Genomic DNA, 144179 nt, shown 5'->3' with positions numbered 1-144179 from the left:
AATGTTGAGGAGGAGGGGAGGGTCAAATGAAAAATTGGGACAAATGGGGACGAAGAGCGAGATTTTAGTGGAACTGTGGAAATGTTGAGGGTGGAGGAGGATCACATGAAAAATTGGGACAAATGGGGATGAAGAGCGAGATTTTAGTGGAACTGTGGAAGTGTTGAAGGTGGAGGAGGGTCACATGAAAAATTGGGACAAATGGGGACGAAGAGCGAGATTTTAGTGGAACTGTGGAAGTGTTGAGGGTGGAGGAGGATCACATGAAAAATTGGGACAAATGGGGATGAAGAGCGAGATTTTAGTGGAACTGTAGAAGTGTTGAGGGTGGAGGAGGGTCACATGAAAAATTGGGACAAATGGGGACGAAGAGCGAGATTTTAGTGGAACTGTGGAAGTGTTGAAGGTGGAGGAGGTTCACATGAAAAATTGGGACAAATGGGGACGAAGAGCGAGATTTTAGTGGAACTGTGGAGGTGTTGAGGGTGGAGGAGGGTCACATGAAAAATTGGGACAAATGGGGATGAAGAGCGAGATTTTAGTGGAACTGTAGAAGTGTTTAGGGTGGAGGAGGATCACATGAAAAATTGGGACAAATGGGGACGAAGGGCGAGATTTTAGTGGAACTGTGGAAGTGTTAAGGGTGGAGGAGGGTCACATGAAAAATTGGGACAAATGGGGACGAAGAGCGAGATTTTAGTGGAACTGTGGAAGTGTTGAGGGTGGAGGAGGGTCACATGAAAAATTGGGACAAATGGGGATGAAGAGCAAGATTTTAGTGGAACTGTAGAAGTGTTGAGGGTGGAGGAGGGTCACATGAAAAATTGGGACAAATGGGGATGAAGAGCGAGATTATAGTGGAACTGTGGAAGTGTTGTGGGTGGAGGAGGATCACATTTAAAATTGGGACCAATGGGGACGAAGAGCGAGATTTTAGTGGAACTGTGGAAGTGTTGAGGGTGGGGAGGGTCACATGAGAAATTGGGACAAATGGGGACGAAGAGCGAGATTTTAGTGGAACTGTGGAAGTGTTGAGGGTGGAGGAGACACATGAAAAATTGGGACAAATGGGGACGAAGAGCTAGATTTTAGTGGAACTGTGGAAGTGTTGAGGGTGGAGGAGGGTCACATGAGAAATTGGGACAAATGGGGACGAAGAGCGAGATTTTAGTGGAACTGTGGAAGTGTTGAGGGTGGAGGAGGGTCACATGAAAAATTGGGACAAATGGGGATGAAGAGCGAGATTTTAGTGGAACTGTGGAAGTGTTGAGGGTGGAGGAGGGTCACATGAAAAATTGGGACAAATGGGGATGAAGAGCGAGATTTTAGTGGAACTGTGGAAGTGTTGAGGGTGGAGGAGGATCACATGAAAAATTGGGACAAATGGGGACGAAGAGCTAGATTTTAGTGGAACTGTGGAAGTGTTGAGGGTGGAGGAGGGTCACATGAAAAATTGGGACAAATGGGGACGAAGAGCGAGATTTTAGTGGAACTGTGGAAGTGTTGAGGGTGGAGGAGGATCACATGAAAAATTGGGACAAATGGGGACAAAGAGCGAGATTTTAGTGGAACTGTAGAAGTGTTGAGGGTGGAGGAGGATCACATGAAAAATTGGGACAAATGGCGACGAAGAGCGAGATTTTAATGGAACTGTGGAAGTGTTGAGGGTGGAGGAGGGTCACATGAAAAATTGGGACAAATGGGGACGAAGAGCGAGATTTTAGTGGAACTGTGGAAGTGTTGAGGGTGGAGGAGGGTCACATGAAAAATTGGGACAAATGGGGACGAAGAGCGAGATTTTAGTGGAACTGTGGAAGTGTTGAGGGTGGAGGAGGGTCACATGAAAAATTGGGACAAATGGGGACGAAGAGCGAGATTTTAGTGGAACTGTGGAAGTGTTGAGGGTGGATGAGGATCACATGAAAAATTGGGACAAATGGGGACGAAGAGCGAGATTTTCGTGGAAGTGTTCAGGAGGCGATGGGGAGTCAAATGGAAAATTGGGACAAATGGAGACGACGAGCAAGATTTTAATGGAACTGTGGAAGTGTTGAGGGTGGAGGAGGGTCACATGAAAAATTGGGACAAATGGGGACGAAGAGCGAGATTTTAGTGGAACTGTGGAAGTGTTGAGGGTGGATGAGGATCACATGAAAAATTGTGACAAATGGGGACGAAGAGCGAGATTTTAGTGAAACGTTGAGGAGGCGATGGGGAGTCAAATGGAAAATTGGGACAAATGGAGACGACGAGCGAGATTTTAGTGGAACTGTGGAAGTGTTGAGGGGGGAGGAGGGTCACATGAAAAATTGGGACAAATGGGGATGAAGAGCGAGATTTTAGTGGAACTGTGGAAGTGTTGAGGTTGGAGGAGGGTCACATGAAAAATTGGGACAAATGTGGACAAAGAGCGAGGTTTTAGTGGAACTGTGGAAGTGTTGAGGGTGGAGGAGGCTCACATGAAAAATTGGGACAAATGGGGACGAAGAGCGAGATTTTAGTGGAACTGTGGAAGTGTTGAGGTTGGAGGAGGATCACATGAAAAATTGGGACAAATGGGGACGAAGAGCGAGATTTTAGTGGAACTGTGGAGGTGTTGAGGGTGGAGGAGGGTCACATGAAAAATTGGGACAAATGGGGACGAAGAGCGAAATTTAAGTGGATCTGTGGTATTGTTGAGGGTGGAGGAGGGTCACATGAAAAATTGGGACAAATGGGGACGAAGAGCGAGATTTTAGTGGAACAGTGAAAGTGTTGAAGGTGGAGGAGGGTCACATGAAAAATTGGGACAAATGGGGACGAAGAGCGAGATTTTAGTGGAACTGTGGAAGTGTTGAGGGTGGAGGAGGATCACATGAAAAATTGGGACAAATGGGGACGAAGAGCGAGATTTAAGTGGAACTGTGGTATTGTTGAGGGTGGAGGAGGATCACATGAAAAATTGGGACAAATGGGGACGAAGAGCGAGATTTTAGTGGAACAGTGGAAGTGTTGAAGGTGGAGGAAGGTCACATGAAAAATTGGGACAAATGGGGACGAAGAGCGAGATTTTAGTGGAACAGTGGAAGTGTTGAAGGTGGAGGAAGGTCACATGAAAAATTGGGACAAATGGGGACGAAGAGCGAGATTTTAGTGGAACAGTGGAAGTGTTGAAGGTGGAGGAAGGTCACATGAAAAATTGGGACAAATGGGGACGAAGCGCGAGATTTTAGTGGAACTGTGGAAGTGTTGAGGGTGGCGGAGGGTCACATGAAAAATTGGGACAAATGGGGACGAAGAGCGAGATTTTAGTGGAACAGTGGAAGTGTTGAAGGTGGAGGAGGGTCACATGAAAAATTGGGACAAATGGGGACGAAGAGCGAGATTTTAGTGGAACAGTGGAAGTGTTGAAGGTGGAGGAAGGTCACATGAAAAATTGGGACAAATGGGGACGAAGAGCGAGATTTTAGTGGAACTGTAGAAGTGTTGAGGGTGGAGGAGGGTCACATGAAAAATTGGGACAAATGGGGACGAAGAGCGAGATTTTAGTGGAACTGTAGAAGTGTTGAGGTAGGAGGAGGATCACATGAAAAATTGGGACAAATGGGGACGAAGAGCGAGATTTTAATGGAACTGTGGAAGTGTTGAGGGTGGAGGAGGATCACATGAAAAATTGGGACAAATGGGGACGAAGAGCGAGATTTTAGTGGAACTGTGGAAGTGTTGAGGGTAGAGGAGGATCAAATAGAAAATTGGGACAAATGGGGACGAAGAGCGAGATTTTAGTGGAAGTGTTGAGGAGGCGATGGGGAGTCAAATGGAAAATTGGGACAAATGGAGACGACGAGCGAGATTTTAGTGGAACTCTGGAAGTGTTGAGGGTGGAGGAGGGTCACATGAAAAATTGGGACAAATGGGGATGAAAAGCGAGATTTTAGTGGAAATGTTGAGGAGGAGGGGAGGGTCAAATGAAAAATTGGGACAAATGGGGACGAAGAGCGAGATTTTAGTGGAACTGTGGAAATGTTGAGGGTGGAGGAGGATCACATGAAAAATTGGGACAAATGGGGATGAAGAGCGAGATTTTAGTGGAACTGTGGAAGTGTTGAAGGTGGAGGAGGGTCACATGAAAAATTGGGACAAATGGGGACGAAGAGCGAGATTTTAGTGGAACTGTGGAAGTGTTGAGGGTGGAGGAGGATCACATGAAAAATTGGGACAAATGGGGATGAAGAGCGAGATTTTAGTGGAACTGTAGAAGTGTTGAGGGTGGAGGAGGGTCACATGAAAAATTGGGACAAATGGGGACGAAGAGCGAGATTTTAGTGGAACTGTGGAAGTGTTGAAGGTGGAGGAGGTTCACATGAAAAATTGGGACAAATGGGGACGAAGAGCGAGATTTTAGTGGAACTGTGGAGGTGTTGAGGGTGGAGGAGGGTCACATGAAAAATTGGGACAAATGGGGATGAAGAGCGAGATTTTAGTGGAACTGTAGAAGTGTTGAGGGTGGAGGAGGATCACATGAAAAATTGGGACAAATGGGGACGAAGGGCGAGATTTTACTGGAACTGTGGAAGTGTTAAGGGTGGAGGAGGATCACATGAAAAATTGGGACAAATGGGGACGAAGAGCGAGATTTTAGTGGAACTGTGGAAGTGTTGAGGGTGGAGGAGGGTCACATGAAAAATTGGGACAAATGGGGATGAAGAGCAAGATTTTAGTGGAACTGTAGAAGTGTTGAGGGTGGAGGAGGGTCACATGAAAAATTGGGACAAATGGGGATGAAGAGCGAGATTATAGTGGAACTGTGGAAGTGTTGTGGGTGGAGGAGGATCACATTTAAAATTGGGACAAATGGGGACGAAGAGCGAGATTTTAGTGGAACTGTGGAAGTGTTGAGGGTGGGGAGGGTCACATGAGAAATTGGGACAAATGGGGACGAAGAGCGAGATTTTAGTGGAACTGTGGAAGTGTTGAGGGTGGAGGAGACACATGAAAAATTGGGACAAATGGGGACGAAGAGCTAGATTTTAGTGGAACTGTGGAAGTGTTGAGGGTGGAGGAGGGTCACATGAGAAATTGGGACAAATGGGGACGAAGAGCGAGATTTTAGTGGAACTGTGGAAGTGTTGAGGGTGGAGGAGGGTCACATGAAAAATTGGGACAAATGGGGATGAAGAGCGAGATTTTAGTGGAACTGTGGAAGTGTTGAGGGTGGAGGAGGGTCACATGAAAAATTGGGACAAATGGGGATGAAGAGCGAGATTTTAGTGGAACTGTGGAAGTGTTGAGGGTGGAGGAGGATCACATGAAAAATTGGGACAAATGGGGACGAAGAGCTAGATTTTAGTGGAACTGTGGAAGTGTTGAGGGTGGAGGAGGGTCACATGAAAAATTGGGACAAATGGGGACGAAGAGCGAGATTTTAGTGGAACTGTGGAAGTGTTGAGGGTGGAGGAGGATCACATGAAAAATTGGGACAAATGGGGACAAAGAGCGAGATTTTAGTGGAACTGTAGAAGTGTTGAGGGTGGAGGAGGATCACATGAAAAATTGGGACAAATGGGGACGAAGAGCGAGATTTTAGTGGAACTGTGGAAGTGTTGAGGGTGGATGAGGATCACATGAAAAATTGTGACAAATGGGGACGAAGAGCGAGATTTTAGTGGAAGCGTTGAGGAGGCGATGGGGAGTCAAATGGAAAATTGGGACAAATGGAGACGACGAGCGAGATTTTAGTGGAACTGTGGAAGTGTTGAGGGGGGAGGAGGATCACATGAAAAATTGGGACAAATGGGGACGAAGAGCGAGATTTTAGTGGAACTGTGGAAGTGTTGAGGTTGGAGGAGGGTCACATGAAAAATTGGGACAAATGTGGACAAAGAGCGAGATTTTAGTGGAACTGTGGAAGTGTTGAGGGTGGAGGAGGCTCACATGAAAAATTGGGACAAATGGGGACGAAGAGCGAGATTTTAGTGGAACTGTGGAAGTGTTGAGGTTGGAGGAGGATCACATGAAAAATTGGGACAAATGGGGACGAAGAGCGAGATTTTAGTGGAACTGTGGAGGTGTTGAGGGTGGAGGAGGGTCACATGAAAAATTGGGACAAATGGGGACGAAGAGCGAAATTTAAGTGGATCTGTGGTATTGTTGAGGGTGGAGGAGGGTCACATGAAAAATTGGGACAAATGGGGACGAAGAGCGAGATTTTAGTGGAACAGTGGAAGTGTTGAAGGTGGAGGAGGGTCACATGAAAAATTGGGACAAATGGGGACGAAGAGCGAGATTTTAGTGGAACTGTGGAAGTGTTGAGGGTGGAGGAGGATCACATGAAAAATTGGGACAAATGGGGACGAAGAGCGAGATTTAAGTGGAACTGTGGTATTGTTGAGGGTGGAGGAGGATCACATGAAAAATTGGGACAAATGGGGACGAAGAGCGAGATTTTAGTGGAACAGTGGAAGTGTTGAAGGTGGAGGAAGGTCACATGAAAAATTGGGACAAATGGGGACGAAGAGCGAGATTTTAGTGGAACAGTGGAAGTGTTGAAGGTGGAGGAAGGTCACATGAAAAATTGGGACAAATGGGGACGAAGAGCGAGATTTTAGTGGAACAGTGGAAGTGTTGAAGGTGGAGGAAGGTCACATGAAAAATTGGGACAAATGGGGACGAAGCGCGAGATTTTAGTGGAACTGTGGAAGTGTTGAGGGTGGCGGAGGGTCACATGAAAAATTGGGACAAATGGGGACGAAGAGCGAGATTTTAGTGGAACAGTGGAAGTGTTGAAGGTGGAGGAAGGTCACATGAAAAATTGGGACAAATGGGGACGAAGAGCGAGATTTTAGTGGAACTGTGGAAGTGTTGAGGGTGGAGGAGGGTCACATGAAAAATTGGGACAAATGGGGACGAAGAGCGAGATTTTAGTGGAACAGTGGAAGTGTTGAGGGTGGAGGAAGGTCACATGAAAAATTGGGACAAATGGGGACGAAGAGCGAGATTTTAGTGGAACTGTAGAAGTGTTGAGGGTGGAGGAGGGTCACATGAAAAATTGGGACAAATGGGGACAAAGAGCGAGATTTTAGTGGAACTGTAGAAGTGTTGAGGTAGGAGGAGGATCACATGAAAAATTGGGACAAATGGGGACGAAGAGCGAGATTTTAATGGAACTGTGGAAGTGTTGAGGGTGGAGGAGGATCACATGAAAAATTGGGACAAATGGGGACGAAGAGCGAGATTTTAGTGGAACTGTGGAAGTGTTGAGGGTAGAGGAGGATCAAATAGAAAATTGGGACAAATGGGGACGAAGAGCGAGATTTTAGTGGAAGTGTTGAGGAGGCGATGGGGAGTCAAATGGAAAATTGGGACAAATGGAGACGACGAGCGAGATTTTAGTGGAACTCTGGAAGTGTTGAGGGTGGAGGAGGGTCACATGAAAAATTGGGACAAATGGGGATGAAAAGCGAGATTTTAGTGGAAATGTTGAGGAGGAGGGGAGGGTCAAATGAAAAATTGGGACAAATGGGGACGAAGAGCGAGATTTTAGTGGAACTGTGGAAATGTTGAGGGTGGAGGAGGATCACATGAAAAATTGGGACAAATGGGGATGAAGAGCGAGATTTTAGTGGAACTGTGGAAGTGTTGAAGGTGGAGGAGGGTCACATGAAAAATTGGGACAAATGGGGACGAAGAGCGAGATTTTAGTGGAACTGTGGAAGTGTTGAGGGTGGAGGAGGATCACATGAAAAATTGGGACAAATGGGGATGAAGAGCGAGATTTTAGTGGAACTGTAGAAGTGTTGAGGGTGGAGGAGGGTCACATGAAAAATTGGGACAAATGGGGACGAAGAGCGAGATTTTAGTGGAACTGTGGAAGTGTTGAAGGTGGAGGAGGTTCACATGAAAAATTGGGACAAATGGGGACGAAGAGCGAGATTTTAGTGGAACTGTGGAGGTGTTGAGGGTGGAGGAGGGTCACATGAAAAATTGGGACAAATGGGGATGAAGAGCGAGATTTTAGTGGAACTGTAGAAGTGTTGAGGGTGGAGGAGGATCACATGAAAAATTGGGACAAATGGGGACGAAGGGCGAGATTTTACTGGAACTGTGGAAGTGTTAAGGGTGGAGGAGGATCACATGAAAAATTGGGACAAATGGGGACGAAGAGCGAGATTTTAGTGGAACTGTGGAAGTGTTGAGGGTGGAGGAGGGTCACATGAAAAATTGGGACAAATGGGGATGAAGAGCAAGATTTTAGTGGAACTGTAGAAGTGTTGAGGGTGGAGGAGGGTCACATGAAAAATTGGGACAAATGGGGATGAAGAGCGAGATTATAGTGGAACTGTGGAAGTGTTGTGGGTGGAGGAGGATCACATTTAAAATTGGGACAAATGGGGACGAAGAGCGAGATTTTAGTGGAACTGTGGAAGTGTTGAGGGTGGGGAGGGTCACATGAGAAATTGGGACAAATGGGGACGAAGAGCGAGATTTTAGTGGAACTGTGGAAGTGTTGAGGGTGGAGGAGACACATGAAAAATTGGGACAAATGGGGACGAAGAGCTAGATTTTAGTGGAACTGTGGAAGTGTTGAGGGTGGAGGAGGGTCACATGAGAAATTGGGACAAATGGGGACGAAGAGCGAGATTTTAGTGGAACTGTGGAAGTGTTGAGGGTGGAGGAGGGTCACATGAAAAATTGGGACAAATGGGGATGAAGAGCGAGATTTTAGTGGAACTGTGGAAGTGTTGAGGGTGGAGGAGGGTCACATGAAAAATTGGGACAAATGGGGATGAAGAGCGAGATTTTAGTGGAACTGTGGAAGTGTTGAGGGTGGAGGAGGATCACATGAAAAATTGGGACAAATGGGGACGAAGAGCTAGATTTTAGTGGAACTGTGGAAGTGTTGAGGGTGGAGGAGGGTCACATGAAAAATTGGGACAAATGGGGACGAAGAGCGAGATTTTAGTGGAACTGTGGAAGTGTTGAGGGTGGAGGAGGATCACATGAAAAATTGGGACAAATGGGGACAAAGAGCGAGATTTTAGTGGAACTGTAGAAGTGTTGAGGGTGGAGGAGGATCACATGAAAAATTGGGACAAATGGCGACGAAGAGCGAGATTTTAATGGAACTGTGGAAGTGTTGAGGGTGGAGGAGGGTCACATGAAAAATTGGGACAAATGGGGACGAAGAGCGAGATTTTAGTGGAACTGTGGAAGTGTTGAGGGTGGAGGAGGGTCACATGAAAAATTGGGACAAATGGGGACGAAGAGCGAGATTTTAGTGGAACTGTGGAAGTGTTGAGGGTGGAGGAGGGTCACATGAGAAATTGGGACAAATGGGGACGAAGAGCGAGATTTTAGTGGAACTGTGGAAGTGTTGAGGGTGGAGGAGGGTCACATGAAAAATTGGGACAAATGGGGATGAAGAGCGAGATTTTAGTGGAACTGTGGAAGTGTTGAGGGTGGAGGAGGGTCACATGAAAAATTGGGACAAATGGGGATGAAGAGCGAGATTTTAGTGGAACTGTGGAAGTGTTGAGGGTGGAGGAGGATCACATGAAAAATTGGGACAAATGGGGACGAAGAGCTAGATTTTAGTGGAACTGTGGAAGTGTTGAGGGTGGAGGAGGGTCACATGAAAAATTGGGACAAATGGGGACGAAGAGCGAGATTTTAGTGGAACTGTGGAAGTGTTGAGGGTGGAGGAGGATCACATGAAAAATTGGGACAAATGGGGACAAAGAGCGAGATTTTAGTGGAACTGTAGAAGTGTTGAGGGTGGAGGAGGATCACATGAAAAATTGGGACAAATGGCGACGAAGAGCGAGATTTTAATGGAACTGTGGAAGTGTTGAGGGTGGAGGAGGGTCACATGAAAAATTGGGACAAATGGGGACGAAGAGCGAGATTTTAGTGGAACTGTGGAAGTGTTGAGGGTGGATGAGGATCACATGAAAAATTGGGACAAATGGGGACGAAGAGCGAGATTTTCGTGGAAGTGTTCAGGAGGCGATGGGGAGTCAAATGGAAAATTGGGACAAATGGAGACGACGAGCAAGATTTTAATGGAACTGTGGAAGTGTTGAGGGTGGAGGAGGGTCACATGAAAAATTGTGGACAAATGGGGACGAAGAGCGAGATTTTAGTGGAACTGTGGAAGTGTTGAGGGTGGATGAGGATCACATGAAAAATTGTGACAAATGGGGACGAAGAGCGAGATTTTAGTGGAAGTGTTGAGGAGGCGATGGGGAGTCAAATGGAAAATTGGGACAAATGGAGACGACGAGCGAGATTTTAGTGGAACTGTGGAAGTGTTGAGGGGGGAGGAGGGTCACATGAAAAATTGGGACAAATGGGGATGAAAAGCGAGATTTTAGTGGAAATGTTGAGGAGGAGGGGAGGGTCAAATGAAAAATTGGGACAAATGGGGACGAAGAGCGAGATTTTAGTGGAACTGTGGAAGTGTTGAGGGTGGAGGAGGGTCACATGAAAAATTGGGACAAATGGGGACGAAGAGCGAGATTTTAGTGGAACTGTGGTATTGTTGAGGGTGGAAGAGGATCACATGAAAAATTGGGACAAATGGGGACGAAGAGCGAGATTTTAGTGGAACTGTGGAAGTGTTGAGGGTGGAGGAGGGTCACATGAGAAATTGGGACAAGTGGGGACGAAGAGCGAGATTTTAGTGGAACTGTGGAAGTGTTGAGGGTGGAGGAGACACATGAAAAATTGGGACAAATGGGGACGAAGAGCTAGATTTTAGTGGAACTGTGGAAGTGTTGAGGGTGGAGGAGGGTCACATGAGAAATTGGGACAAATGGCGACGAAGAGCGAGATTTTAGTGGAACTGTGGAAGTGTTGAGGGTGGAGGAGGGTCACATGAAAAATTGGGACAAATGGAGACGACGAGCTAGATTTTAGTGGAACTGTGGAAGTGTTGAGGGTGGAGGAGGGTCACATGTAAAATTGGGACAAATGGGGACGAAGAGCGCGATTTTAGGGGAACTGTGGAAGTGTTGAGGATGGAGGAGGGTCACATGAAAAATTGGGACAAATGGGGACGAAGAGTGAGATTTTAGGGGAACTGTGGAAGTGTTGAGGGTGGAGGAGGATCACATGAAAAATTGGGACAAATAGGGACGAAGAGCGAGATTTTAGTGGAACTGTGGAAGTGTTGAGGGTGGAGGAGGGTCACATGAAAAATTGGGACAAATGGGGACGAAGAGCGAGATTTTAGTGGAACTGTGGAAGTGTTGAGGGTGGAGGAGGATCACATGAAAAATTGGGACAAATGGGGACGAAGAGCGAGATTTTAGTGGAACTGTGGAAGTGTTGAGGGTGGAGGAGGATCAAATAGAAAATTGGGACAAATGGGGACGAAGAGCGAGATTTTAGTGGAACTGTGGAAGTGTTGAGGTTGGAGGAGGGTCACATGAAAAATTGGGACAAATGTGGACAAAGAGCGAGATTTTAGTGGAACTGTGGAAGTGTTGAGGGTGGAGGAGGATCACATGAAAAATTGGGACAAATGGGGACGAAGAGCGAGATTTTAGTGGAACTGTGGAAGTGTTGAGGTTGGAGGAGGATCACATGAAAAATTGGGACAAATGGGGACGAAGAGCGAGATTTTAGTGGAACTGTGGAGGTGTTGAGGGTGGAGGAGGGTCACATGAAAAATTGGGACAAATGGGGACGAAGAGCGAAATTTAAGTGGATCTGTGGTATTGTTGAGGGTGGAGGAGGGTCACATGAAAAATTGGGACAAATGGGGACGAAGAGCGAGATTTTAGTGGAACAGTGGAAGTGTTGAAGGTGGAGGAGGGTCACATGAAAAATTGGGACAAATGGGGACGAAGAGCGAGATTTTAGTGGAACTGTGGAAGTGTTGAGGATGGAGGAGGATCACATGAAAAATTGGGACAAATGGGGACGAAGAGCGAGATTTAAGTGGAACTGTGGTATTGTTGAGGGTGGAGGAGGGTCACATGAAAAATTGGGACAAATGGGGACGAAGAGCGAGATTTTAGTGGAACAGTGGAAGTGTTGAAGGTGGAGGAAGGTCACATGAAAAATTGGGACAAATGGGGACGAAGAGCGAGATTTTAGTGGAACTGTAGAAGTGTTGAGGGTGGAGGAGGGTCACATGAAAAATTGGGACAAATGGGGACGAAGAGCGAGATTTTAGTGGAACTGTAGAAGTGTTGAGGTAGGAGGAGGATCACATGAAAAATTGGGACAAATGGGGACGAAGAGCGAGATTTTAATGGAACTGTGGAAGTGTTGAGGGTGGAGGAGGATCACATGAAAAATTGGGACAAATGGGGACGAAGAGCGAGATTTTAGTGGAACTGTGGAAGTGTTGAGGGTGGAGGAGGATCAAATAGAAAATTGGGACAAATGGGGACGAAGAGCGAGATTTTAGTGGAAGTGTTGAGGAGGCGATGGGGAGTCAAATGGAAAATTGGGACAAATGGAGACGACGAGCGAGATTTTAGTGGAACTCTGGAAGTGTTGAGGGTGGAGGAGGGTCACATGAAAAATTGGGACAAATGGGGATGAAAAGCGAGATTTTAGTGGAAATGTTGAGGAGGAGGGGAGGGTCAAATGAAAAATTGGGACAAATGGGGACGAAGAGCGAGATTTTAGTGGAACTGTGGAAATGTTGAGGGTGGAGGAGGATCACATGAAAAATTGGGACAAATGGGGATGAAGAGCGAGATTTTAGTGGAACTGTGGAAGTGTTGAAGGTGGAGGAGGGTCACATGAAAAATTGGGACAAATGGGGACGAAGAGCGAGATTTTAGTGGAACTGTGGAGGTGTTGAGGGTGGAGGAGGATCACATGAAAAATTGGGACAAATGGGGATGAAGAGCGAGATTTTAGTGGAACTGTAGAAGTGTTGAGGGTGGAGGAGGATCACATGAAAAATTGGGACAAATGGGGACGAAGAGCGAGATTTTAGTGGAACTGTGGAAGTGTTAAGGGTGGAGGAGGATCACATGAAAAATTGGGACAAATGGGGACGAAGAGCGAGATTTTAGTGGAACTGTGGAAGTGTTGAGGGTGGAGGAGGGTCACATGAAAAATTGGGACAAATGGGGATGAAGAGCAAGATTTTAGTGGAACTGTAGAAGTGTTGAGGGTGGAGGAGGGTCACATGAAAAATTGGGACAAATGGGGATGAAGAGCGAGATTATAGTGGAACTGTGGAATTGTTGTGGGTGGAGGAGGATCACATTTAAAATTGGGACAAATGGGGACGAAGAGCGAGATTTTAGTGGAACTGTGGAAGTGTTGAGGGTGGAGGAGGGTCACATGAGAAATTGGGACAAGTGGGGACAAAGAGCGAGATTTTAGTGGAACTGTGGAAGTGTTGAGGGTGGAGGAGACACATGAAAAATTGGGACAAATGGGGACGAAGAGCTAGATTTTAGTGGAACTGTGGAAGTGTTGAGGGTGGAGGAGGGTCACATGAGAAATTGGGACAAATGGCGACGAAGAGCGAGATTTTAGTGGAACTGTGGAAGTGTTGAGGGTGGAGGAGGGTCACATGAAAAATTGGGACAAATGGGGACGAAGAGCTAGATTTTAGTGGAACTGTGGAAGTGTTGAGGGTGGAGGAGGGTCACATGTAAAATTGGGACAAATGGGGACGAAGAGCGCGATTTTAGGGGAACTGTGGAAGTGTTGAGGGTGGAGGAGGGTCACATGAAAAATTGGGACAAATGGGGACGAAGAGTGAGATTTTAGGGGAACTGTGGAAGTGTTGAGGGTGGAGGAGGATCACATGAAAAATTGGGACAAATAGGGACAAAGAGCGAGATTTTAGTGGAACTGTGGAAGTGTTGAGGATGGAGGAGGATCACATGAAAAATTGGGACAAATGGGGACGAAGAGCGAGATTTTAGTGGAACTGTGGAAGTGTTGAGGGTGGAGGAGGATCACATGAAAAATTGGGACAAATGGGGACGAAGAGCGAGATTTTAGTGGAACTGTGGAAGTGTTGAGGGTGGAGGAGGATCAAATAGAAAATTGGGACAAATGGGGACGAAGAGCGAGATTTTAGTGGAACTGTGGAAGTGTTGAGGTTGGAGGAGGGTCACATGAAAAATTGGGACAAATGTGGACAAAGAGCGAGATTTTAGTGGAACTGTGGAAGTGTTGAGGGTGGAGGAGGCTCACATGAAAAATTGGGACAAATGGGGACGAAGAGCGAGATTTTAGTGGAACTGTGGAAGTGTTGAGGTTGGAGGAGGATCACATGAAAAATTGGGACAAATGGGGACGAAGAGCGAGATTTTAGTGGAACTGTGGAGGTGTTGAGGGTGGAGGAGGGTCACATGAAAAATTGGGACAAATGGGGACGAAGAGCGAAATTTAAGTGGATCTGTGGTATTGTTGAGGGTGGAGGAGGGTCAAATGAAAAATTGGGACAAATGGGGACGAAGAGCGAGATTTTAGTGGAACAGTGGAAGTGTTGAAGGTGGAGGAGGGTCACATGAAAAATTGGGACAAATGGGGACGAAGAGCGAGATTTTAGTGGAACTGTGGAAGTGTTGAGGGTGGAGGAGGATCACATGAAAAATTGGGACAAATGGGGACGAAGAGCGAGATTTAAGTGGAACTGTGGTATTGTTGAGGGTGGAGGAGGATCACATGAAAAATTGGGACAAATGGGGACGAAGAGCGAGATTTTAGTGGAACAGTGGAAGTGTTGAAGGTGGAGGAAGGTCACATGAAAAATTGGGACAAATGGGGACGAAGAGCGAGATTTTAGTGGAACAGTGGAAGTGTTGAAGGTGGAGGAAGGTCACATGAAAAATTGGGACAAATGGGGACGAAGAGCGAGATTTTAGTGGAACAGTGGAAGTGTTGAAGGTGGAGGAAGGTCACATGAAAAATTGGGACAAATGGGGACGAAGCGCGAGATTTTAGTGGAACTGTGGAAGTGTTGAGGGTGGCGGAGGGTCACATGAAAAATTGGGACAAATGGGGACGAAGAGCGAGATTTTAGTGGAACAGTGGAAGTGTTGAAGGTGGAGGAAGGTCACATGAAAAATTGGGACAAATGGGGACGAAGAGCGAGATTTTAGTGGAACTGTGGAAGTGTTGAGGGTGGAGGAGGGTCACATGAAAAATTGGGACAAATGGGGACGAAGAGCGAGATTTTAGTGGAACAGTGGAAGTGTTGAAGGTGGAGGAAGGTCACATGAAAAATTGGGACAAATGGGGACGAAGAGCGAGATTTTAGTGGAACTGTAGAAGTGTTGAGGGTGGAGGAGGGTCACATGAAAAATTGGGACAAATGGGGACGAAGAGCGAGATTTTAGTGGAACTGTAGAAGTGTTGAGGTAGGAGGAGGATCACATGAAAACTTGGGACAAATGGGGACGAAGAGCAAGATTTTAATGGAACTGTGGAAGTGTTGAGGGTGGAGCAGGATCACATGAAAAATTGGGACAAATGGGGACGAAGAGCGAGATTTTAGTGGAACTGTGGAAGTGTTGAGGGTAGAGGAGGATCAAATAGAAAATTGGGACAAATGGGGACGAAGAGCGAGATTTTAGTGGAAGTGTTGAGGAGGCGATGGGGAGTCAAATGGAAAATTGGGACAAATGGAGACGACGAGCGAGATTTTAGTGGAACTCTGGAAGTGTTGAGGGTGGAGGAGGGTCACATGAAAAATTGGGACAAATGGGGATGAAAAGCGAGATTTTAGTGGAAATGTTGAGGAGGAGGGGAGGGTCAAATGAAAAATTGGGACAAATGGGGACGAAGAGCGAGATTTTAGTGGAACTGTGGAAATGTTGAGGGTGGAGGAGGATCACATGAAAAATTGGGACAAATGGGGATGAAGAGCGAGATTTTAGTGGAACTGTGGAAGTGTTGAAGGTGGAGGAGGGTCACATGAAAAATTGGGACAAATGGGGACGAAGAGCGAGATTTTAGTGGAACTGTGGAAGTGTTGAGGGTGGAGGAGGATCACATGAAAAATTGGGACAAATGGGGATGAAGAGCGAGATTTTAGTGGAACTGTAGAAGTGTTGAGGGTGGAGGAGGGTCACATGAAAAATTGGGACAAATGGGGACGAAGAGCGAGATTTTAGTGGAACTGTGGAAGTGTTGAAGGTGGAGGAGGTTCACATGAAAAATTGGGACAAATGGGGACGAAGAGCGAGATTTTAGTGGAACTATGGAGGTGTTGAGGGTGGAGGAGGGTCACATGAAAAATTGGGACAAATGGGGATGAAGAGCGAGATTTTAGTGGAACTGTAGAAGTGTTGAGGGTGGAGGAGGATCACATGAAAAATTGGGACAAATGGGGACGAAGGGCGAGATTTTAGTGGAACTGTGGAAGTGTTAAGGGTGGAGGAGGATCACATGAAAAATTGGGACAAATGGGGACGAAGAGCGAGATTTTAGTGGAACTGTGGAAGTGTTGAGGGTGGAGGAGACACATGAAAAATTGGGACAAATGGGGACGAAGAGCTAGATTTTAGTGGAACTGTGGAAGTGTTGAGGGTGGAGGAGGGTCACATGAGAAATTGGGACAAATGGGGACGAAGAGCGAGATTTTAGTGGAACTGTGGAAGTGTTGAGGGTGGAGGAGGGTCACATGAAAAATTGGGACAAATGGCGACGAAGAGCGAGATTTTAATGGAACTGTGGAAGTGTTGAGGGTGGAGGAGGGTCACATGAAAAATTGGGACAAATGGGGACGAAGAGCGAGATTTTAGTGGAACTGTGGAAGTGTTGAGGGTGGAGGAGGGTCACATGAAAAATTGGGACAAATGGGGACGAAGAGCGAGATTTTAGTGGAACTGTGGAAATGTTGAGGGTGGAGGAGGATCACATGAAAAATTGGGACAAATGGGGATGAAGAGCGAGATTTTAGTGGAACTGTGGAAGTGTTGAAGGTGGAGGAGGGTCACATGAAAAATTGGGACAAATGGGGACGAAGAGCGAGATTTTAGTGGAACTGTGGAAGTGTTGAGGGTGGAGGAGGATCACATGAAAAATTGGGACAAATGGGGATGAAGAGCGAGATTTTAGTGGAACTGTAGAAGTGTTGAGGGTGGAGGAGGGTCACATGAAAAATTGGGACAAATGGGGATGAAGAGCGAGATTTTAGTGGAACTGTGGAAGTGTTGAAGGTGGAGGAGGTTCACATGAAAAATTGGGACAAATGGGGACGAAGAGCGAGATTTTAGTGGAACTGTGGAGGTGTTGAGGGTGGAGGAGGGTCACATGAAAAATTGGGACAAATGGGGATGAAGAGCGAGATTTTAGTGGAACTGTAGAAGTGTTGAGGGTGGAGGAGGATCACATGAAAAATTGGGACAAATGGGGATGAAGAGCGAGATTATAGTGGAACTGTGGAAGTGTTGTGGGTGGAGGAGGATCACATTTAAAATTGGGACAAATGGGGACGAAGAGCGAGATTTTAGTGGAACTGTGGAAGTGTTGAGGGTGGAGGAGGGTCACATGAAAAATTGGGACAAATGGGGATGAAGAGCAAGATTTTAGTGGAACTGTAGAAGTGTTGAGGGTGGAGGAGGGTCACATGAAAAATTGGGACAAATGGGGATGAAGAGCGAGATTATAGTGGAACTGTGGAAGTGTTGTGGGTGGAGGAGGATCACATTTAAAATTGGGACAAATGGGGACGAAGAGCGAGATTTTAGTGGAACTGTGGAAGTGTTGAGGGTGGGGAGGGTCACATGAGAAATTGGGACAAATGGGGACGAAGAGCGAGATTTTAGTGGAACTGTGGAAGTGTTGAGGGTGGAGGAGACACATGAAAAATTGGGACAAATGGGGACGAAGAGCTAGATTTTAGTGGAACTGTGGAAGTGTTGAGGGTGGAGGAGGGTCACATGAGAAATTGGGACAAATGGGGACGAAGAGCGAGATTTTAGTGGAACTGTGGAAGTGTTGAGGGTGGAGGAGGGTCACATGAAAAATTGGGACAAATGGCGACGAAGAGCGAGATTTTAATGGAACTGTGGAAGTGTTAAGGGTGGAGGAGGGTCACATGAAAAATTGGGACAAATGGGGACGAAGAGCGAGATTTTAGTGGAACTGTGGAAGTGTTGAGGGTGGAGGAGGGTCACATGAAAAATTGGGACAAATGGGGACGAAGAGCGAGATTTTAGTGGAACTGTGGAAGTGTTGAGGGTGGAGGAGGATCACATGAAAAATTGGGACAAATGGGGACGAAGAGCGAGATTTTAGTGGAACTGTGGAAGTGTTGAGGGTGGATGAGGATCACATGAAAAATTGGGACAAATGGGGACGAAGAGCGAGATTTTCGTGGAAGTGTTCAGGAGGCGATGGGGAGTCAAATGGAAAATTGGGACAAATGGAGACGACGAGCAAGATTTTAATGGAACTGTGGAAGTGTTGAGGGTGGAGGAGGGTCACATGAAAAATTGGGACAAATGGGGACGAAGAGCGAGATTTTAGTGGAACTGTGGAAGTGTTGAGGGTGGATGAGGATCACATGAAAAATTGTGACAAATGGGGACGAAGAGCGAGATTTTAGTGGAAGTGTTGAGGAGGCGATGGGGAGTCAAATGGAAAATTGGGACAAATGGAGACGACGAGCGAGATTTTAGTGGAACTGTGGAAGTGTTGAGAGGGGAGGAGGGTCACATGAAAAATTGGGACAAATGGGGATGAAAAGCGAGATTTTAGTGGAAATGTTGAGGAGGAGGGGAGGGTCAAATGAAAAATTGGGACAAATGGGGACGAAGAGCGAGATTTTAGTGGAACTGTGGAAGTGTTGAGGGTGGAGGAGGGTCACATGAAAAATTGGGACAAATGGGGACGAAGAGCGAGATTTTAGTGGAACTGTGGAAGTGTTGAGGGTGGAGGAGGGTCACATGAAAAATTGGGACAAATGGGGACGAAGAGCGAGATTTTAGTGGAACTGTGGAAGTGTTGAGGGTGGATGAGGATCACATGAAAAATTGGGACAAATGGGGACGAAGAGCGAGATTTTCGTGGAAGTGTTCAGGAGGCGATGGGGAGTCAAATGGAAAATTGGGACAAATGGAGACGACGAGCAAGATTTTAATGGAACTGTGGAAGTGTTGAGGGTGGAGGAGGGTCACATGAAAAATTGGGACAAATGGGGACGAAGAGCGAGATTTTAGTGGAACTGTGGAAGTGTTGAGGGTGGAGGAGGGTCACATGAAAAATTGGGACAAATGGGGACGAAGAGCGAGATTTTAGTGGAACTGTAGAAGTGTTGAGGGTGGAGGAGGGTCACATGAAAAATTGGGACAAATGGGGACGAAGAGCGAGATTTTAGTGGAACTGTGGAAGTGTTGAGGGTGGAGGAGGATCACATGAAAAATTGGGACAAATGGGGACGAAGAGCGAGATTTTAGTGGAACTGTAGAAGTGTTGAGGGTGGAGGAGGATCACATGAAAAATTGGGACAAATGGGGACGAAGAGCGAGATTTTAGTGGAACTGTACAAGTGTTGAGGGTGGAGGAGGATCACATGAAAAATTGGGACAAATGCGGACGAAGAGCGAGATTTTAGTGGAACTGTGGAAGTGTTGAGGGGTAGGGGTGGGGTAAAATGCAAAATTGGGACAAATAGGGATGAAAAGCGAGATTTAATGGAAGTGTTGAGGGGATCGGAAAAGAAGCGGGAAGACAGTGAAGGTAGGGGATGTCGGATATCCCTCTGATCGAGGGCTTGGTTGTTTGAAAGCTTTCGTTTCGCTTTTTTCACCTATTAGCAGAGCAGTTAAGAGGAAGCATCGTTCATTTTTTCAGGAAAGCACCAAATTTGGCACAGATGTAGTATGGACCTATACAATTGTTTTCCTCAGGGGCGCCCAAAAATTCAGAACCCCTGGGGGCCGCCATATTGAATTTCAACATGACCGCCCTCTGTGACCTATTTCCCTCAATAACTTCTATACTATGAGTGGTCTTGGTCTTGTATTGTGGGCTTGGCAAAAGCACACTACTTTACCTACCAGTCACAGGGTGTGGAGGAACTCTGGATTGCCATTGGCACTGGTAAAAGCTACCGCTACCTTGCCATCCATAAAATTGCCACCGGCCTTGGCCGCAGGAAGTCCGAGTCTTTGCCATTATTTCATGCCTTCACTGGCTGCGACACAGTGTCCTTGTTTGCCCAAATTGGGAAAAAGACAGCCTGGAAGGCTTGGGAGGCATACCCCAGCATCACGCAGACCTTTCATGCTCTCGTGTATAGGCCATCTGTGGACGCTATTACTATGGAACTACAGAGCATAGAAAGATATGTTGCCATCCTCTATGACCGGACTACCGAGATAAAGACAGTGAATGACATGCGCCGACACTTGTTCACGAAGAAGACAATAACAATTGATCACATTCCCCCAACAGCAGACGCCTTCGAACAACACCTAAAACGTGCATGTTTTCAGGCTGGACACGTATGGAGTCAGGCACTTGTGCCCTACCCAGAACTTCCATCACCAGCTGATTGGGGCTGGATGAAAACAGGGACTTCCTGGACACCAATTTGGACCACAATACCACTGATACAGGAGGCATGTTCAGAGCTTACAAGCTGCCATTGTAAGTCGGCCTGTAAAGGCAACTGTAAATGCTCCAGGGCAAATCTGCCCTGCACATCACTGTGTGACTGCAATGGACAGTGCTTGTAGTACTACGCGTCTGTGCGAGAGCCTCCACCTTTCAAGTGCCCACAATATTTTAAGTTAAAACTGCAACTGTGTGTAACTTTGATTAATTAATACCATTCCATTGTTATCAGAGACCAATAAAACAATGTGTATCACTTGGAATTGAAATTTTACCTAAAATACTACGAGAGATTCAAGGAAAATGGAAACACCATGGCGGCCATCTTGAAATTAACGATCATGGATGCCAATCTTTATGCAATTGATCCCATTGGATTCAGAGACCATGAAAACATGGGGTAAGACACTGGAACTGTGGTGTTATCGCTCATATACACAAAGAATTAAGTTAAGCACCCCCCCGTTTTTTTACAACCTCGCACATTACAAGTTTGTTGTCGTCAAAACAGTGTAATATACCCATGATATTGCTATATTTTCTGGAGAAGTGATATTATGGTCACATAAAAACATAACAATCATGCCGTTTTCAATATTTTATTCTGAATAATTTAAGGTGAAATTTTTTGGGAATTTTAGGCATATTTTCACCTCAATTTAAGTATGGAGCTATAGGTCCATCACGGACAGTGTGGATGACGTTTATGTTTTCTAACGTACAGTCATTGTTCTGAGAAGACCTCTAGCGATCTTTGCGTCAATAACGTGTGTAGGACCCACGTGATCGGATGGAGCAAGGTGCTGTGACAACCATCCCCTGGCCTGCGTACAGTCCTGACCTGAACCCCCTCGAGCACGTTTGGGACATGTTGGGACGACAAATTGCGAAGATGGTCCCTCCAATAGCCAATCTGGATGAATTGGAACGTGCATTACATCGGGAATGGAACAACCTGCCACAGCAACGCATACGACGGCTTACAGGGTCTATGAGACGTAGGGTTGAGTCAGTGATCCGATCACGTGGGTCCTACACACGTTATTGACGCAAAGATCGCTAGAGGTCTTCTCAGAACAATGACTGTACGTTAGAAAACATAAACGTCATCCACACTGTCCGTGATGGACCTATAGCTCCATACTTAAATTGAGGTGAAAATATGCCTAAAATTCCCAAAAAATTTCACCTTAAATTATTCAGAATAAAATATTGAAAACGGCATGTTTGTTATGTTTTTATGTGACCATAATATCACTTCTCCAGAAAATATAGCAATATCATGGGTATATTACACTGTTTTGACGACAACAAACTTGTAATGTGCGAGGTTGTAAAAAAACGGGGGGGTGCTTAACTTAATTCTTTGTGTATAGTATAGAAGTTATTGAGGGAAATAGGTCACAGAGGGCGGTCATGTTGAAATTCAATATGGCGGCCACCAGGGGTTCTGAATTTTTGGACGCCCCTCAGGAAAACAATTGTATAGGTCCATACTACATCTGTGCCAAATTTGGTGCTTTCCTGAAAAAATGAACGATACGCCCTATTTTTCGGTCTTAACTGCTTAAGTATATGTGGTAACTCCGTAGAGAGGATACCTCCACCATGTGAACAGTTACGTTTTGTATCCCAGAATAGACCAGAAAAAATCACAATACAGAATCACATTTAATGAAAAACATCCGTCCATAACTTTTTGAGATACCCTGCTTTGTATCGTTTTTGGCCCGATCTCTCAATGGTGAAGAATCACTTTAAAAATTAAATAATTTTCACATCCGAATCCATATTCAGATCTTCACTAAAATCGAATATATTTGTCATTGTCACCCACCCAACCGGTCCACCAAGTTTCGTTCAAATCCGTCCATAACTTTTTGAGATATCCTGCTATGTATCGTGTTTGGCCGGATCTCCCAATGGTGAAGAATCACTTTAAAAATTCCAGAAGCGAATCCGAATCCAGATCTTCACCAAAATCTAATCATTTTGTCCTTGTCACATCCGCTACATCTCTGACAAATCTCGTCCGAATCCGTCCACAACTTCTTGAGATATCTTGTTCACAAACAAACAAACAGACAGGGGTGAAAACATAACCTCCATCCACCTTTGGTGACGGAGAAAACAAGAGTGACGTGGTCACGTTAGTTATGGTGTTAAATCCCCGCCCCCCCCCTTCCCACGCCTCCTGCCCCCAAGCCCTCTCCCTCCCACACTTCTCCCTGCTCTCAAATGTTGTGGTTGTGTGCTTCCCCTTCTCTCCCCATCTTGTCTTCCACTCCCTCTTTTTGTATATTTTGTTTGTCTGGTTGATTTGTTTGTGAAATAAATGTTAGCTCTTTCACGAGCCTCGATTCAGTATACAAAAAAAACAAAAACGTCACAATGTACGTATATGTAACTGTCATGTATGAAGGTGCAAGCATTCCCCGTTTTTATCCAGACACCGTGACCGCGGGTTTATTTCCGTTTCCAGGAGTTTCGCCTCAGCTTGGATGGCGCTGGGGTGAATCGGGCCTGTATCTGGAGAGTCAATAAACGAGTGCAACAATCAATCATAGTCTGTCGATTTACCTCACATGGCGACGAGGATGGATCGATCGTAGTCTGTCGAGATACCATACATGGCGACGAGGATGGATCGATCGTAGAATCTGTGCCACTCGCTCGTCTGGTACCAGCCCTGCTGTGAATCGGTTGGATCATGTTCAGCCAAAACGTTGGAACAAGGCTCCTCGTCAGAAGCCAGTGCAGTCTCAAACCCACAACAAATGTTTTCGGTGCAATGGAAAGCACCCTCCGGAGACGTGTCAGTTCAAAGATGCCACCTGCCATTTCTGTTCGAAAACTGGCCATATTGCTCCAGCTTGCATCACTCGCAAATCGGGAAAAGGGAAAGCTGCTGACAAGAAGATTCCTCAGTTTATCGGTTCGGAGGAACCTGAGTTTGACCAGGTGAGCTCTGTTTCCGACAACTCAGAATCGTATGACCTGCTTCATATTGATTCTCACAATAAGCGGGACCCTTTTCTTGCCACTGTTGTCGTCAACAACAATCGACCATTGCAAATGGAGGTCGACACTGGTACGGTCGTCTCTCTCATCAGCCATGCTGTTTTCACAAACCTGTGGAGTGATGCTGACCGACCCCACCTGAAACCTACAACCTATGGACTCTCCACCTATACAGGTGAGAAGATTGTTCCCTGCGGTACATTGCTGGGCTACGATAACCGCGAGTTTCACCTACCCCTGATCGTCATTCCTGGAAAGGGCACTTCCTTACTAGGCAGGAACTGGTTGAGCATAATTCAACTGAAGTGGAAAAGCATTCATCAACTCCGGGCAGCCAACGTTTCTGCTACCACAGCAAACACACTCAAAAATGTGCTGGATACGTACCCGGATGTCTTCAAGGATAAGCTTTGAACCTTGAAAGGACATACGGCTAAACTCAGTGTTGACCAGGATGCCAATCCTATATTTTGAAGAGCTCGCCCGGTCCCTTTCGCCTGCGGGAGTGGATTGACAAGGAACTGGATCATCTTGAAAATCTGGGGATCATTGAGCAAATTCAGTACGCCGAATGGGTGGCGCCCATCGTTCCGGTAATGAAATCGGACCAGTCCATCCACATATGTGGAGATTATAAAATGACTGTGAACAAGTGTTCTTCATTGGATAAATATCCAATCCCGAGGATCAAAGACCTCTATGCTTGTCTCACGGGAGGCAAGACTTTTACTAAACTCGATCTCAAATCCGCCTATCTACAGCTCCGCTTGGACGGTCATTCGAAACAGTATCTTACCATCAACACGCATCGTGGGTTGTATAGGTACCACCGACTCAGTTTTGGAGAAAAATATGCACCTGGCATTTATCAACGTGTCATGGACAGTTTGTCTGCCACCGAACACAACGTCGTTTGTTACCAGAATTATATTCTAGTTACTGGTCGTACGGATGCTGAACATCTACAAAACCTGGATCGAGTTCTGAAGAAGATTTCGGACTCTGGCCTACGTTTGCGTCGAGACAAGTGCAAGTTTATGGTGCCATCGCTCACATACCTGGATCATACGATTGATGCCGAGGGTCTACACCGGACAGATGAGAAAGTCCGAGCTGTCAAGGATGCCCCTGCTCCACGAGATGTAACCGAATTGAAGTCATACCTCGGTTTGGTTCAGTTCTATGATCGTTACATCCCGAATGTGACCGATGTTTTGGGCCCCCCTTTATCGTCTTTTGAGGAAAGGAGTCTCCTGGAGCCAGGGGTCCACTGAACAATCAGCATTCCAGATCTCCAAGGATCTGCTCAAATCGTCCAATGTTCTCGTTCATTTTGATCCAGAGAAGGATCTGGTGCTGACATGTGATGCCTGTCGGTATGGAGTGGGTAGTGTATTATCACACGTGATGCCAGATGGTACGGAAAGACCTGTTGCATTTGCTTCCAGAACGTTCTCTCTGGCAGAGAATAACTATTCCAAACTTGACATGGAAGGATTGGGAATCGTTTTCGGCATCAGCAAATTTCGCCAGTACCTTCTTGGACATCATTTCACGATTCGTACTGATCACAAGCCGCTGATCAGTCTGTTTGGTCCTACTAAGGCGACGTCTGACACACTACCACCCAGGATCATCCGATGGTCCCTGTTTCTCGCTGCGTATGACTACACCATATGTTATAAGCCTGGTTCGTCTATCGCAAATGCAGATGCCATGAGTCAGTTACCCCTTCCAGAATCCATTGATGATTTGCCTACTCCGGGATCCATTATTGCACTGATGGATCATCTGGAAGATTGTCCTGTCGACGCCGGCCAGATCTGCACCCATACTCGACGAGACCCTGTTCTGTCCAGAACTGTCCAGGCTGTGCAGCGTGGATGGCATTTGCTACCTGAGGGTGACCCAGCTTTTGCGGCTTTTAAAGCACGTAAAAACTAACTCGGCGTGGAAAATGGTTGCCTACTCTGGGGATGTCGTGTCGTGATCCCGGAAAATCTGCGTTCCAGGGTCATGGATGAAATCCCTCAGGTTCCAGGGTCATGGATGAAAAGTTTGTCAGCCCACATCACCGGGCTTCAAATGGCTTGGCCGAACGATCCGTGGGAATCATCAAATCCGGATTGCAGAAACTTCAAGAGGGAAACCTGGAAACAAAGCTGTCTCATCTCCTGTTCAAATACCACATCACGCCACAATCAACAACCGGTGCAGCTCCATCTGAGTTATTGATGAAACGACACCTGAGATCGACACTTGACAATCTCAAACCGGACATATCATCAAATGTTTATCAGAGCCAGCTTAATCAAAAGTTGGTGCATGATAAGACGTCCAACAGTCGATGTATCAACATTGGAGATCCAGTATTTGCCCAAAATGTTGGTGCAGGTGCGACGTGGCTACACGGGACATCATCGAGAAGCCAGGTCCACTGTCCTGCGTGATTCGCCTGCAGGACGGCCGTGAAATTCGTCGACATCAGGATCACATAGCCTACGTCACTGTCAGTCGATAGAGCCTGCAGCATCGTCACAGTCAGAACAACAGTTCAACCCGCCACTGCCGGAGATCGTCATGGCCGCTCCAGCCGGCTCGGATGCCCCAAAAACCACTGCGAACGCTACACCCTTCGTGGAGACCAAAGGAATCACCTCGGACTCTGTATCCACTGGTACACCATGCCGAATGTGCGAGAGAAAAGCACCCGCGAGAGAAAAGCACCCGACCGTTTGAATCTTTGAAGATGTTTTTTCACGTTGACACACACAGGGGCAGAATTATCCCCATGTCCACTTGCTTTTGTTTGCACACATATTTACCCTGTGCTCGCGAAGCGAAACAGGGTTAGGCATTCAGTTGCGTATGTGTGCCGTACGTGCATGTCTGCATTTTAAAAATTCATTTCCTCGGCAACCGTTGGCCCGATTGACATGAAATTTTATCGTAGGAGGGCCTCTGCCTCTAGATTTTTTTGCTGATAATTATGACGTCATAGGTCACGTGGTACGGACCCCATCTTGGAAAAACGTTACACCTCTATATCTCCCAAACAGCTTAATGGAAAAAATTGAAACATGGCTCATTGCTAAGTACACACCATGGGGAATAAGATATGTTAATGATGGTGTCATAGGTGCCTCCATTATGACGTCATAATTTGCCAAGTACAACGCTTGATCTGATCAGTATGAAAAGAAAAGTTTCCTCTGCAACTGCTGGTCCGATGAACACGAAATTTTCAGAATATGTGCGGCTCCTCCTGTAGAATTTTAAAATGATAATTATAACGTCATAGGTCACGTGGTACAGACGCCATCTTGGAAAAAATTGAAAAAAGTTGCACCTCTATATCTCCGAAACCGCTCCATGGAAAAAATTGAAACATGGCTCATTGTCAAGTACTCCCCTTGGGGAATAAGATATGTTAATGATGATGTCATTGGTGCCTTCGTTATGGCGTCATAATTCAATAAGTACAACACTTATCCGATCATTGTAAAAATAATTTCTCAGCAACTGTTGGTCTGATGGGCACGAAATTTTCACCATAGGAGCGCCTCTTCCTGTAGAATATTTTAATGATAATCATGACGTCATAGGTCATGTGGTACAGGCGCCATCTTGGAAAAACCGAAAAATATTGCACCTCTATATCCCCAAAACCGCGGCATGGAAAAAATTGAAATATGGCTCATTGTAAAGAACTCCATATGGGGAATAGGTGTTGTTAATGATGACGTCATTGGTCCGATAATTATGATGTCATAATTCGACAGGGACAACGCTTAGTCTGATCAGTTTGAAATTTATTGAGCATGATGTATGCAACAATTATATGAGAGAATATAAATTTATGATGTCATCACTCACGTGGTCTGGCAACCATATTGGATCAAAGAAAAAAAATGTTCAAAAACAGGAGAGTTGACTCGCAACAAGGTGACTGCGCAGGGTAAGTATTCTATGAATACCATCTAGTTTCACAAATTTTTTGGAAATGTTGCTTTTGGAATGTCAATTTTGGAAATCTAGCACATATTGCTCCTGGTAATTTTGGACTTAAAGGGGAGGATGTCATGTATGAAGGTGCAAATATTCCCCGTTTTATCCCGACACCGTGACCGCGGGTTTATTTCCGTTTCCGGAAAAAAGGGAACAACCAATCAGCTGTCACTAATTCAATTATTCCCTACTATAAGAACCTATCTACGCTTCGCTGATGGACCAATTAGTCATCATGTCCCTTGCTGCTAGAAAGGGGAGAGGGAGGCGAAAGGATGGGGAAGAAGTGTAGTAAGTTCAGGACTCTCGTTGAATGAAGTTGTTTATTAAAGACGATATCAAGCTCTCACAGAACAGACCGCCATCATGACGAGCAGAAAGCGATCACCAAAACCACGCCCCCTGATGTCATTACGCAGTACGTAGAACCAATCACAACATTTCCCCTTCATTGAAATTATTATGTTTGTCTGCAACAAAATACGACTAAACTAAATCAAAATAATAAACACAATCAGATGCAAGTTGAACCACACATCGATGGGATCTGGGGCTACTGTTATAACTCTTAACCAAAATGTTATTATTGCGCTCAGTAAGTTTCACGAAAAACACAGAATCATTCAAATGTCCGCCATTTCAATCAACGGATTGTTTGTGCACCAACATTACATGAGCTGATTTCTGATGGTCGTTATTCACCATCACAATATCTCAAAGGTTTTCGAATCACACGGCCTGATCTGGTAGAGTACGGAGAGCTCTCCGGCCTTGTTGTCTCGGCCTAGTTGGCTCGGCCTTGTTGTCTCGGCCTAGTTGGCTCGGCCTTGTTGTCTCAGCCTAGTTGGCTCGGCCTTGTTGCCTCGGACTTGTTGGCTCGGCCTCGTCTCGGCCTTGTTGTCTCGGCCTCGTTGTCTCGGCCTAGTTGGCTCGGCCTTGTTTTCTCGGACTTGTTGGCTCGGCCTCGTCTCGGCCTTGTTGTATCGGCATTGTTGGCTCGGTCTTGTCTCTGCCTTGTTATCTCGGTCTTGTTTTCTGGCCTTGTTGTCTCGGCCTTGTTGGCTCGGCCTTGCTATCTCGGTCTTGTTTTCCAGCCTTGTTGGCTAGGCCTTGTTGTCTCGGCCTTGTTGTCTCGGCCATGTTGGCTCGGCCTTGTTGTCTCGGCACTCTCGTCATCCTTGGATCTGGAGCAGCCATTAGTTTCCATTGCTGAGTCGTCATTGTTGAAATGTACACGTCGAGCAGTTGGTAGACTTTGATGTGTTGGTTGGGTCGGTTCGTCCTTCCAATTGGCGCAGCAATCACGTGAATGAAGTTCACGCAAGTGTGACCTGGTTCTTCGAAGATACGTCCCGTTGGGCGTCTGTACTATCCTGGAAGTCGGCGTGACGTCACAGCTACGCACCGCAGCGCCGCCATCTTGGAATTGGGGAAAACATTGGGTGCCATTCGCACGTGTTTGTCACAGTTTGAAACCGCAAAATGCCGAAAAGCTGCTGTATTGTCGGCTGCACAGCCAACAAGCTGAAGAATCCAGAGCGGCAGTTTTATGTTATACCTCAGGACCCGGTGAGACGCCAGAAATGGCTTTCTGCAATCAGTCGAGCCGTTTTACCACTTCTGGAAGGGTCCAACTCGGCCATTCATCTGAGTACTGGTATGTCATAACAACGTACAACTAACGCACGAAAACTAGTTTTTCGCCGCGATGATCGGTTTGCGCCAACTTTCGCGCAATTTCCCCCAAACCAAGATGGCGGCGCGTTGCATGACCGACTTCCAGAATATACGAGCGGAGTTCGTTACAGAGAGCCACAACTTTCCTGGGCTACCATTGGTGCGTGTCCTTGTTCAGAATCCGAACCCGATGTCCAATAGCCAATTCAGGTAATTCCGGCCCAGCCGTTCTGTTGTATTGCTTCGCCATCCGGTCTCCACGTTCCTTCAATCGTTCCTGAATTTCCTGATGCCTTTGTTGTGCAGGAACCAATGGATGGCTTGGTAGGTTGGACAGCATTTTCCTTGGACTTGGGAGGTGGGAATCTACAGGTGTGCACCTCAAGTGTTGCAGTACAATATCGTGCTGCGCTCCCAACAAAAATACAAACCGATTTTGTTTTTACAAAAATAAAACGATGTCTCAGGGGCGGATCCAGGAATTTGAAGAGGGAGGGGTGCACGAGGCCATTGCGCCGAAGGGGTGGTGGGGGGGGGAGTGAATTGGGGTCTGGGGTCCTCCCCCAGGAAATTTTTTAAAAATCCTCGTCAGAAACGGCAATTGGGTGAAATCGGTCCGGGTCTGGTGATCTGGTGGAAGAAATCGAAATTGGACGAAATCTGGTGAAATATCAACAATACTCCCCGCCACGAGGGGGCGGGGCATGGTAAGTAGTTAAGAACCAACAGGAAGCCAGTTGGGGGCACCGCCGATGGGGCCGCAGTCAGCCACATCACCAGTACAACACCATGACAGGCAAACGTCGTGCAAGGCAAGCAATAGCCACGCCGAGGTGGACCTTTGATTGACAAGGGAGAGGGGCGTACACGAATCGGGCCACACTGATTGGCCACCGACAATCGAAGTGCGACCAATGACACCTCAGCCAATCGGTGAGGGAGGCGCAAACATTAGGCCAATCGGTGCGGAGGGCGAAAAAGACCTACCAACAAGCTGCGCACTGATTGGAGGGAAGGGCCGGTGACGTCAGCCCACGGTGAGTAAAACAGCTGGCTCCGCTCACCGACATTTTCTCTCTCTCTCTCATTTTGCAGGGCTCGTGGGTGTCTGTTTGAAGTGAAATTGTCTTGTGTCATTCTCTCCTTCAGGAGTAATTATATCGACATCCCGTCCCTCAAGCGCCGACACTGACGGAAAGAATGAAGATCAGCAGCAGGAGGGGGCGGAGGGGCCGTCCAATTCCAAGAAGGGAAGGTCGTGGTACAGGCATAATTTTTGCGACTCGTGGCTTAAAGAACCTGCTTTCAGGGGGTCGCTTGCAAAACGTGCCAATAAGCAAGTGGTTTGCAGTTTGTAACGATCACTTCAAAAACACCAACAAACAAGCTCTCATGAGACATGCGTCATCAAGTAAACACACAAAATATTCCTACAGGTCGCACAAAATCTGCCTGCAACCCTCTTGTGGTTAAACTGCCAAAATCAAGACTTTCTGCTCACCTTCACTCCTTCATTCCCCTTTTCTCCCGCCTCTGGAACAAACTCCCTCACTCTCTTCAATCCCACTCCTCCCTCCAGGTCTTTAAAACAGCTGTTCACCGCCATCTCTTATCTTCCCCCATCCAAAACCTTGATCTTTTCTACCCCCGCTAATTTCACCCCAAATCCACTTTTTTGAAATCCCAACTCCTTTCCTGGAAGTCCTTGGTGTCCTTGTGTTTATACTTCTCCCACACCCCTCCCCCCCCCCTTCCCACGCCGCCTCCTCCCAAGCCCTCTCCCTCCCACACATTCCCGATGTCCCTGCTCTCAAATGTTGTGTTTATGTGCTTCCCCTTCTCTCCCCATCTTGTCTACCGCTCCCCTTTTTATATACTTTGTTTGTCTGTTTGATTTGTTTGTGTGATAAATGTTAGCTCTTTCACGAGCCTCGATTATGTATATAAACAAACAAAAAAAGCCATGAATGCAACTAAAAGCCGCGTCAATATTGGGACCTATTTAAAGCCAAGGAAATCTTCAGATCCAGATCTTGAGGAATTGATTGCCAAGGCCGAGCTTCTGATGGTAGGATTCATGGCGGAGCACCGCACTCCTTTCGCACAAGCTGATCATATGGTTGATTTGTTGAAGGCTATGTTTCCCGACAGTGCGATCGCAGCAAATATGAAACTGAAACGTACGAAAGCTTCGTATGTCATGCAGGATGGTGTCGCATTCGAAGAGAAGAATTCAGTAGCCTCTATCTGCCAGACGCAGTATTTTTCGTTGTTGATCGATGAATCTACGGATATATCTATCCACCAGGTTTTAGCGGTCGTCGTCCGTTTTTGTAAAGATAATGCAGTCCATGTTGCCCTGCTTGATGTCGTAGAAGTTGAAGACGGAACGGCAGATGGCCTGTACCAATCAGTGAAGAAACTGCTAAATGACAAGGGCATACCGTTGAGCAATCTGATTGGCTTTGCTGCAGATAATTGCTCGACCATGATGGGATCTACTAGTGGTTTTCAGGCACGATTGAAGTCAGACTTACCCGATGTTTTTGTTCTGGGGTGTGTCTGCCACTCTTTCGCGCTATGCGTTGGCAATGCTTGTCTCCGGCTCCCTTCGTGGCTGGAAACGTTCCTAAAAGACGTGTGTGGCTATTTTGCACGCAGTTCAAAACGGATGGAGGAGTTCGCAATGATTCAGGAAGCCGTGAAAACATTCAGTCACAGGATTCTGAAGATGGCCCAGACAAGATGGCTTTCACGTGGTACGGTCGTCGCTGGAATACGAGAGCAGTGGGAACCTTTGAAGTTGTTCTTCCAGGCAGAATCGCCCAAAGACAAAGTGGATGGCGCTGCGAGGATATTCAAAGTCATGGTAACGCCTGGTTCCAAGCACATGCTTCTTTTGTTGAATTATGTGCTGTCAAAGATTGATAGTATGAATCTCCAGTTCCAGTCAGAGGACCTCAGGGTTCAAAAGGTTTTCAAATCGATCAGGGATACATACAGGGAGATCCAATCAATGTTCGTATGCAATGAGGTCATTCTCACCCGCGATGTGGCAACCATTGACCCTACCTCGAAGAGTAACCATCGCCCCCATCGCGGAAGTTCATCTTGGTGGGCGTTGCTGTGCTGAGATGCAGAAAGTATCGCTCGGTGACACGGAGACGCGCTTTAGAGAAGACTCCATCGAGTTTCTCATAGAACTGTGTGTCCAGATCCATAAGCGGTTTGACTTCTCAGAGGACATTGTGTTGTCTATGATTTCTTGTCTCGATCCAGAAGAGGCTTTGTCAAGCCAACGTACTATGACCTCTCTGGTGAAACTGGCGCTTAAGTTCCCTCGACTGGTTCCAGAGGCTGATCTGAACAAACTGGAAGATGAATGGCGGGCCCTTCTGTATTCGCGCGACCAGTTGAGTGCTCTTGCCGGAAAGTCACCCGATAGTCAGGTTCACGATGTTAACAAATAGAATTTCGTTCAAAATTTTGGGATTAGCAAACCTGTACATTTTTGGAATCTTCAGAGCATGGAGAATCTGAAAATCAATGTTGGCATTTGCACAGACACCTGCATGGCCGCCATTTTGGATTTTGAAAATGGCCGCCATTAAATACATATTTTGCGCGATCTCGGCTTCTAGTCAACCTAGAGACTTAATTAAATATGCTAATCCTATGTTTTCTGGGTCAAGGAATCCAATAAAGGCCTCAAAATAGTGCTCAGGTTTATAGAAAAGCAACAAACAAAGGTAATTGAAAACCATTGTCTATATATTTGTGATATTGTGGCGGACACAAAAGCCCACTGGCGTGGTGACATCATTCCACGCACCAAGTGGGCGGTGGCCACGCCCGAGGGGTAGGCGTGGCCTCATGATATACACCGGGCGACCAGCCCGGAGGAGTTCAGTGTTACAGTGTAGTCTTACAATAAAGACGTTTATATGTTACCGCTTGTCCGCTTCCTCCTTGCTCACAAGCAGCGCGCGTAACGCCGCGCTTTACTGGTGACCCCGACGTGATGGATGTCCGTCGTGTACTCGGACACGGCCGAGAGGTGGCGCTTCGGCCGGGTCATTCGTCTGCCCCACAAACTGGCCCTCCAGGTGCGCGGGAATTCTGGGGGGGCGCGTGTGGCGGACACAAAAGCCCACTGGCGTGGTGACATTATTCCACGCACCAAGTGGGCGGTGGCCACGCCCGAGGGGTAGGCGTGGCCTCATGATATACCCCGGGCGACCAGCCCGGAGGAGTTCAGTGTTACAGTGTAGTCTTACAATAAAGACGTTTATATGTTACCGCTTGTCCGCTTCCTCCTTGCTCACAAGCAGCGCGCGTAACGCCGCGCTTTAATATAACTGTATTACATAATACATGATATTGCAAGTCCTTTGAAGTTATAGGTTGTTATAGGAAGTTATAGGTAGTATCAGATTGAACTATAAGTCCTATACACAGGATCTACGAGGTCTATACCGTTCAGGAATATGCTTTTACAGATCTTCATCACTGTCCTGAGTGTCATTTTCGCAAAGGTGTCTACGCAAATGTAAACATTAATTTTTGGATTCCTCATGCTCTGAATATTCCAAAAATGTGTCGTTTTGCTAATCTACCAAAATTTTGAACGAAAAAACATGGTGAACCTGACTACGTTGTGTTCTGGCCAGAACTGAAGCAGGTGGCGGATGGAACTGCTGAGCCGAAATTCCCTGTACTCTGCCGACCGATGTGCGCATTGCTCGCACTTCCGCATTCGTCGGCGTGTGTTGAGCGAGTGTTTTCAGAGGTGAACATGGTGAAGACCCCAACAACCAATCGACTACATGCATCGACCGTCGCCGACAGACTCGTGGCGAGACAACACTCGGCGCGTCAGGGAAGACAGTGTTACAGTCGGACGCCGTCCAAAGAGCTCGGAGACGCGGTGCGCTCCGGACGGTGCCATTCCAGCGACACCACCCGACTGGAAAATGCTGCAGAGCAGAACTCCACCATCACTTTCTATGACGTAGTTGATGATGAGTAATGATGAGGCCATTTTGCGAACTTTACGCAAATCTTTTCGTTCAAAAAAAGTTTGTTTGACAGTTCATTTGTCAATAAAGTTTGTATCGTAAACAATATTTACAAGTTTGTTATCATTTAGCAGTTGATATCCAATGAAAACTTGGCATTTGGTGAAATCTACTTCAATTTGGTGAAATTTAGGCACCCGATTGGTGAAATACGAAAAGCCCGAGTGGCAACACTGCATTTTGTGCGTTCTTGGAAGTTTCTGCAGTTCCTTGTGTTCTTTCCTGGTCCAACAGTTCAGCAGATTCGCGATGACTTATGGCCAGATCGACGAACTGGTGAAACGGCGTGTCCAACTTTTCCTTCTGCTATAAATTGATGAATTTTGTTTGTGTGTGTGTGTGTGTGTGTGTGTGTGTGTGTGCGTGCGTTTGTGTGTGTGTGTGTTTGTGTGTGAGTATGTGTGTGTGTGTGTGTGTGTGTGTGTGTGTTTGTGTGTGTGTATGTGTGTGTGTGTGTGCGCCCGCGTTTGTTTGTGTGTGTGTGGGTTGTATGTGTGTGTTCGTATGTGTGTGTGTGTTTGTGTGTGAGTATGTGTGTGTGTGTGAGTATGTGTGTGTGTGTGAGTATGTGTTTGTGTGTTCGTATGTGTTTGTGTGTGTGTGTGTGTGTGTGGCATGTTTTTGTGTCGTTCTACTGGAGATTTCTGATGTGGATTGTCTTTGTGTAGTTTTTCCGAAATGATTGTTGTGATCTCCTGAGTTAATTAGGCTAATTACCTACAAATAATCCGAAAGAATTCCCGTGGCGAAATTTATGTGACGAAAGCATGCTTTTCACCGTCGCACTTGGAGTGTTTTCTAATAAAGCAAAAGTGATTTAAATCCGCTGAGCGTTGGTGAGCTACCTGCGATGTTCCTTCTTCTAAATAATCTGGACATGAGGGTCGTTCCAGGATATTCATGGCTTATCATTTATTCTCGAAAATCCGAAAGGGGGGGAGGGTTGCTCACTTGCACACCCACTGTACGCCCTCTCCCCTGCACCCTCCCCTGCACTCCTCCCCTGCACGCCCCTCCCCCTGTATCCGCCAGTGAGTCTGGTACAATAACGAGAGTTGTAAATATCTCACGTGATAAATAATTATCAATTTAACAAAAATTACTGATTTTGTATCTCTCAAAAAAAATCTATATGAGGCACTAATAATATAACACAAGTTATTATTTAATTTCCTTGGAGGATCAATTATAAAAAACAACGGCGACGATAACTTGAACACGTTAGTTTTATAAAAGTTAAAAGTTGTGTAATTCTATTTATAGCCGGCGAAGCCGGTGTTGTCAGTGAACGTGTACGTATTATGTTGAAAAGCCAGATTTTGCTGGATCCCTTGGCTTGAGAATTTCGAAGCCTTGACGCATCAAATCGCTCAATGGAGGCCGCCATTTTGCGGATGCGGAAGTATGCATAACAAATTGAAAAAAGTTCAATAGGAGTTTGTTTCACCCGTATTTTTTTGATTCACATTCTTATGCACCTCTAATTTGTAATTAAAATACTTTAAGACCAACCTCGGCCCGCACGGGCCTGGTTATCTTCAATGGAGGCCGCCATCTTCCGGATGCGGAAGTATGCAGAAATCTTTTTCGAAAAAGTTCAATAGGGATTTGTTTCACTCGTCTTTGTTTGATTCACCATCTTATGCACCTATAATTTATAATTAAAATACTTTAAGACCAACCTCGTTATCTTCAACGAAAATCGTCATCAAACACCGGAACCAATGAGATTCGAGCATTTGAAAAAATATTGCAAAAACCAAATCACTCAATGGAGGCCGCCATCTTCCGGATGCGGAAGTATGCATAAAAAAATTGCGAAAAAGTTCAATAGGAGTTTGTTTCACCCGTCTTTGTTTGATTCACAATCTATGCACCTCTAATTTGTAATTAAAATACTTTAAGACCAACCTCGGCCCGCACGGGCCTGGTTATCTTCAATGGAGGCCGCCATCTTCCGGATGCGGAAGTATGCATAAATGTTTTTCGAAAAAGTTCAATGGGAGTTTGTTTCACCCGTCTTTCTTTGATTCACAATCTTATGCACCTCTAATTTGTAATTAAAATACTTTAAGACCAACCTTGTTATCTTCAACGAAAATCGTCACCAAACCAATGAGATTCGAGCATTTGAAAAAATATTAAAAAAACCAAGTCAATCAATGGAGGCCGCCATCTTCTGGATGCGGAAGTATGCATAAAAAAATTGCGAAAAAGTTCAATAGGAGTTTGTTTCACCCATCTTTGTTTGATTCACAATCTTATGCACCTCTAATTTGTAATTAAAATACTTTAAGACCAACCTCGGCCCACACGGGCCTGGTTATCTTCAATGGAGGCCGCCATCTTGCGGATGCGGAAGTATGCATAACAAATTGAAAAAAGTTCAATAGGAGTTTGTTTCACCCGTCTTTGTTTGATTCACAATCTCATGCACCTCTAATTTGTAATTAAAATACTTTAAGACCAACCTCGTTATCTTCAACGAAAATCGTCATCAAACACCGGAACCAATGAGATTCGAGCATTTGAAAAAATATTGCAAAAACCAAATCACTCAATGGAGGCCGCCATCTTCCGGATGCGGAAGTATGCATAAAAAAATTGCGAAAAAGTTCAATAGGAGTTTGTTTCACCCGTCTTTGTTTGATTCACAATCTATGCACCTCTAATTTGTAATTAAAATACTTTAAGACCAACCTCGGCCCGCACGGGCCTGGTTATCTTCAATGGAGGCCGCCATCTTCCGGATGCGGAAGTATGCATAAATGTTTTTCGAAAAAGTTCAATAGGAGTTTGTTTCACCCGTCTTTCTTTGATTCACAATCTTATGCACCTCTAATTTGTAATTAAAATACTTTAAGACCAACCTCGTTATCTTCAACGAAAATCGTCACCAAACCAATGAGATTCGAGCATTTGAAAAAATATTTAAAAAACCAAGTCACTCAATGGAGGCCGCCATCTTCCGGATGCGGAAGTATGCATAAAAAAATTGCGAAAAAGTTCAATAGGAGTTTGTTTCACCCATCTTTGTTTGATTCACAATCTTATGCACCTCTAATTTGTAATTAAAATACTTTAAGACCAACCTCGGCCCACACGGGCCTGGTTATCTTCAATGGAGGCTGCCATCTTGCGGATGCGGAAGTATGCATAACAAATTGAAAAAAGTTCAATAGGAGTTTGTTTCACCCATCTTTGTTTGATTCACAATCTTATGCACCTCTAATTTGTAATTAAAATACTTTAAGACCAACCTCGGCCCACACGGGCCTGGTTATCTTCAATGGAGGCTGCCATCTTGCGGATGCGGAAGTATGCATAACAAATTGAAAAAAGTTCAATAGGAGTTTGTTTCACCCGTCTTTGTTTGATTCACAATCTCATGCACCTCTAATTTGTAATTAAAATAATTTAAGACCAACCTCGGCCCACACGGGCCTGGTTATCTTCAATGGAGGCCGCCATCTTGCGGATGCGGAAGTATGCATAACAAATTGAAAAAAGTTCAATAGGAGTTTGTGTCACCCGTCTTTGTTTGATTCACAATCTCATGCACCTCTAATTTGTAATTAAAATACTTTAAGACCAACCTCGGCCCACACGGGCCTGGTTATCTTCAACGAAAATCGTCACCAAACACCGGAACCAATGAGATTCGAGCATTTGAAAAAATATTTCTAAAACCAAATCACTCAATGGAGGCCGCCATCGTCCGGATGCGGAAGTATGCATTAAAAAATTGCGAAAAAGTTCAATAGGAGTTTGTTTCACCCGTCTTTGTTTGATTCACAATCTGATGCACCTCTAATTTGTAATTAAAATACTTTAAGACCAACCTCGTTATCTTCAACAAAAATTGTCACCAAACACCGGAACCAATGAGATTCGAGCATTTCAAAAATTATTTCAAAAAAGCTTATGACGCGTTTCGGAGGCTGTAAACGGCGTCAAATATTCTAAAATTGACGAAGAATTATTTTTTAGAAATCTCGCGGCCGTAGGGGATAGTTTTTCACGGCCGGAAATATCCGAAGTTGAGACGGAATTCACCGAATTAATCAAGAAGTAAATTTTATCAATTTTAATCTCATCCAGAATGCAAATGGTGTCATTTTAGGTCTGAATTTGCGAAATTTTGTTAGCTGACCAATCAGCGGTCAGCTTAGGTCAGCCAATCAGCGCCATCGACACGGTTTGATTAACGACAGTCACACATTGCCGTTGAAACGGCGCTATCGTCTGATCTATCGGCACTGATCTTACTGCAAGCTAACTTCTTCTGGTGGGGGAAGCCGCAGTGCCCGGAGAGAACCAGTCCTGACAGTGACTGAAGTTAGAAGACTACACACATACTGTGAAAACGCATGTTAAGCCCAGTTAAAATTTCTTAAAATAGGCCCTAAGCTAGCACATTGTATAGTTACTTCCTTAAGGTTATTGTGACATTTATTGTATGTAGGTATTGGGGAGGACTGTCTGCTCTTCTCTTTTACCAAGTCTTACCAGGTACGGTACCTACTACACCTACCTATTACATCTACCTACTACCAACTACCTAACCTACTGATGCCAAGGTGATGGGTAAAATAGTGGCAAGAGGCTTTGGCTTCGCCGGCTCATTGCGGCTTTGCAGTCGGGTACTAGTAATTATTGGTTAACATTAGTAAACCCATTGGTGGTGTCTCCACCCATTATTTCGCTTCATTGGCCTGAGCGTGAGCGACTATGGCGGTGTAAGCGGCGGAATATTTACGTGGAGTATAATTTTTCATTAAAATCCAACGTTGGTTATCCTTGAATTGATCACTCGAATTGACTTTTAAAAGTTTTAATTTTTATTTCTACAAACGACTCGCTATTTGTAATGTCATGAAGGCCTTTCTATGTTTAGGCCATTGGAGGTTGCAGGTCCTCGGCTAGCGACGGTTCGTGTATTGACGCCTCGGCCCATTGGTAAATCGTCAAGATGAGTGGTGGTGTGTACGGCGGAGGTGAGTACTTATGGAATACTGTACTGGGCATAGACCTTGAATGTGATCGATGGCCATTGTGTAGGCATTTAGTAATTATTTATTTAAGGTATCCTTTTATTTTTATACATGAACATGGTCATGGGCCTGTTCACTCCTCTATGTGCAGATCGTGGCGGAGTGATACATCATACACATCCCCCAATGTGCATGTTCAGGGAAAAAAAACAACAACTCGCCACCACAACTTGAACTCTGCATTGTGGCAGCTCGAGTCCAGTTGTTTTTTTAATGGGTGTTTTTTATATGGAAGAATACACGAGATACAACACAGGACTATAAAACGAGACAAAAAGGCTGAATGGGGCTTGTGGGAAATGCCGTGACCTGGTGCAGTCTGGGTACTGGTGACGTCAGGTGGATCTTCCTCCCGAAGGAAGCTAACCTCTCTGGGGATTGGTGATTGTCCATGCTCGTAACCTTTTTAAAATGCTGAATGTCAAACAAGGAAGCAGCACATAACATTTTTTTGGTTGATTTCCCAAAATAACCTCAGAGTGGGTCCCGGTGTCCAGCCGCATGTCCTTACAATACATCCGTGTCCGTCAACATTTGACTAAAATATCTAATAGTATAAATATTCTCACAATCGTGACAAACTACCCGTAATTTTGTACAATGCATCGGGACAGCAAGGTCTCTTGGGGCTATTGTCTCATGGTCTCATGGGGTTATTGTCATGGTCTCATGGGGTTATTGTCTCATGGTCTCTTGGGGTTATTGTCTCATGGGGTTATGGTCTCATGGGGTTATTGTCTCATGGGGTTATTGTCTCATGGGGTTATGGTCTCATGGTCTCATGGGGTTATTGTCTCATGGTCTCATGGGGTTATTGTCTCATGGTCTCATGGGGTTATGGTCTCATGGGGTTATTGTCTCATGGTCTCATGGGGTTATTGTCTCATGGTCTCATGGCGTTATGGTCTCATGATCTCATGGGGTTATGGTCTCATGGGGTTATTGTCTCATGGTCTCATGGGGTTATTGTCTCATGGTCTCATGGGGTTATGGTCTCATGGGGTTATTGTCTCATGGTCTCTTGGGGTCATGGGATATAGTCTCAAGCTCCCCAACTGGATGCGCCCCCTTATATAAGGGTTAAGGGGGAGGGGTTGCCCCAAATATTGGCATTTCATTCAAAATTCTCTGTTCAAAAGCCGCAAGACAACTCCAGACCAAACACAACATGAGGCATCAGGACCATGCCCAAACCTTCAGCTGTGCTCCTCATGCGGTATCTCACCCGGAAAGGGGGACATGGGCCCCTTTCCCGAATGCCTCATTCAGACATCTCAGAACCAACTAAAACTCTTCCCATCGTTCCTTTTACATCCTTTCCATCAACCTAACTTCTACTTCCGGCACTCCCATCCATCTCGGTGTCGCCATCACCGTCTCTCAGGACAGTGCCATAGGCCTTTTCCAGGTCCACAAATCCCAATGCCATTTCACCTTGCACTTTCCACCTCTTCTCTTCCAGCTGTGTCAGCGTGAACATCCCATCCGTCGTCTCCCTTTCTAATCCCCTGCTGCTCTTCTCTGTTCTCCATCTCGCCCTCTTTCTTATCCTCTCGTCCAGAATCCTCTCCAGCACATTCACGACGTAGCATTCAAAACTTGGTGGTTACGATCACAATGTGGCAAGAAGGTGTGAGAGCTCCCCGCCACTGGGGCCCTGGTAACGTGAATCGGAAAACAAACCTGTAGTTTAGCATTACTTTGGCTGAATTTGTCCCGATCGCTCATTCTCTGAGAGCAGTGAGATCATGTTTTCACTCTGTCTGCCTCACACGGCACACATGGCAGTCAAACAGAATTGAAAATCATTCCAAACAAGAAACTTGCTGTTTTTAGGGACAGGACTCAAAGGGCACAAACAACAGGCATGAAGAACTAACACGTGTTAAATAAGGTGGTGTAAAAGATGCTGCATCAATGGTGGTAAACTTCCCCCAATTTTTTTTTTATTACCTTTAAAATCTTTCTTTATTTCAATTTGATTATATACCTTGACTGGTTGAGAAGAGTGATGGAAATTAATGTAGAAGGAAGTGGAGGACGGGGAAGACAGAGAAAGACTTGGCTTAAGATGGTGGAAGAAGAAATGCGGGCAAGGGGGTTAACAAGGAGAGATGCAGAAAATAGGGCAAGGTGGAGAAGATTGTCATGGGGACCGCAAGGCTAACCCCCGCTCTAGCAGGGAAAATGGCCTTAAAATGCCTGTTGTTGTTGTTGACACTGTAGAACACACATCGCCTTTTTGACACTTTCAACAACCTTCCGTTTAGCAGTACATCCATGGACAAAATATTGCTGCTTGTTTACCCCACGCATATACTTTTTTTTTTCCTCAAAACTGCGTGGCGTAAGGTGTTCTATGAAGTCGACTTTTTCCTGGTTTTATGCTGGTCTTCCTGAGACTGTAGTCGTTAATTCTTCCCGATCGGATTTCAGGTTTGCCGTCCACCATCTCATGTTCTCCCAAATTTCTACTACTGAGCTTTGCTACGTCCGCTGAGACCCTGCTCCGGCCTTTACAGTTCCCTCACCTGGGGTTGTTATCCTTTTGCCATCATCTGACTGTTTTCCCTTTCTTCCCCTTTGTCTGTTGATACATTGTCCCTCGTCATCCTCTTCTTCCACATCCCTTGATACCTGTGCAACGAAACAACAAAAAAAGTCCTGGTGGAACCTTTCAGTTGAGCATTGAACTACATTTTGAGCACTGTCCTTCAATGCTGGCAAACAATTTGCATTTTAATTTGTCTGTAAAGATCATGTCTCTAGCTTTGTTAATTCATCTCTTTGTCTGATGACCATTTTGACCTTTTGATTTCCAAGGATATTTTTTCTCGGCAGTGGTTTTGGACAGCTATGTGTTAATTGAGATCTTATGCTTGCTGTTGTTGAAGTAACAGTTGCACCTGTATTTACAGGTAGGGCATTTAAAAGGCCTATACTCGACCATCATCTTTTACCGAAACGATGCACCTTGAGATACTTACCAATACTTTTGGCCTTCTTTTATCAACCATCTATATAATAATAGCGTAAGGACTCGACTTTGTTATCCCTTTTACGGCGCACCCAGTGACCCGATGCCCACGGCACTAATGGATTTACGATCTACGAACCGCGCTCTTTGTTTATCACGTACAGCCATACTCAAAAAATCTGAATTAGCCGACGTTGGGGCCCAAAAGCATCCGATTAACTGCCGATACGACGCCATCGTATTGGCGTCTGCTGGGCGAAGGCAAAGCAAGCCGTCCACTGATTGGACCGGCGAAGGCGAAAGCAAGCCGTCCACTGAGTGGACAATCCAGAGCATGCATTTGTGCCGGTGTCGGCGATCGTTGTTCATATACGCACTCTTCATTCTCATCTTTCTTCCTAACTCTTACTCGGACAAGCAAATCCCCTATGCCATCCATAATGGTACACTCTATCCATACACCACATCCTCCCTTCCGTGGATGTTCCACGGGTTTCGGCTAGTTTGTATTATTAACAGGACCAGTTTCAAACATCTTCAGAGCCTTCCGTTCTTCTCCTATTGAAACATGGAGCCTTGTTGTAATTTTTTGCATGTGGTGACCTTCACCAGCCAAAACGTTGAACCCGGAAACAAGTCATCAAACCCGATCATGTCGGGGGCGGGGGGGATATTATTTTTTAATAACGTTTATATTATGGTATTATCATTTGTGTTGTTATTACCCTCGCCAGAGGAGAGGGTATTGCATTTGAGTCCGTTTGTTTGTTTGTTTGTCTGTCTGTTTGTTTGTCCGCACAGAATAAATATGATTATCTCTGCAACCGTTGGCCAGATTGACAGGAATTTTTCACCATCTAGGTGCAACTCCACCTGTAGAATTTTCTAATGATAATTATGACGTCATAGGTCCCATGGTTCGGCCGTCATATTGAAAAAAACCGAAAAACTTTGCACCTCTATTTCTCCGAAAGTGCTGAATAGAAAAAAATTGAGACATGGTTCATTGTAAAGAACTCTCCATGTGGAATAACATCTGTTAATGATGATGTCATAGGTGCCTCCATTATGATGTCATAATTCGATAAGTACAAAACTTCATCCGATTAAGATGAAATTTCTTGAGCATAATCTAGGGATAAATTCGTGGAGAAAAAAATAATAATGATGACGTCATCGGTCAGGTCGCTCGTCCGCCATATTTGTTTTAACACAAAAGCCTTAAAAACCACTGAAAACACATCCTGGCAAGGGTCTGCAATCTCTGAATGCTTTTTTTTTTTTTTTTTTTTTTTTTTTTTTTGTATACAATATCGAGGCTCGTGAAAGAGCGAACATTAATCACACAGAAAGACAAACCGACACATAAAACATATAACATAGGGAGCGGTAGACAAGATGGGGAGAGAGGGATAAGGACACAAACACAACATTTGAGAGCAGGGACCGAGAGACATGGAGACATCGAGATATCTGAGAGAGGGCGAGGGTTTTGGGGGTGGGGGGGCGTGGGAAGGGGGCAGTGGGAGAGGTATAAAACATATGGACACTGCCAGGACTTCCAGGAAAGAAGTTGGAATTTCAAACAAGGTGGATCTGGGGTGAATTAGCGGGGGTAGAAAAGATCAAGGTTTTGGATGGGGGAAGATAAGAGATGGTGGTGAACAGCTGTTTTAAAGACCTGGAGGGAGGAGTGGGATTGAAGGGAGTGAGGGAGTTTGTTCCAGAGGCGGGAGAAAAGAGGAATGAAAGAGTGAAGGTGAGCGGAGAGCCGAGATTTCGGCAGTTTAACCATCAGAGGGTTGCTGGCAGATCTTGTGCGACCTGTAGGAATATTTGGGGGACAGAGCACAGAGAGAGCTGGGGGTGCAAGGCCGGAGAGGAGTCGGTAGAAGACAGAAAGACCACCTACCTGCCTGCGGTGAGTGAGTGAAAGGCCCTCAGAGATAGCTTCATCGCGGGAGATTCCAATAATTCTGAAAGCTTTGGTTTCAACAGCGTGAAGCCGAGCTAGGTGTGAGGCAGGAGCACCGGCCCATAGGGGAGAACAGTATTCCATTGAGCTGCGGATGAAAGCCTTGTATGTGGTGAGGAGCTCAGGTGTGCCGAGGAAGGACTTCGCACGACGGAGGATGCCCAGTCGGCGACTGGCTTTGGAGGCCAGCTTGGAAATGTGGTTTTCCCAAGAAAGATCATGGCAGATAGTGAGACCCAAAATCTTGAGCGACAGAACTTCTTGGAGAGGATTGTTGAGAAAGTAGATGGGAGGGTTGTCCAGTCGATCTTTTCGGAGAGACATAGTAAGAGTGTGAGATTTGTCAGGATTGAAAGACATGTTCCACTTGTTTGACCAGTCTGTGATTTTGTCCAGGTCTTCAGAGAGTGAGGAGGCAGCAGACTGCCGATCTGAGGGAAGAGGAATGGAGCGGCAGAGAGTGGAGTCATCAGCAAAGAGATAGAGAGGATTTTCGAGAGAGTCAGAGAGATCATTGATGAAGACCAGAAAAAGCACGGGGCCCAGAACACTGCCTTGGGGAACTCCAGCCTGAACAGGAAGAGGAGATGAGAGAAACCCATTCAGGGCCACACGTTGACGACGACTAGAGAGGAAGTCCGCCAGCCATGCGTGGAGATTTCCATGGATACCAAAGGAGGAGAGTTTGGTGAGCAGAGCGGGGTGCCAGACCGTGTCGAAGGCACGTGATATGTCGAGGGAGACAGCTCTAATTTCCTGTTTGGCATTGAGGACCTCCATCCATTGTTGAGACAGCAGAAGCAGCATGTCCAGAGTAGAGTGACCTGGTCTGAAACCAAATTGATGATCAGAGATCAAGCCATTGGAGAAGAGGAAAGATTTCATATCAGAAGCAATGATGGATTCCATGACTTTGCTGATAATTGGGAGAAGGCTGATTGGTCTGTAGTTGCTAGGATCTGTTTTTGCACCTTTTTTGTGCAAAGCGGTGATGTTGGCTGATTTCCAAGCAGATGGCAGTTGACCTTGAGCAAAAGAGAGGGTGAAGAGAACAGAGAGAGGGTGAGATAGAGCAGCAGAGCAGGATTTTAGGACCCGTGGGCTGATGCCGTCGGGTCCAGTTGCAGAATCAGAGTCGAGGGTTGACAGAAACTTTTCCACCTTGTCAGGAGGAAAGGACACGGAGTCCAGGAGCAGCAGGGTACGACTGGGTATGGTGGGTACAGAGAGGGATGGGTTTGGGACACAAGATTTAGAGGCAAACACAGAGTTGAGGCATTCAGCTTTTTCACGTGCGGAGTCAGCTGTGTAGCCGTTTGAGGTAAGGGAGGGGATGGAGGGGGAACAAACACCAGAAACGGATTTGACCAGACGCCACCAGGATTTGGAAGAGGGAGACAGATAAGAGAGTTCGGTCTTGAGAACGGAGAGATATTGTTTCCTGGCTCTCCTGAGGGTGGACACACACTTGTTTCGGGCTTTGTGAAAGGAAATGAGATTTCCTTCCGTTGGATTTGCTTTCCAGGAGACGAAGGCAAGTTGTTTCTGGGCAACAGCCTCACCACAAGATTCCGTGTACCATGGACGGGAGGAAGGGTATGACAACTGAAGACGAGATGGGATAAATCTGTGCATGAGAGAGAGCAATTTACTTTGGAAGAATTCCCAGGATGAGTTGATGTCAGAGGTGGTAGAGATGGGAGACCAGTCCAGATGATTGATGGCTGCTTGAAGACCGTGCCAGTTGGCCTGAGTGAAATGCCAGACTCGTCGACGCTGAGCAGGCTCCCTGAGGATGGTCAGAGAGATGTCCACTTTAACAAGGACATGATCAGATGATCCGATCGGAGCAGAAGAAGAGCAGCAGACATTTTCAGGGAAGTTAGTCATAACCAAGTCCAGAAGAGAAGATGTTCCGTTGACTGAGATCCGGGTCGGGAAATTGACAGATTGTGTCAGTCCCAGTGAGTCGCAGAAGTCCTTTGCTGAGGAGCCATGGCTGGTGAGAGAGGTACCCACACCCAGCCAACTGGCATGATGACAGTTGAAATCACCACATATGAGGAAGAGAGAGTTGGGATGAGTAGATAGAAGTTGGTCCATATCATCAGACAGCGAGATGTAGATGGAGTCATCACTGTTTGGTGGACGGTACAACACACATATGAACAAGAGGTGGGAGCGAAGGGGAAGCCGTAGCCAGAGGTATTCCTGGGGGTGAGGTGGAGAGAGTGCAGTGCAGGGCGAGTGAGGAAGAGAGTTTTTGATAAAGATAGCAACCCCGCCTCCAGGACGAGGCTCAGGTCTATCATACCGGAGGAGGGAGTAGCCCGGGAGAGATACTATGGAATCAGAGACATCATAAAGGAGGAAAGTTTCTGTTAAGCAGATCACGTCTGGTTTGACAGAAGCAACCTGTATGGAGAGATCAGTTAAGTTTGAACGAAGGCCCCGGATGTTTGAGGTCCATACCGTTAATGAAGAGGAAGGGGGAGCATCAGATACAGAACAGGGGGGAGGAGGGGTAGGGTAAGATGTGGAAGAGGTGGAAGAGGTAGGGAGAGCTGAGAGATTTCAGAATAGCTCGGAGAAAGGGAAGGATGGGGCGGACAAAAGGTTTGATGGTGATTGGGTGAGCCACAATGAGGTGTTATTTGAGGAGGGGGAAGAGCGAGGCAGAAGGTTGGGGGAGATGGAGGTGAGAGTTTGAAGGGGGAAGAAGCGGGGAGGACGCTTTGAGGAGGGGGAGTGAGCGGGGGGAAATTGAGAAGCAATGAGGGTGGGGAGATTTGAAGGGGAGGGGTGAGGGGGGAGTTTGGGAGGGAAGGGACAAGGGGAGGGATTTGAAAGGGATGGGATATGGGGGAGATTTGGAGGGGAGGGGTGAGGCAGGAGTCTAGGAGGGGAGGGGCGAGGGGGCGTCTTGGCGGGGAGGGGTGAGGGGGTAGTTTAGGAGGGAGGGGGCAAGGGGGGAGATTTGAAAGGGATGGGTGATGGGGAAGATTTGGAGGGGAGGGGTGATGGGGAAGATTTGGAGGGGAGGGGTTATGGGGAAGATTTGGAGGGGAGGGGTGAGATTGGATTTTTGAAAGTGTACGATTTATGGGAAACGAACATTTATTGCAAAATGAGTTTCTTGTGACCTTCGAGTTAAAAATACGTTTAAGGACGCTGGATGGAGGATGGAGTGCAGGAGAGTTTAGGGAATGTAGAACAAAGGCACTATAGGAGATGGATATTTTTTTTGGGATGAATTGATTTGGTGAGCAAGTCGAAAGCAGCCTTTTAAAGAAGAAGAAGAAAAAGGTGTTATAAAATATGACGGAATACATAACTTGAGGGGAAAGTGTAAACATTGAAGGTTAATGAGTGAAAACTATCTGGGGAAATGGGGGAGAAACACGTGGTCGAAGAACGAACGAACGAATAAGAATGAATAAACGAATGAGAACAGAGAAGGAAATGTTTTTTTTTTTTTTTTTTTTTTTTTTTTTTTTTTTTTTTTGAGTTGAGATTTACACAAGGAAGTAGGCTATGGGTGAAAAGACTGGGAATACAGAGAACGAAAGTTATTGGATCACAAACGACGGACCACTGAGAGAAAAACAAAGCCTCAAGGTTGTACAGTGCACACTGTACAAGGCCTTGCTCGCGACACGGCAAACAGACGATCAATTTATGAAAGATAAACACCGAGAAACAACCAAAGTTGCACACAATAACTTCACACACCGAAAGATAAATACAGTTTCGACAAAATACAATTGTGAACAGACTTAACTTCGAAAAACGTGGAGACCGTGTGGAGCTTCGAAAATCCCTGCCGCCGTCTCCAAGATCTCGCGAGATCTCGCCTCTCTTTCTTGTTACTTTTGCCATTAGAAGCAGCCTCAGAAAAATGCCTTGGGGGGTGGGGGGGGGGGGGGGGGGGGCAAATGCTCAAAAAACGCCACTGAAGCAGCAGGAAGGATCGTGTTGTTAAATCGTGTTGGGTGTATAGATTACAGTAGATCTACGCTCAGGTTACAGCATATCTACTGGTATCCATGGAAATCTCCACGCATGGCTTACGGACTTCCTCTCTGGTAGTAGTGAACATGTGGCCCTGAATGGAATTCTCTCATCTCCCCTTCCTGTTCAGGCTGGAGTTCCCCAAGGTAGTGTTCTGGGCCCTGTGCTTTTTCTGGTCTTCATCAATAATCTCTCTGACTCTCTTGAAAATCCTCTCTATCTCTTTGCTGACGACTCTACTCTCTGTCGCTCCATTCCTCATCCCTCAGATCGGCAGTCTGCAGCCTCCTCACTCTCTGCAGACCTGGACAAAATCACAGGCTGGGCAAACAAGTGGAACATGTCTTTCAATCCTGACAAATCTCACACTCTTACGATGTCTCTCCGAAAAGACCGACTGGACAACCCTCCCATCCACTTTCTGAATAATCCTCTCCAAGAAGTTCTGTCACTCAAGCTTTTGGGTCTCACTATCTGCCATGATCTTTCCTGGGAAAACCACATTTCAAATCTGGCCTCCAAAGCCAGTCGCCGACTGGGCATCCTCCGTCGTGCAAAGTCCTTTCTTGGCATCTCTGAGCTCCTCACCACATACAAGGCTTTCATCCGCAGCTCAATGGAATACTGCTCTCCCCTCTGGGCTGGTGCTCCTGCCTCACACATTGCTCGGCTTCACGCAGTTGAAATCAAAGCTTTTAGAATCATTGGAATCTCCTGTGATGAAGCTGATTCTGAGGGTCTTTCACTCTCTCACCCTAAGCAGGTAGGTGGTCTTTCTGTCTTCTACCAACTCCTCTCCAGCATAGCTCCCCCTGCTCTGTCTCTGCTCTGTCCCTCAAATATTCCTGCAGGAGGCACAAGATCTGCCAGCAACCCTCTTCTGGTGAAACTGCCTAAATCAAGACTCTCTGCTCACCTCTCTTTCATTCCTGTTTTTCCTGCCTCTGGAATAAACTCCCACACCTTCTTCAATCCCACTCCTCCCTCCATGTCTTTAAAACAGCTGTTCACCACCTTCTCTTATCTTCCCCCATCCAACACCTTGATCTTGCCTACCCCCGTTAATACACCCCAAATCCACCTCCTTTAAATTCTGACTTCCTGAAATTCCTCGTAGTGTTCATTTGCTTTATACCGTGTACCCCCTGAATGCTCTTTCTTGAGCATTCAGCTCAAGAGCCCCTCCCTCCTCCCCCAGCCCTCTCCCTTCAGCAGATCTACTGACGTCTCTGTTCTCCACTGTTGTGCTTATGTGCTTCCCTCTCTCTCCCACTCTTGTCCCCCGCTCCCTTTATTATATGTTTTATTAGCAGAAGCAGTAGTTTTATTAGTTGCCCGGTGATGTTCTAATCCTGTTGACATTTTGAAGAAATCAAAAAATATATATATTCCCCTACTTGCACCCAATAAGGAAAATTTATATTTAATATGATATTAGACCCCCTCCTCCCCCACAAACACACACACACACTGAATGAATGAATGAATGATCGTTTTGAGGCCATTTTTCCCCGCTATAGCGGGGGTTAGCCTTGCGGGCCCCATGACCTCATGGTTCCCTTTTTGAGGCAGTTTTTATGGCCGGATGCCCTTCCTGACGCCAAACTGTTAGTCGCCTCTTCGGATGCGCAGGGATACGGTGTACCTATTCTAAACCGGGGTACACACTGGGATCATTCATCCCAGCAAGCTGGTACTCAATTTGCCGACCTCGGAAGGATGACAGGCTGAGTCAACCCCCCTGGTGTTAATTTAGCGATCGACCGGGATTCTAACTCAGGATCCGAGGATCCCAAGCCGGCACCCTAACCGCTAAGCCAACACCAGGCTTAAAAACACACACACTAATCGGTGATAATGTAATGTTACCTTTCATATAGCTACAAAGGCTCAGGCACTACAAAGCTATTTTTAAAAAATCCAATAAAAACTAACTTTTATTTCCAGTTTTTAATTTATTTTATTTTGTCTAAACACTCCCTGTACTCACTGATGAAGCTCTGAAAACTTGATGAATATCCCTTTAGCCATCACTGAGAAAAATGGCCACAGACACACACACACACACACACACACACACACGCACACACACACACGGCTCTCTTATAGTATAGATGTGTCTGTTTCTTTTGTGTTTCATGTGTCTCTTATACAAGCCTCGACTTTGTATACAAAATAAGTAAATAAAAAGGTGTGATCGTTGACACGATAGGCAAAGTTTGCCTCACAGATGTCGGGATTCCTCAAAAAAATTTCAGTTAAGTGTTAAACAGTAGTAGCGATTATTTGAAAAGGTAATCATACGTGTTTGTGGTTTATCATGTTTTTTTAACAGTTTTCCATGAAACGCCACAATAAGCTGATAGATGTTAACATGATGTTTATCCATAGAGGCAACCCCTTGGCTTGGAGCGAGGGGAAATTATTAGTATTAATATTTCTTTGTAAATGCATTAGTATTATGCTATTCTCATCAATATTGGTATTACTTTTTCTCTTAAAAGCTGCAATGAGGTATCTTAATACAGATTATTCCCATCATCTTTCGCAATTCATCATTTGTCTTCCTCTGTCTCAACGATACTCAACACATCCACCGAACCATTCACATTTCCACCCTTTCCAGCCTTCGTTGCTGCTCTACATTCATTACCCATGTCTCGCTCCCATGAATCATAACACTTCTCATACATGCAGCATACACCTTTCCCTTCAGCTTCAACGACACTCCCCTCCTCGTCAGCACGCCACTCAGTTCCCGAAACTTCTTCCATGCACATCTCACTCCAGCAACCGTTGCCGAGTCTGATCCACCTTCTCCATTCAGCATGTCTCCGAGGTAGCAAAATGTTTTCACACCTTCCAGCTTCACGCCGTCTCCAACATCCAACTCAACATTTCCTCCATCTGCAGCTCCCTCTGTGCACACCTTACACTTGAATGTTGCTGCCACACAGGTTAATGTCCCTCTCAGACCACTACATTTTTGATGAACCCACTCAGCGCACATTGTACATTGAATGGAGTTTACTCCGACACCCTTCCTGCACACAGCAGACGGTCACTTCCCAGTTCTTTCCACCTCACCACATACTTTACAACTTGCCATCACCTTCGTTTTTCCGATATTCACCTTCAGACCTTTTGTCTCCATACATTCCCTCCACTTGTTCATCTTCTCCTTCAGTCCATCCATACTTTCCGCAATCAACACCAGATCGTCTACATACAACAACTCCCATGGTAAACCCTCCTTTACGTTCTGAGCCAGCACCTCCATCACAGCTACAAATAGTAGTGGACTTAATACCGACCCCTGATGCACTCCCACCTTCACCTCAAACTCAAAAACAAACTCAAAGTCAAAAAAAGACATGAAACAAAAAATATGTATTATAATACGTAGTTGTTTAACATTGTGCATTTATAAAGGTTGTTGTTTAACCCGTTCTGCTCGAACAGGCCTGCAGCACAGAGTTGCATAACATGTAGTTGTCCTTGTTGTTGTTGCTGCTGCTGTTATGGTGGCTGTCATTGTCGTTTGTTCCTTCAGTATACTTTCATATATTTACCCCATGCATGTGAAGCGAAAAGTAAGGTTACGGAATTGGTTCACTTTGTCTGCCTGTCTGTTCAGAAACGTCAGTTTATGATCGAGGAACAACTTGATTTCAGTTGAATGTTATATTTTGAACATGAATCGGAAAATAAACCTGTAGTTTAGCAGTATTTTGCCTCAGAATTCTTCCCGATTCATTCTTGAACACTAATTGCACAGAGGAATGCAATATTTTATTTTACTCTCTCTCCAAAAACGTTGTGCGGAGTATCGTTGAGAGAGAGGAAGACAAATGATGAATTGCGAAAGATGATGGGAATAGAGCCTATGATTGATGCTGTGAAGAGAAACAGGTTGAGATGGTTTGGTCATGTGTTGAGGAAGGATGAAAGTGACTGGTTGAGAAGAGTGATGGAAATGAATGTAGAAGGAAGTAGAGGATGGGGAAGACAGAGAAAGACTTGGCTAAAGATGGTGGAAGAAGAAATGCGGGCAAGGGGGTTAACAAGGAGAGATGCAGAAAATAGGGCAAAATGGAGAAGATTGTCATGGGGACCGCAAGGCTAACCTCCCTCCCTCTAGCAGGGAAAATGGCCTTAAAATGCCTGTTGTTGTTGTTGTTTCACGTCATTTTACATCCTCATTGAGATAGACATCCAATATGTTTGGAAGTACAACTTGCCCTCTTTTGATTAAACCCATCAGCGGAGTGACTGGTAGGCACGCCTTGTCTTTGTAGAATAAGAGATACTGCATCAGTATAAGAAACATTTGTAACATCTTCCTTGTTTTTCACAGATGAGGTTGGTGCGCTTGTATTTGATATTGGATCATACTCCGTTCGGGCTGGATTTGCTGGTGAAGACTGCCCAAAAGTAAGCAATTGTTTTGTCTCCCCTTTTCTTGTAATGAGGGATTGGAAGGGGAAAGGACATAGGACATTAGCCGTGGTTGTGTTTGATGTTCTGTTCTGGAGCATGATGTAACCCTCGAATAAAATTTCTCAAGATAACCCCTATAATGCAATCCGGGGTCTTTTATGGCCTCAGGCTATGTCTCTATAACTTTGTTATAAAAACGTTTCTACCCAAGATCTTTCATATATGCTTCAAAGAAAGGGTAATACGTACTCCTGTATGTGTTTTTTCATTTTCTTTCAGGATCAGGGGAATTATTTTTTTAAATTTTACCCCATCCCATTGCCTGGCATGATTGCTTGTTTCACTGTAACTTTGTTATAAAAACCATTTTACACATGATCTTTCATATATGCTTTGAATGAATGGTAATACATATTCCTGTGTGTGTGTTTTGGGTTTTTTTCATTTCAGGATCAGGGGATTTTTTAAATTTAAATTATGCAAAAGAAAATACTTGATGGATTTACGAGCTGCATTGTGGGCTTGTTGCAGAAATGTAGAGTCCATTATATCATATAATCACAAGGCACTTTTGAGGTGATTATTGGAATGGTAGGGGGGGGGGGGGGGTACAATTACTCTGATATCTGTTCTTCTCAAGTGCTTGGCTATTATCGATGGCAGGCAGGGAACACAGCTGCTATTATTATGAAATAATTGTCTTTAAATTAGAGTTCAGTGGATGAATCGTATTTTGTTCGACTTGTCGGGATAACAATAGAGGGAATAATGGTTTAGTGATTAGTTTTTCGCTTCCTGGAAGATCATGTGATTTCAAAAGTACATAACATGAAACGGGACCTTTTCACTGCGACAAAACACAACTCAGTGACTGCTACGAGAGAGATGTTGATAATTGGCAATAATATTGATGGCAATAATTTACTACCACGGAAGATTAATTCGACTTGAACCAGATGCCATCCCAACAATATTCAAATAGGTGGAAAATCAAACTCCAAGCAATGGGAGGAAAATGATGTGGAAAACAGAATCGCTGATGAGGTCTGCCAGTCCAGGTCACCATCCCACCACCACGCCTCAAAAAGTGTACATAAAATGCCGATGATGTGAGGTGGGTGTGATGTGAAGTCCTTTATTGTATACTAGCTGGGGTACCCGGCGTTGCCCTGTGCTGTTCTAATCCTTTTGGCATTTTGAAGAAATCATTTTTAGCCGCGTCGTAAGACGCTGGTCATAGAGTTCCCTCTGCTGTTGTTGTTGTTCTTCTTGTTCTTGTTCTTGCAGAGAAGACAAAACCTCAAAGCTCCACCCATTCTGGGAACCATAGCTCCACCCATTCTGGGAGAGCCTTCATATAAACAAATATCCACCATTTTATTAACTCGCATAGCTTTGAGGCCTGTTTTGTAGGCCTGTGGTGTCTTCCTCTCTCACACAGTTTTATTTCAAATCAAATTCGATATATCATTTCATTTTTCACAGTCGCTAACATAGTTTTAGACTTGGTTGAAAAAAAACGGGAAGAAAATCCGATGAAAGTTGCCCTTTATAGAACGAAATGAATTCTCAAAGGCCTGTAACTTCAAGTCCATTGAGATTTTTTTTTTTTAAATCGCGGCATGGTCAGTCATACACCGCCCGAAATAAGAGACGGGAAAATGCCGAGATATATATATTTTGTTTAAATCGCGGCATGGTCAGTCATACACCGCCCGAAATAACAGACGGGAAAATGCAGAGATATATTAAAAATTCGTCCATTTGATGACAATCGTCACGATGAAATATTTAATTTATACGTCGTCACAATAATGTGGAGAGAGGAGCATAGCTTCGTTCACGTGTCGCCACACACGGGAAATTTTGTGCAGTTGAATTTCGACCAATCGTGGTTTTGGAGCTGAGCTGTGATGGTTATCACGCATCACAAGGCTTTCGCACACGTTGATAATGGAATGGTGCCGACGTGTAAAACGATGGACAAAAGTGGTTCTTTTAATTGTATTTATTTTCTGGTTGAATGGGCTGCAGAACGATGGATATAACAAACACCTGGACAGATTAGAAAGGAAAGCAATTTCAGAGATTAATAAAGAAGCAATGGTGGGAGTGTAGGGGAAAGTTTAATCACTACTGAATGTTTAATCTGCTTCAACACAGCAAGCAGGAGACCTCGTCATAAAGCCGATTTATATTTGTTTTACATGTTTATTTTCATTGTGATGGGTTTTTATTTGCTGCCACCCACCTTGCTCTATTTTCTCGGAGTCCAGGAACTAACCCCCTTATTAAATACAAAATTGGTTTTAACTATCGCGGTTTTGAGGTTTTGAATATCGCGGCATTTTCCAGGAATGTATCCCCTGCGATATTTAAGGGTTTTCTGTACATTATATAAAATGTCATTATTTACCCCGCACATGCGAAGCGAAAAGCAGGGTTAAGCAATCGGTTCATATCTGTCCGTCTGTTTGTCTTATAAGTTTGTGATCTTCAGTTTATGATTGAGGAACAATTTATTTAATTTGAACACGAATTGCAACATGAATCGGAAGACAGGTGTTTTATTTTACTTCACATATCTGTCTGTCTTATTTTACATTAAGACACGTATTTTGGTTCAGAATTGATTCCGACCACACATGCGCAGAGAGGAGTGAGATAATTATTTTCCTCTGTCTGCCTCTGCCAGTCAAACAAAATTGAAAATCATTCCAAACAGGGAACTTGGTTTTAAAGGACGTCATAATGGACACAAACACCAGGCACAAATAACGAATGTGACGTGTTAGACAGGGCGGTGTAATAGACACCATGAAAAATGTCATTAAAACCCGGAGTTAATTAATTAATATAACTTTTACATTCTTACTTTTATTTAAATTGAATTACAATATATACTTGAATAGTGAATACTGTAGTACACAAATCGCCTGTCATAATAATTCCAAGAGCCTCCAGTTTTGCGTGATGTTTGGGAATGCTTCTGGACTACTTCAATAGCACTAAACTTCAAGAGTTTTTGTAACGATTGTTAAAAACCATTATTTTATTAAAATTGAAGTAAAATTAAGTAACCGTGTGGGGTATTATGTTCTATGGACTCCAGTTTTTTGAGGTTGCGATGATTGCGGCCTTTAAATTCCTGCCCGCATCAGTTGCTCTCAATCTCAAGGCCCTATCAGCCTGGATGCGCAACCTTTTTTCAAGGACGGTGACATCCTTTCAATGTCCACATTCTCCAATCTGTTAAAGGTTGAGGCTTATTGCACGTGTTTGTCATGATCCATTTTATCTTCCTTGCTTTGTTCCCTTGCCAGGCTGACTTCCCCACTGCATTGGGCACGATCCTTGATCGAGACGAGGTGATGGATATTGATGGGTCGGTTGATCGGGGAGGTGCGGTTGGTGGATCAGGCAGGAAGTTTTGCATCGGTGTGAACACACTGCACGTTCCAAAAGAAGGCATGGAGATCATATCTCCACTAAAGAACGGCATGAGTGAGTCGCTGAATAATCTTTGGGTGTGTGTAAATTGTTGGGAAAATCTACTTTGGTGTTCCTGGTTTTTTAATGTAGCCAAGCAGTTTAAAAAAGAGCATTTAAGTGCAAGCTTCAGGGCCCATGGAAAAGCAGGACAGGGGCAGTGCATCAACAGAAAAATGGGGCAAAGGAAAAACAGTGGGATGACAACAAATGGATGCTTCACAGCTGAAACAGATAAAATTGTATGAGAATGGCGGGAACAGAGTCTCACCAGGTGCTGTAAACCTTATTGTTGAAAAATGAAATGGGAGGGACGATGAGATGGCCGTTGTGAACAGTCGAAATTCCCCACTCTTGTGAGCGAGCAGTAGAGAACTGGGATTGCCTGCAGGCCATTCTGGATCATACATATAAACGGCACATCAGATCGGAACCAGAACTGCACCCCGTACTCATGTCCGAGGCACCGGTGAGTTCTTTACCGGCGAGCTGAATGATCATCGTATCAATAAATGTATACAGGAAGCAGTAAGCAGTGTGTTGTTTTTACTTTGGACCTTTATATCTCCGAAACCACTCCATAGAAAAAATTGAAACGTGGCTCATTGTAAAGAACTCCCCATGGGGAATAAGTGTTGGTAACAATCACATCATCGGTGCCTTTATTATGACGTCATCATTCGACGAGTACAATGCTTAGTCCGATCAGTTTAGAATTTCTTGAGTGTGAGCTACACAACGATCATATTGGAGAATTTAAATTTACCAGTACACCCACTCACTACGGGAGTGGCAGGAGGAGTCGTGTTATCCTTATTATTATTGCCAATTATTATTACTACTACTTATGTTAGATCAGGTCATTGAAAAAAATCAGGCCGTGCCTCACCATTCTGAATTCCTGATAATAAAATTTACTTCCTTGAGGATGTCCGGGTGAAGGGGGTGGTGGGAGAGGGCAATATTACAAGTCACAAAACCCCTTGGGGAGTGGGGATATATCATTACTATTATGCCATTATCATAGGTGTTGTTATTTTTGTAATGAAAAGCGGCTTTGGAAAAATGCCATGAAAAACCCCTTGGAAGAACTCTACGTTAGCGGCAGGAAGGGTCGTGTTATTGACCCTTGTGGGGTATATAGACATCTTCGATTCGGTGCGGTCGTCGACCTGATAAATCATACAGTGCATTCAGAAAGTATTCAGACCCCTTCACTTTTTTCACATTTTGTTATGTTGCAGCCTTATGCTGAAATCGTTTAAATTCATTTTTTCCCTCACAATCTACACTCAATACTCTATAATGACAAAGAGAAAAGAGGATTTTAGAAAGTTTTTGCAAATTTATTAAAAATAAAAAATTCAGACCCTTTGTTATGACACTTGAAATTTAGCTCAGGTGCCTCCCATTTCTCTTGATCATATTTGAGATGTTTCTACACCTTGATTGGAGTCCTCTTGTGGTAAATCCAATTGATTGGACATTATTTGGAAAAGCACACACCTGTCTATATAAGGTCTCACAGCTGACAATGCATGTCAGAGCAAAAACCAAACCATGAGGTCAAAGGAACTGCCTGCAGAGCTCAGACAGGATTGTGTTGAGGCACAGATTTGGGGAAGCCTACAAAAAAAATTTCTGCTGCATTGAAGGTTCCCAAGAGCACAGTGGCCTCCATAATTCTTAAATGGAAGAAGTTTGGAACAACGAGGACTCTTCCTAGAGCTGGCCGCCCGGCCAAACTGAGCAATCGGGGGAGAAGGGCCTTGGTAAGAGAGGTGACCAAGAACCCAATGGTCACTCTGGCTGAGCTCCAGATATCCTGTGTGGAGATGGGAGAAACTTCCAGAAGGACAACCATCACTGCAACACTCCACCGATCTGGGCTTTATGGCAGAGTGGCCAGATGGAAGCCTCTCCTCAGTGAAAGACAAATGAAAGCCCACAGAATCTTGTTTCTCACAGTCTGAGAGTCCTTTAGGTGCTTTTTTGCAAACTCCAAGCAGGCTTTCATTGGTGGGGAAAACCCGTTGTGGTGGGGGGTGGGAGGGCGAATGAATTTGCTACAACCTACATCGTGTGACTCTTAGTCCTCCTCCTGTCAAGTTTGGTTGTGATTGTATAAGTAACGAACGAATGTATCGGGGTCAAAAATCGTCAGACAGACAGACAGACAGACACCAAATTGCATATTTTAGGATGACTAGTACACCCGCAGACTCAGGGAGGGGCAGGAAGGGTCATTCCTCTTTGGGATATATCGATTACAGTCTATCTATGGGCTGGTCTCAAGAGCATTGGGTGTGTGTTCATTTACCAAGTTTCTTGTGAAGAGATCGCCAAGTGGTTTATGCATTTGAGCAAGGACTCCATTCAAAACCGTTAAGGAACGGCTGGCTTGGCAAGCGCTAGCTAGCTGCTTGCTAAAGGAGCACAATCCGAGCTTCTTTCTTTCAGTTTCGTATGAAACAGCAGGAGCGAGTTTCAAAAGTTTGCTACGAAAAATGCCATGGTAGCGGCAGAAAGGGCCATGTTATTAACCTAACATTTGTGGGTTATATAGAGTACAATAGATCTTCGCTTAGTTCTGTAAGTAAACCTTACTTCACGGATGTCGGGATTTCTTCATTTAGTGTTAAAGAGCATTAGCGACTGTTAAAAAAGCTAAGCACACGTGTCTGTGGTGTATAATATTTTTACTTCCTGTAGAAGCCGTTGCTCCCACAGAAACGCCATTATAACTATAAGCTATTTATACACGTTATCACTGCAGGAAAAACGCCCTGGGGAGGTGGAACATTATTCGTATTAATATTGTTTTGTAATAAGATTAGGTATTACAATTACCCCCGGCCCCGCTCTACCCCCGCTCTATCCCCGCTCTACCGCTAACCCCTGCTCTAGCAGGGAAAATGGCCTTAAAATGCATGTTGTTGTTGTTTGTAATAAGATTAACAATATGCGATCATCATTAATTTTGTTATTAAAAGCGTCTTTGGAAAAACGCCACGATAAATCTTCTTTGGAAATGCACCACGATAAAGCTAATTTAACATTTATATACACCTCAACGTGCAACCCCATTGATGGCAATGGTGGGCAAACTTGCTCGGGGGGGAGAAAACCCCCTTGGGGAGGGGGGCAAATGAATGCGCTACAACCTTCATTGTGTAACCCTTCATCATCCTGTCAAGTTTGGTTGAGATTGGATAAGTATGGACAGAATGTATTGGCGTCAAAAATTCATCAGACAGACAGACACAAATTGCGTATTTTTGTATGATGATGATGATGATGTCATCAGGCACATGGTCTGGCAGCCATATTGGATCAAAGTAAAAAAACAACAACTTAAAAAACAGAAGAGTTGGCTCGCACCAAATGGGGCTGCGCAGGGTAAGTATTCTATGAATACCATCTCGTTATTTTTGTCGTTATGATCATTACTTTCTTGTTGTGTGGCGAGCAGTGGAATACACGCAGTCGACGGGAACGATTGACCGAGCTTATGTTTGAACAATACAACATCCCAGCATTCTTCCTTTGCAAGACAGCAACACTCTCTGCGTATCCTCCATTGTCCTTGTGGGGAGATGTGGAAAATCTACAAGGATGACTGTTAGTCAGAGTTTTGTGGTTTATCATGGCATAGTGTTTATAACATTGTGTTAAAGTAACAATCGGTCTGTGTTGGCCTGACCACATCGCCAACTACGATCATCAACCGGCACAATTTTCCAGCATATTGGTAACACTTCATGATTGCAAGCAGAAAGGCCTAATGCTTCATCAAAGTTGAGGATTTAGCAGGCCAATGGTGGTCTTGGATCAGATTATGGCATTCTAATATTAGTTGCATTTTATTTATTTCTTTTTGCATCTCGCAGCTTGATTCGGGTAACACGCAATTATAAAGAGCAATCCAGAGATTGCAGACCCTCGCCAGGACTAGTTACCCTCGCCTGAGGAGAGGGTATTGCATTTGAGTCTGTTTGTTACTTGCCGGAAAATATTCCGGCAAGTATGTTGATCGATTTGTCTGTCTGTTTGTCTGTCTGTCTGTCTGTCTGTTTGTGCACAGCACTACGTCTACATCGTTGCACATAGAATCGCCAAACTTTACACACATATTTGTCATGCCCTGGAATAGACTGTGCCCAATTTTTAACTCTCTTGGCTGAAGGCCTCCATGATGACGTCATAATTTGATAATTCGACAAGTACAAAGCTTCATCCAATCAAGATGCAATTTCTTGAGCGCCATGTCGGCATAAACTGGTGGAGAAAAAAAATAATGATGACCATCGGTCACGTGGTTCGGCCGCCATCTTGGAAAAACCGAAAAAATTTACACCTCTATATCTCCGAAAGTGCCAAATATAAAAAATTGAGACATGGCTCATTGTAAAGAACTCTCCATGGGGAATAAAAGATGTTACTGATGATGTCATAGGTGCCTCCATTATGACGTCATAATTCGACAAGTACAAAACTTCATCCGATCAAGATGAAATTTCTTGAGCATAATCTAGGAATAAATTAGTTTAGAAAACAAATAATGATGACGTCGTCGGTCACGTGGTTCGGCCGCCATATTTGTCCAAAATGGCCGATAAAAAAGTACATTCTGGCAAGTCCTCGGTCCCTTACCGATTTTTCATTTGTTTGTCTGTTTGTTTGTCCGCACAGAATAAATATGATTTTCTCTGCAACCGTTGGTCCTATTGACAGGAAATTTTCACCAAGGTGCAACTCCACCTGCAGAATTTTTTAATGATAATTATGACGTCATAGGTCACGTGGTATGACCGCCATCTTTGAAAAACCGAAAAACTTTGCACCTCTATCTCCGAAAGCACTGAATGGAAAAAGTTAAGACATGGCTCATTGTCAAGAACTCTCCATGGGGAATAAAATATGTTAATGATGTGGCAAAGGAAGGGCATCCGGCCATAAAAACATTGCCTCAAACAGGGAACCATGATTGTCATGGGGCCCGCAAGGCTAACCCCTGCTCTAGCGGGGAAAATGGCCTTAAAACGATCATTCATATTCATATTCAATGATGTCATAGGTGCCTCCATTATGACGTCATAATTTGACAAGTACAAAACTTCATCCGATCAAGTTGAAATTTATTGAGCGTCATCTAGGGATTAAATGGCCTCTAAAGGTGGTTATTTATCTAGGGATAAATAGGTTGATTTTTTTTTTTTTTTTTGTATACTGAATCGAGGCTCGTGAAAGAGCTAACATTTATTCCACAAACAAATCGACCAGACAAACAAAACATACAAAAAGAGGGAGCGGAAGACAAGATGGGGAGAGGAGGGGAAGCACACAAACACAACACCTGAGAGCAGGGAGAAGCGTGGGAGGGAGATGGCCTGGGGGGAGGAGGCATGGGGGGGGGGGGGGGGGGAGGTATAAAACACAAGGAGACCAAGGACTTCCAGGACAGAAGTTGGTATTTCAAAAAAGTGTAGGATTTGGGGTGAAATTAGCGGGGGGTAGAAAAGATCGAGGTTTTGGATGGGGGAAGATAAAAGATGGTGGTGTACAGCTGTTTTAAAGACCTGGAGGGTGGAGTGGGATTGAAGAGAGTGAGGGAGTTTGTTCCAGAGGCGGGAGAAAAGAGGAATGAAGGAGTGAAGGTGAGCAGAAAGTCTTGATTTTGGCAGTTTAACCATAAGAGGGTTGCAGGCAGATCTTGTGTGACCTGTAGGAATATTTGGGGGACAGAGCCCAGAGAGAGCTGGGGGGGCAAGGCCAGAGAGGAGTCGGTAGAAGACGGAAAGACCACCAACCTGCCTGCGGTGAGTGAGTGAAAGGCCCTTGGAGTTAGCTTCATCGTGGGAGATTCCAATGATTCTGAACACTTTGGTTTCAACAGCGTGAAGACGTGCTAGGTGTGAGGCAGGAGCACCAGGCCAGAGGGGAGAGCAGTATTCCATTGAGCTGTGGATGAAAGCCTTGTATGTGGTGAGGAGCTCAGGTGTGCCAAGGAAGGACTTCGCACGACGGAGGATGCCCAGTTGGCGACTGGCTTTGGAGGCCAGATTTGAAATGTGGTTTTCCCAGGAAAGATCATGGCAGATGGTGAGACCCAAAAGCTTGAGTGACGGAGCTTCTTGGAGAGGATTATTCAGAAATTGGATGGGAGGGTTGTCCAGTCGGTCTTTTCGGAGAGACATCGTAAGAGTGTGAGATTTGTCAGGATTGAAAGACATGTTCCACTTGTTTGCCCAGTCTGGGATTTTGTCCAGGTCTGCAGAGAGTGAGGAGGCTGCAGACTGCCGATCTGAGGGATGAGGAATGGAGCGACAGAGAGTAGAGTCGTCAGCAAAGAGATAGAGAGGATTTTCAAGAGAGTCAGAGAGATCATTGATGAAGACCAGAAAAAGCACAGGGCCCAGGGCACTGCCTTGGGGAACTCCAGCCTGAACGGGAAGAGGAGATGAGAGAAACCCATTCAGGGCCACACGTTGACTACGACTGGAGAGGAAGTCCGCCAGCCATGCGTGGAGATTTCCATGGATACCAAAGGAGGAGAGTTTGGTGAGCAGAGCGGGGTGCCAGATCGTATCGAAGGCCTGTGATATGTCAAGGGAGACAGCTCTAATTTCCTGTTTGGCATTGAGGACCTCCATCCATTGTTGAGAAAGCAGAAGCATCATGTCCAGAGTAGAGTGACCAGGTCTGAAACCAAATTGATGGTCAGAGTTCAAGCCATTGGAGAAGAGGAAAGATTTCATATCTGAACCAATGATGGATTCCATGACTTTGCTGATAATTGGGAGAAGGCTGATTGGTCTGTAGTTGCTAGGATCTGTTTTTGCACCTTTTTTGTGCAAAGCGGTGATGTTGGCTGATTTCCAAGCGGATGGCAGATGACCTTGAGCAAAAGAGAGGGTGAAGAGAACAGAGAGAGGGAGTGAAAGAGCGGAAGAACATGATTTTAGGACCCGTGGGCTAATGCCGTCAGGACCAGTTGCAGAATCAGAGTCGAGGGTTGACAGAAACTTTTCCACCTTGTCAGGAGGAAAGGACACAGAGTCCAGGAGCAGCTGGGTATGACTGGGTACGGTGGGTACAGAGAGGGATGGGTTTGGGACACAAGATTTAGAGGCAAACACAGAGTTGAGGCATTCAGCTTTTTCACGTGCTTTTTCACGTTTCACGTGCTTTCACGATTTTTCACGTGGTAGATAAAAAAGAATTAATGATGACGTCATCGATCACGCGGTTTGGCCGCCATTTTGGAAAAACCGACAAAATTTGCACCTCTATATCTCCAAAACCGCTCGATCGGAATAATTTAAACATGGCTCGTTTTAAAGTACTCCCCATGAGTGAATAACATATGTTAATGATGATTTAGGTGTCTACATTATAACGTCATAATTCGACACCTGATATGATCAGTATGAAATTTTTTGAGTGTCATCTACGCAACAATATGAGGAGAATGGAAATCAATGACATCATAGGTGATGTGGTTTGACAGCTATATTGGATTGAACATAAAAAACTTAAAATTGAAAATTTCCAGAATGGCTCACCATATTGATGTGAAACTTTATGCCAATGATCTACTGGATTTGGGAGATATCGGCTAAATATTAACCTCATAGGTCACATGGTCTGGCAGGTATGATTTTCTTGAAGACTATACCTTTAAAAAATCAACTCCTCCAGAATGGCTGGAAAGGTCGAGTGGAAACTTCACACACTTGTTCTCCAAACCTTGGGGATACCAAGGTGTTTTCAAATAAATCATAGGCCACATGGTCTAGTAGCCATGTTGGATCAAAGGAAAATAAATAAAGAAATAAGTATTTCTCAGAAACCGCCAAAGCTATTCAAGTCGACCTTTACTAGTATGATCTAGTCGATAAAGGGAATACATGTTTAAAATTTAAACGTGATCGGTTCCAGGGTCTGGCAGGCAGAATATAAAATAAATTGAAGAAGAAGAAACCTTACAGAATATAAAAAAATTGAAGAAGAAGAAACCTTACTATTCGATGAATCTGGCAGTGATTCTAGATTTTGGAAGTTTCACCAGAGGGTTGATGGTGGACCATCTGCGCATGCCTTGTAGAAACTTTTGAGGTGGCAGGGACAAAGCACGGAAAGAGTAGAGGGTGCAACACCAGGAAGGAAGCCGTAGAAGACAGGAAGACCACCGACCTGTGCGTGATGTGAAAATGATAGGCCCAGAGAGTCCTAATATTATTTTCCCTGCTCAACAATTAATCATTAGTCATCACTTTTGACAAATCCCCCCACCCCCCCTCTTTGGTGACTCGTTCATTAAGAGGTGTGTGTTGTGTGATGGCTGTGTAGGCCGATGCTGGACCAATAGTGTCGACCACAAACATTGCAGGTATAGATTGGTCCTTGTGGAGATTGACTTTGGCAGGTTTTCCTCATTCAAAGTGGTCCAGGCTTTTGTAGCAGATGTTATGCCAAGCTGACCTGTTTGTGGCCTGATGTTCCCAGATGATGACTGGAATGGCACAATACTTGAGTGTAGACTAAAGGACATCCTTATAGCACTTCTTTTGTCCACCATGTGACCGTTTACCAGATTTAAGTTGACCGTAGAAAAGCGCACTTGGGACTCTGTGATCTTCCATGCATGTGAGGTATCCTGACCAGCAAAGCTGGACTTGCATCAGGAAATACTCATTTCCTTGGACATAACAGCGGTCTAGGAATGAGGTGTTTCGGTATTCTGTCTCACCAGGTGATGCCAAGATTCTTACGAAGGCATCGCATCTGAAATTGATATGAAATTCATAAGGTGACAATAGGGTGTCCAAGATGCGCTTCTGTACAGGAGCGTCGATTAGACACTGATCTTGATGTCCAGGCAAATGAAATGTTCGCGCTGTTATGTCCTCGTCAATCATTACATTTTGAGAGAGGACACTTCTAAGGTAGCAGAACGTATCTACAACTTTGAGTGGCGTGTCATCAATGATAATGGATGGGACGGTATATGCACATTCTAGTCTTGGCTGAAGTATATCCTCGGTCTTTTTGAGGAGTAGCATCTATCTCACCTCATCTTATTGTTGAGCTCCGGCTCTGAGCTGGAGCTGAACAATAAGATTAGTTTGAAGAAGCACTTAAATAAGTAGTGACATGAAACGGCTGAAAAACAGTTCAAGTTTAAAAAGGGAAATGATTAGGTCTCGATTGCAGTTTTTAACATACGAGTACATATTCAGCTGTGTGTCTGATTTGATAATATGGAACTTTCCAAATAATCTTGGTTGATGGCTCTGTTTTGAATTTGGCGAGAAATTTGGTGAGAAATTTGGCACAGACTCTGGATTTTGCTGACTTCCACACAGATGTTCAATCCCCCACTTTTTTGATGTCTGACATATTTTATTATTACTTGTACTACTGGCTTCCACCAGGAGGCGCTAAACTATACACATTGACATCGAGAGAATTGTTGTGCCTTCCCCTCTCCCCTCCTGCCCCCCAACCTGAGCGAGAAAATTGAACCCCTGAGACTGAATTACTCAGAGGACAAGTAGAGAGGCACATGGACTTATGTACAATGAAAGGAAATAAAACGCTACAGCCCGGCCCAACTATGGCACCGCTAATAGGTGACGGAGTCACGTGCTTTCAACTTGTGCCTTTGTGCCCAAGTCCTCACTCGGTCTTACTCGAAATCGTGAGGTTTTACAAAACAAACATGCTCTATACTGTGTTAAAGATAACACTGCCTCCTCGGTGCAAGTTTTACAAGACAACTTACTCTGTCATTTTCCGTTACAAGAGTAATCCAAGGAAGCTACGTGGTCCATGTTATTCTTAGCACATTCTAGCTGTGGACCCTCCTCCCACCCCCTCTTCCACATAACAGTATCATTCTTGCAATCTGCCCATATCGTTCCCTGCTGTTGTCTTTGACATCCAATACCCACCCATGCCTATCAAGTTTTGCAAATGGCCGCTCTACATGCCTGGTCCTGGACAGTGGAGCCACCCACACCACAGCCATTCCTGTCCATGATGGATATGTGCTGCATCAAGGTGGTTATTGTACATGTTTGCAGTTGTCATCATGTTTTGTGTTGCTCTGATGGTGACCTCCCTTCCTCTTACTGGAAACCTCTTTTCCTGTTCTCTGCCATTAACAGCCATCGTCAAGTCACCTCTTGCTGGGGATTTTATAACGATGCAGTGCAGAGAGATGTTTCAAGAGATGAATGTAGAGATTGTCCCTCCTTATCTTATTGCCTCAAAGGTAACGTGAGCATGTGGGCATTTCTGCTCAGCTGAGGTCTTTGACATTTGAGGTTTATTGGAGATACTTTGGTTTGGCATTTTTACCTCCGCCACCGAAGGTGGATGGATGTTATGTTTTCACCTGTGTCTGTCTGTCTTTGTGAGCAGGATATCTAAAAAGGTTGTGGACGGATTCGGACGACATTTGTTGGACAAGTTGGGTGTGTGACAACTGTGACATGGACGAATTGATTCGATTTTGGTGAAGATCCAGATCGACATGAGAATTTTATAAGCGATTCTTCACCATTGAGAGATGGGGCCAAAAACTATATATAGCATGATATTTCAAAAAGTTGTGGACGGATTCTGCCGAAAGTTGGTGGATGGGATGGTTAGGTGACGAGAACAAGCCGATTACATTTTGGTTCAGGTCCGGATCCAGTTCCGGCCTATCAGTGGGATACAAAACGTAAACTGACATTTTGCTGGCAGAGATACGCTCCTTGCTGAATGGCGTTCTCGTTAATTTTATTTTTGAATTACCTTTCTTTAGTTGACTCGTTTTATGGAAATTACACCCGTATACTTTCCTAACCTCCCTCAGGAGGCGGTGCGTGAAGGTGTGACCCCCATCTGGAAACGAAAGGAGAAAGTTCCTCAAGTTACACGATCATGGCATAACTACATGTGCAACGTGAGACATTGTGATTTTAAATAAATGAAACACTCGACGTGATTAGGATTTTTCTACATGTTGGGGGGCATAGATAAGTCAGGGCTTTGAAATTGTTGCTTTTTCACCCTTTGCATCCATTTCTCTGTGACGATGTACCAACTGGACTCTCTTGCATGTCATTGGTTCGTTTGTTTGCAGGAGGTTATACAGGACTTTCAAGCATCTGTGTTACAAGTTTCAGACTCGCCTTATGAGGACCAGTGAGTATTGGCATTGTAGGTTTTCTTCAACTTAGTCTAATAGGTGTGGGGAGGGGGGGGGGGGGGGGGATGGAGGGATGGGTTACCCGACGCTGCACAGCTGGGTGAGCTTTTCCTGGCGGGGGCTTTGGGACATGTTGGACATTGAAAAACTATGGAGTTATTGGCCTCATTGTGATTACCTTTTACCCATTAGCCGGCGGCAATTTCACACAGAACGGGGCCATAAAGCATCGTGTTAATGAGGATACATGGACCAGATACGCTATTTCCAGGGTAGGCGTGCTACGTCTGGGCACATAATTATATATATATATATATATATTATATATATATATGTATATATATATGTATATATATGTATATATATATATATGTATATATGTATATATGTATATATATATTGTTACGGTACGCGGTTAAAGATGGTATGTTTGCCGAGCGGAGGCTCCGTGACCGAACAGTTATTCCCCTAACTAAAACCCGATTTACCCCAAACTTTGGCCGGATCGCGCCACCGCTATTCAATCGGGAAAACTCGAAAGCGACCGAATGCAAAGAGGAAGAAGACGTACAGAAGAGTAACTGGGTTTATTATTTACACACATATAAGCAAGAAGAAAGCAGTCACGTTTATTTACAGGGACATGAGACGCAGAGGTGACACAGTGAAATCTTTAGCTTATCTAACAGGCTTACTTACTACCCAGGGACAAGACAAAAGACAGACTACGAACACACTTACACGGGGAATGATGATAGGGATGGCAGGTGGATGGCTGGCGGGATAGGGAGGTCCAACTGGTCCTGCAGCACGATCGGCTCGTTGGGCAGCCGCCGTTCCTTTGCGGCCCTGCTCCAAACTGCCGTCCAGGCCCACGCTGCTGTGGCTGCAGTTTCGGTGGCTCGAGCTGCTGTAGAGGCAGTTTCGGTGGCTCAAGCTGCTGTAGATGCAGTTTCGGTGGCTCACGCTGCTGTAGATGCAGTTTCGGTGGCTCACGCTCGCAGCTCAGCTCTGACGCCCCAGCTCTTGTCTCCTCCCTCCTTGTCTCAACTCTGTCAAAGCTCATCTCATTCGGGAACGCCCCGCCGGCGGGTTATATAGGCCCCGCCCCTCGAACTTTGCGAACCTCCCCGATCGCTCTTCCTCCGCCCTCTCTAGCCAAACCCCTTGTTCATGGTTGGTCGAGTGGGGCTGGCTCACTCCTCCCCTCTATGACGAGGTGGAGACACGCCTTTCTTCTCCGACCCTGCCTTGTGGTCAATGGCGGCAATTGGAGGGGATGTAATTTGCGATGGCAATTGAGGCCTGGCAATGACGAAAGGGGCAATGGAAGTTTTGGGAATGGGAATGAAGGGAATCTATCTCTTTTTTCACTCGGTGCAATGGAGTATTTAAGTTAATGGGAGACACAGCCTTACTCTAAGACACATAATAAGATATATAAGCTACTGAACAAGGGTTTTATCGGGTCCTGCAATGTGGTGTTTATGGAATTAACTACTGAGACGCCCTTTTTACCTTTATACAACTCTGGAGGCAGGAGGGGCCATATCCAACAATGTTCATCACCATCTCCAATATAATACAACACAATCAAAAAAATGCAATCCTCATATCCGCAACACTGCACCCTCCTCCTCTTCGGCACGGCCCGGGCCTACAACTTTTTATTTAGTGTGACACGTAGGTGTAGTTCCCTCTACTTTTAACCTGACCCTGAGTGCGACAGTTTTAAAACATAAATAAATGTGTCCCGCTGCTCCATTGCACCCTGCCTAACAGACTTACGCCCACAGTTAACCGAATTGCGGAATGGTCTTCAAACTACACACTGATGGTGGGGAGCATTATTTACAATTGACACTACTTTTATTTACAAGACTAACCCAGGACCTGTAATTGTTCTTTCTGGGGGGAGACAGTCTGCTCTGCATCGACGCACCATGAAAGCACCCAAAAACGCACCAATACACCCCCAAGCACCAATCGGTGCAGTCACCACAGTTCATCAGTGTTCAATAAAAATAACATCAACAACCCCTAACCCTGCAGGTGGTCTTTTGCTCTTCGCCTCCCTCTGCTGGCTATTATTATCTCTTCCAGTTGTTGTCATTTTCTTTGCTTTTCTTACTGGCGGCCTATTTGAACTGAAAAATGCACCCAATGTGTCCTTTTTATTTTATTTTATTTATGGCCCACAGGGCCGACTAGTGTGGTTCACCTGTGGGGCATCGGTGCCCTGTGGCCAAGGTCCGCCAGCAAGATTTCGGGCCCTCATGGCCGGTTCCAGCAGAGGGGCCATGCCCCAACCCATGGGGTCCATACGTGGTGCTCGGCCACAGGCATGTGGTCCATAATGTGGTGCATCGATGCAGACAGCTGGTTCTGGGAATTTCGGGCGCACAATGGCCGACTCACGCACGCTCCCCTCGGCGCCCAATGGCGCACAGGTCATGTGGGAGACAAAAGGGGAAAGACAAATGAGCGAGGGGTAAGGTCACAAGGGTACACATCAATAAGGCAATGCAAGGTGAAAGGCGTACGGAGAGCGAAATGAGAAAAACTCGTCTCTACCGTACGTCACCCCCCCTGTCACCTACACTACCCTTGCCCTTACCCCATATTTACAAAAATCTACACATTACCGATTCGTTGCTAATGTCTCGTCTTCCCATATTTCCCCAATACCAAATTCGTCACCACAATCCCTCTAACCAAAATTTGCCATCACCCAATTCGTCATCAATCCTCATAAGGAGGAAGAGATGGAACAACAAAGCACAATGTCACACCCACGTCATGATGTGTCTCACATTCCAAACATTTGCATCAATAAAAATAATCAAAACAACCTGGCATGGTGTGGAGTACCTGTCACCTCAGGTGAGTGGGTGCAGATGGTGCGAGGAGATCCTTCATCCTAACTACTTTCTAAATGACATTAACACACGTTACACTACCCAGGGTCTCTCCCTGCAAATCCATTGGCCAACTTACACTATCGGTTCTAAAAACCAATTCCCATTGACCAAACTGTGGTGCTTCTCAATTTGGGGTCTCACTCCCCCGATTCATCTCCCGGTGCCCTTGCACAATTTCTGGGCTGTGACGTGTAGCTCTCCCAGCAGGTCTACCCACCTGCACACCTCCACCACTGAAGTTGCCACCCAAGCTTACCTAGCTCCTCACCCTAACCTAACTAACTGGGGAAGGCCCATCCTGGCTCTGTCACCCCTTGGTGCCCTCTGGCACTGGGCTACCCGGGTCCGTCCTCCGGATCCTCGGGCCCCATCCACAACAACTCTACCGGCTCCCAGAGCCCACCTGCGGCCTCACCTGGCCGACATCCTCACAGTGGTGGAGTGCCCAAAACTAACTACACTCACTAACAGGCTACACGCCCAGCCATTTCCACAACACTAATGCACCCATCCAATCACCATTCTTCCACCCGCACCACAGATGCCAATATCCAACCACAATTTACCTATACCCTCTACCTAACACTTACACTACCCGCCCCGGGTATTCGTGATGGGGGTCCATCCTTCCCCCATTCACACCTTCGCACCATCCACTCCACTCCATAGTTTCCATCATACTCACTCCACTACCATCCATTCCAATACTCCATATATTCCACACTCCATGTATTCCACACTCCATGTATTCCACACAACCATTCTCCATTCACCTGTAGTTGCACACCTGTGCAATCATACCTCGTGCCACCTGCACCCTCCTTCTCCCTGGACCATTTGGTCAGCACAACACACATCACCATCACCATCACTCAAACACTGCTCCATCCACCTGTTCAATCCTCACACACTGCTCAATACACTTGAATACACCTCCAACACTCACACGGCATCATCTGAACTACCTGTTGCCCTGCTAACTTAGTGCTCCCCGTCTTCCCTTTAAACTAAGCACATGCCACGTCATTATAATCCACACTAATCTACCTGCGTCCCCACTACAGGTATCCTTGTCACTAACTAACCTTAACGTTACCTAATGTCATCTTCGCTAGATCCCTACACACGATATATCCTAACCCACCCGGGCTAGTTTTCACTGCCATAAACCCCATAAATCTAGTGCTCCTTTGCCCCCCCGTGGTGTGAGGGATGACAGAGTTGCCATCCCACCACATCGGGGAGGTCCCACTATCAATTTTGCTCGTCCAAATTCCAAGCAATTCAAAAATTTTCCATTTGCTGCCAATTCTACCCACTATTATAAATTTCGTATCAAATCACTACCATCATCATCACAGTCCGCTATATCCTAGCCTCGGTGCGTCATGACATCATTAAACTCGGCTTCGTAAAGCCGAGCAATGGATTCGGGTGGTTTGGTTGCCTGCAGGTTGAATCCGTCCGGCTTTCGGTTCAAGGGAGGTGGTTTGGTCGGGCCGAGATTCCACGCACCATCTCGGCGCGGCACCTTCCGGTCCCGGGCCCGATGGCTCAATCTCCCCCGGTCGGAACCCCGTCCCCACGAGGGGGCACCGTTCCGCTTCCTCCCACTCGCCCTTGAACCGGACCGGTCGCCTCGCCCGACAAGGCCCGGACTCGACCGTGCAGGGCAGGGCCAAGCCCGAATCGACAACGACGCTTCGAAGAGAAGCGACGCAGCTTCGATCCGCGCCGGGCCTCGCACCCAACAAAGCACACCGCACCCCGAGTGCTCGCATCGGCTATCCGTCGCCCTAACCGCTAACCCGGTTACCGTCGATGCTTCACCTGCATGCTCACACGCATACGCTACCCTTTTACCCTCACAAAACCCGGCGTTCCAACGCCGTCCGTACATTCCACCAACGCTCTCCCTGTTACACACCACACCTCTCGCGCACACTCTTGCGCACACCTCGGTCCACACCTCTCCTCCGTTACGTCCTCCGTAACACTCACCATGGGCGTGCACTCTGGCATCCACCCACTAACGCGCTCACATGGGCTCTCCCACACTCGCGCTACTACCAACTTAGGTGTGCTTCCTCGCACACGTTCCACCACCACCTTACTCTCCGTGTCACACTCCGTACACCCCGACGTGCATTCTCGCTCGCACTCGGTTTCACACTCGCGCTCCGATGTGCCCTCTCGCACCTGCGCCATCACCAACTCACTCTCCGTGTCACACTCCGTACACCCCGACGTGCATTCTCGCTTGCACTCGGTTTCACAGTCGCGCTTCGTAACACGCTCACCCCTTGACGCACAATTTTTATTGCTCTCACTCCCTGTGTCACACTCCGTACACCCCGACGTGCATTCTCGCTCGCACTCGGTATCACGCTCACCCCTTGACGCACACTTTTTTTCCACACGCGTGCCATTTCCACTCACACGGGACCCTTCACCAACGCCCGGATGCTTCCTCGATCCCAAGCGCGCGAAAATTCTTTTGTCGCCAAACATCCTCTTACAAAATCTCCCCGCACAATATACAGCACGACTCACCTGGGGGATCCTTTTCTCCACGCGCACCTGCAAACTTCCATTCGGGTTAAGCACAGCATCGTGATGTGAGCAGGGACTTTGCACATTTTCCATTTCTCCCTGCAATTCCCGGGCTACCTCAGTCATCTCTTCAATTTTAATTCCCAGCACTGCTTTGTCTTTGTTCCCCTCGACGACCGCTGGCTTTAATAAAACACCCTCTACCTCATCGGTCGCCGGCTTTTCCAAACCCCGTGTCGCGATTTCTACCCCCGTCATTGTACCCGCGCTTTCCTCCGCTTCGCTCAACCAGCGCTTCTCGACCCGCGTTACCTCCTCGTGCACCCGTGGGACCTGCTCGCCCAACCCGCGGTCTCTGTCCCTCTCCGCTTCCCTTACTTCATATGCGACTCTGTCCCTCGCCCGTTCCTCGTTGTCGGCCCTCATTTCGTTCGTTATTTCTTCAGTTCTTTCTTTTAGTTCCTTAGTCATTTGAACACCCATGTTGTTAATTTCCCTGGTGGATATGAGCCCCTGGGCATACATTTTGTTTTCTTCATCCCACTGGGTCAAAATTTCAACAAATTTGCAAGAAATCGATCCCAGGCCGTTGGCACGGCGGGCTCGGCTGCCGCGCGCTCGTACGAGGCGCCTTTTTGCGCGCCTGATATCTCGTGCGCGAGAGAGCGCCATTTTGTGCACCTGATACCCCCACGACCGCAACTTCTTTACTCTCCTCCACCATTTTCCCCACTTCTTCCCTGGGGTCCTGGGTCGATTCTACCCCGTTTATCTCTATCTCTCCCACCGGCATCCCGTCGCCTTGACCAGCCATGGCGCGATTTCAAAATTCGGGTTTTCCTTTAAAAACAAAACAATTTCGGTACTTTGTAATTTTGAGCGCGTTAAACGCTTCAGGTCTGAATCCGACACTTCTGACGCCAATTGTTACGGTACGCGGTTAAAGATGGTATGTTTGCCGAGCGGAGGCTCCGCGACCGAACAGTTATTCCCCTAACTAAAACCCGATTTACCCCAAACTTTGGCCGGATCGCGCCACCGCTATTCAATCGGGAAAACTCTAAAGCGACCGAATGCAAAGAGGAAGAAGACGTACAGAAGAGTAACTGGGTTTATTATTTACACACATATAAGCAAGAAGAAAGCAGTCACGTTTATTTACAGGGACATGAGACGCAGGTGACACAGTGAAATCTTTAGCTTATCTAACAGGCTTACTTACTACCCAGGGACAAGACAAAAGACAGACTACGAACACACTTACACGGGGAATGATGATAGGGATGGCAGGTGGATGGCTGGCGGGATAGGGAGGTCCAACTGGTCCTGCAGCACGATCGGCTCGTTGGGCAGCCGCCGTTCCTTTGCGGCCCTGCTCCAAACTGCCGTCCAGGCCCACGCTGCTGTGGCTGCAGTTTCGGTGGCTCGAGCTGCTTTAGAGGCAGTTTCGGTGGCTCAAGCTGCTGTAGATGCAGTTTCGGTGGCTCACGCTGCTGTAGATGCAGTTTCGGTGGCTCACGCTCGCAGCTCAGCTCTGACGCCCCAGCTCTTGTCTCCTCCCTCCTTGTCTCAACTCTGTCAAAGCTCATCTCATTCGGGAACGCCCCGCCGGCGGGTTATATAGGCCCCGCCCCTCAACCTTTGCGAACCTCCCCGATCGCTCTTCCTCCGCCCTCTCTAGCCAAACCCCTTGTTCATGGTTGGTCGAGTGGGGCTGGCTCACTCCTCCCCTCTATGACGAGGTGGAGACACGCCTTTCTTCTCCGACCCTGCCTCGTGGTCAACAACAACAACAACATGCATTTTAAAAGGCCATTTTCCCTGCTAGAGCAGGGGTTAGCCTTGCGGTCCCCATGACAATCTTCTCCATTTTGCACTTTTTTCTGCATCTCTCCTTGTTAACCCCCTTGCCCGCATTTCTTCTTCCACCATCTTTAGCCAAGTCTTTCTCGGTCTTCCCCGTCTTCTACTTCCTTCTACATTCATTTCCATCACTCTTCTCAACCAGTCACTTTCATCCTTCCTCAACACATGACCAAACCATCTCAACCTGTTCCTCTTCACAGCATCAATCACAGGCTCTATTCCCATCATCTTTCGCAATTCATCATTTGTCTTCCTCTCTCTCAACGATACTCCGCACATCCGTCGAACCATTCGCATTTCCACCCTTTCCAACCTTCGTTGCTGCTCTACGTTCATTACCCATGTCTCGCTCCCATAAATCATAACACTTCTCACACATGCAGCATACACCTTTCCCTTCAGCTTCAACGACACTCCCCTCATCATCAGCACGCCACTCAATTCCCGAAACTTCTTCCATGCACATCTCACTCGAGCAACCGTTGCCGAGTCTGATCCACCTTCTCCATTCAGCATGTCTCCGAGGTAGCAAAATGTTTTCACACCTTCCAGCTTCACACCGTCTCCAAGATCCAACTCAACATTTCCTCCATCTGCAGCTCCCTCTGTGCACACCTTACATTTGAATGTAGCTGCCACACTGGTTCATGACCCTCTCAGGACCACTACATTTTTGATGAACCCACTCAGCGCACATTGTACACTGAATGGAGTTCACTCCGACACCCTTCCTACACACAGCACAGGGCCACTTCCCAGTTCTTTCCACCTCACCACATGCTTTACCACTTGCCATCACCTTCGTCTTTCCGATATTCACCTTCAGACCTTTTGTCTCCATACATTCCTTCCACGTGTTCATCTTTTCCTTCAGTCCATCCATACTTTCCGCAATCAACACCAGATCATCTGCATACAACAACTCCCACGGTAAACCCTCCTTTACGTTCTGAGCCAGCACCTCCATCACAGCTACAAATAGTAGTGGACTTAGTACCGACCCCTGATGCACTCCCACCTTCACCTCAAACTCACCACTGTTCCCGTCCTTCGTCCTTACAGCTGTGCGCGCTCTTTTGTACATTGCCATCACTACTCTGATCAACCATTCCTCCACTCCTAACTTCCTCAATGCCCATGTCAATACTTTGCGTGGAACCCGATCGAATGCTTTCTCCAGATCAACAAACCCAAGAAACAACTTCTTCCTCTTCTCCATGTACTTCTCCTGCAACTGCCTCACAATGAAAAGCGCATCTGTCGTTCCTCTTCCTGGCATAAATCCAAACTGCATTTCGTCGATCTTCACTTTCTTCCTTATCCTCCTCTCCAACACCCTTTCCAATACCTTCATTCCATGCTCCAATAACTTTATCGCTCGGTACGAGCCACACTCCAGAGGGTCACCTTTCCCCTTGTATAGAGGGACGAGGGTACTCAGTTCCCAATCCACTGGAATGCGGCCTTCTTTCACCACCAGATTACAGATCTCTGTCATTCTCTTCACACCCCAACTTCCTGCTGCCTTCAACATATCTCCCACAACTCACGTCGGCCCTCCCGCTTTTCTACCCTTCATTGCTTTTATCGCTTCCTCAACTTCCTTCTCAGTTATCTTCTCTGCCGGTCCTAAAACTGGGTTACTCTCTATGTTGCCATCCCATTCATTCTCTGTATTCAACAGCATTTCCATATATCTTTTCCATCTTCCTTTTTGCCATTTTTCCCCGCAAGCGGGGGTTGGCCTTTTTCAGGAACTGTGGTTGTTGTTTTTTTTTTTCGGTCCCCTTTTTGAAGCAATGTTTTACGGCCGGATGCCCTTCCTGACGCCAACCCTTTTTGCCGCCTTTAACGACAAGCAGGGAATTACCAGTGAACTGGTACTCAATTTGCCGACCTCGGAAGGATGACAGGCTGAGTCAACCCCCCTGGCGTTAATTCAACGATTGACCGGGATTCGAACCCAGGATCCTAGGATCCTAAGCCGGCACCCTAGCCGCTAGCCCAACACCGCTAGCCCAACACCCAACACCTCGTGGTCAATGGCGGCAATTGGAGGGGATGTAATTTGCGATGGCAATTGAGGCCTGGCAATGACGAAAGGGGCAATGGAAGTTTTGGGAATGGGAATGAAGGGAATCTATCTCTTTTTTCACTCGGTGCAATGGAGTATTTAAGTTAATGGGAGACACAGCCTTACTCTAAGACACATAATAAGATATAAGCTACTGAACAAGGGTTTTATCGGGTCCTGCAATGTGGTGTTTATGGAATTAACTACCGAGACGTCCTTTTTACCTTTATACAACTCTGGAGGCAGGAGGGGCCATATCCAACAATGTTCATCACCATCTCCAATATAATACAACACAATCAAAAAAATGCAATCCTCATATCCGCAACAATATATATATATATATATATATATATATATATATATATATATATACAGACTTGGCATTTAATATGGAATTTTTTTTTTTTTCTTGACGGGTTTACTTTCTTAACTCAGTATATCAATCTGGTGAGTTTCTTTTACACTTCGGTGATTTATTTGTTAAAAGAACCATGTCACTGATTGTCTGTCGCAGCAAGAAGTCAACAACAGGATTATATCACAGGTGGCGTGGCAAAATGTACGGACAGGTGCATTTGATGATTGGCTTCACAGTCGGGTATACAAGGGTTGTTGCATTCTGTATTAGTGGAAATCAACTGCTGCACGTCTCCAAAAGTTATTGCCGCTTCCTCTGGAGATGGTCCGTTAACTCGACAATGCTGTTTGTCATGGAGTGGTGGCTTGACGAAATTACGGCATGAAACAGCGTGCTATTGCTCGGCAGTATGGCATCACTCAAGGTCAGGTGTCAAAGATCCTGAAACGAAATGCTTAGAGGGGTATCCCTACTCCAATACCGAGGCCAGGACGTCCCCGCAGAACCACAAGGAGGGATGATCGCCAGCTGCACCGGTTAGTCCGCAATGGCCGTACCAAGTCAGCTAATCAGCTTAGGGCTGAGTGGCAGCAACTGACAAATGTGCCTGTATCCAGAAGGCTAGTCAAACAACGACTGGTTCAAGCAGGCTATCGTGCCAGGCATCCTCTGAGAAAGCCACGCCTGACCAGACAACACCACCAGCGCCGATTGCAGTGGGCCAGAGAGCACCGACAATGGCAGCCAGGACACTGGAATCACATGATCTTCAGTGACGTCTAGATTTCTGGTCTATCGTCAAGATGGCCGCATCCGAGTGTGCAGACAAGTGCATGAAGCCGACAACAAAGATTGTATAGTACCAAGAGTCCAAGCTGGAGGTGGTGGGGTGACCGTTTGGGCTGCTTTTCATGCAGGGGGCAAAACTGACCTGGTTGTTCTGAATGGAAACCTGAACCAGTTCAAGTACAGGGCCATTCTGCAAGAAACATTGCTTCCATTTGCTCGTGCAGCCTTTTGAGGAAACTTTGTCTTCCAAGATGACAATGCATGGCCTCATCGTGCTCGCATGATCCAACACTTTCTTGCTGACCGTGGTGTAGAGCATGTGGAGTGGCCTGCCATGTCCCCGGATATGAATCCGATAGAGAACTTGTGGGCAGAATTAACGCGTCAAATCGACCACTTGGACCAGCAGCCGACCTCTGTGCGGGAATTGCAGCAGGCTATTGTCACTGCAAGGCAAGCGATTCCTGTCCAAACCTTGGCAAATCTCGTGAACAGAATGCCTCAACGTGTACGTGCTCTCCTGAATGCTCATGGGGGTTACACGAAGTACTGAACTGTAATTTTCCTGTCCGTAATCCCAGTCGTAATTTACCTTTTGTTTTTGTTAAAACAAAATTTGGCTAATGTGCAAAATAAAGAGATACTTCTGGAAAACGCACAGAAGTTTAACACAGTACTGTCCGTGAATTGAGTTCGATATCAGTTTACATCACTTTCAAGGATCAATTTATTTGTTTCGAAATGTCAAATGTGGTTTTTCTTTCTTTTAAAGGTCACATTAACAAAATCTAGAATAATTTCAACATAATTCCAATGAACTTTTGGTTCTAAGACATCTTGAAAAGTAAGTTCACCCCCACAAAAAAAAGATTCCATATTAAATGCCAAGTCTGTATATATATATATATATATATATATATATATATATATATATATATATATATATATATAAACTGATAACCTGAAATTGTTAATGACCACGATTAAACAAACAAGTATTAGGAATCTTATTTAAAAAATCAGTCGTGTGTGTGTGTTTGTGTGTGTGTGTGTGTGTGTGTGTGTGTGTGTGTGTGTGTGTGTGTGTGTGTGTGTGTGTGTGTGTGTGTGTGTGTGTGTGTGTGTGTGTGTGTGTGTGTGTGTGTGTGTGTGTGTGTGTGTGTGTGTGTGTGTGTGTGTGTAACACCAGTCACGCCCAAACTACTAGGCCAAATGCCACCAAATTGGACCTCCTGTTGAACATAGGCTACTTGGTTTTTTTTATGCCTCTGCCGATCAAGTCCAGCTGTCTGTCCATGATAGGTTTTCGTTGCCGCTATAACTTGAGAACGGCTGAAGGGATCGAAGTCAAACTTGATGCAGGTATGTATAATGAGGTAAAGTTGAATGGATTAGGTTTTTGTGGTCACGAGCTCAAACGGCAGAGGTCATGTTAGGTAAAAATCCTGTTACCGTGATAATTTGTGAACCAGTGATGTGATTTTGACAAAAGTTGGTACAAGTATATATTACTAGCAGAAGTACCCGGCATTGCCGGGCGGGGGAGGGGAGGGGAGGGGAGGGGAGGGGGGAGGGGAGGGGAGGGGAGAAGAGTGGGAGGGGGAGAGGGGAGAAGAGGGGGGGATGGGGGAGGGGGAGAGGGGAGAAGAGGGGGGGATGGGGGAGGGTGAGGGATGGGAGGGGGGAGAGGAGGGATGGGAGGGGGGAGAGGGGGGAGGGGGGGGGAGGGAAGGGAAGGCGGGAGGGGGGAGGGAAGGCGGGAGGGGGGATGGGGGAGGGGAGAGGGAAGAGGGGGGGGGATGGTGAGGGATGGGAGGGGGAGGGGTGGGAGGGGGGACCCGGCAGAAGTACCCGGCATTGCCGGGCGGGGGAGGGGAGGGGAGGGGGGTAGGGGAGAAGGGTGGGGGAGGGGAGGGGGAAAAGGGAGGGGCAGGGGAGGATGTAGGGGGTTAGGGAGGGGGAGGGGGGAGGGGAGAAGGGTGGGGGAGGAGAGGGGGAAAAGGGAGGGGTAGGGGGTAGGGGGAAGGGAGGAGGAGGGGGAAAGGGGGGGGAGGGGGAAAAGGGAGGGGGAGGGGGAAAAGGGAGAGGGAGGGGGAAAAGGGAGGGGGAGGGGGAAAAGGGAGGGGGAGGGGGAAGGGGAGGGGGAAAGGGAGGAGGAGGGGGGAAATGGAGGGGGAGGGGTAGGATGGAGGGGGAGGGGTAGGGTGGAGGGGGGGACGGAGGGGTAGGGTGGAGGGGGGGACGGAGGGGGGAGGGGGAAGGGGGAGGGAAGGGGATGGCCAGTCAACAATGACGTTGCAGTTCTCATGGTCGGAGAGCAGCATAACAATCGGACATAGTCCTGCATATTCGCAACAGCACGAAGCGGATTTTGGAGACTCACCGATCCTGTGACGTCCTCCAGTACCGGCGTTGCCGGGCGGGGGAAGGGAGACCCGTACATTCCCAACCCGTACATTCGCCCTCTCGACTCAAGCTCACTCGGACAAAAGCCTCACACAAATTACACCGTGAAGGCCCAATGGTCATGTCTATGCCACAAATCACGGGCGCACTGAATTGAAAATATGTAGAACGCTCATACTCCGTGAAAAGTGAAGCCGCCGTGTCGCCATCTTGGTCAGCACGACTCGACCAACTCGCTTCGCGGATCTCGTTTTGTGCGGCAATAAACTGCTCCAATCGGTTACGGAAGGGTTGTGGAAAGACGTTTCACAGCTGTTTCAAAGACATTTAATTCATATCGCACAAAATCGATACAAAACACGATCGCATAAAAGGTGAAAAAACGTGTGACGTGTGACGGGATGGAACATCACGTGATCGCTCTGAGCGAATCAGTCTGGCGGCGGGAATGGAACATCACGTGATCGCTCTGAGCGAATCAGCGAGCTGCTCTGGAACCGGCTGAGATTAGCGGGTACTTCGCTGAAATGCGCTGAGGTTAATATGAATAAAAAAATATGGATCGTCAAATATTTTGAGTTCGGCCATGTTCGTCCCAGGCTCAATGGGCATGTCTATGCCAAATATCAAGCACGTAAGCCTCTCCGTTTAGGAGTCTATCGGTAACATTACACACACACAAACTGTGTTTTATATATATAGATGATGAAAAGATAAACTGATTAGATTTGGGCATCAAAGGTCATGTCAGGTAAAAGTGTGATACTTGAGAACAGCTGAAGGGATTTAAATCAAAATTGGTACAAGTATGTATAATAATGTAATAATGTGAGCGGAAGCATACGAGTCGACGTCGCGACATCGAATAGTGTCTTTCTAGTTTTATGACCACTACCAGGGACCCGCGGAACCAAACCAACCCTTTGTAGTGTCTATAGGCAGTGTATAGGCAACGCAACGCTGCCTCGCATGCTCCTGGAAGTTTATGTTTACTCCTTAACAACCCAGTGTCATCCCCACACATTGCTAAAAAAAAAGTCATGAATTTTTTTTTGTTCCCGGAGATAAGACATCGACGTGAAAATAAATGATAAATTGCAAAATGAAAGTGTCAGTGATGGTGCATGAAAGTGACACAGGAAACAAATGTGTTGTTTCATACATCTCACGAAAACAAACGTTGCTAATTAGCATTCTAGGGACATTGCCTATTGTTTCCATTGGCATCATTTTTGCTTTGTGATGGTGAACAATAGTGATAATCAGTGAAAAAAACAAACCTTTTATTTCAGTGGCGGATCAAGGGGGCACCTGGTAATTTAATTTTTACGTATAGCCTACGTTTATTGTAATCTATATATTGATGAACTGTACGAGGTCCATTTAAAGTTCTTCTTTTTTTTGTTTTTAAAGCAACATTTTCTTGGGAGCTATTAACCCTCCAAGTTTCACTCTTGATCTGCTCCTGAGTTTACATGATCTCACTATAAACAACGTTGCGGGTTAGTCGGCCTGCAGCATGTGCAGTTCCTCTCCTTATCTGGAATTCACTCTGGTTGGCAAAGATGCGCAGATCGAGTGGGCCTCCTACTCTACTCGCTGCAACGTACAGATGTCTATGTGTAAAAACACTGGAAGGAAGCAGGACAGGACAAGGGGATGTTGTGCAGTTACTAATTAATGAATTAGTTACCAGAAGTGGTTTTTGAAATAATATAGCACTTTAATAATGAACGTTAGCACAATATTATTGGCCTATACATCCTGTGTCTTTGGAAGGGCAGTGACACCTATGCTGTCGATATGATTTTAACAATCACTTTGTTTGTGTTTCACACTGAACAGAAAAGGTGAAGGTGGGGCATGGCGATAGTGAATATGACAGTTTCGACGATGTATTCGGCCTGAACCGCATGAAAATCAAAATGGTGATGAGCGGAGTCGGCCTTACTAAGCCATGATGACGTCCTAGACGTAAAGACTCAGCATGACGGACAAACAGAAAACTGCCGCTACTTTAATATACAGATGACTAATGATGATTTCACAAAATGAAATTCAAAATTACATTTTTTTTTTTTTGTTTGTATACAATATCGAGGCTCGTGAAAGAGCGAACATTAATCACATGAACACACAGAAAGACAAACCGACACATAAAACATATAACAGGGAGCGGTAGACAAGATGGGGAGAGAGGGGGAAGGACACAAACACAACATTTGAGAGCAGGGACCGAGAGACATGGAGACATCGAGAGATCTGAGAGAGGGCGAGGGCTTTGGGGGGGGGGGCGTGGGAAGGGGGCAGTGGGAGAGGTATAAAACATATGGACACTGCCAGGACTTCCAGGAAAGAAGTTGGAATTTCAAACAAGGTGGATCTGGGGTGAATTAGCGGGGGTAGAAAAGATCAAGGTTTTGGATGGGGGAAGATAAGAGATGGTGGTGAACAGCTGTTTTAAAGACCTGGAGGGAGGAGTGGGATTGAAGGGAGTGAGGGAGTTTGTTCCAGAGGCGGGAGAAAAGAGGAATGAAAGAGTGAAGGTGAGCGGAGAGCCGAGATTTCGGCAGTTTAACCATCAGAGGGTTGCTGGCAGATCTTGTGCGACCTGTAGGAATATTTGGGGGACAGAGCACAGAGAGAGCTGGGGGTGCAAGGCCGGAGAGGAGTCGGTAGAAGACAGAAAGACCACCTACCTGCCTGCGGTGAGTGAGTGAAAGGCCCTCAGAGATAGCTTCATCGCGGGAGATTCCAATAATTCTGAAAGCTTTGGTTTCAACAGCGTGAAGCCGAGCTAGGTGTGAGGCAGGAGCACCGGCCCATAGGGGAGAACAGTATTCCATTGAGCTGCGGATGAAAGCCTTGTATGTGGTGAGGAGCTCAGGTGTGCCGAGGAAGGACTTCGCACGACGGAGGATGCCCAGTCGGCGACTGGCTTTGGAGGCCAGCTTGGAAATGTGGTTTTCCCAAGAAAGATCATGGCAGATAGTGAGACCCAAAATCTTGAGCGACAGAACTTCTTGGAGAGGATTGTTGAGAAAATAGATGGGAGGGTTGTCCAGTCGATCTTTTCGGAGAGACATAGTAAGAGTGTGAGATTTGTCAGGATTGAAAGACATGTTCCACTTGTTTGACCAGTCTGTGATTTTGTCCAGGTCTTCAGAGAGTGAGGAGGCAGCAGACTGCCGATCTGAGGGAAGAGGAATGGAGCGGCAGAGAGTGGAGTCATCAGCAAAGAGATAGAGAGGATTTTCGAGAGAGTCAGAGAGATCATTGATGAAGACCAGAAAGAGCACGGGGCCCAGAACACTGCCTTGGGGAACTCCAGCCTGAACAGGAAGAGGAGATGAGAGAAACCCATTCAGGGCCACACGTTGACGACGACTAGAGAGGAAGTCCGCCAGCCATGCGTGGAGATTTCCATGGATACCAAAGGAGGAGAGTTTGGTGAGCAGAGCGGGGTGCCAGACCGTGTCGAAGGCACGTGATATGTCGAGGGAGACAGCTCTAATTTCCTGTTTGGCATTGAGGACCTCCATCCATTGTTGAGACAGCAGAAGCAGCATGTCCAGAGTAGAGTGACCTGGTCTGAAACCAAATTGATGATCAGAGATCAAGCCATTGGAGAAGAGGAAAGATTTCATATCAGAAGCAATGATGGATTCCATGACTTTGCTGATAATTGGGAGAAGGCTGATTGGTCTGTAGTTGCTAGGATCTGTTTTTGCACCTTTTTTGTGCAAAGCGGTGATGTTGGCTGATTTCCAAGCAGATGGCAGTTGACCTTGAGCAAAAGAGAGGGTGAAGAGAACAGAGAGAGGGTGAGATAGAGCAGCAGAGCAGGATTTTAGGACCCGTGGGCTGATGCCGTCGGGTCCAGTTGCAGAATCAGAGTCGAGGGTTGACAGAAACTTTTCCACCTTGTCAGGAGGAAAGGACACGGAGTCCAGGAGCAGCAGGGTACGACTGGGTATGGTGGGTACAGAGAGGGATGGGTTTGGGACACAAGATTTAGAGGCAAACACAGAGTTGAGGCATTCAGCTTTTTCACGTGCGGAGTCAGCTGTGTAGCCGTTTGAGGTAAGGGAGGGGATGGAGGGGGAACAAACACCAGAAACGGATTTGACCAGACGCCACCAGGATTTGGAAGAGGGAGACAGATAAGAGAGTTCGGTCTTGAGAACGGAGAGATATTGTTTCCTGGCTCTCCTGAGGGTGGACACACACTTGTTTCGGGCTTTGTGAAAGGAAATGAGATTTCCTTCCGTTGGATTTGCTTTCCAGGAGACGAAGGCAAGTTGTTTCTGGGCAACAGCCTCACCACAAGATTCCGTGTACCATGGACGGGAGGAAGGGTATGACAACTGAAGACGAGATGGGATAAATCTGTGCATGAGAGAGAGCAATTTACTTTGGAAGAATTCCCAGGATGAGTTGATGTCAGAGGTGGTAGAGATGGGAGACCAGTCCAGATGATTGATGGCTGCTTGAAGACCGTGCCAGTTGGCCTGAGTGAAATGCCAGACTCGTCGACGCTGAGCAGGCTCCCTGAGGATGGTCAGAGAGATGTCCACTTTAACAAGGACATGATCAGATGATCCGATCGGAGCAGAAGAAGAGCAGCAGACATTTTCAGGGAAGTTAGTCATAACCAAGTCCAGAAGAGAAGATGTTCCGTTGACTGAGATCCGGGTCGGGAAATTGACAGATTGTGTCAGTCCCAGTGAGTCGCAGAAGTCCTTTGCTGAGGAGCCATGGCTGGTGAGAGAGGTACCCACACCCAGCCAACTGGCATGATGACAGTTGAAATCACCACATATGAGGAAGAGAGAGTTGGGATGAGTAGATAGAAGTTGGTCCATATCATCAGACAGCGAGATGTAGATGGAGTCATCACTGTTTGGTGGACGGTACAACACACATATGAACAAGAGGTGGGAGCGAAGGGGAAGCCGTAGCCAGAGGTATTCCTGGGGGTGAGGTGGAGAGAGTGCAGTGCAGGGCGAGTGAGGAAGAGAGTTTTTGATAAAGATAGCAACCCCGCCTCCAGGACGAGGCTCAGGTCTATCATACCGGAGGAGGGAGTAGCCCGGGAGAGATACTATGGAATCAGAGACATCATAAAGGAGGAAAGTTTCTGTTAAGCAGATCACGTCTGGTTTGACAGAAGCAACCTGTATGGAGAGATCAGTTAAGTTTGAACGAAGGCCCCGGATGTTTGAGGTCCATACCGTTAATGAAGAGGAAGGGGGAGCATCAGATACAGAACAGGGGGGAGGAGGGGTAGGGTAAGATGTGGAAGAGGTGGAAGAGGTAGGGAGAGCTGTTGAAGGTGTGTCAGAGATTTCAGAATAGCTCGGAGAAAGGGAAGGATGGGGCGGACAAAAGGTTTGATGGTGATTGGGTGAGCCACAATGAGGTGTTATTTGACATTGTGGCGGTTTGTGGGTGTTTTGCCTCAACATCACCTGTTCCTGCCCCCCTTCCACCTCATGTTTTGGATTATTTCTCGGCCTCTAGTTTCTCTCCCAACTTGGAAACGGTGAGACTTGCATTGCTTTGTCAAGTTCTGGAGTGAGTGACTTGCTTTGTTTTGTTCTTATCGGAGTGAAACCTTTAAAAAAAATTATTCCGCCATTTAGTGTTCCCCTGTTCAGATTTTTAAAAAAACTGGATGACGGGGCCTCCTGTCTGCAGACGGTGGTTCCCATGTATTATTGGTGTATGTTTGTGAGGGACTTGCCCTGGCCGGGTCGTACGAGACTTGGGCGAGGACTTCCCTCTGGAGCCAAGCCAACTTGGGATTAATGGTTGTGGACGTTGGAGAAAGGGAGGAGTCTCCTTTGGCATTCTCTGAGGGGGAACATTGTTCAAACATATTCTGCAGTCAATGGCCCCCACCCCCTACCAACTTGGCCATGCTTTGGAGGTGGCGTGATGCCCTTTTTGGATTGTTTTCTGAAGGCCCATTGGGGTTTGCTGAACGTCTCGATGGGTCCAGGTGCTCCATGTGGCGTCCTCCCTCTCGGACAGGGTGGTATACACACACACACACACAAACACACACACACACACACACACACACACACACACACACACACACACACACACACATATATACAGTCGTGGCTAAAAATATTGGCACCCTTACCCATTTCTTCCCGAAAATTGTTGAAATAAAAAAATCTTTTGGTATCCACATATGTATTTCTTTAGTTTTCAGTGGAGCAAAACAAAAAAAGCTGAAAAACTTATCAAATCTTAGCTTATTCCACACAGAAATCCTAAAATGGCCCAGACAATATTATTGGTATCTTTTAGAAGTTGTTAGAGAAATATTTGGATTTCAATTAGGTGATTCTCCTTTACTTTGGAATTGAACTCACCTATGGTGAGTTGCAGCTGCTTACAATATAAAATCACTCATTCAACCAGTTTGAATATAGAAAATGAGTCATTCTGCTGTTTTGTGCCAATGTTTTTGGCCACGACCGTATGTACCGCAATGAGCATGGAGAAAAGAAAGAAAACGAGAGAATTCTCTCAGGAGGTCAGAAGACACAAGATTGTAGCCAAACATGGACAATCTCAAAGCTACAAGTCCATCTCCAGAGACCTTGATGTTCATGTGTCCACTGTATGCAATGTTATCAGGAAGTTTAAGGCCCATGGCACTGTAGCCAACCTCCCTGGACGTGGCCGCAAGAGAAAACCTGATCGAAGATTGCAGCGAAGGATTGTTTGAATGGTGGAGAAAGCAGCTCTATCAACTGCCAAACAGATTCAAGCCTTCAGACACAAGGTACGAAAGTTTCAACTCGCACCATCCGTCACCACCTCAATGAAAGGAGACCCAGAAAGACCCATGTTACCCATGTTAGACATGTTATATATACTAGAGCGTGCCCGTACGTGGGTGCAAAAAAACATGCGTGCAAACAACAACAACAATAAAAAACTTTGAAACCACGTGGCAGTAACGACCACAGAACCCCCCCCCTCCATTTACATGAAATGGTTTGGTCCATTCGCAAAGCCAAAGCGAACGGCTTGCGAGTACGGTAGAACCCCCCCCCTCTATTTACATGAAATGGTTTGGTCCATTCGCAAAGCCAAAGCGAACGGTTTGCGTTACTTTTACTAATAATCGCCATAGCTCGGTAACTACTTGTCCGATTAATATGAAACCTTGAAAAGGCACATCCTCAGGTCCCCAGCAATATACCTGGCAAGTTTCAAGTATATCGGACCGGTAGTTGTCGAGAAACAGCGGTCACAGACAAACACACACACACACACACACACACAGACATACACACAGAGATTACTGGAATTATAGATAGATTATATATATATATATATATATATATATATATATATATATATATATATATATATATATATATATATATATATATATATATATATATATATATATATATATATGTATGTATATATATATGTATGTATATATATATGTATGTATATATATATGTATGTATATATATATGTGTATATATATATGTGTATATATATATGTGTATATATATATATATATGTATGTATATATATGTATGTATATATATATGTGTATATATATATGTGTATATATATATATGTGTATATATATATGTGTATATATATATATATATATGTGTATATATATATATATGTGTATACATATATGTATGTATATACATATATATGTGTATGTGTATATATATATGTATGTATATACATATATATGTGTATATATATATATATATGTATGTATATATATATGTATATATATATATATATATATAGAGAGAGAGACAGACAGAGACAGAGACAGAGATGGACAGAGATAGATAGATAGATAAATTAAAAAGAACATGTTTGTAATTCTTCTTTCCAGACAGTAACTCAACATTGGTTTAAGCTCAGTACTTTGTTCAAACACCAATCTACTGCATTTTACAGTGGGAAGGTACATGACACCTCAAATTTTTCATAACTTGAAAGGATTCCACGAAATGTAGGTGTAGCTGAATATTTACAATTGGGTAATGAAGTGCCAAGAGGGGTGGGTGGGACAACGGCTGCCAATCAGCCTGATGGGGGCGGGGCCACAAAACACATTTGACTATATTTACGACACTGCATTCAGAAAGTAGGACAGAGACAGAGTCAGACATGAGAAGGCCCGACTGGAGTTTGCCAAAACACACCTGAACAAGCCAAAATCTTTCTGGGAGAATGTCCTGTGGACAGGTGAGACCAAATTAGAGCTTTTTGGGAAAGCACATCATCTCTATGTTTACAGAAAACAAAATGAAGCCTTCAAAGAAAAGAACACCTTCCTTACAGTCAAACATGGAGGAGGTTCAATGAGGTTTTGGGGTTGCTTTGCTGCCTCTGGCACTGGGTACCTTGAACATGTGCGCGGCATCATGAAATCAGGAGATTACCATGGTGTTTTGGGGCGCAACGTTCAACCCAGTGTCAGAAATCTGGGTCTCCATCAAAGGTCATGGGTCTTACAACAGGACAATGACCCCAAACACACTTCAAAAAGCACCCTGGAAAGGTTCAAGACAAAACGCTGGACTGTTCTGAAGTGGCCAGAAATGAGTCCAGATCTAAATCCCATTGAACACATGTGGGGAGATCTGAAAACGGCAGTTGGGAGAAGGCACCCTTCAAATCTTGGAGAACTGGAGCAGTTTGCACAAGAAGAGTGGGACAAACTGCCAGTAGAGAGGTGTGGGAAGCTCATTCATGGCTATATGAAGTGCTTGACTGTAGTTATTTTTTCCAAAGACTGTGCTATCAAATATTAAGTCTCGGTTGTCAATAATTTCGTCAATGCCATTTCTTTTTATTTTCTGATTTAAAAGGATATATTAAGTTCTGAATCAAAAACAAAGGTTGTGTAATATTAACAGTGAAATAAAGAATTGTGGAGACCAAATACTTTTGTGAATTTCAACTTATTTTTAGGGAAAATTGTGAGTTATTTGAAAAAAGTGCTGGGGTGCCAATATTTTTGGCCATGACTGTATGTATGTATGTATGTATGTATATATATAATATATATATATAATATATATATAATATATTGTTACGGTTTTTAGAACCTTCAATTTGTAAAATAAGAATTCTTGTAAATATCCCCCTTTGCAAAGATCGCACCCTAGTTAGTCCATGTACAACACGTAGCAAACCATAGATTCTTCTTTAGTTATTTCATTAGTATGTGTTTCAGTTAAGGATCTGTTTCCAATAGTTGAATCTGCCTTGTATGAATCAAATAAGATAGGCCCCTTCAATTATCCCCAATCATCTCTCTCTTGCTTCAAAGTGCAGTAGCGGTAGGGCAGCGTTCGCTGCCCCTTGTCTTGGTTTGATTGCTGGCCCCAAGCCGCTATTACGCATGCGGTAATCTGGAGGAAAAAAGGGAGGAGTAGGTTTGAGCGCCAGGAACGAGGTGTGGCCTGTCAATGTCTCCTCAAGAGGTGGAGCCAGTGAGCCCTCGCCGGCCAACCAGGGCCGAGGTGAGCCGACCGGTAGGCCTGTCCTAGGAGCCGGCGGCTGGATACAAGAACGCCCAATAAAAGCGGCTGGGAGGGACTGCTTCACCAGATGAGTGCGAAGGAGATGAGTGCGAAGGTCCAAAGTACGAGGTACCAGATGAGAACATGACGAATCGTAAGGCAGGAGAGTGGGTCCGTTGACGATGACAATACCGCAGTACATACGCATTGTCCGACCGCGTGAAACCATACGTGCAGCTGCCGCCGGGTTTCGCCTCAAGCCCGGAGCGTGGACCGGAGCGTGGACTGGAGCGGACCTCGACGCTGTGCATCTGCCCGGACCTTCCTGCCCTGCCATCTGCTTGGACCTTCTCCCCCTTCCAGCCATTCCTTCCTGCCATTCCCTATTCATGTAAGTCTGTTTGTTCTGTGGGGCGTATGGTAATATAAGACTGTTTAAGGCTGCCCTATGTCCTTTTATTTCCTCTCGTTGTATATTCCCTTCTTTCGTTTCTTCTTGTAGATAGTAAATAAACCTGTGTTCTTTATTACCCTTTTTGTTTCTTCTTCCCCCGATCGCTTTAGTCCTTTCCCAATTGAGTACCTGTGGCACGATTCGGCCAACGCTCGGAGTCGGGTTTAGTCCTTTGTTAACGGCCCGAGTCGCAGCTCGCTTCACTCGGCGCATCCATTCACGCTGCGGCCTGGGTGGGAGTATCTCCTCGCTTACGGCCGGTGGTGGTAATTAGGTAGTAGGACGGATTGGGCTTACAACCCTACTCACCACCGACCGGAAGTGACGTCATACTTCCAGGACCGGCGGACGGCCAGCTTAACAGGACAAGGGGATTAACCCCCCCTTTGCTAACGGGAGTGCCGTCCCCCGGATCCGTAACAAAATATAAAATATATATATAATATTGTTACTGATCGCGGTTTAGATGTTACTTTGCCGAGCGAAGGCTCCGCGACCGAACAGTTGTTCCCCGACTCACCCGATTCACCCAGAACTTTGGCCGTATCGCACCACAGCTGCCCAATCTGGAAAACTCTAAAACGACGAAATGCAAAGAGGAAAAGGAATAAAACGAGAAGACGGACAGAAGAGTAATTGGATTTATTGTACACAAGCAAAAAGAAAGCAGTCACGTTTATTTACAACACATAAGACGCAGGTGACACAGTGCAAATACTAGCTTATACAGACTTAATTAACCCAGGGACAGAACAAACAAAACAAACTCACGTACACAAGAAGGGTGGAAAGGCAGGAGGTGGATGGCTGGAGGGAGAGGAAGGTCCAAGGGGGTCCTGCAGCACGATCGGCGCGTTTAGCAGCCGCCGTTCCTTCACGGCCTTGCTCAAAACCGCCGTCCAGGCCCCAAGTGGCTGTTGGGGGTTGTTGCTGCTGTGGCCTCCGCTGCTTTCCCAGGACTTGTCTGACTCGTCTGGTCCAAACCCTCAACTCTTTCTTGGTCCACTCACTCCTCACCACCGACTCCTCACCGCAACCAACGCAACCACTGACCACCACCACCGACTCCTCACCGCAACCAACGCAACCAACTGACCACCAACTGACCACCCAACGCTTCTTGCGCGCGCGCCTTTATAGCGCCTCCGGCGATCAAGCCGCCGGCCTTCAGGACACGCCCATCGGTGTGCTCACCTCGGCCCTGGTTGGTCATGCGACCCTCTGGCTCCGCCCTTGATGACGACGGGCGGGCACGCCCCTCTTCCCGGACCCGAGCACTTGTTCAATGGTGGTTTTGGAGGGGAGGTAATTGGCAATCGAGGCTCGGCAATGACGAAAGGGGATGTGAAAGGAAATGGAGATTTTGGGGATGGGAATGAAAGGGGATCTATTCTCTTTCACTGGTGCAATGGAGTACTTCAATTAATGGGAGACACAGCCTTACTCTAAAACACAGAATAAGATATAACTATCGAACAGGGGTATTCTATTATTGGCTGACGTGTATGCTTGTGGACTAATTATGGGATGCCCTTTCACCTTTACACAGCTCCGGAGGCAGGGGGCGCAGAATAAACAATAATAATAATAATAATAAAGCACACAATCAAAAAAAATACAGTCCTCATATCCGCAACAATATATATATATATATATATATATATATATATATATATATATATATATATATATATATACTTATACAGTCACGTGAAAAAGTAAGTGCACCCCATGTAAAGTTTTGACTTTTTCAACATATTTCAACATACAGCTATTTGATCTTGATTTCAACAATATTGATAGATAAAGGTGATATAATTTAACAAATATCATGAAACATTTACATTTTGTAGTCCATTGTATCATTTAAATAAACATAAATGCAAATTTCACATGTGGAAAAAGTAAGTACACCCCTACATTTATCACTACTTCAAATACCTAAAATTAGAATCAGGTGCACCAGCTCAGGTGCAAATGATTAGAACATCGTTGGAGAGGATCTTGGAGGAACCTGTCTTATTTAAACCTCAGACATTTAGTTTGGTTTGCTCTTTGTTGTTGAAGTGTGCGGCATCACCATGCCTTGATCAAAAGAGCTATCTGAGGCCTTCAGAAAGAAGGTTATAGATGCCTACGGGTCTGGGAAGGGATTTAAAAAGATCTCCAAACAATTTGAAATCAATAATTCGACTGTCCGGAAGATCATCTACAAGTGGAGAAGATTCCAAACAACTGCCAACCTGTTCAGGCCAGGCCGCCCCAGCAAGTTCAGCGCAAGAGCAGACCGCAAAATGCTGAAAGAAGTCTCTAAGAACCCCAGAATGTCATCACGGGACCTACAGGAAGCTCTTGCCACTGTTGATGTCAAAGTGCACGAGTCTACCATTAGAAAGAGGCTGTACAAATTTGATCTACATGGGAGGTGTGCCATGAGGAAACCTTTGCTGTCCAGAAAGAACATCAGGGCAAGACTAAAGTTTGCCAATGAACACCGAGGCAAAGACCAGCACTTCTGGAACAATGTGCTCTGGACAGATGAGTCAAAAGTAGAGCTATTTGGCCACAGTACCAGAAGACATGTTTGGCGAAAGCCAAAGACAGCATTTGACCACAAGAACCTGATACCAACTGTAAAGCATGGTGGTGGAAATATTATGGTTTGGGGCAGCTTTGCTGCATCAGGGCCTGGGCAGCTCACCATCATAGAATCCACGATGAATTATTCATTGTACCAGAGGGTGCTTGAGGATAATGTGAGGCCATCTGTCGGAAAGTTGAAGCTCAACTGAAGGTGGACCTTGCAACATGACAATGACCCTAAACATACCAGTAAATCCACCAAGGAATGGCTGAAAATAAAGAAATGGAGGGTTCTGGAATGGCCAAGTCAAAGCCCGGATCTAAATCCCATCGAGATGTTGTGGGGGGGATTTGAAACGAGCTGCGCATGCAATTGTGCATGCTGTGCAACAATTTTTTGTTGAATAAATTATTGCAAAGTCAATTTTTCATTGTTTTTTGTTCAATTAGATCACCTTTATCTGTCTATGAAGATCAAATATTGATATGTTCACATATGTTAAAAAGATTTTAAAAAACATTTCATGGGGTGTACTTACTTTTTCCACATGCGAAATTTGTATTTATATTTATTTAAATTATACAATGGACTACAAAATGTAAATGTTTCATGATATTTGTTATATTATATCACCTTTATCTATCAATATTGTTTGTACTGATACAATATTGTATATCAATATTCCCGGTTTTCTACCCTGGTTAGAATAGGTACACCGTATCCCTGCGTGTCGTAAGAGGCGACAAAGAGGGTTGGCGTCAGGAAGGGCATCCGGCCATAAAAACATTGCCTCAAAAAGAGAACCATGACAATAACAACTACATATTGGCGCAGGGTACAGCCCAAAGTGGAGATCGGTTTCTGAGGTTTGGGACATGGAATCTAGGGACAATGACAGGGAGATCAGGAGAAGTGGTGGAAGTATTGGTCAGAAGAAGAGTGGACATATGTTGTGTGCAAGAGACGAGATGGAAGGGAAGTGGTGTGAGAATGGTGAAGGGTAGGCAGGGACAGAAATACAAGGTTGTGTGGCAAGGGTGCCCGGAGGGCGTGAATGGAGTTGGTGTCCTGTTTTCTGAGGAGTTTGTAGACAGTGTGGTGAGTGTGACTAGAGTGAGTGATAGGTTGATGATGGTGAAAATGATGATTGGAAAGCTCTTGGTGAACGTCATCTCGGGATATGCTCCGCAGGTTGGTCGAAGCGATGAAGAGAAGGACAAGTTCTGGTGTGCGATAGAGAAGCTGATGGAAAACGTGAAAGATGAGGAAGTTGTTGTGGTGGGAGGAGACCTGAATGGACATGTGGGAAGGAGTATGGATGGTTTTGAGGGAGTTCATGGGGGTTACGGATATGGTGTGAGAAATGGATAAGGTGAAAGGATTTTGGAGTTTGCTGATGGAGCTGATTTGTTGATTTGTAATACTCAGTTCCAGAAAGAGGATAATAAGCTTGTTACATACACGTCAGGTGGGTTGACGACAACCGTTGACTACCTGATGGTGCGTAGGCGAGAAAGGGGGCACCTCCAGGACACAAAGGTGATCCCAGGGGAGGAGGCTGTTTCACAGCACCACTTGGTTGTCTGCGACATAAGGGTGAAAGGTGCGAGGAGAGCTCGGCGGGTGAAGTACCAACCAAGAATGAAGGTGTGGAGGTTGAAAGAGGTGACGGTAAGGGAGGCATTAAAAGAGAGGCTGAGTAGGGTAGATGATGATGTGGTTGAGCTTGAAAGTGGTTGGATGTCAATGAAAGCTAGTCTGTTGGGAGCCGTTGGTGAGGTATGTGGATGGACAAAAGGACCACCGAGGCACTCGGAAACATGGTGGTGGGATGATGAAGTTGGAAAGAGGATTGATGAGAAGAGGAAGAAGTTCAAGGAGTGGCAGAAGGTGAAGGGCACGGGAGCAGAAACAGCAGAGCATGAAAGTTATAAGGCAGCCAGGAAGGCTGCAAAGAAGGAGGTAGCAAAGGCGCAGGAGGCATGTAGGAAAATGTTCGGAGAACGCTTGGATTTGGAAGAGGGTCAGGGAGCGGTATTCAGGATTGCAAAGCAGATAGCGAAAGAGAGGTGTGATGTGATGGGGGTGAGTTGCTTGAAGGATGAAGTGGGACAAATCGTTGTCGACCCAGATGGAATTAAAGGAAGATGGAAAAGATATATGGAAATGCTGTTGAATACAGAGAATGAATGGGATGGCAACATCGAGAGTAACCCAGGTTTAGGACAGGCAGAGAAGATAACTGAGAAGGAAGTTGAGGAAGCGATAAAAGCAATGAAGGGTAGAAAAGCGGGAGGGCCGACGGGAGTTGTGGGAGATATGTTGAAGGCAGCAGGAAGTTGGGGGTGTGAAGAGAATGACAGAGATCTGTAATCTGGTGGTGAAAGAAGGCCGCATTCCAGTGGATTGGGAACTGAGTACCCTCGTCCCTCTATACAAGGGGAAAGGTGACCCTCTGGAGTGTGGCTCGTACCGAGCGATAAAGTTATTGGAGCATGGAATGAAGGTATTGGAAAGGGTGTTGGAGAGGAGGATAAGGAAGAAAGTGAAGATCGACGAAATGCAGTTTGGATTCATGCCAGGAAGAGGAACGACAGACGCGCTTTTCATTGTGAGGCAGTTGCAGGAGAAGTACATGGAGAAGAGGAAGAAGTTGTTTCTTGGGTTTGTTGATCTGGAGAAAGCATTCGATCGGGTTCCACGCAAAGTATTGACATGGGCATTGAGGAAGTTAGGAGTGGAGGAATGGTTGATCAGAGTAGTGATGGCAATGTACAAAAGAGCGCGCACAGCTGTAAGGACGAAGGACGGGAACAGTGGTGAGTTTGACGTGAAGGTGGGAGTGCATCAGGGGTCGGTACTAAGTCCACTACTATTTGTAGCTGTGATGGAGGTGCTGGCTCAGAACGTAAAGGAGGGTTTACCGTGGGAGTTGTTGTATGCAGATGATCTGGTGTTGATTGCGGAAAGTATGGATGGACTGAAGGAAAAGATGAACAAGTGGAAGGAATGTATGGAGACAAAAGGTCTGAAGGTGAATATCGGAAAGACGAAGGTGATGGCAAGTGGTAAAGCATGTGGTGAAGTGGAAAGAACTGGGAAGTGGCCGTGTGCTGTGTGCAGGAAGGGTGTCGGAGTGAACTCCATTCAGTGTGCAATGTGCGCTGAGTGGGTTCATCAAAAATGTAGTGGTCTGAGAGGGTCATTTACCAGTGTGGCAGCTACATTCAAATGTAAGGTGTGCACAGAGGGAGCTGCAGATGGAGGAAATGTTGAGTTGGATCTTGGAGACGGCATGAAGCTGGAAGGTGTGAAAACATTTTGCTACCTCGGAGACATGCTGAATGGAGAAGGTGGATCAGACTCGGCAACGGTTGCTCGAGTGAGATGTGCATGGAAGAAGTTTCGGGAACTGAGTGGCGTGCTGATGAGGAGGAGAGTGTCGCTGAAGCTGAAGGGAAAGGTGTATGCTGCATGTGTGAGAAGTGTTATGATATATGGGAGCGAGACATGGGTAATGAACGTAGAACAGCAACGAAGGCTGGAAAGGGTGGAAATGCGAATGGTTCGATGGATGTGCGGAGTATCGTTGAGAGAGAGGAAGACAAATGATGAATTGCGAAAGATGATGGGAAAATATTGCCTGTGATTGATGCTGTGAAGAGGAACAGGTTGAGATGGTTTGGTCATGTGTTGAGGAAGGATGAAAGTGACTGGTTGAGAAGAGTGATGGAAATTAATGTAGAAGGAAGTAGAGGATGGGGAAGACCGAGAAAGACTTGGCTAAAGATGGTGGAAGAAGAAATGCGGGCAAGGGGGTTAACAAGGAGAGATGCAGAAAATAGGGCAAAATGGAGAAGATTGTCATGGGGACCGCAAGGCTAACCCCCGCTCTAGCAGGGAAAATGGCCTTAAAATGCATGTTGTTGTTGTTGTTGCTCAAGAACATAATTTTTTTGAGATCCCATCCCCTTTCCTCCCCCACAGGATAGCTGCACAAATGCCAACTATGCACTACGAGTTCCCCACTGGCTACAACTGTGACTATGGCCCAGAAAGGTTCCGCATTGCAGAGGGTCTCTTTGATCCATCACTCGTCAGGGTGAGACGTCTGCGTTGTCGGCATTCTCCTGTCATCCCCACCACTGACGTGTACTATGGTAACCTACATGGGCCTTTCCCACCACCACTGATGCTACCCACTGGAAATACTTTGCCTCTAACACGTATCCGCAATGAAATTGTTGCATTTACTATTCCGATGTTTTTACCGGTATAATCCAAATGCATGCATGGTAACCTGAAAATGAAATTGTCATGTTGAAAGCATGTCTATATGTCCATAGGGCCTGTCTGGAAACACAATGCTTGGCGTCAGCCATGTGGTCAGCACAAGTGCCGGCATGTGTGACGTCGATATTCGACCCGTACGTGTTCATGGCTTCCTTTTCCCCCTTTAATTCCCTCTGGCGTGATGTCACCCCTTATTCATCTTGCCTCTCTCTAAAAGCAATTGGTGCATGTCTGGTTTCTCATTCCTGATTTTACTTGCAGTATAAGTTGCTTCCACTTCTGACCCATGTGATATTCGAAGGGTATTCCAAAAGTTTCCCATTCACTCCACCCTCCCCCCCTGAAAAGTTTGTACAGGCAAATATTACTTGTGTTCCATGAGAATCAGGAAACTCCCACTGCATGGAAGAATGTATGATAATCTACACAGAAAAGGACGACCGTCTTTGCCAAGTTTTGCTTGTATTGTATCGACCATTCCATCATTTGGGTGGGGTGGGGAAGGAACCTTTTGACTCCCTCTCGTACCTCTTTAGTTTTGCACTACAGTAATCAACAAATTGGTGTTAATGCCTTTACAATGGCCTGCAAAAGTATTCATTGCCCCCTCTGACGTTTTCACACTTTGGTGCCACATGATCTTATTTCATGTTTTCAAATCAAAATTAATATATAGAGTGTTCACAAACTACAAAGTGATAAAGATAAAAAATGCAGATAAAATGTGAATAAGTTTGATTAACAGGGAAAATCAGATGATTCTCAGTTACATAAGTACTCAAACCCTTTGCCTAATTAACCCTTAAAATCACTAGGAGCAAATTATTTGTTTTAAAGGTTACAAAATAAGTGCAATAGGATTCACCTGTATGTAATCTTTGGTTTAACTTAAAAATTAAGCTCCCCCCACTTATCTAAGGAGTTTTAGGATGCAACTCACCTGGTCAACCAACATGGTAAACATGAAGACCAAGAAGCTTTCCAAATAAGTCAGACATAAAGCGGTGGGGAAGCACCATTTAGGAAAGGGTTACAAGAAGATTTTAAAGTCCCTCATTATCCATTTGAGTACAGTGAAATGCATCCTTAAGAAGTGGAAGATGTGTCATACCATCCAGACTCTACCCAGATCAGGTCCCCCATCCAAACTCAGCAACCGCACAAGCAGGAAACTGGTTCGGGATGTCACTATAAATCCAACAATGACTTTGAAAGATCTGCAAGGCTCTATGTCTGAGATGAGGGTCAGTGTTCATCAATCAACAACATCCTGTTCCCTTTACAAATCTGGCCTCTATGGACAGGTGGCAAGAAAGAAGCCATTACTGAAAAAGATGCATCTAAAATCTTATATGGAGTTTGTGAAAAAGCATCTAAATGATACTTAAGGCATACTTAAGGCACTTAAGGCATGATCTCCCCACTTCCGGGTTCGGTTGCGAGAGGACGCTGGCGTTGCATATTCGCCGCTTCTCCGACTGGATGGATGTACAGGGTCTGCTTCTACTTTTCTGACCTGACATCTCACACCTGTCCTGCCTTTTCACACCCGCACGTGCCACGTGTTCTCCGGCTGGATAACGGAATCTGCTTTTGATGGTACGGAATACGGAATCGAAAGGCCCGCTCCCGTTGTTTGTGGCCGTGGCCTTGTTTGCCGGTGGCCTTGTGGTCTTGGTGGCCTTGTGGCCTTGTTTGCCGCTGTGGTCTTGATTAGCGGCTGCAGTCGTTTGCCGCTGCGTTTGCCGCTGCGTTTGCCTCCTCGACCTTGGCCTCGTACTCGTCCCTTCGCTCCTGCCTGGCATGGCTCTGAAGTACTCCGCCGCAAGGCTTCTTCTGCTCAATACCCGCTCCACCCCATCATGCATCTCTGCCATCAAATCAAATGGACTCCTCCGACGACCCAGGTACATTCACCGTGGCTCCGGTCGCAAGTTTGTTTATTTGCAATCAGGTCACTCCATCCCCGTCCTCTGGTCGGCTCAGCGCACTCTCACTCTTCGTCCCAGCGCACCTGGTCACAGCAACCCACACGATCGCACCTCTTGCCTACGAACCCTGGCTAAATCACCTGAATTCATCCCTGCTGTTCAAAACAACATCAAGCTCACCCTGTTCAACACCCGGTCCCTCAACAATAAATGCCTCATCCTGAACGAATACATCCTGGATAACAAACTGGACTTTCTCTGTCTCACCGAAACCTGGCAACAACCTCTGGACTACTACACACTCAACCTCACCACACCCAATGGATATTCCTACGTCAATAAACCACGCTCGGAGGGCCGAGGTGGTGGAATTGCCGTTATCCACCGTCAAGACATCAAGACCAACCTCATCTCCATCTCATCTGCTCCATCATTTGAACACCTGGCTTTAAAACTCTCTGGTCACACGCAGTCAGTCATGGCTGTCGTCTACCGCCCTCCCAAACCACACCCATCATTCCTGTCTGACTTCTCCTACTTTCTGACCCAGCTATGTTCCCTCTCCCCCTCAATCCTCCTCCTTGGTGATTTCAATATCCACATGGACTCCACTGACTCCACAATAACCACTGACTTCACTGATTTACTCACCTGCTTTAACCTCACTCAACATGTCGACTTTCCTACCCATATCCGTGGTCACATTTTGGACCTTGTCTGCTCCACTGGATTAAATTTGCACCATCTCTATGGCTCCGACCTCACCCTCTCTGACCACTTAGCCATCACTCTGACCATCAACATCCCCGCCCCAACACCAAGGCATTATCGCACAATCAACTTCCGTAAGCTAAACGCTCTTTCACCTACCTCATTCTCATCCACCCTCTCTGAAAAAATGTCCACTTCTCCCTTCATTGACCTCCACACCCCTTCCGACCTCACTGACTACTACAACCACACTCTCTCCTCCTGCCTTGACCAGCTTGCGCCTGTAAAAACCAAAACAGTTTCTTTCACCCATTCTGCTCCCTGGTTTACCCCTGAACTCCACCTGATGAAAACTTGTGCTCGCCAACTTGAAAGACTCCGCAATAAAACGGGTCTCACAGTTCACTCCCAAGCCTACAAGGACCACATACAACACTACAAAGATGCCCTCTCCCGCGCCCGCTCTGCCTACTACTCTCAAATTATCCACTCTGGCTCCGGAAACCCAAAAGCACTCTTCTCGACAATAAACAAACTCCTCCGCCCCCTGAACACCACCACCCAGTCATTCACAGTAGACAACTGCATCTCCTTCCTCTCTTTCTTCCAACGCAAAATTGACAACATCTACAACAGCTTGACCACCGCCGCACCCGCTCCCCCTCCAACCACCTGCCCCCCCTTGTCCTGCCATCCCCTGTCTCGGTTCTCCCCAATCTCTCCTACTGACCTCTCTGAACTCCTCATAGGAATGAAAACTGCCACCTGCACTCTTGACCCCATCCCCTCCAGCTTTGTCAAAGCCTCCCTCCCTGCTCTCTCTCCACTTATCATTGCAACAATAAACTCCTCCCTGTCTACAGGCATCGTCCCACCTTCCCTCAAAATTGCTGCTGTTACCCCCATTCTAAAAAAACCTGGTCTAAACCCTGACACCCTAAACAACTTCAGACCCATCTCCAACCTACCCTTTCTGTCAAAAGTTTTGGAACGCGCTGTAGCCACTCAACTCAAACATCATCTCTCTGCCAATAACTTGTATGAAACATTCCAATCCGGATTCCGCTCCAACCACAGTACTGAAACTGCTCTCCTCAAAATCACCAACGACCTTCTCCTCTCCTCTGACGCTGGCAACCTCAACATTCTCGTCCTCCTCGACCTCAGCGCTGCCTTTGACACCATCGATCACACTATCCTCCTCACCCGACTTGAATCCACCTTTAACGTCACCGGCACTGCCCTCTCTTGGATTAAATCATACCTCTCTGACAGATGCCAGTTCATCTCCATCAATAACTGCAAATCCCCCACTGCTCCCCTCCCCCAAGGTGTCCCCCAAGGTTCAGTTCTTGGCCCCCTCCTCTTCATCCTTTACCTGTCCCCGCTCGGTCACTTAATCCGCCGTCATGGTCTCCAATTCCACTGCTTCGCCGATGACATCCAGCTTTTCATCTCCACCAAGTCCGTCTCCACCGACACCCACTCTATCCTGACAAACTGCATCACTGAAATAAAATCCTGGCTTCAAATCAACTTCCTCAAGCTTAACTGTGATAAATCTGAAATAATCATCATTGGCCCAAAAACGCTCACAAAATCCACCCATAACTTTGCCCTCAACATCGACGGTATCCCAGTATCCACCTCCCCTCACATCCGGAATCTTGGCGTCATCTTTGACCAAACCCTTTCCTTCGACAAATACACTAAACAGATCACAAAGTCAGCCTTCTTTCACCTGAAAAACATTGCCCGTCTCCGCTCATCCCTCTCCTCCACGGCTGCAGAAACCCTCATCCACGCCTTCATCACCTCCCGTCTGGACTACTGCAATAGCCTCCTCTATGGTTCACCCTCAAAAATCACCAATAAACTCCAATACATTCAGAACTCCGCTGCCCGTCTACTCACTCATTCCCGGACCCGTGACCACATCACCCCCGTCCTTTACAAGCTTCACTGGCTCCCCATCCCCCAGAGAATCCAGTACAAAATCCTCCTCTTGACATACAAAGCCCTCCATAACCTGGCCCCATCCTACCTGGCTGACCTCCTCTCCAGACACACTCCCACCCGCAACCTCCGCTCTGCTGGTACCAACCTCCTGACCCCCTCCATCCGGACCAAATTCAGATCCTGGGGGGACAGGGCCTTCTCCATCGCTGCTCCCACCCTCTGGAACTCACTACCTCACACCATCAGAGACTCCTCCTCACTCACCACATTCAAAACATCACTAAAGACCCACCTGTTCAACGCTGCATTCAACATTCAACCCACAGCATTTAACCCCTGACTATCTCTTCTCCTTCTCCCTCCTTTTGCTTTAAATATTTCCCTATTGATTCTTGTCTTGTCTTTTTGATTCTTGTCTTATATATATGCCGTATATCGCTGCTGTTTGTTTTCTTGATTCTTGTCTTTTTGCAATTGTTGTTTTCATGTATTGTTATGCATTATGTTTTCCACTCTGTCAAAGCGCCTTTGGGCTTCTGGAAAAGCGCTATACAAAATAAATGAATTATTATTATTATTATGTGGAGAAAGGTTTTCTGCTCAGACGAGACAAAAATGTAACTTTTTGGTCTAAATTCCAAGTCTTACGTCTGACACAAGCCTAATACTGCATATTACTCCGTCAACATCATCCCTACTTTCAAACATGGTGGTGGCAACATCATGTTATGAGGCTGCTTTTCATCAGAAAGGACTGGCAAGCTTGTCAGGATAGAACGGACAATGGACGGTGCAAAGTACAGAAGAATCCTTGTTGAAAATCTGCTTGAGTCAGCCATGAATCTGAAACTGGGTAGGAGATTCACATTTCAGCAGGACAATGATCTGAAGCTCAAAGCTAAAGCCACATGACTGTAAAAGGTGCTTCCACCAAGTACTGACCTAAGGGGCTGAATACTTTTGAACCAGTGAATTTTGACTTGTACATGTTTTTTTTTTTTACAGGTATTCCTGACATGTAACCTCCTTTAACTATGTTTAGTTTGATCTCTTCAGAGTTATTAATAAAAAAGTTAATTTGGAAAAATTGATTCTACATGATTTGTAATTCATTTAAATGTGGGGATGAATACTTTTGCAGGCATAAGTGCTCCATTGAAAGGAAAAAGAACTCAAAGGCAAGTGTCACTGCCGTGTTGTTGTGTGTGCATATGCTGCATAACAGGGCCTTTATGGGAGCGTCATTCTGGTCGGAGGAAACACCTTGCTGCAGGGATTTACAGACAGACTCAACAGAGAACTCTCGCAGAAAACTCCACCGGTACATCATGTTAAATGCGTTCTCTTATCCACCCACCACTGATCCTGGGCTTCCTGTTCCCCCCGCCCCCACCCCCAAAACCCCTCTATCCTAAGACCCTGCATCTTTTACTCTGACCGTACAATTACAATGTTCTATTTTTCTTGTATTATTTGTGTTTCGGTAGGTGTAATGATCAAGAGGAATCATTTATATACGACTTGGTCACATGTCAAGAATAGGAATTTAAATCCATCGAGTTGTTTTGTGCTGCAGAGCATGCGCTTGAAGGTACTAGCGAACAGCAGCTCTGTCGAACGCCGCTTCAGCTCATGGATTGGTGGCTCCATTCTCGCATCTCTGGTGAGCATTGAACTTCGAGTGAGCATTGAAATTTCCTATCGTGCGAATCTCCATAATCTATTGTCCCGTTGCTCTTGTCCCAGGGCACTTTCCAGCAAATGTGGATCTCCAAGCAGGAATACGAAGAAAGTGGGAAGCAGTGTGTGGAAAGGAAATGTCCCTAAACCTTTTTCCTCTATTAGCACCAGCTTCTCACATCCCTTCCCTTCACCGACCTAGACTTTTGGTAATCTTCCCTCATGCCCACAGATGTAGTTTTCCAAAGCAGGTGGATATTTTGCTTTTCCCTAAAAAAATTACTGCTCTATGAATGTGGTGGGGAGGTTGGAAGGGGTAGAGGAGAGAGACGGGCAGTGTAACTTTACCAAATGTCAAACTTTATTTTCTAATGCCCTTTAACGTTCATCAGCCAAAGTAATACCGAATGCTGTACAGGCCATTCTTCAGAGAAATGTATTAATTTTGCAAATGTTTGGTCAAAATGGATTTAGTAATTCAATCTTTCTGCCTGATCTTAATGTGTAAAGTGCCTTTTGGATACAGAAATATTTTTCTATTTCCAAGTGCCTTTGCTTTTATATTTTCCAAAAAAAAAAATGGAGCCAAAGGACAACTAAGGGAAACAATATACAATGCCTAGTGTTCCTTGTATGGCGCAGGCTGTCATGGCAAAACGTAAAAATACAAATAGGACAAATGAGCCGTGGTGGAATGAGTTGTGATACCAAACATGGAGATCATAACTCCTCCTCCCCCTCCCCTCTCACCACCCCATGAAGAATATCAAAACTAGATGGTATTCATAGAATACTTACCCCGTACAGTCAACTTGGTGCGAGCCAACTCTTCCGTTTTTGAAGGATTTTTTTTCTTTGATCCAATATGGCTGCCAGACAACATGAGCGATTACATCATAAATTTATATTCTCTAATATAATTGTTGTGTTGATCACGCTCAGGAAATTATAAACTGATCAGACTAAGTGTTGTACCTGTCGAATTATGACGTCATAATTACAGCACCAATGACGTCATCGTTAACAACACTTATTCCCCATATGGACAATGAGCCACGTTTCAATGTTTTCCATGGAGCGGTTTTGAAGATAGAGGTGCAACGTTTTTCGGTTTTTCCAAGATGGTGCCTGTACCACGTGACCTATGACGTTATAATTATCTCTAAAATATTCTACAGGAGGAGGCGCTCCTATGGTGAAAATGTAGTGTCAATCGGACCAAGAATTGCAGAGAAAAATAATTCATACTGATCGGATCGAGCGTTATACTTGTCGAATTATGACATCATAACGAAGGCACAGATGACATCATCATTAACATATCTTATTCCCCGTGGGGAGTAGTTGAAAATGAGCCATGTTTCAATTTTTTCCATTGAGCTGTTTCGGAGATATAGGTGTAACGTTTTTTCCAAGATGGCGTCCGTACCACATGCCATATGATGTCATGATTATGAATAAAAAAAATTATACAGGCGGAGGCGCTCCTATGGTAAAATTTAGTGTCAATCGGCCCAACGGTTGCCGAGAAAATGATTTTTTTTTTTAAATGCAGACACTCACGCCACACGGATGCATATACGGACGCATCCGAATGCCTAACTGATTTTCGCTTGGCGAGCGCAGGGTAGACACAATCTTTCTTGCTTTGACAAGTTACAGATCTAACTCTAGGTTGGACAGCCAAGTCACAGCACTGTCTGTTGTAATGTGAGTTGCCCTAAATGCTTCATCAAATTTCCTCAGGTGACACTCATTCAGAATGTGATGAATAGTCTGATTTGAGTGCCACAGTCACACGCTGGGCTGTCTTTGAAAATCCATGTGTGGACATGGTGTGATATCCTTGCATGGAAAGCGTGGATCCTGTTGTGTGCAGACCACTGTTTACGGGGGAGGTCGAAACCTAGAGGCTCTTCTGTCGGATCACTCACTAGTTCTTTGTTAGCAACGTTATCGTCTGGCCAGAGATTGCAACACTTGTCCTGAAATAATAATAGAGGCCTATACTCTTCAATGAGCCCCAGGGTGTATCATAAGTTGAGAAACCATTCTGGGGGTTTTTTTTTTTTTTTTTGTATACTGAATCGAGGCTTGTGAAAGAGCTAACATTTACTTCACAAATAAATCAACCAGACAAACAAAACATATAAAAAGAGGGAGCGGAAAACAAGATGGGGAGAGAAGGGGAAGCACACAAACACAACATTTGAGAGCAGGGAGATGTGTGGAAGGGAGAGGGCTTGGGGGGAGGAGGCATGGGAAGGGGGGGAGGGGAGGGAGAAGTATAAAACAAGGACACCAAGGACTTCCAGGACAGAAGTTGGTATTTCAAAAAAGTGGGGTGAAATTAGCAGGGGTAGAAAAGATCAAGGTTTTGGATGGGGGAAGATAAGAGATGGTGGTGAACAGCTGTTTTAAAGACCTGGAGGGTGGAGTGGGATTGAAGAGAGTGAGGGAGTTTGTTCCAGAGGCGGGAGAAAAGAGGAATGAAGGAGTGAAGGTGAGCAGAGAGTCTTGATTTTGGCAGTTTGACCATAAGAGGGTTGCAGGCAGATCTTGTGCGATCTGTAGGAATATTTGCGGGACAGAGCCCAGAGAGAGCTGGGGGGGCAAGGCCAGAGAGGAGTCGGTAGAAGACGGAAAGACCACCAACCTGCCTGCTGTGAGTGAGTGAGGCCCTTGGAGTTAGCTTCATCGCGGGATATTCCAATGATTCTGAATGCTTTGGTTTCAACAGCGTGAAGACTAGCTAGGTGTGAGGCAGGAGCACCAGACCAGAGGGGAGAGCAGTATTCCATTGAGCTGCAGATGAAAGCCTTGTATGTGGTGAGGAGCTCAGGTGTGCCAAGGAAGGACTTCGCACGACGGAGGATGCCCAGTCGGCGACTGGCTTTGGAGGCCAGATTTGAAATGTGGTTTTCCCAGGAAAGATCATGGCAGATAGTGAGACCCAAAAGCTTGAGTGACAGAACTTCTTGGAGAGGATTATTCAGAAAGTGGATGGGAGGATTGTCCAGTCGGTCTTTTCGGAGAGACATCGTAAGAGTGTGAGATTTGTCAGGATTGAAAGACATGTTCCACTTGTTTGCCCAGTCTGATTTTGTCCAGGTCTGCAGAGAGTGAGGAGGCTGCAGACTGCTGATCTGAGGGATGAAGAATGGAGCGACAGAGAGTAGAGTCGTCAGCAAAGAGATACAGAGGATTTTCAAAAGTCAGAGAGATCATTGATGAAGACCAGAAAAAGCACAGGGCCCAGAACACTGCCTTGTGGAAAAAAGCCTGAACAGGAAGAGGAGATGAGAGAAACCCATTCAGGGCCACACGTTGACTACGACTAGAGAGGAAGTCCGCCAGCCATGCGTGGAGATTTCCATGGATACCAAAAGAGGAGAGTTTGGTGAGCAGAGCGGGGTGCCAGACCGTATCGAAGGCACGTGATATGTCAAGGGAGACTGCTCTAATTTCCTGTTTGGCATTGAGGACCTCCATCCATTGTTGAGAAAGCAGAAGCAGCATGTCCAGAGTTAGAGTGTCCAGGTCTGAAACCAAGTTGATGATCAGAGATCAAGCCATTGGAGAAGAGGAAAGATTTCATATCTGAAGCAATGATGGATTCCATGACTTTGCTGATAATTGGGAGAAGGCTGATTGGTCTGTCGTTGCTGGGATCTGTTTTTGCTGGGGCTTAAACCAAACATGGATGGGTTGCTGTTGAGCTGTAGGTACTTGATTGAAAGTGGCAGGAATTTGCAATTTGGTCAGGATGCCGGCAACAACTGGCTTCCGTGAAAGACACCGTGTGACGTTAATAGCCGCGGCACGGATACGGGTCCTATGGCTCGATGTGTATCTAAAGGACGGCACACACATTGCATCACCCAATGTGTGAAGCACCAGTATGACAGTTTCTAGTTGGGTTGTTTTAAACCAAGGCTCAGCAGCTGAGGTCGTTATCATTTCCTATGCAGCCAATGGCTGCTGGGAGTGTGGATGTACCGCTGATGTACTATTTCCAGGAAGAATGAATGAATGAATGATCGTTTTGAGGCCATTTTCCCCCGCTAAAGCGGGGGTTAGCCTTGCGGGCCCCATGACCTCATGGTTCCCTGTTTGAGGCAGTTTTTTTTATGGCCGGATGCCCTTCCTGACACCAACCCTTAGTCACCTCTTACGATGAGCAGGGATACGGTGTACCTATTCTAAACCAGGGTACACACCGGGATCATTCATCCCAGCAAGCTGGTACTCAATTTGCCGACCTCGGAAGGATGACAGGCTGAGTCAACCCCCCCTGGTGTTAATTCAGCGATCGATCGGGATTCAAACTCAGGATCCCAAGCCAGCACCCGAACCACTAAGCCAACACCAGGCTCCACTATTTCCAGGAAGCTAGTACTCATTTTGCCAAGCTTGAAAGGATGGCAGGTTGAATCAACCCACCTGGTGTTAGCAGCACGACAGGGGCTTGGCACCTTAATGCAGGGGCTCCACCTCAAGACCACGTTGTTAATCCAGGCAACTTAACCGTTAAACCAGCACCAGGCTAAGCTCAGAGGTAAGTGTGTATAACCTCAATGCTCTCCTGCCAAGCTTAGCTCATGAGAAGACAAAGTTGTATTATAACCACATTTGATCTTATGACTGTATATTACCATTTCCCAATCACAGAGATTGCCTACCCCCGGCACAATTTGAATTGAGTGTGAGCGTCACAAATTTTCATTTTTAATCATTTATCCAAAGAGAATTTTTATTATTGGAGCATTGATGCTTTTGATAACCGATTCACCCGATGTGTTAGATAACAGAAGTGCCTTTGTACTTGGTGGCATCGTATTGCACGTGTTCAGTCCTGTCTTGCTTCTGGGATAAAGCTTTGGCTGAAATTTCCAATGTTTTTTTCTTGCTTCTGTTATAATTGCAATCATTGGTTAAACTCCACAACAATAGGAGGAACATATACACTGCATTACCATCGATAGGTATCTTTCCATTAATTAAATTCCCATCTTCAAATGGATTACAACATGGAAAGCTACATTCAAGATCTGACAACTACAATGTGTTACATTTTAGACACTACATGATATACAAAATGGCATACCTGTGTGAAAATGATGTTCCGTTATCTTTAGGCCAGGACCCCCGTAAAAGTACAAAGATGAGTTTGCAAGATTAATTCAAGCATGCGGTTTCCAAATCTGAAGTCAGAATTGACGCAGCACGTCAGGATCTTTAGTTACAGGAAAAAAAAACATTCAGGCCTGGTTTATTCATCAGAATGGTATAGTGATGGCTGTTCATTCATGAGGCCGCTCACATCAGTGCAGAAGCATACACTATTCTCCATCTGGTAGAACGCTGCCAAACCAGCATGGCATTCACAAAAACGACACTTTGGTGCCTTCTACCAACAAGTTCAACTGTTGCAAACGCGAACCCAACAATTCCGCCTTTTGCTGAGACAGTTCAAGTTCCCCGACAGTCATTTACCTCTTCCAGGTTGATCAAGTGAGGTTGTTTCACCGACTCAAACTCTGCGGGTTAGTAAAGCTCAGTGTCAGAGTATCATCACTTTCAATGTCGGCAGCAGATGGAGGAACAGGTACGGGATTGTGTCTGGCACACAGGTGTGAGTGCTGACACGCAATCTGGACATGTTATCTGTTTGTTTTTGTTTTTCTTTGAAATCAGCCACTTCAACCATGCAGATGTAACAGTCATTCAGATGATTCTTCGGCTCCCGCCACATCATCGGGATGGTGAATGGCATCGGCGTTCGTTTCCCATTAAGCCATTGTCAGTCCGGAGGTACAAACAGGTGGTGCCCATGTGGTGTCTTGGTCACCCACCTTGCAACAGACGTGCTCGAACGTGACCTTGAGACGATTGATTATTGTTACGTTTGTGGGGGGTAGGTAATACCTTAGTCCAGGTAGAATTGAATAGGTAGTGTTCTCTGACTGTCATGAAGAAGAAACCCTCATGTATCATAAGTAGGGATCCGGTAGACCATATGTCGTGGAGGAGCGTATCTTCGTTCTCATCACGAGGGGTGGGATATGTTAATTGGCTATAGATTAAAAGTAAATCCCCTGAATGTAATGGCCTCTGTTATTTTTTCCTCTGTTCCTTATGACATGCAGCAGCACACACCTAGCCAGGAAATCACGCATTAACTACACTAAATAAAAAGCGACTGGAAACCAGGCCTCAAACACTACGACTGGTGCCGCAGCTGCCACATCACCACCTCAGTCCCGCTGTGGGGGCCATGCCCCAAGGAGCAGTGATTGGTCCAGGAAAGATTGGTGCAAAGACTAAGATGGGACGATGGGATTGGTGGAGCAGGCACGGATGACATCAGAGCCCCAAGTATAAAAGAATCCTCTGCCCGACGTTTTCTCTCTTCTTGCATCTTCATTTCCTTGCATGTTCTGGCTTTGGTGGCGAGTGGTCGTCTCCCCAACATTTTCTCGTGGCTAGCTCTGATTTTCGGGATTCGACAACGAATGGTGGAAATTCACGAGTTCTCTTCCTCTTGGCCTCTTTTCTTCGTCTTCTTGTGGCTGGCTCTGAACAGTCACGATTTGATATCTCGCTCTGCTTCGGGAGTTTATGGCGAGTGGTCGGAGTTCATAGCGCTCTTGCACTGGGAACGTGGGTGCTGGTGTGGAACAGACGGCGAGTGGACGAGCACGGCCTGCTCGCTTTGGGCTGGCGGCTGGAAGAGTGAGCTGCGCGCCAAGGTCGTTCCCACGCACCGACTTCGTGCCAATATATATTTTTTAATATCAAGTGATTTTTCACCATTGAGTAATAGGGCCAATATGTAGGGTGAAATCTCAAGGCCACGAGGACAGGCTCTTTACAATAATAACTAGAACTGCCACGTTACAACTGCTGGCAGTGATGACCGGGGTACCAAGATGTCCCTCTTTGATTGGACGTGACCCATGACGTCCTCTTTATCCTTCTGGCCTGACAAATTTGCTCGGGTTGTGGGGAGTGTGAGATAGTTCTCGGGGTTGTGGTTGGTCAGAAGGGGATAGAGGTCTTGGGGCCAGGATAGATAAACGTCTTGGACTCAGGGGGGTGTGAGATTGAGGATTTGAGGGCCAAACGGAGTGGAGGAGTGGGAGTGAGGGGAAATCGAGGCATGTTATAACTATTATCATAACTTCAGGCATGTGATTATATGCACAACTTTAAACCAAAAAAAAAAAAGCAAGTCCTTTGGAATTAAAAATGAATGTAAAACTGGACACCTTTACGAGCAGAATTTGGCACGGCATAACAGTAGGCAAGGCCTACAACATGCTCCATGTAGATCACTCCACGCTGCAAATATTTCACAAAACGGATTTTCACCGAGACGTAATCTACTTTAGCAACTACCATAAATGTAAACAGAAAATTTAATCGGAATTTAAATGAGGCTGAGGCCATAGGGAAGAAAATATACATTTTCACCAAAGGAAATTCTTCAGTCATAAAACATGATTTCTACAAAAGCGATGTATACAGCGAATCGTAGGTATGAACATTCGACATGAGTGAGGAAAGTGGAAAAAAAATATAATGTTGAGCACTTAATCATGCAGAAACCATTGGAGCCTGTTGCAAGGCAAGGCATTTTCAGCAGGCCGACATAGCTGAAGACCCTGTGAGGTATAGCGGGCTGACCAAGGATAAAGCAGTTTTTGTTTTAATTATAGAAGCCGGTTAATGATCTTCAAAAGGGGGATTTAAACACACCCAAACAGCCAGTTTTCATTCATTCATGCATTTCCTTGGAGTTCGATAGGTATGTAAGCAAAGTTTGGGCCCACTAGGTTTAATGGTTTTGGAGTTATGGAGGATACACACACACACAATCATTGTACTAGTAAAGGTACCTGGCGAGGGGTGCCAGGCAATGCAGGTTAGCCTCATTGAGGGGGATATTGAGTGGGGGAGGGGGGGTGGGGTGGAGAGAGAGGAGGGGAGAGAAGGGGAAGAGGTGGAGTGAAGGGTGAGGGGGATGTGAGGAGAAAGTGGGATTGGAGGAGTGGAGGGGGAGGGCAGGTGGAGAGCAACAGGAAGGGTGAAGGAGAGGAGCAGTGGAGAAGAGGGGTTATCAATCCCCGTTTTGAATTTGAAGGGTCGTTTAGTTAGTTAGAGGGGAAGAGGGTGAGGGGGGTGGTAATGGCTAATCCCGTGGGTGGCTGTTATAGAGGGAGCTTTTGTGAGCTATTAATCCTTGTAATAGGGTTCTGGCCCATGTGATTGTTGCATTAGACTTAGTTATTATAAAAAGACAGAAGTAAATTATTATTTTTTGTACCTTGAGAATTAATTTAAGTTATCTCCTTATTTTAAAGCGTATAGTAAGCTATGTTCACATGCTGTGGGGTGCCACATTCTCGAAGGGGGAGAGGGAAGGGGTGTAGAAGATAATCCTATGGGGATGGGGGCATGGTTACAAATTATTTGTCCGTGTTTGAAGTAGTCACATTTGTGGTGGTGTCGTGGAGCCTCTGAACATGCGCACTTAGCATCATTATATGTTGTGGATAATCCTTATTCATAATTTAAAACTACACAAGGTGCTGCATCCTATGGGTCAGGTCAGGATTTTTATTTTTGTCCGCCCTGGCCAGAGGCCCTCAAAGTGGGGGATGTCCTTTGTAAGCATTTGATCGCAGTTGTGGGACACCCCATGTCGAGACATTTTGACAACATACAGGAGATAATACACATGACTTTCAATCGACTCGACGCGGCCGAAAGGCAGGAAAAATACTTTTGTTTTTAAACCAAAGGAATTTCTCCCCAAAGTCCTATAACGGGATTTCTAAGACATCCTTCGAAATCCTTATATAATCTCGGTTTGTATCTTCAGGCATGTAATGACTGACATGTACAACTTGGATGAAAAAATTCATTTGGAGACATTTATTCGCTGAAAACTGCACGGCCGAACACTAGGCAAGGCCTATACAAATACCATCAGAAACATCTAAGCATTTCTCCATGCAAAGTCACTCAACATGGCACCAAAACAAATATTTACCTTTAAATAGTCGAATATAAAGGTGAAAAATCAAGCAGGAAATCAGCAAAATGTTATCCACCACAGCGAGCAAACAAAATGTCAGCTTTTGCCTTGCAAGCTCAAAATGACGGAGTTTTAAACACGAGGTTTGATTCCACCTTCTTGTTTTTAATAAGTATTAACATAATGAAAGTGGATCGCACAAAAAGTGAACCAAGGCGTTCTCGTGCAATAAAAAGACTGTATACGTAAAAAGCAGAGCGCTGCCTTCCATATCGCCACGGCTTGCAAAAGAAGCATGAAGAGCGCACTCACGTTAGAAAACCTTCAAAAGGCATGTTTACATTCACCCAAACATCCAGTTTTCATCCATGGAAAGTTTCAGCCCACTAGATTTCATCGTTTTGATGGACACACACGCACGCACTTATAGATATTATATTACAGCACTTAGAATTATACAAGGTTTCGACATCTTCAAACCAAGAAGACTATTTTCAAAGTCGATTCAACCTTGATACTTGAAAGTTTATTTTCTCATAAGAATTAATGGAATAAGGTGGAGATCCAATCCGTTCCGAACGATTATATTTCTTTTTAACACCACCAAAGGTGGATGGAGGTTGTTGTCATCCCTGGATTTGTGCAGGATACCTCAAAATGTTATGGATGGATTTGGACGAAACTTGGTGAACAGGTGAGGTGCGTCAAGGATGAATCGATTATATTTTGGCGAAGACGCCGATACGATAATTTAAATGATTCTTCGCAATTAAAGGGTCGGGCCAAAAACGTAATTTCAAAAGTTGTGGATGGATTATGACAAAACAGGATAGATGAGTGGGTAGGTGACAAGAATAAGCTGATTAGATTTTGGTGAAGATCCTGACTGTTGGTGGGTTAGAAAAAAAAGAAGAAGAACCACCTATAAAGTCCATTTTCCCCCGCAAAGCAGGGGTTGGCCTTATCCGGGCACCATGGTCCCCTTTTTGAAGCAATGTTTTATGGCCGGATGCCCTTCCTGCCACCAACCCTGTTAGTCGACTCCTGCGACACAGGGAATTACCAGTGAACTGGTACTCGATTTGCTGACATCGGAAGGATGACAGGCTGAGTCAACCCCACTGGCGTTAATTCAGCGATCGACCAGGATTCAAACCCAGGATCCTAGGATCCCAAGCCAGCACCCTAACCGCCAAGCCGGCACCAGGTTTACTGTCGGTGGAATACAAAATGAAAACTGTTCACTGACGGAGGTATGCTCTCGACAGAGTGCTGTTCTAGTTATCCACGATACCATGATATGACACCATTTTTACCATAATCTTCAATTATTTTCTTTTGCCTGTTCAGATACGATTCAGCACGAGTGGAAACAAAGTGGTTGAATCGGCCACAACTTCCAATTAACTTCATTGGCAGCACTGTTAACCTCCTCGTTTTTTTTTTTTTTGTACACAAGATCGAGGCTCGTGAAAGAGCGAACATTAATCACACAGAAAGACAAACCGACACATAAAACATAACATCGGGAGCGGTAGACATCGGGAGATAGGGGGAGAGGAGGAGAGGGGGAGAGGGGGAAGGACACAAACAACATTTGAGAGCAGGGACCGAGAGACAGAGATCTGTGGGAGGGAGAGGGCTTTGGGGGGAGGCATGGGAAGGGGGGGTGGGAGAGGTATAAAACATGGACACTGCCAGGACTTCCAGGAAAGAAGTTGGAATTTCAAACAAGGTGGATCTGGGGTGAATTAGTGGGGGTAGAAAAGATCAAGGTTTTGGATGGGGGAAGATAAGAGATGGTGGTGAACAGCTGTTTTAAAGACCTGGAGGGAGGAGTGGGATTGGAGGGAGTGTGTTTGTTCCAGAGGCGGGAGAAAAGTGGAATGAAAGAGTGAAGGTGAGCAGAGGCCGAGATTTCGGCAGTTTAACCATAAGAGGGTTGATGGCAGATCTTGTGCGACCTGTAGGAATATTTGGGCGACAGAGCACAGAGAGAGCTGGGGGAGCAAGGCCGGAGAGGAGTCGGTAGAAGATAGAAAGACCACCTACCTGCCTGCGGTGAGTGAGTGAAAGGCCCTCAGCTTTGCGGGAGAAAGCTTCACTGCGGGAGATTCCAATGATTCTGAAAGCTTTGGTTTCAACAGCGTGAAGCTGAGCTAGGTGTGAGGCAGGAGCACCGGCCCATAGGGGAGAACAGTATTCCATTGAGCTGCGGATGAAAGCCTTGTATGTGGTGAGGAGCTCAGGTGTGCCGAGGAAGGACTTCGCATGACGGAGGATGCCCAGTCGGCGACTGGCTTTGGAGGCCAGCTTGGAAATGTGGTTTTCCCAAGAAAGAACATGGCAGATAGTGAGACCCAAAAGCTTGAGCGACAGAACTTCTTGGAGAGGATTGTTGAGAAAGTAGATGGGAGGGTTGTCGAGTCGATCTTTTCGGAGAGACATAGTAAGAGTGTGAGATTTATCAGGATTGAAAGACATGTTCCACTTGTTTGACCAGTCTGTGATTTTGTCCAGGTCTTCAGAGAGTGAGGAGGCTGCAGACTGCCGATCTGAGGGAAGAGGAATGGAGCGGCAGAGAGTGGAGTCATCAGCAAAGAGATAGAGAGGATTTTCCAGAGAGTCGGAGAGGTCATTGATAAAGACCAGAAAAAGCACAGGGCCCAGAACACTGCCTTGGGGAACTCCAGCCTGAACAGGAAGGGGAGATGAGAGAAATCCATTCAGGGCCACACGTTGACTATGACCAGAGAGGAAGTCCGCAAGCCATGCATGGAGATTTCCATGGATACCATAGGAGAGTTTGGTGAGCAGAGCTGGGTGCCAGACCGTATCGAAGGCACATGATATGTCAAGGGAGACAGCTCTGATTTCCTGTTTGGCATTGAGGACCTCCATCCATTGTCGAGACAGCAGAAGCAGCATGTCCAGAGTAGTGACCTGGTCTGAAACCAAATTGATGATCAGAGATCAAGCCATTGGAGAAGAGGAAAGATTTCATATCCGAAGCAATGATGGATTCCATGACTTTGCTGATAATTGGGAGCAGGCTGATTGGTCTGTAGTTGCAAGGATCTGTTTTTGTACCTTTTTTGTGTAAAGCGGTAATGTTTGCTGATTTCCAGGATGCTGGCAGATGACCTTGAGCAAAAGATAGGGTGAAAAGAACAGAGAGAGGGTGAGATAGAGCGGCAGAGCAGGATTTTAGGACCCGTGGGCTGATGCCGTCTGGTCCAGTTGCAGAATCAGAGTCGAGGTTTGACAAAAACTCCTCCACCTTGTCAGGAGAGAAGGACACAGAGTCCAGGAGCAGTTGGGTTCGACTGGGAAAGGTGGGAACAGAGAGAGATGGGTTTGGGACACAAGATTTCGAGGTAAACACAGAGTTGAGGCATTCGGCTTTGTCACGTGCGATGTCAACTGTGTGGCCATTTGAGGTAAGGGAGGGGATGGAGGGGGAACAAACACCAGAAACGGATTTGACCAGACGCCACCAGGATTTGGAGGAAGGAGACAGGTTTGAGAGTTCGTTCTTGAGTGAGGAGAGATCGTGCTTCCTGGCACTCCTGAGGGTAGACACACACTTGTTCCGAGCTTGGTGGAAGGAACTGAGATTGCCTTCAGTTGGATTAGCCTTCCAAGAGGCAAAGGCAAGTTGTTTCAGGGCAACTGCCTCACCACAAGATTCAGTGTACCATGGACGGGAGGAAGGGTAAGACAACTGAAGACGAGATGGGATAAATCTGTGCATGAGAGAGAGCAGTTTTCTTTGGAAGAATTCCCAGGAAGAATTGATGTCAGAGGCAGTGGAGATGGGAGACCAATCCAGACGATTGATGGCTGCTTGAAGACCATCCCAGTCGGCCTGAGTGAAACACCAAACTCGTCGAAGCTGAGGAGGCTCTGAGAATGGCCAGAGAGATGTCCACTTTGACAAGCACATGATCAGAAGAACCGATTAGAGCAGAAGAAGAGCAGCAGACATTAGCAGGGAGGTTTGTCATAACCAAGTCTAGAAGAGAAGATACTCCATTGGCTGAGATCCGGGTCGGGAAATTGACAGATTGTGTCAATCCCAGTGAGTCACAGAAGTCCTTTGCTGAGGTGCCATGACTGGTGAGAGAGGAACCCACACCCAAGTCTCTGGCATGATGACAGTTGAAGTCACCACATATGAGGAAGAGAGAGTTGGGATGAGTGGATAGAAGTTGGTCCATGTTGTCAGACAGTGAAATGTAAATGGAGTCATCACTGTTTGGAGGACGGTACAGAACACATATGAACAAAAGGTGGGAGCGGAGAGGAAGCAGCTGTAGCCAGAGGTACTCCTGGGGGTGAGGAGGAGAGAGGGCAGTGCAAGGAAAGTGAGGAAGAGAGTTTTTGATAAAGATAGCCACCCCACCACCAGGATGAGGCTCAGGTCTATCATACCGGAGGAGGGAGTAACCAGGAAGAGATATTAAGGAATCAGAGACATCTTGAAGGAGGAAAGTCTCTGTTAAGCAGATCAAGTCTGGATTGTCAGAAGCAACCTGTATGGAGAGATCAGTCAGGTTTGAGCGAAGGCCCCAGATGTTTGAGGTCGATACCGTTAATGAAGAGAGAGGGGGGGGAGCATCGGGTACAGGACAGGGGAGGGGAGGAGGAGGGTAAGATGAAGGATGAGAGGGGGAGGTAGGGAGAGCAGTTGAGAGTGTGTCAGAGATTACAGAAGAGTTCCAAGAAAGGGAAGGATGAGGATGAAGGGTTTGATGGTGAAGGGATGAGGCACAGTGAGGATTTGTTTGAGGGGGGGGGGCAGAGGAAAGTAGAAGGTTGGGGGGGGTGGAGGTATGAGATAGAAGGGAGACGAAGTGGGGAGGAGGCAGCTTTGAGGAGGGAGAATTGGAGAGGAATGGTATGGGGGGGAGATTTGAATGGGAGGGGTTGGGGGGGGAGTTTTGAAGGGGAGGAGTGAGGGGGGAGTTTAGGAGGGGAAGGGCAAGGGGGGAGTTTAGGAGTGGAGGGGCAAGGGGTGAGTTTAGGAGTGTAAGGGCAAGGGGGGGATTTTGAGGGGAGGGGCAAGGGGGGAGTTCAAGAGTGGAGGGGCAAGGGGGGAGTTTAGGAGTGGAGGGGCAAGGGGGGAGTTTAGGAGTGGAGGGGCAAGGGGGGAGTTTAGAAAGTGGATGATTAATGAAAGACGAACATTGATAACAAATTGGGTTTGTTGTGATTTTCAAGTTAGCAATCCGATTCAGAACGATGGAGGTGTGAAATGAATGTGAATTTCGACCATGTAGTGAGGGAGACGTACAAGAGATTGAATTTCTTTTTTTTGACGTGGAATGAGTTTGAGGGGAAATTGAGAAAAGCCTTTTAAATAGGAAGAAAAACAGTGTGTTGTAATATACCACTGAATAAAACACTGAAGGGGAAAGTTTAAACATATTTAAATAATATTTAAACAGAACCGAGAACAATCTTATATGCACAAAATACCAATGGGGGGAGGGCCGAGAGGGACCACCACGAGTCACGTGAACAGGGCAAAAGGTAGATGGCAAGGAGATAATGGGGCCGGGGCGAACAGCACACCTGGACAGAAAGTACAGGATGATACAACACACGTGGAGAAAGGAAAATAAATGTTTTTGGTTTTTTGGGGGGGGGGGGGGCGGGAGGGATTTAAAACGTTAGACAAAGGGTATTATGTTCGGGGTAGAAGGGAAAAAACTAAGAGCCAAGCAAAACACGATGTAGCGGACTTAAGTTAACAAACACCGACGGGGGTACAAGGCCGCACACGCGGAGCAGAACACGATTAATTAATTACGAGTTACAGGAAATTCAAACCAAAACGAACTATAAACAAACAATAATGCATGGACGATAAAATAACGAGTTGAAATTTCACAAACACACGAATGAAAAAATAACCGCTTTGGATGCCCGGAGAGAACCAAGCCTCAAGGTCGGAAGCTTCAACAACTAGGCCGCGTGGCACGAAATACTCGACTATTTTTTACAGGTATGAAAGATTTACACCGATAATCTTCCGAGGGACACGCAGAAGGTACACACACGTAAGATAAATAGTTTCGACAAAAATACAAATGTGACAATTACTTAACTTCGAGCATGCGTGAAAATCGTGGAACAGCTTCGAAAAAGCGTGATGTCATTAAAGTCATTAATGTCATTAAAATCGTTAATGTCATTAAAGAGCCTTTTTACCTTCATCATGATGAGCGGTCTTACGGCATGTTGGACTTGAGGTTGTCTATCACAGGGCCTGTAAAAATGTTCCACATCCTCGCATACCTTACTTCGTAGTTTTGTTATGTGCTTGGATGACAACGGAGTTGCACGTTTTGCAATTGCCCAAATTACGTTGGTATTTTTATAAATGGTACACACCGTAGACAGGCAAACTTGATAACCCAGCAACTCTACAGTACGTTCTCAAACATCCAATTTCACTTCTAAGGTAACTTTTCCGCTGCCTCTTAGCCACAGATCGGTCCTCGTCACTTAAAACACGTTAAGAGGCATGATGCTTAAGGATCAGATATTTCACGATAACCTTCACAAACCCCCTAACGGGGAACGTAGTCCGCATGCCACCTGAGGTAAACAAAGACCACAGAGGTTTTCATGAAGCTGTGCGTTACGTTAATGCTCACATCTTCAGCCGAGATGTATATCATGAAAAATACTGCACTCATCCTAGGGTAAAACAGTAAACTAATTTTTCAGGGTATAATAAAATACAGTACACTATTTAAAAAAAAAAATCCCCAAAATACTGTACATACTGTAAATACAGTACTCTACAGTATAACTACATTTCCTTATGCACAACGCAAAGTAGTTTGCGTACAGAGTAGGTGCAGGCGATTATTTGATTATTTTGATGGATAACCGACTTATTGATGGATAACTGATTAACCAATTTTAACTAAGCATAACTTGCAAAGCAAGCCGCATGATTTCTTTTCTTTTTTTTTTCCTTGCAGAGCTTTATTTCAAACTTGAAGGAAAGGATTGAGGATGGTGGGAAGGTTGAAAACATTTACATTGAAGGCTCATACAAGTTTTTAAAACACACTACTTTGTTTTGATTAAAATTGAATCATACATATATATATATATATATATATAATCGAGGGTACAGTATGAGAAAGCAGAACCACTGTGTACTGGCTGAACAAACATTATAATTACTACTTCAAAAACAAGTAATTTGAAATTTAATAGATAGTGATATGTGCATCTTCAAAGGAAGATTGTTACTCCCTCTGGTTTAGATGCAGCTCCGAAAAGGGAAAACTTCCATTCTCCTTGTCTTGGCTGGTGCGGTGTGGGGCAGACTTGGGACGGGCTAATGGGCTGGTGCCCTGCATGGTCGCCCACACCGTTTTACCAACCTACAGAAAAATCAATGTGTTGGTGGCAAAAAAAAAAGTATAAAAAAAAAGAAAAAAAAAAAAAGGTCAAACAAGGGTTTAAGAGCACAGGAAGCAACAGAGAATGGTCATGTTCAAAAAGTGATGGATGACACTCACCGGGTGTAAAGGAAGTGTGCAACTTGGAGAGTTGTCACGAGACAGCGTTCCCAACGGAGAGCGATCTGACAGACCTGGTACCCCAGCTTTTCGTATTCTGAACTTTGAAATCTGCCCCTTGGTCACCTGGCAGCCTTTCAAATCTGGCAATGGCAGCAAAAAAGACATTCCATGAAGGGTTAGGAGCAGGTGTTTAACCATTGCAATTGTGGGATCACAATCAGAGGAGACACTTACCAGTCAGGTGTCCAGTGTCTGCAGTGGATATTTCCAGCAGTGCTTGAGCAGCCTGTCCAGCCAGCCTTAACTCGAGGCCAAAACTCATATCTGACAAAAACTCTGGAGACGCTGCAAAACTGGATGGCAGAGGATTAATGCCAATAAAGTCGTGAAATCTCAAATCATTGTGGGTGCTGAAACATTAAAAGTTTAATACGGTCGTATTGAATCTAGGTTTAAAGATTTTGTACATCAGACTTTTCAAAGTAACAAGCTTAAATTACTTTTTAGGAGAGAAAAAAAAAAATCTACATTTTTTTTTTCTGGCTATAGTAATTTGATTTGACAATGAAATTTCAAACTCGGTTTATTGCAATCAGTCGACTTTCCACAAATTAAACCAAAATAACCACAACTGAGTGAAGTCGATGGTACGCCATCGGAGATCCCCACGCTTCCCCCTAAAGCAAAGTTGTAAAATGGAAAAAAGTTCCATCAGGAATGATCAAAAATATCAAATGCAGTTAAAATAATTGTTTTGACCTTAAGTCCCCACCCCCTACGGCATGAATTGGGGGTCAAATCCCCCAAAAACATCGTTACGTATTGCATATGTCCCACAATAACTACAAAGTTATTTTTGAAATGTTTATCCCCACGCTTTTTAGAAAAAAAACAAAAACCGGGTGGGTGGGTGGGGAACTATTCGATTCTCGTCATTCACCAAACTTGGTAGTTATGATCACCACATGGGAAGAAGGTGCAAAAGCGGTCACTTTTGGCCACGCTACCTGGAACAAGGTCAACAACACAACAGGCATTTTAAAGGTCATTTTCCCTGCTAGAGCGGGGGTTAGCCTTGCGGTCCCCATGACGATCTTCTCCATTTTGCTGTATTTTCCACATCTCCCCTCGTTAACCCCCTTGCCTGCATTTCTTCTTCCACCACCTTGAGCCGAGCCTTTCTCGGTCTTCCCCGTCCTCTACTTTCTTCTACATTCATTTCCATCACTCTTTTCAACCAGTCACTTTCATCCTTCCTCAGCACATGACCAAACCATCTCAACCTGTTCCTCTTCACAGCATCAATCACAGGCTCTATTCCCATCATCTTTCGCAATTCATCATTTGTCTTCCTCTCTCTCAACGATACTCCGCACATCCACCGAACCATTCGCATTTCCACCCTTTCCAGCCTTCGTTGCTGCTCGACGTTCATTACCCATGTCTCGCTCCCATAAATCATAACACTTCTCACACATGCAGCATACACCTTTCCCTTCATTTTCAACGACACTCCCCTCCTTGTCAGCACGCCACTCAGTTCCCGAAACTTCTTCCATGCACATCTCACTCCAGCAACCGTTGCCGAGTATGATCCACCTTCTCCATTCAGCATGTCTCCTCGGTAGCAAAATGTTTTCACACCTTCCAGCTTCACGCCGTCTCCAAGATCCAACTCAACATTTCCTCCATCTGCAGCTCCCTCTGTGCACACCTTACATTTGAATGTAGCTGCCACACTGGTTAATGACCCTCTCAGACCACTACATTTTTGATGAACCCACTCAGCGCACATTGTACACTGAATGGAATTCACTCCGACACGCTTCCTGCACACAGCACACCTTTGTCTTTCCGATATTCACCTTCAGACCTTTTGTCTCCATACATTCCTTCCACTTGTTCATCTTTTCCTTCAGTCCATCCATACTTTCCGCAATCAACACCAGATCATCTGCATACAACAACTCCCACGGTAAACCCTCCTTTACGGTCTGAGCCAGCACCTCCATCACAGCTACAAATAGTAGTGGACTTAGTACCGACCCCTGATGCACTCCCACCTTCACCTCAAACTTACCACTGTTCACGTCCTTCGTTCTTACAGCTGTGCGCGCTCTTTTGTACATTGCCATCACTACTCTGATCAACCATTCATACACTCCTAACTTCCTCAATGCCCGTGTCACTACTTCGCTTTCCATATATCTCTATCTCTGCATTCTCTCATCTATCTCTGCATTCAACAGCATTTCCATATATCTATTCCATCTTCCTTCAATTCCATCTGGGTCCACAACAATTTGTCCCACTTCATTGTTCAAGCCATTCTTCCCCATCACCCATCCCTTTCAAATCTTCCCCCTTGCCCCTCCCCTCCAAATCTTCCCCGTCACCCCACTCCCTCCAAATCTACCCCCTTGCCCCTCCCCTCCAAATCATCCCCATCACCCCTCCCCTCCAAAACTTCCCCGTCACCCCACTCCCTCCAAATCTACCCCCTTGCCCCTCCCCTCCAAATCATCCCCATCACCCATCCCTTTCAAATCTCCCCCCTTGCCCCTTCCCTCCTAAACTCCCCCCACACCCCTCCCCTCCGAGACTCTCCTCTCACCCCTCCTCCTCAAAGCGTCCTCCCCGCTTCTTCCCCCTTCCAACTTTCACCTTCATCTCCCTCAACCTTCTGCCTCACTCTTCCCCCTCCTCAAATAACACCTCACTGCGCCTCACCCAATCACCATCAAACCTTTTGTCCGCCCCATTCTTCCCTTTCTCCAAGCTATTCTGAAATCTGACACACCTTCAACAGCTCTCCCTACCTCTTCCACATCTTACCCTACCGCCCCCCCGCCCCCGTTCTGTATCCGATGCTCCCCCTTCCTCTACTTTAACAGTATGGACCTCAAACATCCAGGGCCTTCGCTCAAACTTGACTGATCTCTCCATACAGGTTGCTTCTGACAAACCAGATGTGATCTGCTTGACAGAAACTTTCCTCCTTCATGACGTCTGATTCCTTGGTATCTCTCCCAGGTTACTCCCTCCTCCGGTATGATAGACCTGAGCCTCGCCCTGGAGGTGGGGTTGCTATCTTTATAAAAAACCCTTCCTCACTCGCCCTGCACTGCCCTCTCTCCACCTCACCCCCAGGAATACCTTTGGCTATGGCTTCCCCTTCGCTCCCACCTTTTGTTCATATGTGTGTTGTACCGTCCACCAAACAGTGATGACTCCATCTACATCTCGCTGTCTGATAATATGGACCAACTTCTATCTACCCATCCCAACTCTCTCTTCCTCATGTGGTGATTTCAATAGTCACCATGCCAGTTGGCTAGGTGTGGGTACCTCTCTCACCAGCCATGGGTCCTCAAAGGACTTCTGTGACTCACTGGGACTGACACAATCTGTCAATTTCCCGACCCGGATCTCAGTCAACGGAGCATCTTCTCTTCTGGACTTGGTTATGACACTTCCCTGAAAATGTCTGCTGCTCTTCTTCTGCTCCAATCGGCTCATCTGATCATGTGCTTGTTAAAGTGGACATCTCTCTGACCATTCTCAGAGCCTCCTCAGCGTCGACGAGTCTGGCATTTCACAGGCCAACTGGCACGGTCTTCAAGCAGCCATCAATCATCTGGAATGGTCTCCCATCTCTACCGCCTCTGACATCAACTCATTCTGGGAATTCTTCCAAAGTAAATTGCTCTCTCTCATGCACAGATTTATCCCATCTTATCTTCAGTTGTCATACCCTTCCTCCCGTCCATGGTACACGGAATCTTGTGGTGAAGCTATTGCCCAGAAACAACTTGCTTTCGTCTCCTGGAAAGCCAATCCAACGGAAGGAAATCTCATTTCCTTTCACAAAGCCCGAAACAAGTGTCCACCCTCAGGAGAGCCAGGAAACTATATCTCTCCGTTCTCAGGATCGAACTCTTATCTGTCTCCCTCTTCCAAATCCTGGTGGCGTCTGGTCAAATCTGTTTCTGGTGTTTGTTCCCCCTCCATCCCCTCCCTCACCTCAAACGGCCACACGGCTGACTCCGCACGTAAAAAAGCTGAATGCTTCAACTCTGTGTTTGCCTCTAAATCTTGTGTCCCAAACCCATCCCTCTCTGTACCCACCATACCCAGTCGTACCCAGTCGTACCCATTCCGTGTCCTTTCCTCCTGACAAGGTGGAAAAGTTTGTCAACCCTCGACTCTGATTCTGCAACTGGTCCTGACGGCATCAGCCCACGGGTCCTAAAATCATGTTCTTCCGCTCTTTCACTCCCTCTCTCTGTTCTCTTCACCCTCTTTTGCTCAAGGTCATCTGCCATCTGCTTGGAAATCTGCCAACATCAACACTTCGCACAAAAAAGGTGCAAAAACAGATCCCAGAAAGTACAGACCAATCAGCCTTCTCCCAATTATCAGCAAAGTCATGGAATCCATCATTGCTTCAGATATGAAATCTTTCCTCTTCTCCAATGGCTTGATCTCTGATCATCAATTTGGTTTCAGACCTGGTCACTCTACTCTGGACATGCTGCTTCTGCTTTCTCAACAATGGATGGAGGTCCTCAATGCCAAACAGGAAATTAGAGCCGTCTCCCTTGACATATCACGTGCCTTCGATACGGTCTGGCACCCCGCTCTGCTCACCAAACTCTCCTCTTTTGGTATCCATGGAAATCTCCACACATGGCTGGCAGACATCCTCTCTAGTCGTAGTCAACGTGTGGCCCTGAATGTGTTTCTCTCATCTCCTCTTCCTGTTCAGGCTGGAGTTCCCCAAGGCAGTGTTCTGGGCCCTGTGCTTTTTCTGGTCTTCATCAATGATCTCTCTGACTCTCTTGAAAATTCCCTCTATCTCTTTGCTGATGACTCTTCTCTCTGTCGCTCCATTCTTCATCCCTCAGATCGGCAGTCTGCAGCCTCCTCACTCTCTGCAGACCTGGACAAAATCACAGACTGGGCATACAAGTGGAACATGTATTTCAATCCTGACAAATCTCACTTTTACGATGTCTCTCTGAAAAGACCGACTGGACAACCCTCCCATCCACTTTCTGAATAATCCTCTCCAAGAAGTTCTGTCACTCAAGCTTTTGGGTCTCACTATCTGCCATGATCTTTCCTGGGAAAACCACATTTCAAATCTGGCCTCCAAAGCCAGTCGCCGACTGGGCATCCTCTGTCGTGCGAAGTCCTTCCTTGTGTTACGGATTCCGGGTTTATGTGAATTACTATTCAGGTCATTGCTTATTAATGTTTATTCTATTAAAGGTTGTTGTGGTTAAATGGTTAGAAGCGCTCCTGATAACAGGAGACCGGAAACGGGATAGTGAACCGGAAGAAGAAGGAAGACAAGGTCGGGAGAGAAGTGGCCATCTTGATCCTCGACCAGCTCCGACCCGAGCCGAGTCGATCTTTATCTGCTTTGGAACGCTGCGTTTGAAAAGCCCGTCTGACGAGAGGAGTTACCTGCGCGGGGTGATTGCCTGTTACGTGTCAGGTTGCCATGGGTTCCTGGAAGGAACCAAGTGTCCGGCACTGTTCGCCTCGACGCCTACGAGTGCGTGTACGGGTCGCACCTTGGGCCTCGCGCGCTTTGCGAGCCGTTCACAGCCCAGAGGCCGCGATCACGGGCTCCGACCCCGGTGGCGTCCCGAGGAGGTGTCCGCTGCGGCAGCCGTTCCCGGTACGGGACGTGCACGTTTGGAGCACGTCGGCCAGGGGTCCGTTCAACCGCCCGTGTGCGGAGAAGTCGACCTTCACCTTGGTCTGGAGGGGCCCAGAGACATTGTGAGGGACAGTGACCATTGAGGGTGCAGTGAGTGGGGTCAAGGGGGGAAATATACGAGATGGCCATCTTAGTAATATTGTTGATCGATTGTTGATTGTTGTTGATTGATTGGGAATATATTATTGATTAATCCGGATCCTTGGTGTGGGGTTTCTTATTGACTGGAATTCATATTGATTGCGTTACGAAAGCGTATAAATCATATATCTTTCTGGCGGGGTTCCTCTCACGGTCCGGGGGTCACCGAGACCAGGTAGTCACCAGGAGGACCACGTAACACTTGGCACACCTGAGATCCTCACCACATACAAGGCTTTCATCCGCAGCTCAATGGAATACTGCTCCCCTCTGGGCTGGTGCTCCTGCCTCACACCTAGCTCGTCTTCACGCTGTTGAAACCAAAGCATTCAGAATCATTGGAATCTCCTGTGATGAAGCTAACTCCAAGGGCCTCTCACTCTCACTCACCGCAGGCAGGTTGGTGGTCTTTCCGTCTTCTACAGACTCCTCTCTAGCCTTGCCCCCCCAGCTCTCTGGGCTCTGTCCCGCAAATATTCCTACAGGTCGCACAAGATCTGCCTGCACCCCTCTTATGGTTAAACTGCCAAAATCAAGACTCTGCTCACCTTCACTCCTTCATTCCTCTTTTCTCCCACCTCTGGAACAAACTCCCTCACTCTTCAATCCCACTCCACCCTCCAGGTCTTTAAAACAGCTGTTCACCACCATCTCTTATCTTCCCCCATCCAAAACCTTGATCTTTTCTACCCCCGCTAATTTCACCCCAAATCCACTTTTTTGAAATACCAACTTCCGTCTTGGAAGTCCTTGTGTTTTATACTTCTCCCCCCCCCGCCCCCCCCCACTTCCCACGCCTCCTCCCCCCAAGCCCTCCCTCCCACACATTTCCCTGCTCTCAAATGTTGTGTTTGTGTGCTTCCCCTTCTCTCCCCATCTTGTCTTCCGCTCCCTCTTTTTATAGATTTTGTTTGTCTGGTTGATTTGTTTGTGAAGTAAATGTTAGCTCTTTCACGAGCCTCGATTCAGCATACAAAAAAAGAAAGAAAAAAAATAAGAACCTGGGATTAGGTCAAAAGGTGAAATACCAAAAAGTATAATTATGGCACATTTTAAACATTTTCTAATGAAACTTTTTCTGCAATTGGGGGATGCATGAAAGATGTAACAAATTTTTTTTTCTTGATCTGACTCCCGGTTCATGCCCCTGGGGGTGAGGAGCTTCGGGCCACAGGGGTCAAAAGAGAAGATTTTTTTTTTTTTAAGTCAATTTGATATTGGGTCATTCCTGGTGGAACTTTTTGCCATGTTTCAACTTTGCTTGAGGTAGAAAGTGTGGGCATTTGTGCGGACGTACTGATTACGATACATAAATAATACCGTGGAGATAATAATGTCACGTCACCAGCGCTTCAGGATAGATAATTCCCAGGGTGCTTAACCCCCAAACCCACATTCGACTTTGCTTTCCAATTGCTAGAAATTAAAACGTTTTGCTACAATGAAGAATAGCATGTTCACAGGTTAAATTATAGGGCAAACAAAACGAAACTACCTCTGCTCAACCTCAGTCCTGGATCCCTCAGTTTCTCCAACTGAATCAGTACATGGAGGGTAGGGAAGTGGTTCAGAAGGTTGTGGAGTCTTCATTGGAGCTTTGGGAGGATTTGAGGGAGTCATGAAGTACAAGGATGGTGTCAAACTAAACCTTTCAGATATCACTGCACAGCCAACATAACGGATATTGGGCATATTACTGCAACCCCCATGGCATTCTACATGTGGGGCATTCAAACAGTCTTCAGAAAATTATTTCCCAGGAAACGAACTTTTATTTATTATGCAAATACATTGGGTAAAAAAAAGAAAGATGTAGTTACACTGATTTTGATGTATTGTCCATATAGGCCTTAAAAATTCCTTTGGAATGAACTTTAGAAACATGCTAAACATGAAATGGGATTATTTTATAGAACAAAGACAAAAAGTCTAGTGAGCACAAGAGTACGTAAATCTAGACAGAAATGGTTTGAGCATATTTAAAATATAGATGAAGAAAGACAAGTGAATAATACCAAATCATGATGAACACCCCTTTTTTTATATACAGAATCGAGGCTCGTATAAGAGCAAACACATTAAACATGAAAACGTTCATGGATACATAAAACATACAATGAAGGGAGCGGGGAACAAGAGGGAAGCAGTTCCTTTGCCGATCGGCATGTCCGGTCATACTGTCAGCGATTAGGGTTGTTGTAATGGCGGCCCTTTTTGATGAAATAACAATGAAGGGAAAAATCACAGGGCAATTACACACTGGGGTTTATCCTTAAGCCCTACCTAATTAGCATAGCTCCACCCCTCATATGGAGACACATATATCATCTTATTCTATACAGATTCCCCACTTAGTTACATCGAGGTGGACTTCTTCTTCGCATCACTCTAAGCATTGTAATCCTACACGATTCTATCTCGACTGAGGTATTTCATCCCCCCTACTCCCACAAACGTAACAATATATAGGATTTTGTCAGACCACAAACTCTACCATTTGGTGAAGTTTCATGAAGATCGGTTCAAAATTGTGACCTGTAGGCAAGTATAAGTGAGCTGACAGACAAACGCGCACACAAACCGGAGTGATCAACACAGTTGTCAATTTTTTTGGGGGTTTTGCCAAGTAGCAAACAGACGGGTGAAAACACAACTTCCATCCACCTACGGCGGCAGAGGTAATAACCAACCCCCCATGGCATGAGTAGTAGGAGAATGTCTGTTGAGTGGTTGGTCTATTGAGGATTTCATACAGACTTGGCATTTAATATGGAATTTTTTTTTTGTGGGGGTGAACTTACTTTTCAAGATGACTTAGAACCAAAAGTTCATTGGAATTATGTTGAAATTATTCTAGATTTTGTTAATGTGACCTTTAAAAGAAACAAAAACCACATTTGACATTTCAAAACAAATAAATTGATCCTTGAAAGTGATGTAAACTGATATCGAACTCAATTCACGGACAGTACTACTGTGTTAAACTTCTGTACGTTTTCCAGAAGTATCTCTATTTTGCACATTAGCCCAATTTTTTTTTAACAAAAACAAAAGTTAAATTACGACTGGGATTACGGACAGTAAAATTACAGTTCAGTACTTCGTGTAACCCCCACGAGCATTCAGGAGAGCACGTACACGTTGAGGCATGCTGTTCACGAGATTTGCCAAGGTTTGGACAGGAATCGCTTGCCATGCAGTGACAATAGCCTGCTGCAATTCACGCACAGAGGTCGGCTGCTGGTCCAAGTGGTCGATTTGACGCGTTAATTCTGCCCACAAGTTCTCTATCGGATTCATATCCGGGGACGTGGCAGGCCACTCCATATGCTCTACACCACTGTCAGCAAGAAAGTGTTGGATCATGCGAGCACGATGAGGCCGTGCATCGTCATCTTGGAAGACAAAGTTTCCTCGAAAGGCTGCACGAGCAAATGGAAGCAATGTTTCTTCCAGAATGGCCCTGCGCTTGAACTGGTTCAAGTTTCCATTCAGAACAACCAGGTCAGTTTTGCCCCCTACATGAAAAGCAGCCCAAACGGTCACCCCACCACCTCCAGCTTGGACTCTTGGCACTATACAATCTTTGTTGTAGGCTTCATGCACTTGTCTGCGCACTCGGGCGCGGCCATCTTGACGATAGACGAGAAATCTAGACTAGTCATTGAAGATCACGTGATTCCATTGTCCTGGCTGCCATCGACGGTGCTCTGTGGTCCACTGCAATCGGCGCTGGCGGTGTTGTCTGGTCAGGCGTAGCTTTCTCAGGGGACGCCTGGCACGATAGCCTGCTTGAACCAGTCGTTGGTTGACTAGCCTTCTGGATACAGGCACATTTGTCAGTTGCTGCCACTCAGCCTTAAGCCGATTAGCTGACTTGGTACGGCCTAACCGGTGCAGCTGGCGATCATCCCTCCTTGTGGTTCTGCGGGGACGTCCTGGCCTCGGTATTGGAGTAGGGACACCCCTCTGAGCATTTCGTTTCAGGATCTTTGACACCTGACCTTGAGTGATGCCATACTGCCGAGCAATAGCACGCTGTTTCATGCCGTAATTTCGTAAAGCCACCACTCCATGACAAACAGCATTGTCGAGTTGACGGACCATCTCCAGAGGAAGCGGCAAAAACTTTAGGAGACGTGCAGCAGTTGTTTTCCACTAATACAGAACACAACAACCCTTGTATACCCGACTGTGAAGCCAATCATCAAATGCACCTGTCCGTACATTTTGCCACGCCACCTGTGATATAATCCTGTTGTTGACTTCTTGCTGCGACAGACAATCAGTGACATGGTTCTTTTAACAAATAAATCACCAAAGAGTAAATGAAACTCACCAGATTGATATACTGAGTTAAGAAAGTAAACCCATCAAGAAAAAAAAAAAATATTCCATATTAAATGCCAAGTCTATTTGTTTACAGGCGTAGTTGAAATTGGGAGAAACAGGGCGATTTTTTAGGTTTTTTTTTTTTTTTTTTGGAGATTTTAAAATGTCGGTCATAGATTTCCCCCATTCACTTTAATGTTAAATTTTGGTTGGTCTCAGAACCAACATTCCTCTACTACGTGTGTATACACACACACACACACACACACACACACACACACACACACACACACACACACACACACACACACACACACACACACACACACACACACACACACACACACACACACACACACACACACACACACACACACACACACACACACACATTAAAGCTACGGATTATCTGGAAAAAGTTTCCCATTTACCTGAAGAATCGGTTTCCATGGCACTCCGCTCAGACTCAACGAGCGTCTCGATCACCTCAGCTGCAACGAAGAGCAAAATTACATATAAAACGAACCGTCAACATGAGGCGAATGAGCAGATAAAGCAGGAGCAGCAGGAGCAGCGCACCAAGACACTGACCTGAGGTGAGCAGAGACCGGTCCACTCCAAGCGACGGAGATCGAGGGTCGTGCAGGTACACGGTCGGGCTGCAACTCGCTGCCGCTTCAACGAATGGCCGCGCCTTCCAATCTTCGGCAAGCACTCCGCTGGAGGGGGAAACGCTGGCGCCCACCTGAGGTCGAGCATGGGGAGCGGGATACGTTAATCAAACCGTGTACCTCAGAGCCGTGACAACCTGAGGAGAATGCAAGCGTGAGATGTGAAGCAATGCCTGTATCGGGGTCCGATCGATGGCGCTTGAAGGTGAGCGGGGATCAGCGAGCCGTTTGAGCCCTTGGTATTTCATCCGGGAGGGACATGAATCGTCGCAGGGAGAAGCGCGTACATCGTGACTCGCATTCAGCCCCATGGCCCCAAAAACTAGCAACCGCCGCCTCGACAAACACCACAAGCGCCGTTAGTTTGAACCTCCAACGTCGCCCAACAGGAATCGAGTATTACATCACGTGATATAAATATTCAATAACATTCATTATGATTGGTTACTTTTCAATTACCTTAACCAATAAGAACCACTCCCCAGTTCACGTGACATGATTGCTGCTATATGAGTTTTCATTGGTTTAGCCATCCACCAATAAGTCATCGGGCACGTTCAAAACGTAATGACGTCATTCGCAATCAATGTGCTGTTTGTACATGATATTTTTGTGGGACGACAAATGATATTAACGAAGGAAAGGGATAGATATATCAAAGTATACGTTATTAACTGTTAAACGTTTACTAAACAGAGTGCTGCACCCAACCTCGGCCTTTCTCTGCACTTATACTTTGAATTACACATTACTATTTGTGTTAGTATTAGGCTTTTGTCTTTCAGTACATATTATGGTACTCAGACACAGTGGTGGTTTTCAGTGTCAGTTTAAACCTTAATCGCGAACTCAGCACTCACAGGATCATCACTCATGTTACACTCTGGAGACGCTGAATACGCGTCACAAGTTTGATGGGAATGCCATGAAAACTGAAGCTGGAGTTAATAACGAACAAACAAACAAACTACGATTATACATATATAAATCAAACTAAAAATGGGTATGAGTGGGTAAAGGTGTGTGTGTGTGGGCGGGAAGGTATGCGTGAGTAAAAGTGGGTACGTGTGGGGTAGGTATGTGTGAGTAAAAGTGGGTACGTGTGGGGTAGGTATGTGTGAGTAAAAGTGGGTGTGTGTGGGTATGTGGAAAAAAGTGGGTACGTGTGGGGTGGGTATGTGTTAGTAAAAGTGGGTATGTGTGGGGTGGGTATGTGTTAGTAAAAGTGGGTATGTGTGGGGTGGGTATGTGTTAGTAAAAGTGGGTATGTGTGGGGTGGGTATGTGTGAGTAAAAGTGGGTACGTGTGGGGTGGGTATGTGTTAGTAAAAGTGGGTATGTGTGGGGTGGGTATGTGTTAGTAAAAGTGGGTATGTGTGGGGTGGGTATGTGTGAGTAAAAGTGGGTACGTGTGGGATAGGTATGTGTGAGTAAAAGTGGGTGTGTGTGGGTATGTGTGGAAAAAAGTGGGTACGTGTGGGGTGGGTATGTGTTAGTAAAAGTGGGTATGTGTGGGGTGGGTATGTGTTAGTAAAAGTGGGTATGTGTGGGGTGGGTATGTGTTAGTAAAAGTGGGTATGTGTGGGGTGGGTATGTGTTAGTAAAAGTGGGTATGTGTGGGGTGGGTATGTGTGAGTAAAAGTGGGTATGTGTGGGGTGGGTATGTGTGGGGTGGGTATGTGTGAGTAGATGTGGGTATGTGTGGGGTGGGTATGTGTGAGTAGATGTGGGTATGTGTGGGATGGGTATGTGTGGGGTGGGTATGTGTGAGTAGATGTGGGTATGTGTGGAGTGGGTATGTGCGATTAAACATTTTTGCGCAGGATTTATATCACGAAATATTACAAGAAACTTGACATCAAAAATGATATGTGTGTATCATTACCGAAATCATCACATTGTTTCAATGTTTCCTCAGATTCAGAGCAAACGTAACTGTAAATTTGTGTGAAGAATGTTTTGCTGCATCATTTATCGCATCATTTGCTGAATGAAAAAATATACTGTTGTTCCTCCTTTTCGCTTGTCCATTATTAAAGGCTTTTTGTTACTGATATCTACTGAGAAGAGCAGGGAAACGTTAAGATATGTGACGTTTGTACATCTAAATAAAATCATGAACACCCGTTTAACAACAAGACAGGACGAAACACGATTCCCTCTCACCGGAAGTTCCGTAAATACGGGAAAGATGGCGGACGCTGCTGAGCTTGTGGTGTCTTGTCTTGCAATGGTTCGGGCACCTGGTGCTGGGGACAAAGTGTACAAGGATGAATGTGTCTACTCGTTTGATACGCCGGTACGTTTGCTGTTTCGAGGATGTTCAGGTTAAAAGAAAATGTACCTCAGGCACCGCCCAATTCAATAGAAGTGTTGGGATTCATTTTGAATGGGCGTGAGATCGTGAAAAAGCGGCGTGTTCTCGCACTTTCCATCAGCGGGCATGTTCATGTTGTGTGCCTTCTCTACCCGTTGTTGGTGTTTGTTGGAGTATCAGCTCTCATTGCACTGGGATATTTGATATCGCGGGTTTTAATTCCGCTGTAGGATGGGATGTCATGACGTACCGCCAGCAGGGGGCTCTGCATCATGGAGCACGCGTCTTGTTGCCGATCTAAATCCGACTCTGTCCTGTGTATGTGTGGGTAATTGGGCGGAGATGTAGCGTATGTGACTGTCCTGTCTGCAAGGTGGACCTTCGATGTTGGTGGATGGAGGTTATGTTTTCAACCGTGTCTGTTTGTTTGTCTGTCCGTTTGTGAACAAAATATCTCAAAAAGTTGTGGGTGGGTTCGGATGAAATTTGGCAGACATATAGCGTATGTGACGAGGACGAAATGATTAGATTTTGGTGACGATCCTGATTCGGATCCGGCTACGAGAATTGATTATGTGATTCTTCACCATCGGGAGATGGGGACAAAACGATACATAGCAGGATATCTCAAAAAGTTATGGACGGATTTGGACGAAACTTGGTGGAGAGGTTGTGTGTGTGACGAGGAAGAATGATTCGATTTTGGTGAAGATCCGGATCCAGATCCGGCTAGTATAATTTTTTTCAAGTGATTTTTCACCATTGAGTGATATGGCTAACCAGGTGGAGGTATATGCTCTCTAATTCTAGTTTTTTTTTCTAAAGCAGTGACTTAAAAATATATTCCCTGCAGGAAGGGCATCCGGCCGTAAAACATTGCTTCAAAAAGGGGACCAAAAAACAACAACAACCACGGTCCCCGAAAAAGGCCAACCCCCGCTTTGCTGGGAAAAATGGCCTCTAAAGGTGGTTTTAAGAGTGTATTGATGACCACCTGGGTCTCCTCTTCAGGACCTTTGCTCTATAATTGTAATGGTAGCCCCCATGAGGTTTTAGGAAAAAGTCTAACAAAATGCAATGCTTAGCAATATGTGCTGATATTGTTAACCCCCACTCCCCCTGTTAGTCAGGTTCACTATGTTTTTTCGTTCAAAATTTTGGTAGATTAGCAAAACTATACATTTTTGGAATATTCAGAGCATGAGGAATTCAAAAATTAATGTTTACATTTGCGTAGACACCTTTGCGAAAATGACACTCAGGACAGTGATGAAGATCTGTAAAAGCATATTCCTGAACGGTATAGACCTCGTAGATCCTGTGTATAGGACTTATAGTTCAATCTGATACTACCTATAACTTCCTATAACAACCTATAACTTCAAAGGACTTGCAATATCATGTATTATGTAATACAGTTATATCACAAATATAAAGACAATGGTTTTCAATTACCTTTGTTTGTTGCTTTTCTATAATCCTGAGCACTATTTTGAGGCCTTTATTGGATTCCTTGACCCAGAAAACATAGGATTAGCATATTTAATTAAGTCTCTAGGTTGACTAGAAGCCGAGATCACGCAAAATATGTATTTTATGGCGGCCATTTTCAAAATCCAAAATGGCGGCCATGCAGGTGTCTGTGCAAATGCCAACATTGATTTTCAGATTCTCCATGCTCTGAAGATTCCAAAAATGTACAGGTTTGCTAATCCCAAAATTTTGAGAGAAATTATATTTGTTAACACAGTGAACCTGACTATCTTCATCACTGTCCTGAGTGTCATTTTCGCAAAGGTGTCTACGCAAATGTAAACATTAATTTTTGGATTCCTCATGCTCTGAATATTCCAAAAATGTATCGTTTTGCTAATCTACCAAAATTTTGAACGAAATTATATTTGTTAACATGGTGAACCTGACTATGTTGGAATAGGATAGGGGAAGCCTTATTGCTGTTGTCGGGTTTGTTTCTGCAGTTAACGCCCACAATTTTAATGGTACCTCGGAGGTTATTAGATCCCAAGGAGCACTGCACCACCACTGAAGCTATTTATTTATTTTCTTCCTGCACTCCCAATTTCCCAGCTCCATATCGGAGCCTGCTGGGACTTTCCGAATGAAATTTTTCATCAATAATGGGAATACAAAGTTTGCGAGGTGGACTTATTTTTGATCTTGACCTTTTAAGGTCGCGACTTGATTATAGTAATTTTAACATTTCTCACCATACCTCCACTAAGGTTTTCTCCGATCAGAACCTATTGCCCTCTAGATAGATTAGGTAGGTACGTGACTATCGGCTGCTGAGTCGCGCGTCGCTGTGGCACCACTACCTGTTCTGCCAGCGATCTCGGCTGTCTGCACAGCCCTCTATTACTATCGCTGCAGAGATAGTATTTGTTTTTCTTCGATGAACCGGAAATACTTATGACGTAGTTCAGATTTTCCCCTTTGACCTCGTCTTCCAACCTTTATTTTCCGACTTCGAGAAGTAGGTGAATTTATTGCCGCAAGTTTGGGTTGCAAAAACCATTCACTGATTTTGACGAAGGTAAGTTTATATCGTTCTGAAACCAATTTATTGTGTTAGTTTATATGTTTATCCACATCTAATTTTAATATTTAGTTAATTTGAGCACCGGAATCTTGTGTTTGACCATAATAAAAAAAAAGGTCACACATTTTTCCTTTGTTTCCATTGATTTATACAAAGGACCAAAATTGCGCGTAATTGGTAAATTTCAAAATGCTTTAAGGGGGCATTATACCATTGAAGGCAAAAAAAAATATATTTTTACAAATATACAAATGCATCAATTAAAATGTTTGTTTCCTAGTATTGTATATATGTACCAAGTTTGAACGTAAATGGACTTGTCATAGAGAAGATATAAGCTCCCCATTACACTGAACACAGTAAAAACAACACTGAATCACAGTAATGCACTTTTTGATAAAATGTCTTGATTGAAAATATGCAAAACTATATATGTACATGTTGCTTGATATATGAACATTACATTGGTATACATTACATAGCATTATATTATGCATGGTTACCATGGTAACCAGATGCATACAAATGATGAATTACCACTTTACAGCTTATATCTTCTCTATGACAAGTCCATTTACGTTCAAACTTGGTACATCTATCTATAATTCCAGTAATCTCTGTGTGTATGTTTGTATGTTTGTATGTCTGTGACCGCTGTTTCTCGACAACCACGGGTCCGATATACTTTAAACTTGCCAGGTATATTGCTGGGGACCCGAGGATGTGCCTTTTCAAGGTTTCATATTAATCGGACAAGTAGTTACCGAGCTATGTCCAAAAAACGATTCAACCAATCAGAGAGCAGCGAGCTATCACGTGTGCCGAACGTGCCGAACAGACTCTGCCTCGGACGGCACATTTGAGAGCGTATTCATTTATTTCACGTTGGCAAACTATGTTGGCGTTAAACTATGTTTTAAAACTAATTAAAACTAATTTGCGATTCTTTCGCTTTCCTGCGCGTTTGTGCACGCTATGGCGATTTCTTTACCAAACTCCGCAAGCCGTTCGCTTTGGACCAAACCATTTCATGTAAATAGAGGGGGGGGATTGTCACCGTACTCGCAAGCCGTTCGCTTTGGACCAAACCATTTCATGTAAATAGAGGGGGGGGATATAATTTTAGATATATATATAGTACGGGCATGCCCTATCTATCTATAATTCCAGTAATCTCTGTGTGTATGTGTGTGTGTCTGTGTGTCTGTGTGTCTGTGTGTCTGTGACCGCTGTTTCTCGACAACCACGGGTCCGATATACTTGAAACTTGCCAGGTATATTGCTGGGGACCTGAGGATGTGCCTTTTCAAGGTTTCATATTAATCGGAGAAGTAGTTACCGAGCTATGGCGATTTAGCCGTTTGCTGTTCGCTTTGGCTTTGCGAATGGACCAAACCATTTCATGTAAATAGAGGGGGGGGGGGGGGGGGTTCTACCGTACTCGCAAGCCGTTCGCTTTGGCTTTGCGAATGGACCAAACCATTTCATGTAAATAGAGGGGGGGGTTCTACCGTACTCGCAAGCCGTTCGCTTTGGCTTTGCGAATGGACCAAACCATTTCATGTAAATAGAGGGGGGGGGGGTTCTGTGGTCGTTACTGCCACGTGGTTTCAAAGTTTTTTTTTTGTTGTTGTTTGCACGCATGTTTTTTTGCACCCACGTACGGGCACGCCCTAGTATATACAATACTAGGAAACAAACATTTTAATTGATGCATTTGTATATTTGTAAAAATATATATATTTTTGCCTTCAATGGTATAATGCCCCCTTAACTCTCTTAATATTAGACCTAGGACAATGATCTGGGTATCATTTAAATGGTATTTTCATGCTCTTTCCAATGGTACCAGTTGCAAAGGAGTTCCTTGTTTTTGAAATTTTTTGTCACGTACCTAGATTAGGGCAAGCCGCATTTGCGATTAATTTGCATTGTACCCCACAGGGGTTAAAGGTTAAGGTAGTCTGGAAAAAACGTTTTTTGTCATCGCTCAATTTTGCCAATGTGGAATCTGAAAGCCTGCTTGGCCTTCCAAGATGTTCTTGCGTCAAAATAGTGGACCTACACTGGCATTGTGCACCTGATATTTGTATTTTGTCTTTGACCTACCTTTTGGGGATTGTGACCTAATTAACAACACATTTTTGATCAAAACTTGAATAATTTTCCTCCAATTTCATTATGTTGCTTTTTACGGAGAGATTGTAGATGTGGACACATTTTCTTGACTAGCAACGGTACCCACCCTATGGGCGGGGCTTCAATTGGGAAGCCGAAATGAAAAGGCGAAATATCAGAAATTGAAGGCAGAAATTTTGTGAATGTGAATGCTTCCTTGGACGTTTTCGTTAATGAGGCTTTCCGTTTGGGAGGCATTTTACCGGTTTATCTGAAACGGTACCCGCCCAGAAACACGTACCAGAGAAAACAAATCGTTTTGGCAATGGCCTCTCCAATATTGTACCCGTTTGTGACGTTTGTCACATTGTCCCCAGTACCCGTTTGTGACGACGTTTTCATTGTGACGAAAATATTCGAATTATTATTCAAATATTCGACTTCGAATTTATTTATTCGAATTGCACGAATATGTGAATTGTGATTGTGTTTCATTGTGATGTTTGTGCGGCGACGGGCGGTGTGTACAAAAGGCAGGGACTTGATCAACGCGAGCTGATGACTCGCGCTTACTGGGAATTACTCGTTCGTTGGACACTGTCTCAAGCCCCAGTCCCCATCACGGATGGGGTTCAGTGGTTTACCCGAGCATGACGGCGAAGGGCAAGGTACACGCTGGCCCGTCCAGTGTTGCGTGCGTGCGGACCCTGACATCGAAGGGCATTAAACGTTCATTAAAGGATTACGAAACAAAAAACATTACGAAACTAGAACGCCACTCAGTAGAGCGCATTCTCCCGCCGTGGGTCAAGTTGGAATAGTACGATTTCACAAAAGTTTGAGGGAGTAGTTCAGTGACAACACAAGACAAGACAACACAAGACAGACACTGCACAGATATATATTTAGAATATATAGAAGATAATGTTAAAAAAAAAAACAAGGCAATTTCACTTACATTTTCGGATTCAGCGTTCAATTCTATATAAGTGAGTATTTTGAGGCATGTGTGACTTCAAATAAAATTGTAAGCCAGGAAAACGTTCGTTTCATTCCTTAGGGATACAACATGTAAAACTGGCCCAAATGTCAAAACAAAACTCGCTCATTTTAAGTCGTACAAGCTAATGCGACCACTCATTCTTCTGGGAAGAATCCCGTGCACATGCTTGTCACACTTATAAGTCACTTAATTATTTATAAGTTCATCAAATACTGACAACGCGGTTGACATTCGCTGAGGTAAATGTTGATATCTCTTCTGAGGTAAAAAAATAAAATAAAAAGGTTTTAAAGCCAGGCCTCCAAAGCCAGACCACATTTCAAATCTGGCCTCCAAAGCCAGTCGCCGACTGGGCATCCTCCGTCGTGCGAAGTCCTTCCTTGGCACACCTGAGCTCCTCACCACATACAAGGCTTTCATCCGCAGCTCAATGGAATACTGCTCTCCCCTCTGGGCTGGTGCTCCTGCCTCACACCTAGCTCGTCTTCACGCTGTTGAAACCAAAGCGTTCAGAATCATTGGAATCTCCCGCGATGAAGCTAACTCCAAGGGCCTCTCACTCACTCACCGCAGGCAGGTTGGTGGTCTTTCCGTCTTCTACCGACTCCTCTCTGGCCTTGCCCCCCCAGCTCTCTCTGGGCTCTGTCCCGCAAATATTCCTACAGGTCGCACAAGATCTGCCTGCAACCCTCTTATGGTCAAACTGCCAAAATCAAGACTCTCTGCTCACCTTCACTCCTTCATTCCTCTTTTCTCCCGCCTCTGGAACAAACTCCCTCACTCTCTTCAATCCCACTCCACCCTCCAGGTCTTTAAAACAGCTGTTCACCACCATCTCTTATCTTCCCCCATCCAAAACCTTGATCTTTTCTACCCCCGCTAATTTCACCCCAATTCCACTTTTTTGAAATACCAACTTCTGTCCTGGAAGTCCTTGGTGTCCTTGTGTTTTATACTTCTCCCTCCCCCCCCCCCCTTCCCACGCCTCCTCCCCCCAAGCCCTCTCCCTTCCACACATCTCCCTGCTCTCAAATGTTGTGTTTGTGTGCTTCCCCTTCTCTCCCCATCTTGTTTTCCGCTCCCTCTTTTTATATATTTTGTTTGTCTGGTTGATTTGTTTGTGAAGTAAATGTTAGCTCTTTCACAAGCCTCGATTCAGTATACAAAAAAAAGAAGAAAAAAAAAAAGCATTATACGTATTAAACGATACATTTTATGAAACGAGGAAACCTGATACACACTTTGGTGGTTTTAAAATGACAGAATATGTCTTTATTAGAAAAAAAAAGAACCTTGAAGATGACGCTGCTAACGAAATACACCGCTCTAACGCATAACCACGAGTTTAAACTACATTTACAACAAATATGAAAACTATTTTCATATCATAATGTTAAATATAGAAGATAATGTTAAAAAAAAAAGAGCCCTATATTCCAATGGTAAACAGTCCTTCAAAAAATTCCCGGATCGGAATAATATCCTGAGCTTCACCAAAAACTAATCAATTCTTCCTTTTCCCAAGGGCAATCATCCCACCAACTTTCATCCAAATCTGCTCAGAACTTTTCCAGATATCTTGTTCACAAACACACACACATGGACAGATCGAATGCATTGCTCCCTAGCGGGAGTAATTACATTTTCACCGTCACGTCAAACACTACCGTGTACACATACATCGTCACAACATCGTCACAATGAGAACATCGTCACAATGAACGTTATGCGAACGCGAATGTTATGTGCGACCAAAGCTGAAATGCTGCTGGAGACCAAAGCTAATGAATGCTGGAGACCAAAGCTGAAATTGGGAAAACTAAATAGCCTATTTTACTCCCAGGGGTTCCAGGAATACCCACCCAAAATATCTTTGCGATCGGTTCAGCAGTTTTTACGGTACCTTCGAACAGACAGACGGACATTTGGTGAATTATAGTAAGATTTACGCCTGTGTGTGACTTTATCACTAAGTGTTGAAGGTCAAGGTCATATGGTGATCCAAAAAAAATTTGGCCATCATTGGATCGCGGGCCAAGGGTAAGTCGTGGGCGATCACCAAGAGTAAGCCGGGAGAGTCTTGTCCTTGGTGATCGCTTTGTGATTGCACATATCTAGTTTGGGATTCCAGTTGTACAAAGGGACTTGTATTCAGGAAAATGTGTTATTAAAAATATATGGCTCATGGAAGAAGACACTGGGAAACATCAACGTGTTTTACATTCATTGCAAGGACATTGGTAGACAAGAGACAAATGCCATTGTCAACTCGAGCATGGCTCATCGAACTTGTATTGCAAACCTTCCTTTATGTTTGTGCACATATTTTATCTTTCAGCAAGAGGATGAATATTTGTTCTAAACCTTTTGGTGTTTCATGTGTACTAATTTTGGATGAAAAGTGATGCGGTGACTTTTGACTTATTTTGTGTAAAACATTTTTTAATCCCCTCCTTCATCCATTGCACCATACAGGAGTCGCCCAGTGGTTTGTTCGTCTGCTTACGTACTTTTCTTGGTTTCGGAAGAGACCATGTGGACAGATTCCATTCGCGCACTGGACAGCGTGTCTTCTTGCACATTAAACGCACACGCAAACCGGTAATTTTAGCTTGATGTCCTCTTTTAATTTATATTTACAATGTTTTTCATCCTCAGTATAATAATTGGTACCAATGTCCAGAAATCTTAAAATTACCTCTGCCACCGAAGGTGGGTGGAGGTTATGTTTTCACCCTTGTCTGTTTGTCTGTCTGTTTGTCTGTGAACAAGATATCTCAAAAAGTTGTGGACAGATTCAGACGGAATTTGGCGGAGAGGTAGCGTATGTGACACGGACGAAACGATTAGATTTTTGTGAAGATCCGGATCTGGCTTGTAAATTTTTTTTCGTGATTCTTCACCTTTGGGAGATAGAGCCAAAATGATATATCTCAAAACGTTATCTCAAAAATATCTCAGAGTTATGGACGGATTCAGAGGAAACCTGGTGGAGAGTTTGGGTATAGGACAAGGAAGAATTTAGTTTTCGTGAAGATTTGAATCGGGATTAGAGAATTTTTTAAAGTGGTTCTTCACCATTGAGTGATGGGGCTAAAACCGACATATAGCATTATATCTCAAAAGGTTATGGACAGATTCAGACGAAACTAGATGCACGGGTTTGGTGTGTGACAAGGACAAATCGATTTGATTTTGGTGAAGATCTGAATATGGATTCGGATACAAGAATTATTAAATTCCTAAAGTGATTGATTCTTCACCATTGAGAGATCGGTCGAAAAGCTACATATAACATGATATTTAAAATAAGTTGCAGACGAGTTATGACTAAACATGGGGGATGAGTTGATAAGGTGACCAATTAGATTTTGGTTCAGGTCCGAATCCAAATCCGGCGTATCAGTGGGATGCAAAACATAAACTGTTAGGCCAAGCCTAGAAACAAACGAAACCCTTTATACATACCCTTATAACCCCATCAGAATTACCCTTTCGAATGACACTTTAAAATTACCCTTTAGAATTACCTTTTAGAATTACCTTTCAGAATTACCTTTTAGATTACCTTTCAGAATTACCTTTCAGAATTACCTTTTAGAATTACCTTTTAGAATTACCTTTTAGAATTACCTTTTAGAATTACCTTTTAGAATTACCTTTCAGAATTACCTTTCAGAATTACCTTTCAGAATTACCTTTCAGAATTACCTTTCAGAATTACCTTTCAGAATTACCTTTCAGAATTACCTTTCAGAATTACCTTTCAGAATTTCCTTTTAGAATTACCTTTTAGAATTACCTTTTAGAATTGCCTTTTAGAATTACCTTTCAGAATTACCTTTCAGAATTACCTTTTAGAATTACCTTTTAGAATTACCTTTTAGAATTGCCTTTTAGAATTACCTTTTAGAATTGCCTTTTAGAATTACACTTTAGAATTACCTTTTAGAATTACCTTTTAGAATTACCTTTTAGAATTGCCTTTTAGAATTACACTTTAGAATTACCTTTCAGAATTACCTTTCAGAATTACCTTTTAGAATCACCTTTTAGAATTACCTTTTAGAATTGCCTTTTAGAATTACACTTTAGAATTACCTTTCAGAATTACCTTTTAGAATTGCCTTTTAGAATTGCCTTTTAGAATTGCCTTTTAGAATTGCCTTTTAGAATTGCCTTTTAGAATTACCTTTCAGAATTTCCTTTCAAAATTTCCTTTTAGAATTACTTTTTAGAATTACCTTTTAGAATTGCCTTTTAGAATTACCTTTTAGAATTGCCTTTTGGAAATACCTTTTAGAATTGCCTTTTGGAAATACCTTTTAGAATTGCCTTTTAGAATTGCCTTTGAGAATTGCATTTTAGAATTGCCTTTTAGAATTACCTTTCAAAATTTCCTTTTAGAATTACTTTTTAGAATTGCCTTTTAGAATTGCCTTTTAGAATTACCTTTTAGAATTACCTTTTAGAATGACCTTTTAGAATTGCCTTTTAGAATTGCCTTTGAGAATTGCCTTTTAGAATTATCTTTTAGAATTACCTTTTAGAATTGCCTTTTTGAATTGCCTTTAAGAATTACCTTTTAGAATTGCCTTTTAGAATTGCCTTTTAGAATTGCCTTTGAGAATTGCCTTTTAGAATTGCCTTTTAGAATTGCCTTTGAGAATTGCCTTTGAGAATTGCCTTTTAGAATTGCCTTTTAGAATTGCCTTTGAGAATTGCCGTTTAGAATTGCCGTTTAGAATTGCCTTTAAGAATTACCTTTTAGAATTGCCTTTTAGAATTGCCTTTTAGAATTGCCTTTTAGAATTGCCTTTTAGAATTACCTTTTGAATTGCCTTTTAGAATTACCTTTTAGAATTACCTTTTAGAATTACCTTTCAGAATTACCTTCTAGAATTACCTTTTAGAAATACCTTTTAGAATTGCCTTTTAGAATTGCCTTTTAGAATTGCCTTTTAGAATTGCCTTTTAGAATTGCCTTTTAGAATTACCTTTTAGAATTACCTTTTAGAATTACCTTTTCGAATTACCTTTTCGAATTACCTTTTCGAATTACCTTTCAGAATTACCTTTCAGAATTGCCTTTTAGAATTGCCTTTTAGAATTGCCTTTTAGAATTGCC

General features: G+C 45.3%; 3 protein-coding genes across 6 annotated transcripts in view; 2 read left to right on the top strand and 1 right to left on the bottom strand.

The window, feature by feature from the left end:
- Nucleotides 1-39033: 39033 nt before the first annotated feature.
- LOC137429023 (actin-like protein 6A) lies at nucleotides 39034-108482 on the top strand. Its single transcript, XM_068119017.2, has 14 exons — nucleotides 39034-39313; nucleotides 52691-52767; nucleotides 56097-56277; nucleotides 56631-56731; nucleotides 59735-59832; nucleotides 66233-66327; nucleotides 66435-66541; nucleotides 67130-67219; nucleotides 67400-67461; nucleotides 97000-97114; nucleotides 97359-97439; nucleotides 103132-103227; nucleotides 103483-103569; nucleotides 103653-108482. Exons 1-14 carry the CDS (start codon nucleotides 39289-39291, stop codon nucleotides 103731-103733), a joined length of 1296 nt encoding a protein of 431 aa, XP_067975118.1. The 5' UTR covers nucleotides 39034-39288; the 3' UTR covers nucleotides 103734-108482.
- An 11118-nt stretch (nucleotides 108483-119600) lies between these two features.
- CDCA3 (cell division cycle associated 3) lies at nucleotides 119601-131429 on the bottom strand. The gene is made up of 7 exons (XM_068119005.2): nucleotides 131228-131429; nucleotides 130975-131128; nucleotides 130815-130874; nucleotides 127547-127646; nucleotides 120414-120532; nucleotides 120177-120319; nucleotides 119601-120038 (listed from the first exon to the last, which is right to left on the bottom strand). The coding sequence occupies exons 1-7, from the start codon at nucleotides 131363-131365 to the stop codon at nucleotides 119901-119903; spliced, it is 852 nt and encodes a 283-aa protein (XP_067975106.2). The 5' UTR covers nucleotides 131366-131429; the 3' UTR covers nucleotides 119601-119900.
- A 1771-nt stretch (nucleotides 131430-133200) lies between these two features.
- Nucleotides 133201-144179, top strand: part of LOC137429021 (ubiquitin carboxyl-terminal hydrolase 5) — a 119846-nt gene continuing 108867 nt past the window's right edge. For 2 of the 4 annotated variants that reach the window (XM_068119014.2, XM_068119012.2), the window contains exons 1-2: nucleotides 133234-133352; nucleotides 141527-141652. In XM_068119014.2, the coding sequence (XP_067975115.2) occupies nucleotides 133245-133352; nucleotides 141527-141652 (234 nt within the window). In that variant the 5' untranslated portion in view covers nucleotides 133234-133244. Of the gene's footprint in view, nucleotides 133353-141526; nucleotides 141653-144179 lie in introns of all 4 variants that reach the window. The other 2 variants (XM_068119013.2, XM_068119015.2) reach the window with 2 other exon arrangements.

The sequence above is a fragment of the Myxine glutinosa genome, chromosome 6 (assembly GCF_964187855.1).
Source record: "Myxine glutinosa chromosome 6, kmMyxGlut1.1, whole genome shotgun sequence".
NCBI classification, from domain to species: Eukaryota; Metazoa; Chordata; class Myxini; order Myxiniformes; family Myxinidae; genus Myxine; species Myxine glutinosa.
Note: the sequence above shows the minus strand (reverse complement) of the source record. Positions and strands in the feature narration are given on the sequence as shown.

Bases quoted from the DNA above. Each gene is read 5' to 3' on its own strand.
- LOC137429023 (XM_068119017.2), top strand. From the start codon at position 39,289: ATGAGTGGTGGTGTGTACGGCGGAG. The intron at 52,768-56,096 runs GTAAGCAATTGT...TTCCCTTGCCAG, and splicing joins CTGGTGAAGACTGCCCAAAA to GCTGACTTCCCCACTGCATT. The intron at 56,732-59,734 runs GTGAGTTCTTTA...TGTGGCGAGCAG, and splicing joins TACTCATGTCCGAGGCACCG to TGGAATACACGCAGTCGACG.
- CDCA3 (XM_068119005.2), bottom strand. From the start codon at position 131,365: ATGGGGCTGAATGCGAGTCACGATGTACGCGCTTCTCCCTGCGACGAT. The intron at 131,129-131,227 runs GCATTGCTTCAC...GCTCGACCTCAG, and splicing joins TCGATCGGACCCCGATACAG to GTGGGCGCCAGCGTTTCCCC. The intron at 120,039-120,176 runs GTGAGTGTCATC...ATTTTTCTGTAG, and splicing joins GCACACTTCCTTTACACCCG to GTTGGTAAAACGGTGTGGGC.